Source organism: Adiantum capillus-veneris, chromosome 21 (genome assembly GCF_014529385.1).
Source record: "Adiantum capillus-veneris isolate H3 chromosome 21, ASM1452938v2, whole genome shotgun sequence".
Lineage (NCBI taxonomy): Eukaryota > Viridiplantae > Streptophyta > Polypodiopsida > Polypodiales > Pteridaceae > Adiantum > Adiantum capillus-veneris.
Window position 1 is genome coordinate 7,585,678 of NC_140951.1, and position 144,179 is coordinate 7,729,856.

Below are 144,179 nucleotides of genomic sequence, written 5' to 3' on the forward strand. Positions count from 1 at the left end.
TTTTCAGTAAAAATTGATTAATTGGACAGTATCTTGACAACTAATGTGACCGTGACTAGACTATGTTGCACCGTGATGCTCTGACAAAATTATGACTTTTTCGTACTGCCTCAACGTATTTATGGTGTCGCTTTTTTATAAAAACAATTCACATAAAAATCTCGTGTATATTCCTGTCCGCATCTTATTCACATTGAATATCAGACCTAAACTGTCCCGCTGAATGCTCACTGCTGCTACACGCTCCCCCCCCCCCCCTCCCTCTTGCCCTCGCTGCCTCCAGCCCCCGCGCTGCCCCCTCACCCTCGCGCTGCCTTTAGCCCTCGCGCCCTCGCGCTGGCCCCATCGCCCTCGCGTTGCCTCCCTTGCCCACCACCCTTGCCCTCTGTCGCCCGCTGCCCTCCCCCCTAACTGCCCCCTAGCCCGTCCGCTGCCCCCCATTCCCTGGCTGTTTCCCCCCCCCCCCCCCCCCCCCGCCCCAAGGTCATAGTTATGAGTCCACTGGCCATCCGAGCATCACGCGCCGACTTTCGAAAGTGGCGACATGGTTTTGACCCGACATCGGATGTGCTAGTAGAGGAGGCAGACATCCCCATCTCAGTCTGCTTTCCAGGTTTACGGAGGGAGTACCTTCCACTTCTCTCCAGGATTGGCTCCGCCATCGGGACTGTCCTGGAGACACCTCGTACGGCAGCATCAGTGGCTGCCAAGGCGGCTGGCATCCCTTCGAGTTCGAGTTTTGGTCAGAGATACCCACACGATCCCGAAGGTCAACCTTCTGCCTCGGGTGCGTGGGGGTGGTTTAGACAGAGTGTGGAGTACTCGGGTCTCCCGAACCAGTGCTTCATTTGCAGACAGATGAGCCACCTAGCGAAGTCCTGTCCACGGAGGAGACCTCGACCCGCACCTCAGCCTGAGCCTCAGCCCCAGCCTGCCAAGGCTGGGCCACAGCCACACAGCCAGCGACACAGCGCACAGATCCAGAGCCACCCTCCGAGCATAGGGCTCCAGCGGAGGAGGGGTGGCAGCACGCCTGTGGTCGTCGACGCCAGGGGCCACAGCGACAGCCTGGCACTCAGAGTGGCCCTCAAGTGCCTACTCAGCAGCAGTGGGTTCCCACGGGGAACCGCTTTGGTCCTCTTGAGCAGGAGGAGCCCCCTACGCCAGCCTCCACCTCCGCTTCACCCTCGCCAGCCACCCCACCATCCGATTTCCCCTCCTCCTCCTCATCCCCTCCCCCGCCCTCTGCTCCCGCCCACTCCCCACCTCGCCCCCCTGTCTCTGTCGCCCCACCCCGCTTCTCTTCCCCCCCCCCCCCCCCCCCCCCTCTTGCTTCAGTACCACAGTCGACTCAGGAGACTGGTCCCTCGCCGACAGCTAGGAGATCTCTTGTCAGCGCCTTTGCCATGAGTCGCCTAGCGAGAGAGGGTCAACCCTTCTTGCGGCCCCCTCTGCAGATTCATACATCTTCCCTTGCAGCTATCCCTCGTGGTCTGACGAGCATTGACCTCTGACGTCGCTAGGATTTCTTCGATTACGGGTTCACTCGCTTTCTCGGCGATTCCGCAGCAGACCACGAGGCAGCCTGCTTCAAGGTCCACGCTTTGTTCCTTGCCGCTAGGGGGACAGAGGTCTTGGACTCAACAGTTGGTTTCTCCTTCCCCCTCTGTGGTAGGACCGAGAAAGAGTGGTCCCTCGACTCAGTGGTGGGATGGTTGCATACACAGGTTCTCGAGTTCTCTCACCACATGGGAGAACTTGGCGTTACAGATTTGCTGCAGACTTTGTGGCCACTGGCCAAGTTTGCGGTGACACCCCAGACTCAGCAGGATGTAGGGACATTGTGGTGTACTTTTTTGCTGATACGCAGTGTTTGCCTTGCTATGTATACATTCATGAGGACTCCTGGATAGAGGAGGTTGCTTTACGCATGGCTCGCTCTGCTTGGGCTTGCACCAGGCACTCACTGTAGTCTCGCCTATCTAGAGGACGCTCGGATGCGGATTACTCCCCATCCAAGCCAGCCTTGAAGATAGCCCGTCTTGCTGCTGCGGCAGCATCTGTTCTCTCTTGCTCCCCATGAGGATCGTCTCGTGGAACGTGTAGGGACTAGGTGGGCCCCAGTTTCAGCGACAGCGGGGCCGATTGCGTCAGGAGCTTCAGCGTTACCTTGTGGGAGGAGAGATTGATCTCCTTATGCTTCAGGAGCACCATTTGTCTAAGAGCCGCATTCGGCGATGTGGTCAGATTTTGCGTGGATGCTATAATACCTTTTGGTCAGCTGCTTTTGGACCTGGAGGCATCCAGGGTGGGGTATGTATGACTATTGCGAACTCATTGCAGCAGGCCATTGTGTGCAGAGGGATTATTGTGTCGGGCAGGGCTCAGTGGATTACTATGCAGGTTCAGGGTGGCCTTGTGGGCTTCCTGAACATCTATACGCCCAATGTGGCGAGTGCTCGTGCAAAGTTTTGGTCACAGATTGTTGAGTCTTTGCTATAGGTTGACCATTGGTGTGTAGGAGGGGACTTCAACATGTTGGAGGACCCTTTTGACAGGATCGGAGGCAGCCATGCTACTGTGCATGGAGTCGAGTTAGCAGCTTGGGAGAGGTTGTGTATGACTTTGAGGGTCTCGGATACATGGAAGCATTCTGGCTTTGTGAGGCCTCCAGAGAGTCTTGCCTTCTCTAGATCGGACTGCAGAGTGGGAGGAGTGAATCTATCGCGCATAGATCGCTTCTACACTAGTGACCACTTCAGTGACTTGGGGGGATCAGTGGGCATCCTGGCAGGGACATCCTTCTCGGACCATGCTCCAGTGATCCTCACAGTGGCAGACAAGCAGAGGAGTGGGAGCACGATGCTTCGCATCCCAGAGCGGGTCTTGTTGGACTCAGCACTCAGAGAGAGTGTAGAGGCTCTCTAGACAGAGCGCATGGACAGCCAGGCTCCACCTACAGACAGAGTGGCCTTAGGCCTAGCTCAGCTTAGCCACTTTTTTCTCTAGGAGTCTCTGGCTCGACGGGCTCAGCGTCTCAGACGAGGCATTGATTCACTACAGAGGATGCACGAGCAGCATCCAGACAGTCCATGGTTGGAGGAGCAGTTACAGCAGTCTCGACAGAAGCTTTCTTGCACAGAGAAGAGGCGCCATGAGTTTTCCTTTCACCGACAGGCATCTCAGTGGACTCAGGTGGGTGACAGAGTGACAGGTGCTTTTTCTGAGACAGTGGGACCTCGACACTCGCATGCCAAGGTCAATCAGTTGAGGAGACCCGATGGGTCAGTTGTTTGTGAGCCCGAGGATATGAGTGCAAATGCTACTGACTTTTACTGTGAGTTACTTTCGGCTGAGCCCCAGTCAGAGAGACAGGATGCATGCAGGGAGCAGGTTTGGGCATAGATGCCTTGTCTTATGACTGAGGAGATGCGCCAGAGGCTGGAGATACCTCTTCAGCTTGAGGAGCTGCACACGGCCCTTAGGGCCCTCCCTCGTGGTAGCTGTCCAAGTGAGGATGGGCTGACTCCCAGTTTTTCCTTGGAGTACTGGGACCTGCTTGGCCCATATCTTTGTAGTGCCTTTCAGTACATTCTGCACACAGGAGTGATGCCGGATAGCATGAGTGAGGGCCTGATTTACCTCATTCCAAAGGAGGGTGGCTCCTTGGATGAGATTCCACAGTGGCGCCCCATCACCATCCTCAACTCAGCCTACAAAATTCTTGCCAAGGCTCTGAGTTTGAGGATTCAGCCACTTTTGGAGAGCCTTATACATGGGACTCAGACTGGTTTTGTCAAGGAACGCAGTATCCTTGACAACATCTTCACTTTCTGGGAGGCTTCTGCCCTGGCACGACTCCGTGGGGAGGACCTTGTGATTCTTCTTCTCGATTTTGAGAAGGCATACGACAGAGTTGACTAGGACTTTCTAGAGGGCACACTACGCAGGATGGGCTTCTCAGATGCTTGGATCAGAGGGGTGTCAGCTTTGTACAGACAGGCTCACAGTCAAGTGCTTTTGGCAGGAGGTAGAGGTGAGCACGTCATGCTCACACGATCGGTCAGACAGGGTTGTCCTCTTGCCCCCTTTCTCTTTTTGTTCTATGCGGAGGCGATGAGCAGATTTTTGGTGTCACAGCAGGTTGGTATGAGGGGCTTAGCACTCCCTATACGGGGAGATGAGCTTCTGGACGCTGAGTTTGCTGACGACTCAGCCTTTTACTTAGAGGGCCAGGAGGCCAATTTACACAGATGTGAGCAGGCTTTGGAGACCTTCTGATGTGCATCGGGCGCACTAATCATCTGGAGAAAGACAGTGGCTTTCTCGGTTGGCAGTGCTCCTGTGCCAGATTGGATGCCAGGAGAGGGTTTCAGGTGGATTCCTCCAGGGACTGCAATTCGGTACTTGGGTTGTCAGGTTGGTTTGGACTTGTCCCCCGAGCAGGAGATTGCTCCTCTTCTCCTGTCCATCAGGAGAAAGCTATTACATTGGAGCTCAGCACGACTTTCGCTAGCTGGCAAAGTAGTAGTTGCCAACCAGGTGTTGTTGGCGACTATGTGGTACATCACTTCTTGCTGGATCTTCTCGAGTTCTTGTATCAGTAAGGTAGAGAGGCTTATGAGAAACTTCCTTAGGTCAGGTCGCGACACTCAGATTGCCCGAGCCAAGGTGGTTTGGTCGGTCATCACACTTCCTTGTTCTCAGGGAGGGCTTGGGATCATTGATCCAGCACAGCACAGCAGAGCCCTTCTTGGGAAGTTCTTCGTCAGAGGACTTCTTCCAGGCGAGGAGCCCTGGAAGGAGTTCTTGCTGCAGAGGCTTCGTGCCAAGGTGCCTTAGTCAAGAGGCCCTTGGCAACCTTCGACCAGATGGATCTTTACAGAGTTGCGCCGAGTTGGTTTGAGCAGGAGACTGGAGGACCGATTCGCTGTGAGTTTGCTTCGATCTTGGGAGCTCTTACGGCGTGGCCTAGAGCAGAGACAGCCAACGTGCACGGAGGAGCGCCTACGGTAGCCCCTCGTCTCGAACCCCATGGTTAGCACTCAGAGAGGCCACTTGGTTGGGAGTCGGCCTCATGTTTCTTGGGGTTCCATGCCAGCAGGTCCAGCGCGCTCTCTAGGTGACTGGCTAGCGTTCACAGGTTTGTCAGAGGAGGTGCAGGCTGTCCAGCTACAGGGCATGATAGGGGTGCAGAGCATGTGTCAGGACATCTCAAAGTCAGTTCCAACTGAGTGGCTCACGCCTCTCGAGTCAGTAGCACCCCTGTGGATGGGAGCCTTCACACGACTGGAGGTTCTCATTTCAGTCAGGGCTTTCTCAGAGAATGTCCCAGTCCTGTTCTTCAAGCTTCAGGGTGGGGGACGATTACAGCGAGTTGCAGTAGAGGCCCTGCAGGTAGCAGAGTGCTGTTTCCAGAGGATCCGAGTTGTGGGCATGTGTGGGAGGACTTGCGTCATCGACCCTAACCCAGCAGCTCTTGAGATAGGACACTGGAGGCTATGGGCTTGGGAGTGCTGTCCACTGGCACGAGTACAGTGGGATCCTAGTGAGTGGCTATGGAGGTGCCCCTTCTCTTCAGCAGACCGCCCAGGAGTCCCCTTTTTTCAGTACACTGTTCGGCTTGGACGTCATATACTTGCAGCACAGAGAGAGGCCCGCCCCGCTGCAGCACGTCATTGGCAGGAGGAGGGCCTCACAATAGAGTTCTTGGCAGCTTTTTGGCGGAGGCTGTGGGACTCCAGACAGCCGAGGCGCGTCACTTTGTTCCAGTGGCTGGTTGCACATAGAGCCATAGCAGTAGGGAGCTGGCTTGTGCATGGCGGTCTCTCGGCCGCATGTGCAGCCTGTGACCAGTTGGTGGAGAGTCAGCGTCACTGTCTTTGGGACTGTCCTTCGGCCCAGCAGGTGTGGCTACGAGTTCTTCGGCTGATGCCTTCCCTCTCCACGGCTCCACTGTACACTTGGGGGGCAGCGGCTTGGTCCACCCTCACGGGCCCGGCACTTCAGTTTGAGCTATCTTCCACCAGCAGGATGATAGTGATGCAGGGGGGGCGACCTACACTCCAGCCTGCTACAGATCTTACTCCGCAGGAGTGGTGCAGTGAGAGAGAGGAGTGTTCGGAGCTCATCAGCGGCCTAGCTCTCTGGTTCATCTGGCGGGCCCGCTATTTCCTCATCTTTGAGGCTCGCCATGTGCCACCAGCAGAGACTGTTCGTGACTTTTGGCTAGAGCTGATCCATACTCTCAGAGGACAGCTTGAGGGATTACAGGGCAGCTCCGACCGCATGCAGGAGCGCCCCGAGGCTTTCCTTCGACTCTGGCGCCCTGGGCCTTTCTACACCATTGTCCAGGGGGTGCCCAGATGGCACTACTGTCCACCTGTGTGGCTCTTCCCTCCTCCCATCTCTTGATTTAGCCTCATTGTATATATGTTGTTTTTTCATTGGGAGAGTCTCCCCATCATGCTTGTTGTAGCCCTCTCCTGCAGAGGTGGATGTAGCCCTATGGGTAGTTTTCATTAACTAATAGAAGGATCTTTTTCTCGGAAAAAAAAAAATCTCGTGTTATATCGTTTTTTCTCTAGGTGGTCGTTTTTAAATTCGACAGTGACTAAAAATAATATTTTTATATTTAGGTCATCCTAAAAAGCACATTACTTTTCAAAAATGTTGAAAAGCACAAAAAAGTTAAAAATAGCATAAAAACAAAAAAAACAAAAAATCCTAAAATTGAACCACGAGTTCCCCTCATTCATCAAAACTTCTTCTATTGGTGTTGATTTCAGAGTCAAGCTCCCATCTTTTGCTTCCCTAGCTCGTTTCCACAGATAGTTTGGCCAATCGTCCTCAACTATCGACACCTCGTCCCATTCTTCTTCACTATCAGAAGCTTCCAGTTTAGGTGGTTGTATTTCGTCTTTTTTTTAATTTTTTGACCTTTCCTTTTCTTGAGCGTTTCTCTCAGGACTTTGGTCTCAACTTCTTTTGAATCTCCTATATCTTCCTTTAGAGAATTCTATTTTTCCATTAGGGCTTGTGTGATTTATACTAGGTTTCTGTAAGCTTCTAATTTAGTTATTTCCATTTCAATCGTTGGATAGTTTTTCCATTGGTTTTCCAACGTTTATCCGGCTTGAAAAGCTTGCAAAGCTGCATTGACTGGTTCGTAAATTTTATCAACCAAAACGGATCGAGTCAATTTTGGTTCGGGTTCCTTAAAATCTGTTGAATAAGTCTATATTTTTTCTTATGTCTCCTTTCATATCTTCCTTTCGATCTCCTTTCGTTGTTTTCCTCTCTTGAGTTCGTATCTTTTGCGTCTTTCTTTCTTGAAGTTTTTGGATGAATTTCTGCATTTATCCGATCCATTCGCGTTTTTTTTTTGTTTTGCTTGGTTTGTGCTCTAGTCGTCACTTGAATAGGAATAATTGGTTCCCCTTCTGATGAACTACTCAACACCAATTGAACTATGTTTAAGGCCATTGTCCCTTTTTTTTGTCGGATTCCTAGGGTAGTCCTCAACAAAATGTCCACCCTTGCATCTGCACACCCCACAATACGCCTCTATAGGTCTCACATTTTTATCCAATTTGGGACATTGCTTTTTCCAATAGTTGTCCACTCCACAATTATGAAAATTTTCACTTTTTGGTTTGGGCATTGGTTTGACCATAGGTGGTCTCGCCCCATGGTTTACAATAAAATAAACTGGTGTTGTTTTGCTTGGTTTGTGCTCTAGTCATCACCCTTGAATAGGAATTATTGGTTCCCCTTCTGATGAACTACTCAACACCAATTGAACTATGTTTAAGGCCGTTGTCCCTTTTTTTTGTTGGATTCCTAGGGTAGTCCTCAACAAAATGTCCACCCTTGCATCTGCACACCCCACAATACGCCTCTATAGATCTCACATTTTTATCCAATTTGGGACATTGCTTTTTCCAATAGTTGTCCACTCCACAATTATGACAATTTTCACTTTTTGGTTTGGGCATTGGCTTGACCATAGGTGGTCTCGCCCCATGGTTTACAATAAAATAAACAGGTGTTGTATTAGTGGGTGCTTGGCACATCGGCTCGATAGGGACTAAAGTAGGTTGGTTATACCACTCTTCTTTGATCCCCATTGTTACTAAACTAGTCTTAGGATATGGAGTAATGGGTACTAGCGCTTGTTCCTTTGTTTGTTCCTCAGACACCATGTACTTGATCGGTATAGACCTATTCCCTCGAAGTGGAGGTTGCTAACCTAATACTGGTTGTGGTCGCTCCACATTCATGGGGGTGATCTTTGCATGATTGCCATATTCGGCGAGTATCTATACATGGGTCACCCTTGTGGCCTCATTGGCACATACTAGACATTTCCATCATATTTTGGCTTATAGTAGCACTCATCTGTTTCATGATTTTTCCATTTTCCTTCAATGGTGCACCGTTTTAATTGCCTTTGTTGTCCCATAGGTTGTCCCTGATTTGACCCCTGCATTGTGCCTCGCATTGGCATTCTTTGCGTGTTGATCATCATATCATTCATGCATTTAAGGATGCCCTCTATCGCATTGGCAAGAGCTGTATCTACTGATCCTGCTTGTGTTGGCACAGTGGATGTGTTTCGCTCGCTCTGAGTATCTTATTCTTTGCTTTTCTCATTGAAAATCACACAATTATCCCTCAAGTCTATTGCATCTAAATTGTATGCTTCCCAAGTCATGTATTTTTTGTTATACAAAATAGCATGCAAACCTTTGTTTAATAGCCCCTCTAGAAACAATGAGACCAGCCTTTCCTCGGTTGGAATCTCCAACTCCGGGCATCTATTGATGTATTGCCTCATTCGACTCACGCTATCTCTCGCATTATCTCCTTGTTTCTGTTTGAAACTATAGATTTGTGTCAGAGTACTATGCTATATGCCCATTTTAGAACAAGTAGCAAAAAATATCATGGCCAAAGTTGGCAAGTCGGTTATCAATCCAGGAGGTATAGTTTGGAACCAAGTCAAGGCTTTGCCCTCCAAGGACATCCCAAATCCCTCAAATTGTGTATAGAAATCGATTATGCACTCAGCTCTCAAAACCTGTCTGAAGCTAGCCAAATGGTCACATGGGTCCCCTGTCTTGCTACATTTTTTAACCCACTTTTGGAAATCTGATGGTCTGACTCTACAATTGTGTTCAACACCCACTCTCTCCCTTCTAGCCGGTGTTTCTCCCATTAATCCCTCAAACCAGCTATTTGGTAAGTGTGACGTATGTGGACCTCTTCTCGTCCTCATGTTACTCATTCTTCCCCTGTTATTATAGGTGGTTTTTGCTTTTCTTTCTTTGTTGGCATCATTATGTGGCTACTCCTTGCTATGCTTTTTTGTTGATTGGTCATGCTATCATACGTTCTAGCATTTGGATCCACATCTTGATCGGTGTCTTGTACGGTTCCCATGATCACTTCACGGATTGAGTGTCCCTAGTCCTTGGTTTGTTAAGTCTCCTTCGGAGTCATCATGATAAAATTATTTTTGTAACAATCCCTAAAGAGATGAGCGGGAAGTTTTGCTAATCCCTTTTCCTTGATTTTGAAAATGGACATAATTTTCAAGGGTGTCAATTGTCCTAATTTGGCATGGGTACTTGTAAGGACATGGGTCCTATGGGCAAGGCCACCAGCACAGCCGGATAGTGTGTACGCTAGGGAAGGGCTATAAGATAGCACGGTTGGGTGGAGACTAGCACACGCATTACCACCGCCCTTTCACTGGTATCAGAGCCTTAATCTGGCGCCTTAGACCAACTCGGCCATCTCGTCCTTGTTCAAGAGTACGTACTAAACTGCCAACAGTGCCAAGTAAATAAGGCAGAGTGCCTCAAGGTAGGTGGGCCTTTTACATCCTTTAGAGATTCCACAAGGTAAGTGGGAGAGTATCTGTATGGACTTTGTATTAGGACTACCTACTACAAATCGTGGCCATGATGCCATATGGATAATTATAGACCGTCTAACAAAGATGGGTTGATTCATTCCCACTAAGACTACGGTTAAGACACCGAGATTAACAAGGCTATTTGTAGAGCATATATATAGACCCTAAGGTCTTCCAGCTAGTATCATTAGTGACAGAGATCAAAAGTTCAATAATTACTTCTGGAGAGTTGTGTTTCAAAAGTTGGAAACTAAACTTAATCTAAGTACGGTTGATCATCCAGAAACAGATGGTCAAACCAAAAGAGTTAATCAAGTGCTAGAAGATATGCTACGAGCGTACATTAGCAAGAAGCAAACCAATTGGGAAGACTATTTACCTATATTGAAATTTGCTTATAATAGTTCAAAGCATGTGACTACAGGGTTTAGTCCATTTATGCTTTTATATGGATTTCAACCTAGATCACCCGTTACGGTGGGGTTGGCTAAGAAGAAGATACACCAAGCAAAGTATTTTCTCCAAGACCATTTTGACATGCTTCGAGTTTCTCAATAGAATGTTAAGCAAGCTCAAGATTGATATAAGAAGTACATAGATGAGCATCATCGTCTTGCTACTTTCGAAGAAGGAGACAAGGTTTTCCTTAAGATTCCGAAGCATTCAAAAAGTCTGAAGACGGGAAAAGTTGCTAAACTTTCACCACGCTATTGTGGACCGTTTACCATTCTCAAACGTATAGGTCAAGTGGCCTATAAGTTAGCTCTTCCAGAGCACTCACAAGTTCATCCTGTTTTTCATGTTAGCTGTTTACGAAAACAGCTAGGACAAAATGATAATGTCATTGACACAGGTGTGTTAGTTGACCTATCGAACCCCCAAGCATCCCTCATGAGCCCGAAAAGATTTGGGACATTGCCCACTAGACCTCATGTGCAACAAATGTGAAATTCTGCTCAGGTTTATCTTAGGCGTGCCTAAGATGGCTACACCTATTTGTAGGGTCTATTTCAACTTTTATCACACAATTGGGGTCTCCACAACTTGCCAAAGTCAATCCTAGGGTCAAAACAACAAAACTGCTTTTTTGGTGGGAAATTTATCTTCAATGCGCCTAAGATAAATCTTCTCTATTTCATTATATTTTTTGGCTATGTGACTTGGAGAAGATTCTACATGTGATTTCAAGCTTGTACAATGAGTTTCACAAAGTGTAGACGATTCACCAATGTTTTTATCACTGTGTTTATCACGTGGCTTGGTTTTCCAGTTTGCTTGGTGTTTGTACCCTTACAACTCCAAATCTGATGAAACTTGCTCAAGAGTTGTCTTATGGTCTAATTTAGACTATACGTGTTGAAAATTTGTTAAAATACCCCCTCTGGAGAGTTTTCTATCTTCGGCGTGCCTAAGATACAATTCTTCCAAATTCACACATTTTTCATATTTTTCTTCACAGATTAATTTTCCCACAAGTTTTATGATTTATCCACACCCTGGTTTCAAGTTTTAGCATGCTTTGGGTTTTCCATGTGAATTTTTTTTGAAGTATGCGTTTTTTTTTTTCAATTTTGGGTTTGACCAACTGTTTTAGTGATCCAAATGTTTCCAAAATCAAAGGGAGTAATATAATCAAGTAGGTATACCACCTTGCAAGTTCAATTATACCATGTCAGTCTCGAAAACCCTTTGTCTATCTTCGGCACGCCTAGAATGATTTAACAATTTTTTGGTTTTATTCAATGCACCTTAGATCAGATGCAATCCTGGTGGTTTTCTACTTATCCTACTCCGATTGAATATGAAAAAACAGTACAATAGGTAAAAAGTTCAACCTTCAGTCTGAAATCTCACTTAGGGATGCCCGTACCAACCACTAACTCGTCTGAAGGACCCTCTACCTAATCAATCCTGCTAACTAAATCTCTCGAGGTCCTTACTGAGTATTGCTACTCTCAAGCACCTCTCAGCTGTGATAAAGTCAGAAAGTGTGTTACTCTAGCCGAAACTAGAGAAAGTGTATTACTCTAGCCGAAACTAGAGGAAGTAATGGAAATTGAAGTAAATACTTTGGGTTTTCTTTAGTGTAGGTTGCCTCATCCCCGGCAATGGTGCCAAAATGTCGACCGGCTGCCAAGCCTCACCATATTGATGCTACCAAAGCGAGACCACATACATAAAATGTCAATCCATGGGACGTACCTGACCCGGCTAGTATGGAGGTTAAAAGAGATAGATAATCTCTCGGAAAACCCAAGCCTAAGCCGTTCCTACCTATCTATGTCTCAAATATGTGTCAGACATCAAAAGCTACTTTCCTTACTGCAAGCTTGTTTCAATGATTTGGCATAGCTACGAGTCTCCGAATGCAATGAAACTTTATGCTGAGGTGGTCCGGGGCGGGCAACAAGAGAGGCGACCTCTAAACACCCCTCAGGGCTCCTGTGCTGCTCAATTGGGGCTGGGGCAACCACAAGCACAACACAACAACAAACCCACAGCCAAACCCAAACAAGATAGGGGCACCACCTAGTTATGGTATGCGAACTAGGACGCAAGAGAGATTTTGGTACAACCAAGAAGATGCACCACACAACACACACAAGCAACCTCACACCAAGACACACACAAAATGGACCAGAGAGAGCTAGAGCAAAGGGAAGAGAGAGAGAAAAGGATCTTGCGTAATACCTTATTTGTGACTTGCAAATAGAGATGGTTTGTTATGATGCTATTGTAGAGCTTGTACAAAAACTCACTCAATGCTTAGTGATCGCTAATCATTGCCAAAACACACACACACTGTCTTAGGGTGTGGGAGACCTCTCACCACAATACCCTCTTACAATGGACACAAAATTGGCAATGAAAAACACACTAAAACACTTTCTAAAATCAAGATCAACCGATGGAAACTCAAAATACACAAGTTACCTTGAATTCACCAAACCGTATTGCACAAATGAAAGGACGAAGATTTGAACATCGAATCACGCCTTTGATGCACCAAACCTCAATTTATTGATGATGAAGGAGCATATACAATAGTGGTTTTGAGATTTGAGAAACTCGCGCTCTCTCACTTGCAATGTGTAGCTTGAAGGCTTCTCTCACACCAAGAGTGAAGCTCACAAGTGGTTGCTACACCTAAATCTCTCCTCACGCATAGAGTATTGGGGTGCTATGTGAGATGTTGGAGGTTGTTTTACATGAAGGAGAGGGGTCTATTTATAGGTTGGAGACCCCTCATAAAGATTATTGGAAATCCTAATTTACAAGCTAACAAATCAGGATTATGATTTTTTTGAATATCAAAACATTGCGGGCCTTCTTTGTCTGCTTGAGTCATGGGTGTGGGCGCAAAAGAGAGAATTATTGATGGTAGATAAGGTGAAAGTAAGTAAGGAGAGAGAGAGAGAGAGAGAGAGAGTTACTTTGTACATGTCTTGAGGTGAGGTGTCTTTTATGGTTAGGTCAATGCTATTTTGTGTTAGTATGTTAGTGGTTAGTAATCACTAGAAAGTTAATGTTACATTTACAATGGGTAGAATGAGGTGGATGGTTGAATGAAGTGAGAAAATCCTTGTGATGGTGAAGCTTGAAGATGTTTTGGACTTACTTGTGTAGGTTCTCAAAATGACTATCGATCTTCTTCTTCGTCTTCTCTTCTTTACGCCACCGCCGCCAAGGTTGATTATCATGATGAAAATGGTAATTTTGTTGATGAGATCTCTTGATTTGCAGAGGTTAATCATGGTACACATGCTGAATTTATGTATATATATAAGGGTTAAGATGGAATTGTACTTTGGAGATAATAGAGAGAGGCATAGAGATGGTGTATGTATGTAGAGGTTCATAAAAGAACTATAGGGATGAGAGAGAAGGGTAATGGTGAAGAGGGTGGGAGAAGCCATGGAAATTGCAGGTTTGAGTGAGGGAAGGAGAGGGAGGGATGTGTAAGAGTGAGTAGGTGTATGGAAGGGTGAGAGAAGACTAAAAGCTACTTGTGAGAAAAGTGGGCAGACTGGGGTCCACTCAAAAAATCATAGCTCACCGCTGGTAGCTCCAAAAATCATGAAAAAATTTGAGGTGATTATTCAGAGCGTGGGCTACATTTTCTCTTTTAACCACCGCTCCAAATTCGGAGTGGAGATAGGTGCCAAAATTCTCACCAAAAAACCTGTTTTTTATGCCTGCAAAAGTCTTTTAGTGGCCCCCTCCTTTGTTGAATTTGTACAATGCATCCAAGAGTGAGCCCCTCCTTTGTCATATTATAATACAAAGCATCCAAGTTGCCCTTGACCCATGCATGGAGGAGGATTATTGGTGAATAAAGAAATATATACATGGTGGGACTAGTGTATGGACTATTCATGGACTTTAGCTCAATGACCAAATGGTGTTAGAATAATGAGTAAAAATAATAATAAAAATATGGAGGAGTTATGGATATGGAAAGATATTGGAATCATATGATATGGTCCCTCCTTGAATTATTTTGGGTGAAAGAGGAAAAGGTATGCAAGTAAATAATATAATAAAAGTAACCAATGAGTAGAAATCAATTTTTTGTTTTCACGAGGGTGAGGGTGAAAATGTGGGAGTGATTTGTATAAAGGAAAAATATGAGGTTAGAGTATGTACAATATTGGCAAAAAAATATAATTATGGTGTAAGAGAATGAAAGAAGGTGTACATAGGTTTAATAAAACACACACCTAAGTAGAATATTTAAGTAAAATACCAAAATAATTATAAAAAATCTCTATATTTAGGCCATATATACAATGAAATATTTACACACAAAGAGGCCATAATATACTTTTATTTTTTTATTTTTTTGGCTCAACTAGCCTAGTGACTAGCTAGCTGAGGGTTTTTAAGAAGATATGGGAAAAGCCCCCCAACTCACACACGCCTATGTACAGTGAAATGGTAGGGATAGCCATAGCGTTTGGGTGAATTTGGTAGGGTGGAGTAACTTAGTATGGAAATTATGGAGAGCCGAAAAACGGCTATCAATGCCTAGCATGAGCACAATATCCTTAATGCTCACATGTACTCAAATGTCATTTTTGACACTCGGACAAAATCGCCTAAGATAAACATCTTATTTTAGGTCAGTCAGTTTTGGCGGCAGAAGCACTCTACAACTTCCTCTAGGCGTGCTCTAATTATTCCGAAGATCAAAAACCAGTTTTGGTGCGTGTATGGTGCATAGGGAGCAAAATTAGCTTGTAGATAGCACGACTAAAATCACAATTTCATAGCAAGAAACTCATGTCAAATGGAAGAGCTTTCACCTGCGAACGCGTTGGTATGCTCGGAATAGCAATGCAACAAGAGAGACACAAAGAATCAAAGAAACAGTAGACTCACATTGAGCTTCTGCAGCAAACACTTACTAAATTTTTAATTACAAAAGCTGGCTTTTTCACCTTAGCCAAGGTTCAAAGAATGGATTTCTAGCTATTTGGGCTCAATACAAAGCTTAGAAACTGCATAGGATTACAAATGTGGAGGCCCTCAACCCCTTTAGACTCCTTGGCAATCAATACTATTACAATGGCTTTGGACTTTGCGGGATATTTCAATAATACAAAGGGTTTTCATACATCGATGGGTTTTTAAAAAAATGAGAGGCATCCCTTTTGATTCTCTTTCTCCAGCTCTTGTTATCTAAGCAGCTACAATAATATATATAAAAGGGGGAGGGATAATGGTCACTCCTCCGAACACGTGTTTCCCTCTACTTCATCCAGCACATGTGCTAGATAGAAACCAAGGAGAAAGCAAGAGTTGGAGAAAACAGTAATGTTTGAGGCCTACGAGGCTCTTGGACCAAGCAAGTCACGGATTTCAAAGCAAAAAAGTTCATGTAGGAACTTGAGGCCCAACACCCATGCGGTGGTGCATACCCCCTTTGGGGCCATTTTTTAGCATCCCCTAGCATGGGTTTTGTCGCTTGGGGCATGTGGGGCTCCTGAACCAATTGAGTCACAGTTCTTAGAGCAAAGGAGGTCATGCACAAGAGCCCAAGGCCCAGCGCCCATGAGGTGGTGCATATCACCCTTTTGAGGGCTATTTGCTAGCAATGCCTACCATGGACTATGCCTCAATTACAAGCTAACCCTAGAGGGGCTGCCAGGTGTGAATTTTGCTTCCTATCAGCAATGTTGTCTCATGGAGTGCATTGGTTATGTCCAACAGGGTGAGGGTCAACAAGCTCTAGGTTGTTTTCAATAGATGCAGAGAGAGGGCATCTATCCCTGATATGGGCAAAAGAATTCACAATGATATTGTTAGTCAAGGGTTGTTGAAAGAAAACATCATGCTTGGCACTGCCTTGGTCAACATGTATGTCGAATGTGGTGCACTTCATAAAGCACAAACAGTGCTTGAGGAGCTTCTTGTCTGGGATGTCGTCTCTTGGAATGCACTGATGATAAGATATGCCCAAATTTGGCCAAGAAGCTCTCAACCATTATCGGCGGATGCCAAGCGAGGGTGTCTCTCTAGCGATGCAATTAGCATAGTAGCACCAAGAAAATAGCAATATCCGCTACACAAGCTAACATGAAGGGGAAGAACGAAATAGGTCCTCGATGGGCTTCCTACCCACAATGTCGTCTCTTGGAATGCATGAATTGTAGGTTACGTACAACATTGGTATAAGATGCTTCTTGAAGACATATGGCTTTAAGCAAGAACTTGGAAAGCGGCATTGTACTTGGTACTGCTTTGCTCTACCATCAAGAACGTTGTTTGCTAGAGTGTTTGTTTTTAGGATATGCCCAACATGCGCAAACTAGTTTTGAGAATATGGAGTGGTAGTTTTTCACTAGGCGTAATCATCACGTGCTCGCATTGTTGGGGTAAATGCATCTGAGCCTTGCCCGACCACCCAAGCTATGGGCACCCGCCCACTGACCACCTTATTGGTTGTACACATATACAACAATAAGGAGTAGCTCATTTAGAGTCTTGCTCCACCTCCCTCTCCCCTTCTCGCACGCACACACTGCTCTGCATTTGCACCGCACACACACGCATCCATGCACACACACACTCTTCAACTGGTATCAAAGTGACAGCTCAATGAATGGCGCGCTCGATGGCTTTTCAATCACACAAAAGCGGCCAATCTCGGCACGAGCTTGGCGGCAGTAGATCTGACGCGGTGGAGCTAGAGCTTGGCAGCAGTAGATATGATGCGGTGAAGTTGGAGCTTGGCGGCGGTAGATCTAACACGGTGGATTTGGATCAGCGTAGATCTGGGCAAATCCTGGATCTCGGAGCACACCACGTGCGTAGTCCCTCTTAAGGTTCAAGGGAATCTTGAGAGGTAGCTTGGAATCTCTATAGAAACAGGGGGATCTTGGAGCATCTGCAGAGTATCGAGCGCCGAATAATAGGGAATCTATATATGTGAGCTTGAAAGCAAAGCAAGCCAAATCGAGTAGGTCAAGTACTGCAGGAATCGGACATAAGCAAGGGATCAACGAGACAAAGCAATGCAAGGCTTTCCATAAGGACTAGTATGTGACCCGCGCGTTGCTGCGACCAATTAGAAAGAGTATTATTCAATTTTGTGTAACCCCCCCTCTCCCCTTCTTATAAAGGATAACATGTGTAAGTATTCTTTATGCATTTAATTCAAGGTAGTGAGGACCATATCTTAAATGCTTTATTATGTGCAATAATGCTTTGTGCACATTGACTTTGTGCAGTAATGCTTTAAATCACATTGACTTTATGCGACAATAGAAAGTGCATAGAGAATTAAATGAACATAGCAACTATAGAGCATAAATTTAAAAGACTACACGAGAGAGAGAGAGAGAGAGAGAGAGAGAGTAGAAGAAGAACATGGTTTTTTTAACTTTAGAGAGAGAGAGAGACAGAGAAAGGGAGACTAAAAGAAAAAAAACAATCCACTTCCATTACTATAAGTAGTCGTTGTAAGCATAACCTAATATTCGTCTCTAAAGAGGAAGTTTTTTGAAAGCCACTAAATCTTAACTAACAAAACAACTACAACTTCAAAATGACATCCTTTGGGATGTTGCATTTGGTACTCGTAGAACCCATGGACCCACACAACGAACGCTCCTACCAAAACGACGACGCCCCTCATACAGGGTGTATAATACAATCCTCCAATTCTCATGTCTATCTCTATAAGAGTATTCTGCATTGGCCGTCAAGCAATCTCCGAGCTCGCAAACCCGTATGCAAGCTGAACGTGCATTACGATTCAAAGCCACACTGATATGAAAGTATCCTTGGAGTCCTCCGCAAAACTCATGCACTTCCATTAAAATGTTATTACGATAATAGTGATTCCTGCAAGCCAACTGGTTAATTACAATAAGTTCAATAACCGAAAAATATATAAAAAAGCATTGTGCTTCATTGATGTTCCTTACCTAACAACTTCAAAGCTTTCAATAATGTGTACTACATCATGCGTACTAAGTGGGCCTCTCCAACCAGGTGGATCTAAATGAGGAAATTGTTAGCTTGAACACCAAGGTAAAAAATTTACAAAGGATATACTTAGATCCTATCATAGATAAGAAATGGCGGACGATGAAGCATCCAGCTAAATGTAGATACTATCCAATGCCTTCTTTGGCGTGGCATCTATAAATACAATATTTCAATCCCATTCAAGCGAAGTGTATAGAGAATTGAATCAACATAGCAACTATAATATGTGATCCATATGTTGGTGCAAACCAAAAGAGTACACTATTAATACCATTGAAACTCGTAAATTTGTAACAAAATCTTAGTTCTAAATCACTCTAGACATGCATAAAGAGCCGCACAAATCTACTCGCTTATGTGTACATAAGCCACAAAATTTCAACATTTTCCACATAATGAGATGAAAAAACATGAAAAATATTGCACATATGCAACAACTTAAAACAGAGGCAACACTTAGTTTTGAGATTTTGATGCCTTTTTTGAAAAGAAATAACTCCAAATGAAATACCAATAATCCTTCAAACACCGAAAGATTTTATTTATGATTTACATTGTCCACTCCATGCAAAATGTCAAAACTCTTATGAAACAAACGAAATAGTTAGTGGCAAAGGATGCTTTGGTGGAGTAATATATAATAATTATAATAATAACATCCAAATTTCCTACACTATCATACATCGATGACCCTTTTGTAAAAACAATCCCACAAACTCTATCGTCTTGTTTGAACCTTCCACAGTTAGGATACATTATACATACTTTGTGGATATACATCACAACAGGGTCTCAATGGTCCTAATTGAAACCTTGAAGCTCACATAGCTAAGCATAGTTGTAATGATGGAAGCCTCTTGTCTAACAACATGCTACCTTATGTCCCCAAGCCACAAAGATAGTACCTCATATTGTTTTGACAAAAATATCATCTCAACCAAGGACTCAAAACTTAATTTAAGTATACTCTATGGCTTCATGCCATGTAGATCAAGCAACACAAGTATAAAACCAAACAAAACAACATGTTCACTAATCTATCCTACTAACGTAGTTCAAAGCAAAGTATGCTTTAGTACATCAAGACAGTGAATCAAATTAACACACAAATGTACGTGCTTCAATTATTTCTAGTAGCCAAGGTTGAACGTTGCTATATGGCACGGCCATCAAAAGATCGAGCCATCTTTGTCATCAATGCATTCAATCGATTCAGGTGGACCTTGAGCAAGGTTACCTCTCCTTCAAGAGCAAGGACTTGGTCCTTCAATGCATCAATTTGGATCTGGATTTCCATATTGGGCATGTGTGAGCTTTGCATTGATTCAAATTGTTGCTCCATGCACACCAACAAGTTGAATTGGTTCTCCTCAACCTGGGCGATTCCTCCATTGAAACGTTGTGCACATAAACACACCTCATTGCGAAGGTCTACAATTTGTTGGCCATTCGCTTGCTGAGTCACGTCCAAAACTACTTCCAAGTGTCGTTCAAAGTCCAACTGCCTAGACTCACTACGGGTAAAGAAGTCCCTTAATGCAGCCATGAGTTCGTGATTCCCATCATTTGCCATAAGATTAACAGAAGAGGATCCCACACATCGAGCACTTCTCTTTGTCGCTCGAACATTGGCAAACCTTGGAGGAGTAGACTCAATACCATCAGACTCGGTCTCAATGATGGCATTGTTATTAGTGTTTTCCATAGTTGTACCATTAAAAAGTACATCAGAATGCATATAAAGTTGAATTATGTGTCAACTACCACAAAGGAAGCAATCCCTTGCACAATATTACGAACATAACATCTTATCATACAAAATGAACATAATCTACACAAAGCAAAAGAGGTGAAAGTTCAAGAAAAGACACAAAGAGAATTTAGAGTTTTCTTCATGCAATATGCATGATTTTCTCTCTTCCTTATTGCACACCTCTCTCTCTCACACACACACACACATACACACTCTCAACATAGCAACCTATATATCCTCTCACAAATGTGAGGATCAATGCATAGAATTGTTATGCTTAAACAAAGATCTCTAAGATATGAACCTAATATATTGGATCCCTCAGACTCAAATAGCAAGTGGAAAACTCTACTGCATAGAATTACAAAGTCATAATAAACACCAAGACACTTAGAAATTTATCCATATCTTCAAAGAAAATTGCCTAAAATGGATCACAAACATGGCAAAGTTGTTGATATGTTTGTCATAGAAACAAACACAATCAAGGACACTATTGTGCCACAAATGATCTAAGAGGCAACATTAACGTAGCTTGCTTCATCATGCAATTGGAAATCAGCTTGGAGTTTCTCCATTCCTAAATTAAGGACCGTTTTTCCATCCCAAGGTTGATTATCTCCTGGATTAACAAACAAAAGTAGTAAAAAGGGAGACTTTTTTTTGGAATAATACAATCGAAGCTCCAAACACAACAATTTACATGTACCAGTTATTGTAGCTATGTATGGTATTGCCAAACATGCAAGTTGTTTAGGCAAGTAGATTTGGTAGATCAACTAAGCAAACCTAGAACTTTGGAGGTACTCCCAATCATTGGGAATAGAGTATCCTTCATATCTAGCAAACCATTGAGCATCATCTTCATCTTGGGAAGACACACACTCCTTCCTTACTGAGTAGACACCGTACTCAACGTCGGAGGAGTATGCCAAAATACGCAATGTAAAAATATCGATAGATGGCAACTTCCTAAGGTTCGTAACACATAAGGAAACAAAAAAACCATGAGTCTTACTTTATGCAAAGGGAATTCCTAATTTCAAGCACACACACCTGGTCTTGTAGTGCTTGCGGATGGTCCTAACAATGTTTTTGTGCGGCAAAGGTGCACACCAAAAATGTGTCTCTGCTTAAAATAATGGGAAAAAAATCAAGGTCCCAAAGATAACACAATAAGTCTCCACATAATGTCTTAATGGTGGACAAAAACATACCAGGATGTGGATGATCTTCCACATTTAATAGAAAGGACACCTCGGAGATGTAAGAAAATTGATCCATGATCTTTATACCCAAATGGAAACCAAAGAATAGACAATGTTATGGAGAGAGGTAGAAAATTAATTCATGAAATATTCTATGATTTGAAACATATACAAAGAAGAAGACAATGATGAGAAGGATTGGAGCCTTCATATGGCATTGATTAATATCTCATGGTATTGTTACTACAATTGTTTTGTAAATCACATCAACGTCATGTAGGAGAATTTTCACTCCAACAATTGAACGTGCACGTGATAATGCAACATACAATTGTCCATGAGTGAAGATCGGTGTCACCAGGTATAGGCCCAACATGGTAATGCTTTGGCCCTGTGACTTATTTATCATCATATAGAAAGAAAGATTGGAACCTTCATATAGCATTTTTTAATATCTCATGGTACACAATGTTTGTTGTTAGTGCAGTTGTTTTGTTTACATCAATGTCACGTAGGAGAATCTTCACTCCAGAGGCTGAACATGCACGTGACAATGCAACATACAATTCCATGAGTAAAGACCGGTGTCACCAGGTATAGGCCCAACATGGCAATGCTTTGGCCCTGTGACTTATTTATCGTCATACGAAAAGCCAATCTAATTGGAAATTGTCTCCGTCTAAGAACAAATGGCAACTTTGTACCAGAATGCACAAAACATATTCGAGGGATGAAAACCCGAGTGCCAACCCGTGTACTTGTAATAACTTCTGCCTCCAAAACTCTTGCATGAAATGCCTTGCACACCAAGCGTGTCCCATTACATAGACCTCGATTTGGATCAATGTTCCGTAGTAGAATTATTGGGGCATTCATCTTCAACTCCAAGCAATGTGTTGGAAATCCACCACCCAAGGTGAGACTATTTAAAAACTCCACAGAGTATAAGAAAGGATCTTGCATCGAGTTTTCCACCACAGAGTCAGCACTAAAGTATGGCACAACATCATCTTTCATTGTGTACAGGGCCTTAGCATTGAGAATATCAACTTCAGAGTTTTTTAGAGCAAGGATGGCCCGCTCTTTGAAGTATTTTGCATGGACCACATCTTTATCAATTTCTGAATAGATGCAACCTATCAAATCATCCCATGAAGATGAAGAAAGCACCATGTGACGGGGGATTTCTATAATCTGTTCATCAACGATTGTCAAAGTCCCATTTCCTACATCCATAAGCCATTCTCTGTAGGTAGAATTTGCAACATCACCACCTCCCACATGCATGTTATGTGCCAATTTAAGGATCTTCACATGATTCCATAAGTGTGATCGACAAAGTGTAGCATCAACAATGTCAGCACGCACCCCCTGGAACACCACTGGTAAGATCTGTCTAAAATCTCCCCCAAGAAGCAACACTTTTCCACCAAATGGATTTCTTGAGCACATGATATCTTGCAAAGACTTGTCCAAAGCTTCGAAAGTATATCGATGCATCATAGGAGCCTCATCCCACACAATCAACTTGCACATTCTAAGAAATTCAGCAAGTGACCCTGAACAGGGATATTGCATGTGCTGCAACTATCAAGGTCCAAGGGTATCTTGAATCTAGAATGTGTAGTGCGTCCATTTCGCAATAGCAATGTTGAAATACCATAAGATGTTGTGGCCAATGCAACTTCTCCTTCTCCACGCACGCGTGACAAAAAACAATTATACAAATAAGTTTTCCCAGTCCTTACAGGGCCATCTAGGAAAAATAGCCCCGCCGTCAATAGTCAATCCATGCAAGACTGCCTCAAAAGCAATTCTTTGGTCTTCATTTAGAGTCTACTCCATTTCACCTGACACGGATAGTTCTTGTACCCTGTCAAGGCATTGCTCTTGGAAAAGCAAGTTATTTTCATCATGTGTCACAAAGCGCTCATCAGGCATTGGAATTCCAGGAAATTCAGCTAGACTTCGTCCAAAAGTACCAAGAATGCTATGCAAATCTCTCAACGCATACCCTTCAGCAACTTGTGTACAATCATCTAACGACTCATATCTCATCTCCAACATGTGTTGGTAGTCCTCAGACAAAAAACATTGAAATCTTTCCCACAAGAGATGAGGGGAGGAGGGTTCACAAAACAGTAGAATGGTCACAAACAAATGTCTCAATTGCAAGCCTGTATGTGTATTGCAAGCTTCCTCCATGCATCTGAACCATTCCCAATCATCTTCCAAGATACCCCTTGCAATGCATGCTGCCTTGAATGTTGGAAACAATACACCATTTGTGAAGCGTAGATCCTTAAATGATTTACATCCTTTACAAATAGTTAAAAGCAAACGAATATAATATCGTTCACCTCCAGAGGGCTGCACAAAATACATCCGCCCAATAGTGTCCCCATGGCGTCTCTTTGTCCATTTTTTGAAACCCGAATTCCACACCCACTTTTGAGGAAAATCAATGTACAAACTATCATTTGCATCAGGATTCTCCAAGTTGCATGTAAACCACTCTGTCAAAGTGGTCTTCTCTGCATTGTCCCTTTGCAAGACATCATTAAGTCTATCATTATCTTGAAAAGTCACCATTTGACCAATCGGAACATGCACACTCAATCTCTGAACAACTGGTGAGTCATTGTGCAAAGGATATTCAAAAATTCTCCAGCAAGCCTCAGATGCAGATACATAGCCGCCATCTTTGTACATGTCTATCTCATCAATGTTCTCCCTTTGTGCATCACGTACCGATGTATGGAATCTTACAGTTGCCCTATCATGCCCCTTGTAGATGTACTTATAGACATACTTGACAACTGAAATTGTAGAGCATACCTCAACATTGATATGCGCATTAAATAATGTTGACAAAATAGGATTATATTTCACAACCCATCGGTTATCAATAGTAGAACCCCTAACCTTGGCAATGAAGCCATTGTTTCGTCGCACATAAATGGGGTAGCCATTATTACCCATGCTTGTTTGCTCACAAAATGAACGTGGATATTTTCTAATACACCGGCCATCAACCATGCAAGGAGATGAACTATTGAACTCACCACATGGTCCATGTATGTTACAACTAACAATGATATCATGGAGCACTGAAAATCGATTTTTATCTGGCAACTTTGCACAAACCATCTTGTCATAGTCAAATGTTGATTGAGGCTTACATCGAGGATCTAAAATCAATAATGTATGAGAATGTGGCAAGCCTCTCTTTTGGAACTCCACGATAGACATGTAAGCCACCACTTTCCCAAAGATATCTTTCTTTAAAATATACTTCATCATGCTCGAGTGTTTCAATTAGAAACCCTGGTGGTTATGTCTGGTCGATCAGAGGAAACCTGTCCTGGAAGTAGTGCCTCATTTATTTCTGGCCATTTAGGGTTACATGTGAATGTGATAAACAGGTCTGGCTTTCCCTTTGCATGCACAATTGCCATTGCATCTTGATACAATTGGTACATGTGCTGAGGGCCGCCTATAAAAGATGAGGGTAAGACAATTCTTCAACCTGCAGATCGTCCAAGTATAGCATCACTCCCAGACAAATGCACCATGTCATTCTACCCTCAACGGATTTTGATTTGTACGGACCCATGCAAGACGACATTCCTCAATGGCACAGTATGCATTAACCATAAAGTGTTGAAGTAAACGACCCCCACGAAGCAAGAATGACTCCGTATCAGTACGAACCTGTAGTCGATATGCATAGTACTCTCTTTGAATGACACATTGTCGACCAGCCAAGGCATCCAAAGGTCCATGCACATGAGCATAAGGAAGCTTGATATACCATCCATCTTCTCCCCGTGGAAAGAGAAGAACATACAATAGTGGCATGTACGACCTGTGTAGATTTGAAGTCCTTTGCAGCCTTCCATTTTGACAATGTATCACAATGTCTCGATGGACAGTTGTTTGTACATCCCCTTGACCTGGCATAATTGCAGCAACCTCATTGCCAACAGGTATCAAGTACTGCCTGGAAGTATTTCTATTCTCACAAATTGTCATTTTGATCTCCACACCAGGACTGTCACGTAACATTCTACCACATTGTAGAAGGCATTCGCATATGGATAACATGATTGCATCATCATTGATAATGCTTCAAGATGGACAAATTCAAACCATCCAAGGCACTCATACGATTCCGAACCTCATGCTCAGAATCATATACATATATATGTGCAAATTTTGGCACCCTTGCTTCGTGTGGTAGCAAAGAACCAATTCGATGGTACACACCATCATGTACACGAAAGCAATATGCACCAGACCTACCCATCAATGTCTCATCAATGGTAGCTCCAAGAGATGCAAATGCCATCACACTATTGTAACTCCTGATGTTTCTTGTGAAGGACCTACTCATAGCATCACTGTTATTGAGTAGCCTCTCCAATATATCTGGTGGTCTTGCAAGAGGAAAGAGGGATACTTTTCCACCCTTGCAACAATATTTTCCCATTGATGGTGTATCTTCCTTCTTCATTTCACATGGCCAAAGACGTGCACCACAAAACTCACAGAAGGAGGACATGGTTCCTGTATGATCTGTAGGCAATGAGACATATATCAATGGTAGCATGGAAGGGTGAACACCTCATATACAGGGATAATCATGTAGAATGCAAGCAATTTCTTCAAGTGATGTGTCATGAACATGCGGGACCTGTTCCTCATTTTGAGCGTCTATGAGAGGCCAAAAGTGTCCATCATGTTGATGGCGCTGCTCTCTTATATTGGAGGTACGTTGCCTTGCCCGTTGTCGATGATATCTTCTTGTCGCATCCAAACATAAAAGAGTGTGTTGTCTTCGTCCTTGTCCTTGCATGACTGTTTGCAGAGGGACTTGTGGAATTGTAGCATCACCATGGATAGGACCCTCCACAAATGTGGAGGGACTCCTACCACGACCATGGTCATTTGTTAAGCATGGCAAGGCATTACTTGTCAAGTATACCGTACGTTGTATAGCGAGTTGGCGTTGATAATTTTGTGCAACCTTTTGGCGTTCACGCACATGAGAGGAATGACTTGGAGATTCACAAAGACAAAGGAATGTGTCCCTTGTCCTCATAAATTCTTCTGTCAAGCAACAAAGAAAACACTGAGCTCATAATGAGTGCATAAGTTTTAGCAGTGCAACATATATAATCAATTTAGACATCATGGCAATGTGATAGAACGTAGGTGTAGTAGTCCAAATGGCCCCGAAGGCTATGGTGCAAAGGTGTAGAGAGGTAGGTCGTGGTCAAATATAGTGGAGGTTTGCCCTAATTTATTGTGCCCTATGTCATTAGTGCTTTGAGAAAAAGCATTGTCACCGTGAAAGATTTGTTTAGTGTATTCTTACCTAACAAATTTTAATATGGGAAATTACCAAAATACCTCTCTAATTTGTCGAAATTCCCACTTATGAATTTTGAGATACACCTCTAAAATTTTACCTCAAGGCGATAGCACCCACGAAAGGTGATAGCACCCATGAAACTCAAAGCACCCGTGTTTTGGATGAAAGTATCTTAACTTTAGTTCAATCCCACCTATGAATCTTGAGTTTTATCTCTAAATTTCACCCCAAGGTGATATAATGCATGAAACTTAAAGGAATTTAATGTAAAATAATCTCCAAATATAGCGAAGGGTTGCCTTGATTGATCGTGTCCTTCGTCATCAGTGCTTTGAGAAAAAGCATTGTTGCTCTAAAAGATCGATTTAGTGTAATCCCACCTAACAAATTTTAATATTTACCTTGAGATTTTAATTTTCACCTTGAGAACACCATAAGGTGATAGAATGCATGAAACTCTCTAATGTAAAAATCTCCAAATATAGCAAAGGGTTGCCCTATCTCATTGTGTCCTTCGTCATCAGTGCTTTGGGAAAAACATTGTCACCCTAAAAGATCGGTTTAGTGTTGCTTAACAAATTTTAATATGGAAAAATTACCAAAAGATCCCTCTAATTTGTGGAAATTCTTGAAATACCCCTCAAATTTCAAAAATACCCTTGTATCCATTTTGGTAATTTTCTTCAAGATTTCCTAGTCTTAATTCCTTTCTGACAATTGAGATCCGTTTTTGAGTGCTTAGTATGTAATTTGGCACAAATTAGCTCGCATAAGAAGGGTTTTATGTCTAAAAATAACGAATCTCCAAAGCGTACACAACCAACTCAAATTCTAGTTTTAGCATCTTGTATGATAGACAATCAATCTTCTTATAAAAAGCTACAAAAAAACAATTGTTGGAGAAATTTACTCTCTCAACCGGGGGTATTTTGGTTGGAAAATTTGAAGGACATTTTGAGAATTTATGACAAAATATTGGGGATATTTTGGAAATTTTCTTCAAGATTTCCTAGTGTTAATTCCTTTTTGACAACTGAGATCCGTTTTTGAGTGCTTAACATGTAATTTGGCACAAATTACCTCGCAGAAGAAGGCAATTATGACTCAAATTCTAGTTTTAGCATCTTGCATGATAGACAATTAGTCTTCCTATGAAAAAAGCTACAAATTTTCTAATTTTTGGAGAAATTCACTCTCACAATTGGGGGTATTTTGAAAATTTTGGAAATTTGAGGGGCATTTTGGGAATATCCACATATTAGAGGGGTGTTTTGGGGATATTTTGGAAATTTTCTTCAAGATTTCCTAGTCTTAATTCCTTTTTGACAACTGAGATCCGTTTTTGAGTGCTTAGCATGTAATTTGGCACAAATTACCTTGCAAAAGAAGGCAATTATGACTCAAATTCTAGTTTTAGCATCTTGTATGCTAGACAATTATTCTTCCTATGAAAAGCTACAAATTTTCTAATTTTTGGAGAAATTCACTCTCACAACCGGGGGTATTTTGGGAATTTTGGAAATTTGAGGGGCATTTTACATATTAGAGGGGTGTTTTGGGGATATTTTGGAAATTTTCTTCAAGATTTCCTAGTCTTAATTCCTTTTTGACAACTGAGATCCGTTTTTGAGTGCTTAGCATGTAATTTGGCACAAATTACCTCGCAGAAGAAGGCAATTATGACTCAAATTCTAGTTTTAGCATCTTGTATGATAGACAATTATTCTTCCTATGAAAAGCTACAAATTTTCTAATTTTTGGAGAATTCACTCTCACAACCATGGGTATTTTGGGAATTTTGGAAATTTGAGGGCATTTTGGGAATATCCACATATTAGAGGGGTGTTTTGGTAATTTTCCCTTTTCATGTTGACCTTAAGAACACCATAAGGTGCACACACGAAACGCAAAGGAAAATGCAATGGCAAAAGGACCGGTTTAGAGCAATCGCAAACATGAAACACAAATATAAATGCATCAAGAAAACCTTAAAATCTAACTTGAGGGTTCGTCACCCTAAATCCACTCACTCCTACCACCATCGCTTGCCGCTTGCCTTCGCTAGTTGCTTGCCAATTGCCTTTGTCTTCGCCGCTCGTGAAGTCCCTCCCCACCTCTCTCTCTCTCTGTCTCTCTCTCTCTCAAGCACTCGACTTGCATCCTAGTCTTAATTCCTTTTTGACAATTGAGATCCGTTTTGGAGTGCTTAGCATGTAATTTTGGGAGAAATTCACTCTCATAACCAGGGGTATTTTGGGAGTTTTGGAAATTTGAGGGGCATTTTGGAAATTTTCACAAATTAGAGGGGTGTTTGAACCTTAAGAACACCATAATTAAGAAATGAAAAGGCACAAATTACCTCGCAGAAGAAGGCAATGATGACTTTTCATTTTGACCTTAAGAATTGAAAAGGGACAAACTACCTAGCAGAAGGCAATTAGTCTTCCTATGAAAACCTATTTTTCTGGATAAATTTGGGAATTTTGAAAATTTCCACAAATCAGAGGAGTGTTTTGGTAATTTGCCCTTTTCAATGGCAAGCAAACGCAAACAGAAACGCGAACGTAATTAATGCATCGGGAAAACCTTAAAGTTTAAGTTGAGGGTCGTCGTTTGTCCCGCCTCCCACGCTTGCCGCTTGCCTTCGTTAATCGCTCGTTGATTGCCCTCACCTCGTCTTTGCGGCTCGTCTTCGTCGCTTGCCTTCACTGCTTGTGATGTTCGCGTCTTGCCCACTTGCCGACTGGAATGGCAAGGAGTCCCTCCCCACCTCTCTCTCTCTCTCTCTCTCTCTCTCTCTCTCTCTCTCTCTCTCTCTCTCTCTCTCTCTCTAGCAAGCACTCGAAGTCTCGACCTGCTATGGACCTCGACGACTCTCTGTGAGTATAGAAAGAGTCCTAGAGGCCTTTTGTAGTTGCGCGCACGCAGACACCTGGATGTTTAACTGTAGGCTCTAGCAAGCACTCGAAGTCTCGACCTGCTATGGACCTCGACGACTCTCTGTGAGTATAGAAAGAGTCCTAGAGGCCTTTTGTAGTTGCGCGCACGCAGACACCTGGATGTTTAACTGCATGCAGAGAGAGAGAGAGAGAGAGAGAGAGAGAGAGAGAGAGAGAGAGAGAGAGAGAGAATTGTGCTAAATCACATTTGTGTGTGTGTGTGTGTGTGTGTGTGTGTGAGAGAGAGAGAGAGAGAGAGAGAGAGAGAGAGATGCAGTGTATTATGCACTACAGCATCACAGGCGCTCAGAAAGCCCATCCGTAACCAGAGCGCCACTGATACAAAAAACTGTCGTAACCTACATTTCTTAATTATGGTATTGTTCTTAAGGTTCAAACACCCCTCTGATTTGTGGAGGGCATTGAGCAACCTTGTCCGCATGCCACTCATCACAGGTTACATGACTCTGTGTGTGTGTGTGTGTGTGTGTGTGTGTGTGTGTGTGTGTGTGTGTGTGTGAGAGAGAGAGAGAGAGAGAGAGAGAGAGAGAGAGAGAGGGGGGGGGGGGGTTAGGGGCTTCGTCCAGCCTTGCTCATGGGTCTTCTGAGAGTCCTAGAGTTAAGAGGGAGAGGTGGTTTGAAGGTGGGTGCTCACATGCAAGGACAATTCTCTGCCTCACGCACAGGAGCTGATGGGTCACTCACATGCAAGGACAATTCTCTGCCTCACGCACAGGAGCTGCATTTGGTTGATTTAGTTGATGATGACGATGTCGATCATCAATGAGCTTTCCCAGCTTGGCATAAAGGTCCACCAATGAATTGTATGCAACTTCCTCATTTCCTTATGAATGGCTACTGCCTCTGAGAAACAACCACCCTTTGCATAGCCCGTAAATGATCACGATTCAGGCATGCTTGGCATCAAGGCTAGAGGCCCGGTTGGGGGAAGTTGCAAGGGGCAAGCCCTATGGGAAGTGTGTAAAAGCCCTATCTCTGGTTTCACACACACCCAGGTGACAGCTCCTGCAGCGCATTCACATATCTTGACTTTGCAGGCGCTGTCTCTTCGTGAAGGTCAGAGGCCCGGTTGGCGGAATTTACAAGGGCCAGCCCTATGGGAAGTGTGTAAAAGCCCTATGGTTTCACACACACCCAGGTGACAGCCCCTGCAGCGCGCACACATATCTCGACTTTGCAGGCGGAGTCTCTTCTCATGCAATCCATTACAAATGCGATCAGAATGTTTCTTTGAGCTTGAAAAAATTAACCTGCATTATAGAAGCATAGATAGAAGCTGAAAATTGAGCAAGGCTTGGAGAGTGGAGGCACCGAGCATGCTAAAATCCAGCAGACCCTACAAAACCAAGCAGCAACGGGGAATTTGCACTGCAATTGGGTAGTGCCTTTTGGCATTTTGTGTGTGGTGTTGTGTACACACACACGCACACACACACTCTGAACGAAAGCTTTCTGTAGCGCTGGCAGATAGCATGTAGAGCTGTCGAGAAGCGGGAGAGGATTGGGTGGAGCACAATACCATGGCTGCTCTAGAAGTTGGAGCCAATTGGGGAAATTGAAGTTCGTGTGCAGGGAAGCGAGCAAGCAGAGTTGGACTTTGTGCTGAAAATTCGTGAGTAAGGAAACAAGTAAGCAAGAAAAGGGGAAAAATTGAAGGTTGGTTGCAGCGCTGGTCATTTGAAGCAATCGGGCAAGCAACAGTGCATATTTTTTTGAAATCAAGCAAGTCGAGCAGTGCAGTTCGGCAGCGTTGATAATCTTTGGCTGGAAGTGGCGTGTGTTGCGCGCGCGCGCGCACACACACACCTTGCAGTAAAACGAGCTCCTCTCTACCACAGAGTGCCCAAGCTCTGACAGCCGTAGCAGAATCCTGAATTTCGACAGAGACGAACAAATATTTTTTTCTCTCTTTAAGAGTGCATTCACACACACCCTCACAAGATAGAGGGAAACGAAAAAGAGAGCAAGAGGGATAACTCTTCTCAAGAAAATCAAGAGAAAGAGAACTTGTGAGCTCTCTTCGTTGGTTGAGAGAGTGTGTGCACTCTTGGAGTGCTCTCACACACACATAGGCATGTGCGAGACGGGCGAGTAAGCCCGGGCGTTACCAGCATCGACCCGATTTTCAGCTTCGGAAATTTCTCTTCGGCTCGGACTACAACACCCACGTTATTCTGGAGATCAACTTCGACATTCTTCTTGGCATCGAGGATTCACATTGGCTCAACATTCCCCACTCGACATCGGCTCTGTAGCAATTTCGACACTGATTTTGGCAGCTACGGCTTTTGCGTCTTTCCTTGGCATTGACGACTCGGCATCAGCCCATAGCGAGAGCGAGAAAGAGCGGTTGGGCTCTCCTCCAACGTAGCTTTTCCAGTGACTTCCCTCCCACACCATTCCGGAGCGAATTTGCTATGACGAACATCCCCCGGCATCCCGGTCTTGATCTAGCATTATGGCTTTGACGACCCCCATTTTCCAGCTTTAGCTGCACACACTGATGTATAGCGGCTTTGACGGTCCATTTTGGAGCACTTTTTTTCGTGAAGGCAACTCTCGGACTGCAATTTTTACCACACGCAGCTGGTTGATCGTGCTTTGCATTTGGTTTTCGATCGACGTGTTTTCTGACCGATAAGGTAGTGTGCCAAATTCTCTACCATTTTGCTCGCAGTTTGCGCTTTCTTGCAGTGCAGACTATGTATGATTATGTGGGGCATTCCAGAGAGTGGTTTTAACACGGTTTTCTTCAGCTTATGCTATGTATGCATTTGCGGATACAGCTTGAGTTAGGTATAGCTCGCAAGTACCAGGTTCACAGGTTTACAACGTTTTTGGACAAGTGCATGTCCATAGAGACACGTTGAGTGTCTGTATGCTTTGTGCGGCATTGGTGAGATTTTATGAGTTTTCACTCGGTTTTCAAGGGGAACTCTGTAGAAAACTCTACCATGTTCTATGCGTATTTGCAGTTTTACTCTTTAATGGTTTAGTGGTCGAGTCTGACTCCCACTTTGACAAGTTTTGTCACCTTGGACACAGTTTAGTTTTCTTGTACCCACTGTCGCAAGAGTGAGGATTGTGTATGCTTGTGTGGCTACAAACAGACAGTCACAGGTTCCACAGGTCTTTTTACAACTTTTTGCAGGTGGTTTCTCTTGTGGAATGTGTTTTGAGCCAGTTTGCTCACAACTTTCGTATATGGTTATGCGCTTTACGCTCAATTGAGTTGTTTGTCCCACATTGTGCGCTTGCAGTTTGCATATTGTGGAGTTAATTTTATGCATATGTGAGCATCAATTTTGATGCATTTGATCATGGGTTTCATGATTATGTAGTGATCGAGTTATTCCCACTTTGTTCCAGTTTTGCATGGTTTATGGTAGAGATTGTACTTGAGTTTTTTTCTCAGTTTACAGGGGAGGCTCTGTCTGTTTTCTCCAAGTTTTCTTGCCATAGTTTCTTGACATTCACATATGGTTGTAGATATGTGTGACAGTTTAGAGTCTACAATGATGACTCGTGAGAGACGGCGGTCTCATAGTTGCCGATACATGCGTTGTTGGTATTGTGGTCACACGGGGCACATCAGGCGTCGTTGTTTCAGACGTATGAGGCAGCAACAGAGATCTATGTGTGGTGCAGATAAGGTTTTGACACATGCTAGAGTGGTGTCTTTATATGCCAATGATGGTGATGTCACGTTTGCTTTTAGCGTTCCTCATGATTACACGTCTTTGAGAGGTTGCTAGATGAGGATGAAGTCTTCCACGTCACACCGCATCGTGGTTGGTTTAGCACCTTCTCTAGTGGGAGCTTTGGTTGTGTGCACTTGGTCGATGGTTCGACGTTTGACATTGCAGGTGCAGGAGATGTTTGCTTGTTATTTCCCAGTGGTGCATCATATACGCTACGATATGTGTGCTATGTTCCTTAGCTCAGATAGAGTTTGATCTCAGTGAGAAAGTTAGTAGATTGTGCGTGTCAGACACTGCTTAGAGAGTAGTCATTCCATATGCATTGTTGTTCATTAAAGAATGCCAAAGGAGCCCGCAGTGGCTTGGTAAATCCTATGCATGTGTGTGAAATACGAGACGTCATAGTCTCGATTTTGTTGCTAGCATGCTTTGAGTGAGAGACGAGACGTTTCTCCTTCGCGGGTGAGCTCCACCATGCTCACGAGACAGAGCATTTAGCTATGCAAAACGTGCCAGTAGACTCTGTAGAGACAGAGGTAGAGTGGCAGTGCTCTAGTGAGACATAGCAGGTGTTGTCAGAGTCAATGTAGGCAGAGGTAGAGCATGCCTGCTCCCAAGAGACATAGGCAGAGATAACGGACATGGAGTTCTTTGATATGCTCATGCTAGAGGCCGATGACTTGGTGCAAGGACACACAATTTTGCATATGGGTGAGAGAGATGTAGCCATCCCAATGTCGATGTTGACACATCCATACATGATGAGTAGTCCCGATGATGCAGTACATGCAGATAGCGTAGGGGAGGCTAGAATAGCCAGGTTTATGTGGATTTGGTCAGTGTTTGGGCATCTCATGTACGAACTACTAGTGTCGAGGCCCGACCTAGCAACTACAGTGGGAGCATTTGCAGCACCGATTTTGAGTCGTATGGTGACTGACACTGGCATGATGCATAGTGGAGTTTTGCAGACCATACAAAGTTGTCTGCAGGATTTACATGAGGATCTAATGTGGATACACACGCTTGCGTATCCCTAGAGCCAATATGACTGCATGTAGATCGACTGAGTGAGCCAATGGGCATAGGTTGAGAGAGTCTCTCACTTGTTTTCTTGTACATACTAGTAGTTTCGCTAGTAAGACCCACTTATCGACACATTCGCCTTTAAGTGGGAGATTGTTGGGGTGAATGCATTTGAGCGTTGCCCAGTCTCCCAGGCTATGGGCACCCGTCCACCACTGACCACCTTATTGGTTGTACATATATACAACAATAAGGAGTAGCTCATAAAGAGTCTTGCTCCACCCACACATACTGCACTACGCACGCACGCATCCGTGCACACACACTCTTCACGCATCTTGCTTAGTGATGTTTTGATCAGCATGTACACTTAGTGTGGATCTCGTGTGGATAAAATGTCTTGCCCAACAATTATAGGTCGCACGCAGGAGCGTGAGGCCCAACGCCCATGCGATGGCGCATATCATCCTTCTGAGGGTTGTTTTCTGGCGATGCCCAGTGTGGGATCTATCGCTTGGGGCCTGCGGGGCTCTTGAACCGAGTAGGTCACGATTCTTAGAACAGAGGAGGTTGTGCGTAAGAGCCCCAGGCCTAGCGCCCGCGCGGAGGTGCATATTGCCCTTTGAGGAGATCTATCGATGGTGCACACATACTTACACGAGCTATGAGTGCACAATATCAAGCCAAGGACGAGTAGACATTAGGAATCATAATCACTACACTACATGACAATTGTGTACACTTTACTGATGATTGTGAAACCTCATCAGTTGCATGGGAAGCACTAGAAAAAAACTTTGGATCTAGGAAAAAGAAGAGCAAAGTGAGCGCAAAGAAGGATCTATACAAATTAAAAATGGAACATAACGAAGATAGTGTAAGCTTGGTCAATTGCCTTAAAAGCATGACCACACAACTAGCTTATGTAAAGAGTGCAGTACCAAAGGAGGACAAGATTGCAGTTCTTCTTGTAGCCTCACTGCCTAGCTTTGACTAAATAATGACCATCATTGAGGAGAAGGATCCAGCACCAGATTTCCAAGATGTAATCGACTCTTCAATGTTTGAAGAGAAGAAGCAAGGGATGGATGCTATTTCAAGGGGAGGAGCTTTTGCAGTTAGCTCTAGTAACAAAGCTTGTTTCAAGTGTGGCAAAGAAGGGCATATAGCAAAGGACTATCTAGCATTGAAGACTCGCAGCATTTGTGGAAAGAAGGGTCGTCTTCCTTCCAAGTGTTTCAAAAAGGATAGAGGCAGCACAAACAAAAATCCGAGGCCCAAAGTCTATTTGGCAAAAGAAGACAAAGATGAGGATGAAGAAGAAGGCGGCAATAGCCTTCTAGTCTATGACGACATTCTCTAGTTTCTTTTGTTTTGCCGTTCCCCTTCAGTTGTATTTGTTTGGAGATTGCTTGGACTAGGTTGGTATTAGTTCTATACATCTTCTTGAGGGGAGGTGCTGAGTGTCTCTTGGATTACAGATAGTTTGTCTCCTAGATTGGAGATGTTCTTTTTTTCTCCTGGATTGGAGTGTGCCAGAGATGTCAGCTCCTTCAATTTCTTCCTATGTGAAGCAGGGTGTATTTCCAGATGCAATCACATACACTTGCATCTTGGAAGCAAGGGTAAGGGACAAGAAGCTCTGAGCTATTTTCAACAGATGCAGAGAGAGGACATCTCTCCAAATGCAATCACATACACTTGCACCTTGCAGGCATGTTGCATTACACAAAATGATGATATGGGAAAAATAATTTATGATAATATTACTAGTCGGGGGTTGTTCAAAGAAAACGTCATGCTCGGCACTGCCTTGGTCGACATGTATGCCAGATGTGGTGCACTTCATAAAGCACAATAAGTGCTTGAGGAGCTTTCTATCTCGAAAACCTCTTGGAATGCACTGAAATGGGCTACAAATCAAATGGAGAGGCAGGGAGAGGAAATATGTATTGCAGAATGTAATAAATATGGAAAGAGAGAGAGAGAGAGAAAGAGCGGAAGTTTGTTTATTGAAATGGGTTACAAATTAAATAGATAGATAGGGAGAAGGACGTCATCGTCTATAAGCAAGAGTCAAGCACATCTCTCTCTCTCTCTCTCTCTCTCTCTCTCTCTAAATGTGGGGCTTATGTAGATAGTGTTGGTATGTCTAAGCATTGTTGAAGGCCTTATCGTTGTACCGTTGGTAAGAGCAAGCGAGACCCACCGTAGGCGGGTGCGTGAGCTGGTGATCTATTTATTTTATGTGCATTTCACAATAAAGATTCTTTCTAATTGCATAAACTCACAACAAACATAGCCTTTTTTTTCTTTCATTGCTTGATCTATTGTACCATTCTTATTTGCACTTTCTTTATTCTCTCTCTCTCTCTCTCTCTCTCTCTCTCTCTCTCTCTCTCTCTCTCTCTCTCTCTCTCTCTCTCTCTCTAATACTACTCGCTCTCTCACACTTTTATTCGTTATTTTACGAGATGCTTTCGAATGTTTCAAATCCCATTTTCTCAGTTCAAGGATAGAACCTTACCGTCCCATCCTACCATTGAAAAATGCTAACAACAGATTTGATCCTGACTTGGGCTACGATAAGCTCTGAACGCCGGTGTTGTAACCACACCAACTATTACATCATAACATCTACTTAAGGGATCGACAATTCTTGACATCAATGGATTCCTCCAAAAAGCACTCCTTGGCTTTAATTACGTTCAGATTATAATGTCTTTATAATCAATGGTAAATATAAAATCAGATGAAAAATATCAGCTTCATCTTTATATTCGCACGTGTCATAAATATTACCTCTTTATATGCATCCAAGCCTTGGGTCCTCTAGTGGTTTAGCAATTGGATTGGAATTTGCATTTTCAAAACAATTCGAACATGTGTTTTATGTTGTGGGTGGTTCTAGAAAAGATGGTTTCTCTCCTGTGATGAGTTCAACTCTCCTCGTCGGATAGATCTTTTTAAGGTCTCTTGGGATAGTTTCCTACGACGTTAGAATACTCTTCTTCTTCTTGCGATGAGCAACGAGACAGTGCTCAGCCGACCAACAACAATTTATAGGGTCGTGAACTATATGTGTCAAGCACAAAGGCTATGTAACAACGTTTTGTGGTGGCCATTGCGAGGTTGGCCGATCTATCCCTCCTCGACCGACAAGCATCTTCTTCCTGTAAATTTTAATCCACGTAGCTCTTGTCATAGCGTATCCTCACTCGATCTCTGCCTTTGCTGCTCCATGGCTGCCTCTTGCATGTGCTCAAGACTCATATGCTTCGGTCAACGTAGTCCCCACCTCATTGGTTGAGCATTGTCCGTAGTCTCGACTCTCATGGAGGGCTAGATCCACTTTATCCAAAACCCTCCATGAGAGTTGAGACTACGTACATTAATTAATTTCCCCAGAAGATTCCTTCAAGCCCTTAACTTTTACAACATGGAGCTAAATTGGAGCCGATGCACACGCCCCTCTCCAGCTCCCCTCTCCTCACCTGTTGCGTCCTCCTCCATGCCCTCCTTCTTGCGCATTGTTTTGAGCTCTGCTCCCCTGGTCTAGCTCATGCGATCTACCTCTCATCTTTATCCGCATGCTCCGCACTCTCCCTGCCTGCCTTTAAGCGTTGCAAGAGAATTCGCCTCTCTCTTTGCCCTCAGGACTACTCCTCACACCATCTCCCTACCTACAATCCTATACACTCTCCATACGTTGCAATCATCGCCATGGCCTGCACGAAAGAGACAGACAACCGGTTGACGACAATCTCGCAGGATCTGTGTGTATGTGTGAGACGAAGACAGAGAGAGAGCCCTTCAATGCGCGATCAACCACTCTAGCTCCTAATGCCATCTCGCAAGCTGCTGCGACACTCCAGCTCCTGCTCCTCATGCTTGCGATAGAAATCTCGACCTTGCTGCCATCCCGAAAATCTAGCCCCTCTCTCCTCCACGTGCCACATCTCCGTTTTTTTCCATGGTAGACATTAGAGCATCTCCACAGATTCTCACGCCTTTGACCTGCTGCGAAAATTACAGGGACACACTCCAAAACCTGTTCAACTAAATATAAAAGGTAGATCTGCTTTATGCAAAACCTGCTCAAATGAAACGATGGACCGGTGATGTGATAGACTCACCAAGCGAAAAGGCTATGGTAACCTAGACTGTCATGTCCCTCCTTCCCATCACCCCCTCTTCTAACGGGGGGGTGGTACCTTCCCCTTTTCATGAGAACATATGGAGATCTTCCAACCCCCTGCCGCATAGATCCCTTCTTAATCAGTACATCGGCCCTGCGTTTCAAGAGTGTCTTTCAAGCTTGTTCACTCAACAGTTATTCCAAAACCTCCCCCAGGGCCTAGCCGAGCAGGTGCAAGAAGCTTGGAAGAAAGGAAATGTCCTCCCAACGGATCCTCCCGCTGAGGCATCGAGCCCGAATACGGTCCCTTCTCTTGACGTCCCCCATTGGCCATCCCCTGATGGTACCCCGGGCATTTACCACGGAAACGGCGAGGGAATGGCTGACGACGACGAAGGAGCTACTACTAGAGGTAAGCCTTTGGTCATCCTTCCTGCTGCACAAGTTAGAAAAGTAGAAAAGGACCTGGAAATCAAGGCGCTCATCGGCCTGGTGGCGGGACCACAACCACCTGTGGAAGTGCTCAGAGCATGGGTTCGGAACCAATGGGGCAATAGGGGGCCCTACCCAAAAACCACTACCTCTTCATGTTCAAAACCCCGGAGATGGCTTTCAAAATTCTGAGTTCGGGACATTGGATGCTCAGATCCTCACCCATCTGCTTATTCAAATGGTCTCGCAGCTTCAACCCTGAGAAATCTGCCCTCGAAAACTACCCCGTGTGGGTAGAGCTACCCAACCTACCGCTCCATTTTCAACATCACCTCAGACAAATCGGGGGAAGGATAGGTAAAGTCCTGGGGGGGAAGGCCCCAAAGGGACTTCAACCCCTCATGGCACCCCCAGATGCTCATAGAAATGGACCTCTCTAAACCCCTTCCCAATGCTATGACCATAGCAACTGATGAAGGAGATTGCTGGGAACAACCCATCGTTTACAAATACCTGCCAAATGCATGCTTTAGCTGTGGGGGAACATGACATTTTGTCAGGAACTGTCCAGCTAAAGCTACCGCGACGCCAGCCCCTAGTCAATCTCCCCCTCCAAACAAGGAAGGGGCCAAGCAGAAGCCCTCCCAGAAACTTGAAGCTTATACAGCCCCTCCTGCTCCCCCCCCTAGCAAAGTGTCTAGGGACTCTAGAGGAGGCACGAATAAACCAAGGAATCACAACCGGTTTGCCTTGCTAGCCGATATTCTTGACTGGGTGGAATCAGACGTCCCCGAATCGGAGTCGGACACCGAGGTGGAGGATATAGGGACCACTCCAAAGGAGCAGGCCAAAGGCGCCCAAGAGGAAGACAGTCACATGCAAATTGAAGTAAGAAACAAGGTGCTTGACCTTAACCAAACCACGCAAGCTCTCTTGCAGGCAGGTGATCCCCCCACCGTGCCTATGGAAACCCAGAAGCTCAACAAAAGAACACACGACTCAGTAGCAAAGACGCCTACTAGGACCCTGCAAAACAAGGGAAAAAAAAAAGACCAACATATGAAGCTCATCTCTTGGAATGTCAAGGGGATTACTGACCCCAACAAAACAAGGAAGCTTAACAAATGGCTCAAAGATCAAACATGGGACATCTGCGCTCTTCAGGAAATTAAAGCTGAAGGAGATGATCTCCTCAGAAGACTCAAGGAAGTACACCCTGAGTTGAGGTGGTACTCGTCTTCCCATAATAGGGGCTCTGGAGGGTCTGCCATTGGAATCAAGAATCAGCTAGCAGATGGGATTTCAGCTAGTCGAAGCCACCAGTATTGGTGCTCGGTCCAGCTCCCATCCCCTTTCAACTGTGAGCTGGTCTCTGTCTATGCTGGAGGAACATCAGCCAACAGGGCTCAGATTTGGGAGGAAATATCTGCCATTCCAGGACCAATTATCCTCTTAGGGGACTTCAACATGGTCGAGTCCAAGGAGGATAGATTTCTCAGGAAGGGGCAAACCCTCCAAGGTAACGAGAAAGCAAAATGGGAATCATGCAAAGGGAAGCACGACCTTTGGGACTCTGGCACTGAGGGCTGCTTCACCTGGCAGAACTACAGCAAGGGGGATCTTGCATGGAAGGCTAGATTGGACAGGTGCTACTTCTCCCTCTCAACTACCAATATGTTCAACAGAGTCAAGTCCAAGCCCAAATTCACCACATGTGCCTCTGACCATTACCCACTGGTGATCACATGTGATGACAAGTCTTCCAAAATGAGGAACAGCTGGCTCCACACGGATCCCCATCTGTTTGCTCTCACTAAAGTCCATGCAAAAATGTCAGAAATCTGGACCAGGGCCTTCACCAACAAAGACACCCCGGCTAAGAACTGGAACAAGGCTGTGAAAGATACTCAACACTTTCTCATTGCCACCATAAAAGAAGCCACGCAAGCTAGAAGGGTAAGGGCAGAGGACATGTATGCAGAATTGGGTCAGTTGGAAAATTCTCAGACCGTGACAGCTCCCACTCAAAGCAGAATCTCCTCCCTCAGAAACCAGTTAAGAGTTGAGGAGGACAAGGCCTTGCAACACACCAAGCTTTTTTTCAAGGAATGGTGGGCAAGCAAAATAGATAGACCCTCAAAAGAAATGTTCAGAAGCCTCAGAAAAAAAAACACGAGAGATACTGTTCCCATGCTCAGCACTGACCAGGGGAAAGCCATCAATGAATCCAGAACTTGGACTTTGTTAGGTGCCACTTTGAGAAACTTTTTATCCCAAAGGAAGTCCTCACCGAGGAAGTTACCACCAGCAGGGAAACCATCTGGAAGTTCAGAAAGAAGGTCATCCCATAGGAAGACGTGGCACTCCTCGACTGCCCTCTGAGCTTAGCCGACCTCAACATGGCCATAGAAGGACTAAAGCCCAACAAGACCCCTGGTCTTGATGGACTACCTGCTGAATTCTTTCAATGTTTCCAAAAACTCCTAACTCCATTTCTCCTGAGAGTCTGGGAAGAGTCGGTGAAGTTCCAAGCCCTGCCCAACCTCTTAAATACAGGGGTGATCAAGCTGCTCCATAAAAGAGGGTCGAAGGATGATCTCAACAATTGGCCGTTGACCATGTTGACAACTGGCTACAAGATATTCGCCAAGGCCATTGCCAACAGATTAACCACTCATCTCTCCAAATGGATTAATGAAGAACAGAAGGGGTTTATAAAAGGGAGGAGGATACTAGAGGTTGTCATATCAATGTGGGAAGGAGTCGAGCATGCAGAAGAATCCAACCAAGATTTTTTTTTCATCAAAGTCGACTACGACAAGGCTTATGACAGGCTGGAGTGGTCCTTCATCCTGGATAGCTTGAGCCACATGGGATTCGGGGCCAACCTAGTGAGCTTTGTCAGAACCCTGTTCGATAATGCCCATGCCAAGGTGGCCATCAATGGTCTTCTTTCTGAGGCCTTCAGCCTCAACAGGTCAGTCAGACAAGGCTGCCCACTGGCTCCACTCCTATTTGCTGTTGCAGGGGATGGTTTGAATTGTCTAGTCAAAGGCTGGATGTCGGACAACCTGATCAAGGGGGTCACCCTCCCCAATTCTCAAAATTAGCAACGTCTTTCTCAATTTGCAGATGACACTAACGGATTGGTAAAAAATGAGGACGTGTTCCTCAAGAACTTCTGGAAGGCCATTTCCATCTTCTGCCTTGCTTCAGGCTCCAAAGTTAACCATGCAAAAACTGGAGTCAGAGCATTTCTTTCCCCCATTCCAAACTGGATGGCTAAACAGGGATGTAAAGTCATCCAAGAAGGGCAAATCTTCAGGCTTCTGGGCATCCCCTTTGGGTTTGGGGTCTCTATGAAACAAAGATGGGACTGGGTACTGGAAAAGTTCAGAGGGAAACTGAACAGGTGGCAGGGATTTCAAAGTAACCTTGCTGGAAGAGTGTTGGTAATCAATCACTTCATCACGACCTACCTTCTCTACTTCCTCAGCTGTTGCAGACCCCCAGATTCCCAACAAAAGGAAATCAGCAAGATATGCAGGAACTTCTTGTGGGCAGGGGACCCCTTAAACAAGGGGGGAGCAAAAGTCAAGTGGGAAATTTGCATACTGCCCAAGAATTTGGGTGGATTGGGAGTCAGAAACATATGTGCTTGGGTTGACAAATTAGCTATCAAAACTGTAATCAGAGCTCTGGAACAACCAGAAGCCGAATGGGCCTGCCTTTTGTTCAGACACCTCAAGAGGTTCCACATAAAAGGGCAAAAACTCTGGTGCCACCTCCTGTGGATCACAGTGTTCTTTGGAACACAAGAAATCACCCCCATTGGGTCTACTCTCCTCACATCTCTGTGGCAAGCTTGGGAGAGGGGAAGGCCTATGTTGGGCTTTAGCCAGGAGCACATAAAGGATTAGAGCATCAGAAAGGAGGAATCGATTTGGTGGACCAGGGACCCTATCCCAAAAATCACCATCCAACAGGCCAGAACAGCCAAGAGAATTGACCTCAAAGGCTTTAGAGTGTGGGAGGATCTGTGGTGCAACACCAATCACTCCTGGCTCACCAACGAGCAACTTATATTGACAGGCCTTCTCCAACCCTGGGAAGTCCAATTGCTGGAAACCAGAATCCAGCAGTTCCCGAGAAGCTTCCAATGGATCTTTGAAGCCGATGTCACCCCATCAGCTAAGTGCATTAGATGGAATGGAGGGTGTACTCTTAACAACCCTCCAGATTTCATCTATGAGCCTGTCCCTCCTCTCCACGTCACCCTCAACAGAAGGTGGGGACTTCATCTCGATAGAAAGCAATGGCTCTTCAAGTTCTAGTCGATATGGAACAAAAGTATTCAACCCAACAGGCCGTCTTGCTGTGGCTCATCCTCCACAAAGCCTTGTGGACTGGGGCCAGAAGTCAAAAAGCAAACCAGGGAGATGGTATATGTAAACGTTGTAATCGGACGGTGGAAGACATTCCCCACCTCTTTCTCAACTGCCACTTCAACCGCCCCATTCTAGCCCCGCTAGTCAACACCCTGGGTTACCAAATGGATTGGAAACAACTGCTCATAGGAGACTCAATGGGCGTGCTGTCTAACTTCTGGAATAGATTTAGGGCCGAATTTTTGTGGATAATTTGGAAGCTTAGGAACTCTTTCATCTTTGTTCCTAACTTTAAACCCCCCAGTGTGAAATCTTTGTATGCCGGGTGCTCTGTGGAGGACGCCAACTTAAAGCTCGAGCAAATGCGGATTTACCAACAGAGGATGGCCGTCCTGAGAGACTCCCTTGACTTGTACACAAGAAGTACCGGCAACCTGCAGAGCATGCTGATTGACAACAACTCTCTGGACACCATCCACAATTGGGTGCAAGAAATGAGGAATGAAGTGGCAGAGCTGGCAATCAAATATGAAGAAGCGGTGAACTTCGCCAACAGGCTGCAAGACGAGATCGACTGGCTATAAACCCTGCAAAGGAAAATTTGGCCCTTTTTGCAATTTTTTGGTATCAATCGACAAAAGAATCGGCAGTTACCCCTTTCCTGTTTATCAAGGGTACTACCCCGCTGTATACTCCCTATTTACCCATTCCTTGGGTGAACAGATGTAACATTTTGTCTCTCTAATTAATGCAAATGCTTATTTGGTAAAAAAAACCTGCTCAAATAAATATAAAAGGTAGATCCGCCTCATATGAACGCCTCAAATTTTCACAGGGAGGCTGGCTCAAATTTCAAGATTTAGTTGATTTTATGTAAAATTTTCCTTCCCAAATATGGTTTTCATCTTCTCAGTACAAAGCCAAGCTCCGTCCCATCACTCTGTCTCTCTCTCTCTCTCTCTCTCTCTCTCTCGTCCGTCCGAAGGAAGCTCAACGCGCACCCACGCGAGAGATGGTCCTGACCAAGACGATTGCGGGCGTGGGAAGGCGCCTAGCGTCGCCCGCCATGTCCAACAGAGCACCTATCTATAGAGCCTCCTTCTGCAGCCTCTTCTCAGACCCTGACGAAGCCGCTGTGGTTGAAAACGACGAAGCCCAGCTCAATAAATATCACGAGCCTGTTGCCCTCATCACTGGCGCATCCCGTGGACTTGGTCTCGAGTTTGTAAGTACTCCCGAATCATGAACAGTAAGAGCTCATTTCTGCCTGGTCATGCACGTGCGAGTCTCATGCAAGCAATAAATGACTGAACGACTTGGTAATGGCACAGCCCTTACGTGCTTGACATAGACCTTTAGATATTCTTATGAGTTTTGTAAATGAGCTGGTTGAGAAGGGCTGATTTAGCCCAATTCATCTTTCTTGTCACTTGTGCTCTTCGTGCATGGTTCTTGGTGTATGTGTATCCCAACCGACCCTTTCATGTGATATTTGCGACCCGTTGGAACAATATGTAGAGAGTCGAACAAACTTGAAACACCACTTGAAACTGCAACACACCAAATAGAAACATCTGCAAGAGACTCGAAAGACGGGGTTTCTCTGATCATTGGCCCCTAAGGTAGACACGGCAGGCGATATTTTTATATTATATTCTCTGCTTGGAGTATCAAGCAAAGCATAACTCCTCTCTACTCAGAGAAACTACTCTCCTGATCTGAGTACAATAGGCACTATTGTACCTACTCTCTCTTCTAAGGACAACTATTGCCCCTCTTTTGTAGCTCTTGTTTAAAAGAAACTCATGAGAAGCAAACAAAAGACATCTCTTACATAAAAGCAACTTGTGTACTTGATTAGCATAGAAATTGCAAAGCATGCCAGCAGTCCACACATATATAGATCTACGTACATGTGGCCCTGTTAGCAGTCGATCGTATACTCCTCTCTTAGTGTCAAAGCAAATGTAGATTAGCACAAATGGAATTCATTTAGTCATGCTCATGACTAAATCGTATACATACGGCATACATGCCTTGCAAAAAATGTAAGTTGAATCAAGTTATAGTCATCACATTTGGGGCTAACATTCCACCGAAGCTCCTAGGGGTATTAGGGATCAATTAGGGTCAACACCCTAAACCTGCTAAAATACATAGCAAGCTATATTTTACTGTTTTGGGCTTTGTCTCGCGTGTTGGTCGCATCCATAGCAAGCTTTTGAGCTCCCACACCTATAGGGCTACTTGCCCTTTGAATCGGACGAGATTTCTCGTGTGAAATCTCTCTGAATTCACCTGTACCTGCGGGGGATTAGCAACTAGCTAATCTAGTACCTGTGCAACTGGCTCTTGCCTTGGCAATCGTGCACGAACCCACACAATTGTACATACAGATGAAAAGCCCTCGAGTGGGGCATCATGTATATCCATCTGTAAAGGTTTATCTGTGGAACAAGTTGTGTCCAAAGATTCATTTGCAGCGACTGAAGTCGTGTTGCAAGAGTCTGTATCCGCTTTATCCTTTGCACCACTGAAGGCAAGGACTGGAGTCTTCAAGTTTGAAGAATTATCATTCACCATAGCATTTGGTATTTGTTTAGAGACAAAGACTGTATTCTGCAAGGACGGTGACGAGGCAAATTTTCCTGCCTGGATCACGGTCAAAGAAAGGTTTATGTGTTCGTTGGTTGTCACATAAGAACTGGAATCTTCTGAATCTTCAGCTTTCTCAGCGGGTATTAAGGCTTCCAATTGAGAAGGGAGAGGTCGAGGGAGTTGTTGCCTCTTAGACCTCTGAAGGATCCTCTTGCACAAGGAAAGGATCAATAAATCTTCAACTTTACCACCATCAGACAAGAAAGACTTAAATGTAGGGCTTGGCTCGCGAGGGGGAACTTGTCCAACGTCGCGGCGTTCACGACCGAGTACTCGACTAGGGTCGGATATATGTGCCACTAAGTAAACCCATCTTGATATTGCTGATGATGTGTTGGAAGCTTCATATTGCTTCTTTTGTTGCTGATGATTCCAATAAGAAGTTGACTGTTGAGAATTGTAGCATTTCCAAGAACATTCATGTTGAGACTTTTGTTGCTCGCACGAAGGTACTTTGCGTCTAGTTGTCTCTGAGAAACTATGCTCTGGGTGAGAAATTTTGAGTTCCGAAGGCTTTTGTTTGAGTGGTTCTTCTTGGTCATATCTGCAACTTGATTAGTGCTTTAGTGCTTTTGTGCTCTGATACCACTATAAGGATTCTAGTCGCTAATCCTTAATTAAGTACTTAAACTAGGTACTAATCCTCTATTAAGTACTTAAACTCATGATTAAGACTTAAGAAACTGAACTGAACTCAAAGAAAGACTTAAGAAGACTCTGTGTTTGATTGATTGAATGTGTGATACAAGGGCTCCTTATATAGGAGACGAATAGACACAAATGAAAAGACACGTCTCTTGGTGAAGAGACATGACTTTAGACGTAAAGACATCGTTTCGGCGAAGAGCTGCAACCATTGGGCGAAGAGTCGCACCCGTAGAGCGAAGGGGTGTGACCAATCTCGTCGAAGGAGTGTGGCTTTTGGCGAAGAGGCATGTCTTTTGAGCGAAGAGTCGCAACCATCCAAGTGTAGGGGTCCTCCTTGGCATGGCACTTCGCGTATCTGCATCAACGAGTAAGTATTGTAATGTAGTTAAGTCACAAACGTGACATTCCCTTCCTCTTAAAATAAAACTCAGGGTAGTTGTAGAAACTCCAGGAGGAGGAAATGTATTGTTGTTGTGCTTCTGCATCCAAAGCTCTTTTTGTTAATTCCCACGTCATGGCACTGTTATTGATCATGACTATTTTGCCAAGCTGAAAACTGATCATATCTGCAACTTGTCTCATCTTTTTCAAAAGTATCAGTATCACATCTGCAACTTGATTAGTACTTTTGTCAAAGTCATTTGTAACTTCGAGCTTTGTCTGTAATTAAAAATTAATATCTATCCAACCCAAATGATTTTCTCATATTAAATTGATTACTTAATGTGGGAGAATACACGGGAACAAGGGTTAAGATATAGACATGTGCTTATAGATCTATCTCAACACGGGGCCAATGGTTAAGGGGCCCAAATGAGAGATGGTCTATCAAAGAGCAAGGCTAACCAATGGAGCATAAGACCTTAGGGTTAGCTTCATTGAAGACCTCCAATAATGTGTGTAAAAGTCCTTTGACCTTAGGCAAGCTAGGGTTGAGCTTGAGGTGGGAACCCGGCCTAAGCTTGAGGTGCTTGTCGTGCTTGACATGCTTGAGGTGCTTGGTTAAGATGCTTGAGGTGCTTGACTGGCTCCATGCTTGAGGTGCTTGACTTGCTACATGATTAAGGTGCTTGAGGTGCCTTGAGATGCTTGCCTGAGATGCTTGTGGGAACACCCCCTACTTCAAGTGCTTAGTCATGCTTGATGACTAAGGGGCTTGCTCATCCAAAGTCAAAAAGATCCCTACAAGGAGGGGGGCGAGCCTACAAGGGGGGGAATGAGAGAGAACACACACACACACACACACACAAGGGAAGCCCCAGCTTGAAGAGGCAGCAAGGACACTTGTCAAGTTCCTCCTCATGTTGCCCTCATGGTGTGCCTGAAGCCTATTGGTTGGCCACCCAAGGGGTCCAATGATAATTTAGAATATTTAATTAATTGATTTTGCATTTATCAAGTCCTCTCTCTCAAAGGGGAAAGGGGGACACTTGTCCCAAGGCTACCCCTGTTTCTTGTAATGGTTCCTGCTTGTGATTGGCTAGGCCTGGAGGGGTCCAATGAGCTTTCATCATGAGGCACAAGGGGGGGTCGACCATGCAAGCTAGGGGGTTTCTTAGGGGGTATACTCACCCACACACACTCACAAACACTCTCATTGTGTGCTATGCAAAGTGCAAGAGCTCCATCTCCTTCTCCAAGCTCCTTGAGAAGTTGAGAGCCTACACCAACTCTCTTGGCTATGGAATGCAAATCCAACCAAGAGCTATGCTTCAATGCTTAAGCTTGCCATCTCCTCCTTCTTCATTACTATGCTATTATGTATGCTAGCAACAAGAGTATGATAAGTGAGGAACTACTTCTTTCTCCTATGAAATGTTTCTTCTTCCTCTTCCCTACCCTCATTCCCTGCTAGCTCTCTCCACCTTTGAAGGTGTTTGAGGTCTTGGGATAGTTAATGCTTTCTACAAGTGCATGTTATGCTTATTGCAAGTAGATTAATTACTTAATGCAAGTAGATTAATTGTATTGCAATGTAGATTAATTATTGCTTTAAGCACAAGTTGATGCATAAAAGTATACATCTTCATGCACTAAAATGATTTAGGGAACACAAAGATTAATGATGTTCACAAGTTCTTGATTGTTTCCAAGCTAAGATTGATTGTTGAAATTATGCAAAAGCTTGGTGTGTGAACCTTCCATCTTCATATTGCCAAGGAGGTCTCAAGGAACACAAAGATTGTATTGTACCAAGTCTCTCTTAATGAGAGAATCTATAATACAAATGCCTTTTGGAGGGGGGACCGGCTCCACATAAATCCGGTCCTCAACTGTTGTCATATTCTCTACACTCTCTCTCTTGTAAAAGTATTGTTCATGCCTAGTTAATTAAGTGTTATGATAGAGTTGCTACTACCAATTAAGTTCACCCTCTATGCTCTCAAAATTGCTCACTCTAATTCTCTTAATTCCGCTATTCTCTAAGTTCATAGGTCATTCCCATTACATTGGTATCAAAGTATTTGGTTTCTCTTTTTTTACTTAAGAAGAGAGGTCCTTAAGTAGCCTATAAATGGTTGATGTTGTTAATTATAATAGGGTAAGTGGAACTGGGATCTAATATCTGTTTTGTGAAGCCCACTATGTGGAGGATGGTGCACACCTCGGGAGCTTTGGACTTAATAATGGAGTCTTTTTTAGACTTGCCTACGGCTTTACCATTATTGAGCCATAAGAAGTCCGAAAGGAGCTAGCCCTTGGCAACTCTGCTATGTTAGACCTACTCCTCTACTCTCTATAATTAACCACTTTGAGCCGTGGGTGTAGATACTTAAGAGCCGATTTTCAAAGGCTAAGAGGAGTGGCAACTAAGGTTTTGAATTGCCAAAGCATACACTAAGTACATGCATAAATTCTGTTAACATGGCTGACAATAATCAAGAGAGTAGAATGAACATTGATAACTTTGATTTTGCACATGAAAGTGCTAATGATGATGCTCCCATGCTTATCAAATGTCTTGTTTCTAAGATTCAACAAGCTATGGCAAACCCATTCCTGCTTCTTCCCGGTAAGGCTCAAGAGTTTTTCCTTCCAATGGCCGTCAGATTTGGCTTCTACCTCCCGATTCAAATGGCTAATGATGGATTAGAATCTCGGCTTAGGTTAGTCTCCATTAATGGTTTGATATTAGGCTCGATTTAGAGATCTTGGCTTATGGCTCCGAGAGATGAGGATTAATTCCACTCTTGATAGCTTACGACCTTTCGGTTATGAAGGTTAACAGAGGTTAAGGATGGCTTATGGTCTTAAGCTTGAGGGATTCGAGAGATTTATGATTGATTAAGGCTTTTAATGAGGCTTAGGAGATTTGGCTTTGCGGGTTAAAGAAAAGTTGGCTTCGAGGGCGACACGCTTTTCTTCTCGCTTGCTAATCCATGATATGAAACCCGTCAATAAGGTAATGTGAAGTTTTCCAACAACTTCATAGTTATGGGATTCTCCAAACTCCCCCAAAAGAGAGAGCACCTGAGAAGTCTCTTCATGAGATTTCCAAGAGAGGGCTCTCTACGGTGAGAGAAGAGGAGAACCCATACGAAGCGCTTAAATGTTTACTAGCGGGCTTACCTCCATCCAAGAAGAAAGACAAAGTCTCTACTTTAGAGCCTTCACCAAGAGGAGGAGAAGGAAGTGAGTCTTTCAATACTTCCAAAGATATGGCTCCAAGAAGACGGCAGCCTCAATGATCTCCAACTTCCCCCAAGGGGGAAAGATCACTGCAAAGTCCTCCTCCTCGTTATCACAAAAGGGAAGAGAGGTACCAAATAAAGGAAAATGAGAGAAAGAGGTCACCCTCTTCTCCATCTTCATCAACTTCCTCATATTCCAATGAAGGTAGCGGCTCTTCTCTCAAAGAGCCCCAGAGGAAAGGCCATCGCAAGTTCTATCCGGTATGGAGAAGGTCCAAGAAGCTAAAGAAGTTCAAAGAGGGAGGGAAGAACACCACTTTCCTTGCCTATGCTGGCACCTTTGGTGCTATGGACAAGGTCTTGGCCTTCATCCAACAGCTTGATGCGGCCTTTGGTGATGAGGGCTTCACAGAGTTCTCTAAACTGCGTCAAGTATCTATGCATTACCAAAGTTCTGCTCGACAATGGTGGGATAGCCTACGAGCCCAAAGAAAAGCTCCAAAGACATGGAAGGCTTTAAGAGCCTCCATCATAAAACAGTTTTTGGCAAGCAACGCTCAAGATAATGTCCTCACAGAATGGCAAAACTTGAAACTCTCTCCCTACGAGTCTATCCAAAAGTATGTAGATAAGTTTTGGGATTTATTTCTCAAAGCCACTATCTACAAAAAGATAGACTTTGGGGAGCAAGAGCAACAATTATGTGCGGGTATTTTTGAAGAGAAGGCCGAGTATATTAACTCACAAAGGCCTAATACCATATCGGCGGTCATACACCATACTATGGTCGCCTCTCAAATCGATTCCCAACAAGGGGTTGAGAGAAACTCTAAATCCATGGAAGTGAAGGATCAAAATGAGCCTAGAGGGAGGAATAATGCTCAAACTTCCTCCAAAGGCAACTCTAGCAACACCGATAACAAAGTTAAGGAGAAAGGAGTCTATAAAGGTAAAAATAAACTCTCTGCAATAGAGCTAGAGTGTTATCGTAAGGATAACAAATGCTACAAGTGTGGACAACAAGGGCATGTCTATCGTGCTTGTCCCCAAAGAAATGCACGCAACAAGCCACCTTGAGTTTCTGTGTTGGAAACTCCAAAAGAGGATGCTTATAGAAAAAGGCTTTTGTTTTTCCTATGCTAGGAGATATGTACATACATGTTTATGAATCGGGTAGTATCCTATTCCTTGTAAATATGCATGCTTTCACAAGGTAATGAAAATTTATATTTTCATATACATGATTTCTGTTAGAAAGTCTGTAAATGAATTTAATGTTTCAACCAATAACAATATTATTAAATTAAAAAAAAAAAAAACGGGAATCAAGAGGAATTAGAATTGTCTAAATTCCTAAATGGATTCCAAAATGTTTTTATTGATGATATCCTCGTGAGCTATCTCCACAATGAGGGGACAATGGCCATACAATGGAGATTTTACCATGAAGCTCACTGCCTAATAAGCCTCCTTATTGAGCTTTACAAGCTCCACAAGAGGAGTTCGAAAGAGTTCGAAAAGGCAATAACATGGACTGGTAAGTTTCGAGAAAGATTCAATAATTAGGTCACATTATCTCTAAAGGTGGTATTTCTATGGATCCACAAAAAGTAGAGGTAATAAAAGATGGCCTAATCCAAGGAATCTACGTGAGTTGCAAAGCTCTAAAGGTATGAGTGCATACTAGAGATGCTTCATAGGAAAAATCCATGCTTATAGCAGGTCCAATACATGACTTAACAAAAAAGAACGTTAAGTATACATGGACCGCAAAGAGAGAAAAATACTTCTAAAAAGTTTAAAGAGAAACTTATTTCTCAACTTATGGGATCTCTCAAAGCTATTTGAGGTCCAATGTAATGCCTGGATGATTGCCTTTGAGCAAAACTTTGCTTCAAGAAGGGAATACCATAGCATACGAGATTCAAAGACTCAACTCCAATGAGCGAATGCTGGTCATATACAAAAAGACCTATGAGCTGTTTTAAATGCTCTAGACACATGGAAGTACTTCTTGCGGACTCCATTCATGATGCAAACCAAGCTCTCGGACAATCAAATGAGGTGGGAAAATTTCTTTTTGCAATTTAAATTCTACATTGCTCACATTGTTGGCAAGCACAATCATGTAGCCGATGCACTTTCCCAATGGCCAAGGGTAGATAGGATATCAATAGCAACTTACAATGAGCTATGTTTTATGATAGTTAAATATGCTTCTAACCCAGGCTTTAGGGATATGATAATAGCCTTACAAATGGAAGAAAAAGAACCACTCACGTAAAAGGATGGTTATCTTCCATACCTCAATAGGCTATATCTTCCTTACTTCCCATGCTCCTTCCATATGCGGGGCAAAGAGGAATTCGAATTTACTCTGCTAGGAGTAAAAGAATACTTGTATTGGCTTACCAAGAAACAATAACATACAAGAGAATGTTTCAAAATGTATGGTATACCAAAAGATGAAGTATCAAAAAAGGACCATGGCTTGCCAACATCCAATTGTGTCGAATAAAAATCCTACTATGACCACTAATTTTTGATAGAGTCTCTATCAGAATTAGAGTAATCCTCTTATGTCGGCCTACTATTCCAACGGATGGCCAAAAGCAAAGTTACAAAACTAATGATCCTTGATCTACTAAAAGCCTGTGATTCGAAGTAGATCAATGCTCAAAATGAGAGAAGTACTTATCTTAACAAGAGTATGTCTCTAATAACGTGAACATACTTCTAAGGAGAAACTACCTTTCGAGGCTAAAGACGGAAGATCCAAAAGTCCCTTGTAGCTTAAGATACCTGGGAAGATCTTCATTGCAAAGGAGTATAGCCGAGATCAAAATGAATCTTTTTACAAGATTAAACAGGCTATATCCATTTATTAGCTAGGCAAAAGAGGCTCCTGCCGTTAGGCACAAAAGAGCCTTATCCTTAAAAAAAAAAAAAAAAAAAGAAGAAAAAAAAAAAGTTGGGTCTTACTAAACTTCCCCAAGGCAAATTATACACAAATAAAGACCCGCCACAGATCAAGGATGAAGCAGAGGAGCTCCAACACAAGTTCATCCTTCAACAAGAAGACAAGGAATTAAGAAATGGTAAGATTACTGACAGTATCTTATTTAATTATCCTTTCAAAGATGCTAAATGCATGTAAAGAACATGGCTTAAGGATAATATGAACCTTGTTAATGATGCTTACAATGACACAAAAGAGTAAGCAAATGTAAAAGAAATGCATTTTAAATGATCAATGTTTTTGTCTTATAGGACATTCTTTTTATGTTTTGTGCACAAATTTTAAAGTATGCATACTTAGGATCATGTTTGTGGTGACTACGTCTCCCAAACACCAAGTAGAACTTGTCACTCTACTTTGGAAGTATGATATGGACTAAAAAGAGCAGACATGCTTGCGGCAGACAATGTCTCTCAAGCACCAAGTGGATTAGTCATCCACTCTGGAATGATGTCGTAGGGTAAAAATGGATCCTCTACCCGCTAAGACCAATGGACTAATGGGTGAGACTTTACCATCTCTACCTCATAGTCGAGGACGACTATGATTTCAAGAGAGAGGTAATGTCATAAAAATTAATATCTATCCAACCCAAATGATTTTCTCATATTAAATTGATCACTTAATGTGGGAGAATACACGGGAACAAGGGTTAAGATATAGACATGTGCTTATAGATCTATCTCAACACGGGGCCAATGGTTAAGGGGCCCAAATGAGAGATGGTCTATCAAAGAGCAAGGCTAACCAATGGAGCATAAGACCTTAGGGTTAGCTTCATTGAAGACCTCCAATAATGTGTGTAAAAGTCCTTTGACCTTAGGCAAGCTAGGGTTGAGCTTGAGGTGGGAACCCGGCCTAAGCTTGAGGTGCTTGTCGTGCTTGACATGCTTGAGGTGCTTGGTTAAGATGCTTGAGGTGCTTGACTGGCTCCATGCTTGAGGTGCTTGACTTGCTACATGATTAAGGTGCTTGAGGTGCCTTGAGATGCTTGCCTGAGATGCTTGTGGGAACACCCCCTACTTCAAGTGCTTAGTCATGCTTGATGACTAAGGGGCTTGCTCATCCAAAGTCAAAAAGATCCCTACAAGGAGGGGGGCGAGCCTACAAGGGGGGGAATGAGAGAGAACACACACACACACACACACACAAGGGAAGCCCCAGCTTGAAGAGGCAGCAAGGACACTTGTCAAGTTCCTCCTCATGTTGCCCTCATGGTGTGCCTGAAGCCTATTGGTTGGCCACCCAAGGGGTCCAATGATAATTTAGAATATTTAATTAATTGATTTTGCATTTATCAAGTCCTCTCTCTCAAAGGGGAAAGGGGGACACTTGTCCCAAGGCTACCCCTGTTTCTTGTAATGGTTCCTGCTTGTGATTGGCTAGGCCTGGAGGGGTCCAATGAGCTTTCATCATGAGGCACAAGGGGGGGTCGACCATGCAAGCTAGGGGGTTTCTTAGGGGGTATACTCACCCACACACACTCACAAACACTCTCATTGTGTGCTATGCAAAGTGCAAGAGCTCCATCTCCTTCTCCAAGCTCCTTGAGAAGTTGAGAGCCTACACCAACTCTCTTGGCTATGGAATGCAAATCCAACCAAGAGCTATGCTTCAATGCTTAAGCTTGCCATCTCCTCCTTCTTCATTACTATGCTATTATGTATGCTAGCAACAAGAGTATGATAAGTGAGGAACTACTTCTTTCTCCTATGAAATGTTTCTTCTTCCTCTTCCCTACCCTCATTCCCTGCTAGCTCTCTCCACCTTCGAAGGTGTTTGAGGTCTTGGGATTGAGGCTTGGGATAGTTAATGCTTTCTACAAGTGCATGTTATGCTTATTGCAAGTAGATTAATTACTTAATGCAAGTAGATTAATTGTATTGCAAGGTAGATTAATTATTGCTTTAAGCACAAGTTGATGCATAAAAGTATACATCTTCATGCACTAAAATGATTTAGGGAACACAAAGATTAATGATGTTCACAAGTTCTTGATTGTTTCCAAGCTAAGATTGATTGTTGAAATTATGCAAAAGCTTGGTGTGTGAACCTTCCATCTTCATATTGCCAAGGAGGTCTCAAGGAACACAAAGATTGTATTGTACCAAGTCTCTCTTAATGAGAGAATCTATAATACAAATGCCTTTTGGAGGGGGGACCGGCTCCACATAAATCCGGTCCTCAACTGATGTCATATTCTCTACACTCTCTCTCTTGTAAAAGTATTGTTCATGCCTAGTTAATTAAGTGTTATGATAGAGTTGCTACTACCAATTAAGTTCACCCTCTATGCTCTCAAAATTGCTCACTCTAGTTCTCTTAATTCCGCTATTCTCTAAGTTCATAGGCCATTCCCATTGCATTGTCCAATAAAAGATTGAATTTGTATATGCTTCGAGTGAAATTGGTAAGCTGACTTGCGTTTTCTGTTGAGTGATGACCACTGGTTGGAAATTTGTAAGGTATTCCATTGGTTTGTTTGGAACAGTAAAATCGTTCTGAAGGGATGTTGTAGACTGAGACATAGTAGTGTTTGGAGGTACGTCGATCTGTAAAGGTTTATCTGTGAAACAAGTTGTGTCCAAATATTCAATTGCAGCGACTGAAGTCGTGCTGCAAGATTTTGTATCCGTTTTATCCTTTGTATCATTGAAGGTAAGAATTGGTATTTTCAAGTTTGAAGAATTATGATTCACCACAGCATCAGTTATCTCATCAGAAACAAAGACTTCATTCTGCAAGGGCGGTGACGAGGCTTTTGTTTTTGCCTGGACCACAACCAAAGAAGTTGTGTGCGTTTGGGATGCCACACATGAACTAAAATCTCTTGAGTCTTCAGCTTTATCAGCGGGTATTAAGGCTTCCAGAGTAAGAGGAGCATGGCATGGCTTGCAAGGGGGAACTTGTCCAGCGTTGCGGCGTTCACGACCGAGTACTTGACTAGGGTTGGAAATATGTGCCACTATGTGAGCCCACTTCGAAGAGGTTGAATGCTCTTCAAGGGGAGATCTTCTGAAAGCTTCATGTTGCTGCTTTTGCCGATGATCATTTTGAGGTTGAGGCTTGTTATAACAGTCATGCTGCAAAGAATGTTGCTTCTGAGTATGTTGTTGCTCAAGCAAAGTGAGTTTGTGTTGGGTTGTCTCTGAAGAAACATGCTGAGGGTGAGAAATAGATTGTTGAGAAACCGTCGAAAACTGTTTGATACCAAAAGGTTGTTGCAATTGTCGCCGGATAGCCTCCAATTTCACTGTAAGTGAGGAGATGTCTTGTTCCAAGGCAGCTACCCGCTGCTTCCACAATGAGAGGTGAGAGTCCATACTCGAGCATGAACCGTTAATGAAAAGGAAGGCTTTGCTCGGACGCCAATGAAAGGGGTTCCTTCTTGTTGAGGGAATGAAAACTGTTCACCACAGAGGGGGCTGAAAAAGCATGTAGTACTCAAGCGTTAGAAAGGGAGATTGATAACCATCACTCCTGGGAGGTAAAAGTGGCGAAGAAGAAGATCATTCGGTGCTGAAAATTGAAGTATTTTGCTGCTGTAATTTCTGGACAGCCATGCAAATCCGCCTTCGAGAGCACACCGTGAGCCCACATCACGCGCAAGAAGGGGGGGGGGGGGGGGGGGGGGGGGGGGGGGGGGGGTGGCTGGTGATGAGGCGCACCCAAGGAAGGGAAGGGGGGTTGGTTTCTTGCGCGCAATCGAAGAGGGGAGGGGCTGATATACTCGCGCGTCAAAGAGGGTCGCTGAATTTTTTATTTTTTTTTCCGTTTTTTGAGGTAGGAGAGAGGGTGCTAATGGTTAGGTTTTTAAAAAAAAGTCCAGGGTCACTTTTTTTAAAAGAAAAAGGTCATTTCCATGTGAAAGGGCATGTTTTAAAAGTTGTCCTTTCGAAGGGGTGCATCACTTGGAGAGGCTCCAAGAGGGTAAAAGGGACATGGGGGGACTAGTTTGAGTACCTCCACGCGTCACACGGGACAGGGCACCGCCATCAATGCCATGTTGAACCTCCGAGACTTTAAGAGAGCATCTTGCATTACACTAGTGTTGCCCGAAAGTGGTAATTTAACACATGTGCGGGGGGAAAAGAGGGAAAAATCTTGGGGATTTCATTCGTTCTCCTTCTTCCATACAACTCCGGGAAGGGGGGGGGGGAGGGTAGCGGCGAGGGTGAGAGGCTCACAACCTTCGGGTCCTGGGAAAAAATTTGCTCTGATACCACTGTGAGGATTCTAGGTACTAATCCTCTATTAAGTACTTAAACTCATGATTAAGACTTAAGAAACTGAATTGAACTCAAAGAAAGACTTAAGAAGACTCTGCGTTTGATTGATTGAATGTGTGATACAAGGGCTCCTTATATAGGAGACGAATAGACACAAATGAAAAGACACGTCTCTTGGTGAAGAGACACGACTTTAGACGTAAAGACACATCCTTTCGGCGAAGAGCTACAACCATTGGGCGAAGAGTCGCACTCGTAGAGCGAAGGGGTGTGACCAATCGTCGAAGGAGTGTGGCTTTTGGCGAAGAAGCATGTCATTAGAGCGAAGAGTCGCAACCATCCAAGCGTAGGGGTCCTCCTTGGCATGGTACTTCACGTATCTGCATCAACGAGTAAGTATTGTAATGTAGTTAAGTCACAAACGTGACTAGACTTAAGAAATTGAAACTGAACTTAGAACAAGACTTAGAAGACTCCGTGTTCGATTGATTGATGACTTGTTGAAAACTGAGTACAATAGGCTCCTTATATAGGAGACGAAGAGACATAAATGAAAAGACATGTCTCTTAGTGAAGAGACATGACTTTAGATGTAAAGACACATCCTTTCGGCGAAGAGTTGCAACCATTGGGCGAAGAGTCGCACTCGTAGAGCGAAGGGATGTGACCAGTCGTCGAAGGAGTGTGGCTTTTGACGAAGAGGCACGTCTTTTGGGCGAAGGGGTGTGACCATCCAAGCGTAGGGGTTCTGCTTGGCATGGCACTTCGCGTATCTGCAACTAGGAGTAGATGTATTGCTGTTAACATAGTCACAATCGTGACAAGTTGCATATCCTCTGGTTGCACACAACGTGATCATCAGCATGACATTCAGTACCTATCATGAGTATTTTACAGTGCATAGAACCCATTTTCCGTATTTTATATGTTTTTCACTTATTATTAATAAGTGAATTTGTTGGGAAACTAGGTAGGAAAACTTTGCTAAAAGCAGGTATAAATAAAAACCTAGCGCTAACACTTTCTGGCAGAAGAGGCAGCAGAAGTTCCCACAACTTGCAGTGCACCTTCTTAGCAACACCGGCAGGAGACCCTAGCGTTTTCAACCATAAAGACCCTCTGGCGTTTTTTACCAGCAGTTTCAGCCTAGCATTTTCAGTAGCACCAGATCAGCCCTGGCGTTTTGCAGATCCCAGGTCAACCTTGGTGTTTTGTAGATCCAAGATCAGGCCTAGCGTTTTTGCATCTTGCATTAGAGTTTTGTAGATTCCCGATGACAAATCAGCCCCTAGCATTAGCGCTTTCAGTTTTCAGCACTTAGACACCGGAGAACCAGCCCCTAACCTTGCAGACCTCACCTACCCGCAACTGATCCTCGCTGTACCGTCAGATCAACCAGCGTTTTCAGTTTCAGCCCACTGTCCGCAGATTTCAACATCTGCGTTTTCAGTGCATCGTCGCCATCTCCGTCCTCGTCAACACAGTGTTAGAATTCAGCAGTTAGCAGATTTGCAGATTTTCCTGTCCTCATTGTCGTCATCATTGTCGTTGACATCGTCGGCAAGTCCATTGCATCTAGACCATTGTACCAGATTTGTGCAATCAATAGCATAGACCTCTCTCGCCATAGAGAGGGGGGCCCTTGGAGGAGGGTTTGAGAACCGTTTGGTGTCGTATTCTTCTCTCTCTCTCTCTCTCTCTCTCTCTCTCTCTCTCTTCCCCCCCTCTCTCCCAGTCTCAACACTCTTCATTCACAGTGTCATTCACTTTGTTTGTGATCATTGTCCTCTCTCACTAAAGGAACGGAAGGCTCTTCGTTCTGTAAGTAAAAGGAACCCTTGAGCACAGTTCGGAGCACTCATCTTGAGCAAAGTTCAATATTCACTTTCGTTGCACCTTACAACATTGGACCACAAACGACTTCCTGAGATCTGGTGACACAATTAGTGGATCCGAAGTCATCTTTTTCTTAAAGAGATTAAAAGCGAAATCTCTTTTTGTGTCCACTTGAACGTGACCTCTTTCTTTTGCAAAGCATGTAGGGGTGAAGCTATCTCGACAAAGTTCCTGATAAACCTTTTGTAGTAAGAGCATAAGCCCAAGAAGCTACAAACATCATGCACAGTCTTCAAATTTGAAATCTGGCCATGTCCTAATTGCTTCAACCTTGGCAAGATCCATTCGGACACCATCCTTTGACACTATGCGGCCAAGAAAGTGAATCTCTTCCAAGAACTACTCATTTTTCTTAGGATTAACGAGCAACCTGTGACTGCGCAGCTCTTTGAAGATGATGGTCAAGTGACGCCTATGCTCCTTGTCATTCTTTGAGTAGACTATCATGTTGTCAAAGAATGTGCCGACAAACTTTTGATGTGGGCGGCACATCCGATCCATCATTCTATTGAATCTAGCAGGAGCATTTTCAAGCATAGTCATAGTGGACGCCCACTTTTGGGCTTCCCGTCCCTCTTTTCCGTCCCCACTTGCTGTCCCGCTCTCGTTTTACATTAAAAATCCATTTGAGCCCCGTCTCCCGACCCCACTCCTCGGGACGCGTCCCTTGTGACTATGTTTGTAAGACCAAAAGAACTCATACATACCAAATGTCATCCTAAACGCAATCGTATGCACATCCTCTGCGTCACAAATTGTTGACATGTCAAGCCACTGAAGAAGGGAGCCAACCTGTAGATCCGGGCTCAAAGGCCTAAACTTCAAGTGAAGAAGCTGAAGCAACAAGAGAAGTTTTACTGACTTACATTTTTTAAAGAAGTCCTACCAACTTATGGGACCCTGTTCGATGGGGCCCAAGTGACATAAAGGCATTAAAATAAAGCTGGACCCAACGCGCGCGCACACACATACATGCTAAATTGCGTAAAGATTGATGATGTGGCAGAGGTGTACGGAATCCTGCATTTTATGTTGACATGATGACGTTGCAATGTACGGATTTTTGCGTTTGGCGTTGATAGGTGCTGACGTGGCACTACGGATTTTCGTAATTTGTGCTTGTAGCTTTTGGACAAGATGCTTTTGGACCAGTTGCTTTTGAGTTTATAGCTTTTTATGTAAGTGCTTTTCAAGGCCAAGGGCCTTTAAATACGTGCAAAGGGCTCATTCTCTGGCATGCTTCAGTACGAAGGTGCAAGGATTGGAGTACCAACATTGTACTCAGTTGATTCAATATAAAGAAATACCGAAGGGGCGCCAAGGTTTGGGGCCAATACTCTCTAGGGTGTAACTTCGCCACTCTCCGTGTCGTCTCTCTCTTTTAGTTCAATTGTTATTGAAGTGCTAAAAGTTTGTTTAGTTTGTTCTTTTCTATTGGCAAGTGGTGCCCGTCTTGTGACAGTGGTATCAGAGCTTCAGGGGTGTGCTTTTTTGGAATTATACCGGTCTCACCAAAGAGCATACAGAGCAAACTAGCGCTTCCCAAGTCTATTGGAATTTTATTTGAAGAATGTTGGTGTCCCGACCCCGGACTTATTAGCCACTCCCACTGTCACGTGCACATCTAACCCTATGTGCATGTGGACAAGCTACTTCATGACAAGGGTTCATGTCAGCTTAGGAAGTGTTTTGGCACCTTTGTGAGTCTGTTCGTAGGCCATGCATGTCCAGACACTTAGAGTAGTTGCATTTCCTCTGGTTGCACACAACATGATCATCAGATTACAGTCAATACCCATCAGGAGCATTTTACAGTGCATAGAATTTAGTTTCCCTATTTTAGCCATTTTTCACTTATTATTATTAAGTGACTTTGTTGGGAAACTGGGTAGGGCAATTTGGCTAAGGAAATTGTCACGTGACACATCCAACCCTCTGTGTCCGTGGACAAGCTGTAGCATGACCAGGGTTCAGTTCAGTCAAGTCAGTCTAGAGTAGGAAGTGATCTGGTACTTTTGTGAGTCTGTTCGCAGACCGTGCATGTCCAGTCACTTAGATTAGATGCATATCCTCCGGTTGCACACAGCATGATCATCAACATTACCATCATAATCCATTAGAATCCATCAGGGGAATTTTCCAGTGCATTAAACCTATTGTCCCTATTTTTGACATTTTTCACTTATTTATTAAGTGACTTTTGTTGGGAACTAAGTAGGGCAATTTTGCTAAGATAATATATAAGCAAACCAAAGCTACCTCTTTTTGGCAGAGGAGGCAACAGGAGCATTGCTCAGCAGACCGATTCTCAAGCAAGACAAGAATCCCCATAGCTTGACGTTTTCCATTCAAAAGGCCAGCGTTTTCAGCCCCTACAATCTGCGTTTTCAGCCAGCCTCATCAGCGTTTTCCCAGCCTGCAAGAGGCGATTCTGCACCCGCAAGATCTACGTTTTTACATCAGCTTGGCAGCGTTTTCAGCAGCATCATATCGGCGTTTTGCAGTAGCCTTTCAACGCCATAAAGACAGCGTTTATGGACAGCCAGATCCAGCGTTTAAAGGACCGGAAACCTAAGCGTTTTAGGCAGCAAATTCAGCAGATAGGAAGGAGCGTTTTTGCAGCCATCAAGTTAGCAGATCAGCCTCCGATTTGGTGCCACAGTTACTGGTTCGAAGCATTGAGTTTTCAACCATAGTCTCGTCCTCGTCGTCCACACCGTCGACATCGACATAGCAAGCATTTAGATTTGCATCAGCCATTGTATCAGATTGTGCAATCAATAGTAGACCACTCTCGCCATCGAGAGTGGGGCCCTTGGAGGAGGGGTTTACAACTCGGCCATTCTTGTTTTTACATCAGCTTGGTAGCGTTTTTAGCAGCATCATATCGACGTTTTGTAGCAGCCTTTTAGCGCCATAAAGACAGCGTTTATGGACAGCCAGATCCAACGTTTAAAGGACCAGCAACCTAAGCGTTTTAGGCAGCAAATTCAGCAGATAGGAAGGAGCGTTTTTACAGCCATCAAGTTAGCAGATCAGCCCCTGATTTGGTGCCACAGTTACCGGTTCGAAGCATTCAGTTTTCAACCATAGTCTCGTCCTCGTCGTCCACACCGTCGACATCGACATAGCAAGCATTTAGATTTGCATCAGCCATTGTATCAGATTGTGCAATCAAGAGTAGGGCCCTTGGAGGAGGGGTTTACAACTCCGTGGTGTCGTATTCTCTTCTCTCTCTATCTCTCAGTCTCAGCACCTTCACTCACAGTGTCCATTCACTTTGTTTGTGTCCATTGTACTCTCTCACTAAAGGAACGGAAGGCTCTCCCTTCCGTAATTAAGTAAAAGGAAACCTTGAGCACATCACGGAGCACTCATCTTGAGCAAAGTTCAATATTAACTTCCGCTGCACCTTACAGAAATATATAAGAAAACTAGCGCTAGCACTTTCTGGCAGAAGAGGCAGCAGGGACCCAATGTCTGGTAGTGCACCTTCTCAGTAAGACCCCGGCAGGAACTCCTAGCGTTTTTCGGCCATCAAGACAACCTAGCGTTTTCAGCATTTGCAGATCAGCCCCAGCATTTTGCAACTTGCAGATAGCCTGGCGTTAGCAAATCCACAGCAGATTTCCTAGCGTTTTTGCAGCAGACAGCAGATCAGCCCAGCGTTTTTGCAATTGCAGACTACCATCTGTGTTTTGCAGATTCTCACCGTCAGAACCTTCACTTGCATCAGCGTTTTGCATTTTCAACAGTTAGATTCCGTATTGCAAACCCCAAACCTCGTAGATCTCACCTTCCTGCAGCAGATCCTCGCCGCACGGTCAAATCAGTTAGTGTTTGCAGATTCAGCCCGCTATTCGCAGATTTCAACATCTGCGTTTTTAGCGCATGGTCGTCGTGTTGTCGTCACCGCCGTCGTCGCGGACATAGAGTGAGAATTCAGCAGATAACAGATTTGCAGAATTCAACCACTAGCGTCTTCAGTTTCAGCCCGTCTCGTCGTCGTCATCATCGTCGGCAAGTCCATTGCATCTAGACCATTGTACAAGGACCATAGCATAGACCTCTCTCGCCATAGAGAGTGGGGCCCTTGGAGGAGGGTTTGACAACTTTTTGGTGTCGTATTCTTCTCTCTCTATCTCTCAGTCTCAGCACCTTCATTCACAATGTTTATCCACTTTGTTTGTGATCATTTGCACTCTCTTACTAAACGGAGGCTCTCCTTTTCGTAAGTAAAAGGAACCTTGAGCACAGTTTGGAGCACTCATCTTGAGCAAAGTTCAACATTCACTTCCGTTGCACCTTACATTGGTATTAGAGCTTTGGCAGTGTTTTGTATCACTCAAGGAAAGAACCACGGATTTTCTTTTTTTTGCTTGTTGCGGTCGCACGTAACCCAAGTCCACTTGGGCGTATCGATTCCTAATCGTGTTTTTGAAGACTGACAGGTAACCCAAGAAAGAAGGGCTTGTCCAGCCTTCGCTTGTTTCTCTTTTCGCTCATTGAGAGCGGACCGTGCACTTAACGGCTGGCCAATCGACGTGAGGTGGGAAAAAGCAACCTTGGTGTGAACGCAAGGCCGCCAAGGGGTGCGCCCACAGGAAAGAGTGGAGCTCGGGTAAGAGAAGATCCTTCTCTAACACAGATTGCAAGCTAAAGAAAGAACCTCAAGAACCTCAAGAACTCAAGGACTGAACTGAAGAACCCAAGAATCTCAAGACCCCAAGTTCCTCGTAAACTTAAGAACCCAAGATCTCAGTGTATGGTCATCACCCGAAGCGGAATGGATACTTTGCATGAAGGTGATGAGCATGAAGGTGGTGAAGAAGAATTTTCTCCACAAGGAGGTTTTTCGACCCTTCCCCTTCCCCATCTACGCCATGGTTTGCACCAAATCCGATGGAGGCTTTGGTCAAGTCGATGATGGACATGATGATACAACAAGAAGCGCAATGTGCCACCTTGGATCACGAGCGCGAAGAAAGAACAACAGCCTTAGAGTGGGAGCGCGAGCAAGCGTGCTTGGCGGCTGAAGAAAGAAAGGCAGAATTGGATCACGAGCGCGAATAAAGACGGTTAGCCTTGGAACGTAAGCGCTTGGCGGCGGAAGACAGACGAGCGGCCTTGGAGTTAGAGCGTGAGGCGCAGAGAGACCAACTCATGCAAGAGTTGGTCCTATAGATACTCACCTCGAAGTCCGAACCGGCAAAGATGTTGGTAGTTCATCACGTAGAGATTCAGATTCCAACAACCCCGTCACAGAGAAGATCACATTCAGTAAGTATGACGGTAAGATGGATGCTAGTGTTATTCATTCTTGGTTGCATCAATCTAATGTATATTTTGCGACAACTAAGAAGACAAGAAATAACAAGGTTTTGACGACAGCCATGTACCTTGCCGGTGATGCCATTAATTGGTACCACGCTCGGCAAGAGGCACAGTTGACCGTGCACTTAGAGGAAGCCGACGAAGGCGCGCCCTGTCACCAGCTAGTGGTAATTCCATTTTTGTTTATTTTCTCTTTCTTTGGGGAATTTCGTTTGTTTTACCTTTTGGAAACACCCCTCTGGAAATCTAACTGCCCTGCATTGCATAGCCAGTGTGGAACTGTTCAGAGAGTCCAGGCCTGAGGGCTAAAGAGCACTAAGGTTGGACAAGGACTATGGTTAGCCAAAGTGGGGTCATTGGCCAGCCAAAGCGGAATCCTTTGCTACATAGGCTACATTTCAGTTCTGGGTGTGGCTGTAGTGTACAAAGAGGGTCAGATGACCTAGAAGAATGTAATGGCAGAAACTCCTAAATTTTAGGGACTGCTATTTTTGGACGGCAAAATGTCTTCGTGTCATTACATGCAGTTTGACACGGGGATCATTTGGTTACTCTGTGGCCAAGTCAACAGAGGCTGCAAGTGAGATATTTTTAGACCCGAGGGTCTAAAGCGGGAAAATGCACAAATGAGTGACACTTGGCACTCTGAGGTCAGTTTACTACTTAAAGAGAAGGCAAAAACGTGATTTTCAGCGATGAGCTCGTTTTTGATTGTTGTCACAGGTGGGAGAGCTTCAATGGGGCATAACCATAAAGAATAGGGGAGAGAGAGAGCAGTGAGAGGTATGCTGGTCATGACATCCTGCACCTCACTGTACTTAGAGGGTAAGCAAGCACTCCTCTAGTGGGCTCATTAGATTGACCATGTACAGTTGTGTGGGTTCATGCGTGATTACCGAGGCAAGAGGCTCTTGCACAGGTACTGGATTAGCTAACGGCCGCATATACAAGTGATTCGGAGAGGTTTTACGTGCGAAATCTCGTCCGATTCAAAGGGCAACTAGCCCTACAGGTGCGGGAGCTCGAGGACTTGCTACGGATGCGACCGGCACGCGAAACGGAGCCCGAAACAGTGAATTACAGCCTGCTGTGTATTTTTGCAGGTTTAGGGTGGCCCTAAACGGACCCTAATACCCCCAGGAGGTTCGGGGACGCAAGGGGACCGCTGTACAGGTGATCTGGCGCATTTTCGAGGTAGAAAACAGAGAATTCAGCGTGCTGCAGATTCTCTCCAGGTTTTGCAAAGTGTCCGTATGCGTCGGGAAAGTCATCCAATGCGTGGGAATACTGACTGTGAAGGGTCCTAGTACAGTTATGTGGCCGAAATCGGGCCAGAACAGTTGAAATTCAGCCAAGGTTGTGCGGGGCAGCTTGTAGGGAACCACAGCTTTTATTCCCTCTTTTAAAGAATAAAGAAATACCGAAAGGGGCACATATTTAGGGGCCAAGTTGGTGTCTGACTCGCATACAGAGATGCATTCTAGCATCTGTATCCCATTCCCCTCTCTTGTGTCATTATAGCATAGGTAGAATAGACGACTAATAATGGGTGAAAGCTAAATCAAGGTTTGAAGTAAAGTCTACCGCCCTTTTTGAAGTTAACAGGCCGGGTACATGGTTCCATCGACGGGATTAAATCACTTTTTCTTCAAAAAGTGAGCCTTGGTCAGTTTGGGTTAAAGACACAGAGAGTTTGGGATGACCTTGAAAACACAGAGAGTTTGAAAGTAGATCGAGTGGATTTACAGGTGAGAAAGGCTACGAGAGTCTTTCTTTGGATACAGGTGAGAAAGGCTACGAGTCTTTCTTTGGATTTACAGGTGAGAAAGGCTACGAGAGTCTTTCTTTGGATACAGGTGAGAAAGGCTACGAGTCTTTCTTTGGATTTACAGGTGGTGAGTATGGGAGTGGCGAAGAAGAATTTGCCCCACCAGGAGGTTTTTTCGACCCTCCCCCTTTCCCATCCACGCCAAGGATTGCACTAACTCTTATGGAGGCTTCTGACAAGATGATAATGGACATAAAGCTAGAAAATGACAAAAGTATAGCAGCCATAGAGCGTAAATACAAAGATAGATGGCAGCCATAGGGTGTGAGCGCGAGCAAGCAAAAAGAAAGGCCAAAGAAAGCCTAGCCGAATTGGATCGCAAGTGCGAAGAAAGACGGTTAGCGTATGAAGAACAGATAGCCCAACACATGAAAGAGTTGTTTCGACTTTTTTCTAATGTGCAGGCGCTGTTTGAAAAGGAACAGGAGAAGGAGACTCTTTCAATCTTTTCTTCTCCAAAGCATGACACATGATTTGCATGATAATGATAAGCATGATGATTTGTATGATCAAGATGTGATTACACACAAGCATGATGATTTGCAGGAAGATGATGTGATTGTTCACAAGGATGATGGTTTAGTTGATACTTTTTCTAGTGAAACTAACCTCATTTGAAACTAACCTCATTGCAGATTCGATCAATCACGAAGAATCGATCTTGGCTCTCGAGTCGAGGTCCAAAGAACCCTCTCAGGAAGTATTATGTGTTCGAATGATTAGTCATCACACCACATTGTTCGAGTGTTTCATTCGTGATGCTTTCTTGTATTTTAGTCACCGTCCTTATGTAATCCCTTTTCATTGGCATGACATATTGTACGATGAGCACGATTCACTCATGAATGAGCACGGATGTATGCGGATTACTCATGAAAAGATGAAATATTTGCGTTCAAGGACTTCACATTCCATGTCTCTTCCTTGGCATGACACAATGTCAAAAAGAGCACATGAAGGATTGAGCATTAAGCATCACCATTTTCATTGTGATTTGCCACAATCGATTGATTTAGATCAGAAAGACACGTTTTGATACAATCGTTTGCGTGTGTTTGATGAACGGTTTGACACTCCGTCTATATGTTCATCGACATTGCATGCACAGTCTTTAAAGAAGACTAGAATTTTTCCAGTCACTTTACATGGAATGGGTATGTTCATGTTTTTGTGTTGGAAGCGGTTTCAGGAATTTTCATCGTTGGAGATTCTTGAAGAAGATAGACGCACGACCATCGATGAAGTTGAAACATTGAAGGAACCACAGATGACTTTGTGTCGCTTTCGACGCGGCCCAAAGAAGCAAGCATTGCAGATGTTTATGAAGTTCAAGTATCGCATGACCCACGCATTAGAGTGGGTCGGCAAAGAGTCCTTTCCAAGATTCTAGACGTTGTTGGCGATCTCCCTCGACGCCATACTGTTTGGTACGAGTACCTCACTTTGAAAAGGAGGTGATGTCATGTGCACATCTAACCCTATGTGTACGTGGACAAGCTACTTCACGACATGGGTTCAGTTCAGTCAGTTGGCCTAGCTTAGGAAGTGATCTGGCACTTTTGTGAGTCTGTTCGCAGACCGTGCATGTCGAGACACTTAGATTAGATGCATATCCTCTGGTTGCACACAGCATGACCATCAGATTTCCATTAGAATGTTAGGTGCAACGGAATGAATGTTTGCACTTTGCTCAAGATGAGTGCTCCAAACTGTGCTCAAGGTTTTTCTAGTTTAATGGAAGGGAGAGCCTTCCGTTCTTAAGGGAAAGTGCTATGATCACAAACAAAGTGAATGGACACTGGGCATGCAAGTGTATGAGACTGAGAGATAGAGAGAGAAGAGAGATACGACACCAGAAACTGTTGTAAAACCCTCCTCCGAAGGCCCCACTCTCGTTGGCGAGAGTGGTCTACTTATGATTGCACAAACTGGTACAAATGGTATGCATGAGACTGATGCAAGTCTAGGTTATGTCGGCGATGACGACGGGGATGACGACAACTGTCTAAAGGCTGAAATCTGCAAGTGAGTATCTGCTGTCCAAAAACGCTATGGGTTGAAATCTGCTGCTAGTCCAAAAACGCTGATTTGGGGGCTGTTTTCTGTGGGTCTTTGTTCTGAAAATCTGTAGGTTTAGGGCTGAAAACTGAGGTTCATTAAGGCTGAAAACTGAGGTTCTTACCGGGTTGAATCGGCTACTTCTTTAGGGGTTGATCTTGATGGTCTTTCACTGCTGAAAATTGCTGCATTGTTGTGGCTGAAAAATGCTGCAAATCTGCATATGCTGGGATCCAAAAACGCTAGGTCAAGGATTTGTCAAAACGCTGGCTGCCTTCAAAAACGCTAGGGGTTGTTGAATCCTTGCTGGCGATGGTTTGTTGATGCAAGTGCTAGGCTTGACTGGTCTTTGCTCTAGCGACGATCTCCTTGAGAGAAAATGCTAGGGCTGATTCTTCTTGCTAGGAAGAAATCCACCAAGGGGTCTTGTTGGAGAAGTTGCCTGTTGAGCTTGGCTCCTGTTGCCTCTTCTGCCATTTAGTGCTAGTTTAGGTTTGCTTATATACAAACTTACTCAATTTGCCCTACCTACTTTTCAACAAAAGTCACTTAAAAATAATAAGTGAAAAATGTCAAAAATAGGTAAAATAGGCTAAATGCACTGGAAAATTCCCCTGAAGGATTCTGATGGATTATGATGGGAATGGTTATGATCATGTTGTGTGCAACCGGAGGATATGCATCTACACTAAGTGACTGGACATGCACGGTCTACGAACAGACTCACAAAAGTGCCAGATCACTTCTAATCTAGACTGACTGGACTGACTGAACCCTGATCATGCTGTAGCTTGTCCACGGACACATAGGGCTGGATGTGTCACGTGAAATCCCCTCCTTTTCAAAGTGAGGTACTAGTACCGAACTGTATGGCGTCGAGGAAGGCTAATAGCAACCAAAATCTTGGAAGGGACTCTTCGTCGGTCCACTCTGATGTGTGGGTCGTGCGGTACTTGAACGTCATAAAGGTCTTCAACGCTTGCTTCTTTGGGCCGCGCCGAAAGCGACACAAAGTCTCCTGTGGCTCCTTCGATGCTTCAACTTCGTCTTTAGTCGTGCTTCGTTCTTCTTCGAGAATCTCCATGGCTGAAAATTCTTGAAACCATTTCCAACACAAAACTATGAACATACCCATTCCATGTGAAGTGAATGGAAAAAATCTTGTCTTCTCTAAAGTCTTTGTATGCAATGTAGATGAACTTAGAGACGGAGTGACAAACCGTTCATCAAACACATGCAAACAATGAAATCGAATCTTTCTCTTTTGATCTAAAGCAATCAACTGTGGCAAGTCACAACGGAAATGCCCATGCTTGGTGCTCATACTTTCATGTGCTCTTTCGGGTACTGTGTCATGCCAAGGAAGAGACATGGAACGTGACTTCCTTGAATGCATACTTTTCAGCTTTTCATGAACAATCCGTATACATCTGTGCTCATCCATGAGTGAAACATGCTCAACGTACAATATGTCATGCCTAATAAAAGGCATCACATAAAGACGTTGGCTAAAATACAGGAAACGATCACAAATGAAACACTCGAACAATGCGTGCGTATTAATCATGCGAACACATAATACTTCCTGTAAGGGTTCCTTGGACCTAGTCTCGAGAGCCAAGATCGCTTCTTCCCGAATGATCGAATCGTCCTGTGGGGGTTCTTTGGACCTTGACTCAAAAGCCAAGATCGGTTCTTCGTGATTGATCGAATCTACAACGAGGTTAGCTTCGCTAGTAAAAGCATCCACTAACACATCATCCTTGTGAACAGTCACATCTTCTTCATGCAACTCATCATGCTTGTGAGAAATCACATCTTGATCATCATGCAAATCATCATGCTCATCATTATCATTCAAATCATCATGCTTCTCATAATCATGCAAATCCTGTGTGTCATGCTTGGGAGAAGAAGAGACCGAGAGAGTCTCCTTTTCCTGATTCTCTTGCATCTGTGCCTGAACTTGAGAAAAGAGTCGCAACATCTCTTTCATGTGTCGGGCGCTTTGTTCTTCATACTCTTGCATTCTTGCTTTGTTCTCGCGATCAAATCTTGCTTTACTTTCTTTTTCTTCCAAGTTGTACTGACGCTCTATGACTGCCATTTCTTCTTCGTAGTCACGATCTATGGCTGCCATTTCTTCTTCGTAGGCCTTTCTGTCTGCTTCTCTTTCTTGGTCCAACTCCTCCATAGGAGTTAGCGCAATCCTTGACGTAGATGGGGAAGGGGGAGGGTCGGAAAAACCTCTTGGTGGGGAAAATTCTTCGTCGCCTCTCTCATTCATCACTTGTATGCGAAGTATCCATTCCGCTTCAGGTGACGACCATACACTATGATCTTTGGTTCTTAAGTTCATGAGGAACCTTGGTTCTTGAGGTTCTTGAGGGTCTTGAGGTTCTTGAGGTTTTCTTTCGCTTGCAATCTGTGTTTGAGAAGGATCTTCTCTTCACCCGAGTTCTGCTCTTTTCCGCGGGCGCACCCCTTGGCGGCCTTGCGCTCACACCAAGGTTGCTTTTTCCCACCTCACGTCGATTGGCCGGCCGCTAAGTGCACGTTCCGCTCTCAATGAGTGAAAAGAGGCACAAGGGGAGGCTGGACAAGCCCTTCTTTCTTGGGATTCTTGTCACTCTTCAAAAACACGATTAGGAATCCACACGCCCAAGCGAACTTGGGTTCGTGCGACCGCAACAAGCAAAAAAAATTCTTGTGATTCTTGTGGTTCTTTTCTTGAGTGATACAGAACAATGCCAAAGCTCTGATACCAATGTCAGGTGCAACGGAATGAATGTTTGCGCTTTGCTCAAGATGAGTGCTCCGAATTGTGCTCAAGGTTCCTTTTAGTTCTTATGGAAGGGAGAGCCTTCCGTTCTCAAGGGAAAGTGCTATGATCACAAACAAAGTGAATGGACACTGTGCGTGCAAGTGTATGAGACTGAGAGACAAAGAGAGAAGAGAGATACGACACCAGAAATTGTTGTAAAACCCTCCTCCGAAGGCCCCACTCTCGTCGGCGAGAGTGGTCTACTTATGATTGCACAAAGTTGAACAAACTGGTACAAATGGTATGCATGAGACTGATGCAAGTCTAGGCTATGTCGGCGATGACGACGGGGATGACGACACCGGTCTAAAGGCTGAAATCTGCAAGTGAGTATCTGCTGTCCAAAAACGCTATGGGCTAAAATCTGTGGCTAGTCCAAAAACGCTGATTTGGGGGCTGTTTTCTGTGGGTCTTTATCGCTGAAAATCTGCAGGTTTAGGGCTGAAAACTGAGGTTCTTACCAGGCTGAATCTGCTACTTCTTTAGGGACTGATCTTAATGGTCTTTTACTGCTGAAAATAGCTGCATTGCTGTGGCTGAAAAATGCTGCAAATCTGCATATGCTGGGATCCAAAAACGCTAGGTCAAGGATCTGTCAAAACGCTGGCTGCCTTCAAAAACGCTAGGGGTTGTTGAATCTTTGCCGGCGATGGTTTGTTGATGCAAGCGCTAGGCTTGGCTGGTCTTTGCTCTGGCGACGATCTCCTTGATAAGAAAACGCTAGGGCTCATTCTTCTTGCTTGGAGGAAATCCACCAAGGGGTCTTGTTGGAGAAGTTGCCTGCTGAGCTTGGCTCCCTTTGCCTCTTCTGCCATTTAGTTCTAGTCTAGGTTTGCTTATATACAAACTTACTCAATTTGCCTACCTACTTTCCAACAAAAGTCACTTAAAAATAATAAGTGAAAAATGTCAAAAATAGGTAAAATAGGCTAAATACACTGGAAAATTTCCCTGAAGGATTCTGACGGGAATGCCTATGATCATGCTGTGTGCAACCAAAGGATATGCATCTACACTAAGTGACTGGACATGCATGGTCTACGACTAGACTCACAAAAGTGCCAGATCACTTCTAATCTAGACTGACTCGACTGACTGAACCCTGATCATGCTGTAGCTTGTGCACGGACACATAGGACTGGATGTGTCACGTGACACAGAACCTAGCAGGAGCATTTTTACAGTGCATAAACCTATTTTCCCTATTTTTGTCATTTTTCACTTATTATAGGGGGAGAAATGAAATGAAATGAAATGATATATTAACGTCTTCAAAAGGCCAAAATGACCTATGAGACCATCAGATACAAAGTGGTGAATCTAATACAACGTCTGAAGTACAAGTACAAAAAGTACTGAAAGTAAAAATGAAAACTGAAAATGAGTGTGAAATGTGAAATGTGAAAATGTAGAATAGGCCCTCAATGACAATTTGGGTGTCGTGCTAGAATGCCTTTGATCCTCTGTTGGAGTCTCCGTCGATGGAGTGTGCTCCTGTGTCTCGGTCATGGTCGTCTCGATCTCCCGAGCTAAGTCGCCCTGTCAATGAGGGTGCCTCTCGTATGAATGCGGGTACAACCGTGTGCTGGTGGTTGGTCTCTTGGCTCCCTCGATCCAAAGAAGTCTGTGATCTGTCTTTGCGACTGTCGTGCTCCATGTCTCCTCAGCAGACTATCTCTATGTTGGTGTAGCTCAAGTAGATATAAGCCAAGGCATCTCTGATCCTGATACCTCATGACTCTATCTAGGGGTCCAAAACCCTCCCTGAGTAAGCAATGGAAGCGCCCTCGTATCTCATAATATACAGTGCAGTGGCATATGTAGTGTAGCTCTGTCTCTGGCTCTCTACCGCATAGTTGACATATCCTAGACTCCGGCGGTATCCCTCTGAATCTACCCGTCTCAGTCTCCAGCTGTTGTGAGGATGTGCGAATCTGACCAATAGCACATCGCAGACCATGAGACAAATGAGTGTCCATGTAGCTCGGACGAGTCACAAACCCATCTCCCGAAAGTTGGAGAAGGTGCTCTTTGTAAAAAGCAATCTTCGTGCCCAACTCTTGCATCGGCTCTACCCATGTCCTCCTGGTGTCCAACTGTATTAGATCCTGCTGAATGAGTCTAGTGATCTCCGTCCGTGTGACTGGTAGGGAGGGTGCATCTAGGGAATATTGAAAAGGAGGCAATCTATCCATGCTGAGACCATGCCTCTGAAACCATGAGGTCATCTGCGCATACCAACATGATGCATCTCCTTGCATCGCTAACTGTGTAGAAGACTCAAGAGCCAATCTAGTATATCTGCCTCTATGTGTATCCCTTAGACTGTGCATAAAGGACACTGATCTAGTAAGAGCCTCAATCTCAATAGGAGGGGCGACTACCTCCGCTCGAATAATCGCATGTGGTACGGAGGCCTTGGCTCTAATCATCCGGGATATCATAAATACCAAGGGTCTCTCCATGTTCCTCCAACTGTCATGATTCACAGATGGTCCCCAAACTTGGACCCCATAAAGCATAGCTGAAGCAACCAAAGTATCAAAGAGCCATAGCTTTGTTCGTGGTTCTTGAAACTGAACCTGCGAACACATCCTCTCTAGCCCTCTCAATGCCGCATAGGCTTTGGACAGTCTAGCCTCTGCTGCTCTCCTCAGAGTAAACCTCGGTCCCGTGAATACCACCCCCAGATATGTATATTCATTTGTGTACTCCACAGTGTCCTGACCAAATACGAGTGTAGGTGCCGATCTCTTGACCCATTGTGGTGTGATGTTAAACACTATAACCTTGGTTTTACCAAGGTTCACAGACAGTCCACTATCCTTTCCAAAGTTGTGCAATGCATCTAACTGTCTCTGCATGCCCTCTGGCGACTCTGATATCAACACAATATCATCAGCATATAATAATAAAGGGATCCATGTCCCTGCTAGCTGAGCGCCTCTGTCACCCTCTCTGTCAATGTAGTCAGAGACCTCATCTACATACATACCAAAAAGTGTAGGGGACAAAGGACACCCCCAATAGTGGAATGAACAATGTTAGAAATCCCCTCAAGAGTGCGTACCTGGCCAGTCACTGAGCCGTATAAAGCCATGATCCCCCGGATGATCTCTGTGGGTACTCCCAACTTCAGTAGCCTGTGCATCAATCTGGCCCTCGGCACTGTGTCAAATGCTTTGCGGAAGTCCACAAAGCAACAATACATCCGTCTCCCATGTGCCCGACCCTCCTCAATAATGGCTCTGAGTGTAAGAATATGGTCCAAAGTGGAGAAACCCCTCTTGAATCCAGCTTGTCCTGCTGCTCGTATGCCCTCATTTTCTGCCCATTTACTCAGTTGTTGTTCAAGAATGGATGCATACAACCGTGCCAATGTGTGCCCTATCATAATAGTACGGTAGTTCCCTGGCACAGTGGGGTCCCCTGCCTTGAAGAGAGGTACAATAGTAGATAATCTCTAGGACTCGGGTAGTCCCTCACACATGACACGATTAAACAACCGCACAAGAACCTCTGACAGTAAATCTCTAGCATGTATCAAGTGCTCTGCCACCAAACCATCATGATCATATGCTCTCCTAGTCCTCATCCTGTCAATGGCGTTCTTCACCATCTCAGTGGTAAAGAAGGTACTAGTGGCTGGACATGGTTCTAGAGGTCTGGTAATGGTGGTTACCCAGGTACTGTATATAATGATGCTGCATACTGACCCCAAATCTCGGGAGAGGTAATCACTGGAGGAGGTGAGTGCTCATGGAAGAGACGCCAGGCCTCACCTGAATCTCGACTCAAAAAGAGCTGATACAAATCACATTCCATATGGGCTAAAAAGGCCCGCTTCTTCCGTCGCACTAAGCGCCGAAGGGCAATCCGAGACTGTCTATATGTAATGACTCCAAGTATAAGCTCGCTCTGAATCTGAACTCTCATCTCTCTGCATTCCTCATCATATCATCTACTCTGAGGCATGTTCCCAGAATGTCTTCTCTGATCTGGTTGAGTGTGTGGGTATGCCTCTGCTGTAGCCCCATGCAAGATCTCCGTCAATAAAGTGGTGATCTCTTCCACTGTATATACAGGCTCGACTGCCCACATCTGTCTGTAAATTTCTTCCACATAAACTGAATCCGTCTCTGGTGTAAAAGTATACCGTGTGTGTGCAATCCTCCGTGGTGTCTGAGAGGCACTATACTGGAAAGAGACTGAAAAAGTCAGGAGAGCATGGTCCATTGCTACTCCAACAAGCCTAAGATCCACACTGAGATCCTGAATATTAGAGATGAAGCTCGGTGAATTCATGACATAGTCCACCATACTGGCCCCATGTCTGTGTGGAAAGCATGTGAATCCCCCAGACGAAGGAAAAATCTCTAGACCATTAAGTATGGCCAGACCATGCGTAGCCGTCATCTCCATGAGGTATCTCCCATACTCTGTGTGCTCTCTATCCTGTGAGTGTCTATCAAGTCCCATCTCCGATATATCCATCTCTCTAAGCATCTCCTGCGAGGTATCATAAAATACCGTTTGGGAGTTGGCCGTCTTGGCATTAAAGTCTCCCAAGAGAATGATATCTCCATCTCTAGAGAACTCCCATATGTCATCATCTAGTATAGAGAAAGGGGATTGCCCTCTAGGTGAGGTATAGACTGATGTGCTAGGAGGAAAGTAACATATAGCAATGTATAAGAATCTGCCTGTCTCAGCTCTTAGTCTCACCCACATGTATCTCGCCTGGTCATCTCTCCGGACAATCTGTAATAGCGGCTGCAACTCCTCCTTGAATAAGACTGCTACCCCTCCTGAACCTCGACTCCCATGCTGGGATCTAGCGTCTGGCCGACAAGCTGTCTCCCATAAATAACCAGTCACATTTGGCATCGACTGTCCAGATTTTTGATGTGTCTCTGAGTAAAAGACAATGTCTCTATCTCTGAAGCTATCCTCAAAGGCATCCACATCCAGCCTATATGATCCATTACAATTCCATACCGCCATCCGGAGTGTGGTCCTATATGTCTCGCACCGTCATGTTGTGCGTTTTTCCAAAACCACTACTTTCCCTCCTCTATAAAAGGCAATTTTTCCCTTCTCCCTTGCTGCCTTGATCTCTGGCATCAACTCTTGCATATGTGCTATTTGTGCTAAAGTAAGGTCATCCCCCATAAATATTCCAGTTTTCTTAAGTGTTGGTCTCTTCTTCAGGAATTCCTTCCTTGTTTCCAAAGTCGGGAAACACAAAATAAGTGCTTTCTCTTTGACGTTTCCCTTCTCATCCACTCCCTTCTTTCCTGCTCTCCAAGCACCTGTGTGCATAAGTTCCGGGATGCCCATGTGCTGCAAGAGTTCCTTCACTTCGTCTTCTACATTCTCGGTGTCTTTGATACCAGTAATACGCACATGGAGGGCTCTAGTCCTCCTCTTCTGTTCCTCGTCAATGGTCATATTGATGATGGTAGAAGTCTGTGCGGCTTCGGCATCCGGGCCTTCCCTTTCTTTGCACCTTCAATCCATTTTTCTGCTTCGTCAACTTTATCCCGTGTTTTAGAAAGGCACTCCGCCCATGAGGAAGCCTCTTTCGAGTTTAGTTCTTCTCCTTCGCGCAGAGTTTTCACCTGCTCCTTATTATCTTCGAGCTCCTTTAACATCGAGGGCTGATTTCCCCCTTCCGTTTTGGGCATAATTTTGCAAGCTACAAGTTCCCCTTTAAGCTCTTCAATCATTGCATCTTTTTCCTTCATGCACTTTTCCACATTGGTTTTCCAAGATTCAAAGCTTGCAATTGCCTCATCCAACTTTTTCTGCATAATACATTCCATTACATTCACTTCTGTCCGCATTAGAGCCTGCATCTCCCCTTTCACAGATAGGTACATCTCATCATGCTTACCAAGCATCGCTTTATCGAATTCTTTCCTCATATCTGCATACATAGAATTCTTAGAACTCTCTGCGTTTGCGTACATCTCTTTCGTGATGTCATCTCTCATAAAGCTGAGCTCATATTTTATCATCACTTGAACCCTCTCCATCATTAAATCATCTTGGATTCTGACGGTTTTCCCTGCCCGCAATGAGCTTGGCGAGAGTATGCTATCTCTGTTCCTCCTCTTGAATGTCGCTTTCATTTTTCGTGGGGTGGTGAAACCACTTGCATCACCATCCTCGATTGGTTGGTCCATCCGAGAGAGAAGAACAAAGCGAGCACTTAGTCAAGGCCCTCACCAGCAGAGGTCTGGCCTCCGCCCTGGTTGGCCTCGCCCTCGTCACCAAGTCCTCGCCCTCGTCCTGGCTGTCTTGACTGCTCTCGTCCTCACCCTGGCAGGCTGGTCTCGTCTCGTAGCCCTTGGCTCTTCTAGCCCTCGCCCTTGGTAGGCAGCTAGCTCTCGCCCTTGGCAGCAGCTCGTCCTCGTCCTTCAGAGGTGAGGCCCTCGTCCTCGCCCTTGGCAAGCTGCTCGCCCTCTTGACACATGACCAACAGCTCGACCAGGTCCAGCTGCTCGCCCTCGACCAGGTCCAGCAGCTCGCCCCTCGCCTTCGACCAGCAGCTCGCCCCTTACCTAGGTCTAGCTCGTCCCTCGTCTAGGATCAGCAGCTCGTCTCTAGCCCAGGATCCGCAGCTCGTCCCTCGTCCTTGCCCAACAGCTCATCCATCGTCCCTCGTCCAGCAGAGAGAGAGCTCGTCCCTCGTCCTTCGTCCAGCAAGTTGGCAACGTGAGAGGTGGCCAGCCGGTTTGACTCAGCCTGCTCGCCTTCGCCTCAGTCTCCTCCCCTCAACCTTCTCGCCCTCGTCAGCTTGCTCGCCACAGACTGCTCGCCCTCCTCAGGCTGCTCGCCACAGACTGCTCACCCTCGTCAGCCTGCTCGCCTCAGGCTGCTCGCCCTTAGGCTGCTCGCCACAGTGTGCTCGCCCTCGCCACAGGTTGCCTGCCCTCGCCCTTAGGTTGCTCGCCACAGAGAGAGAGAGAGAGAGAGAGAGAGAGAGAGAGAGAGAGAGAGAGAGAGAGAGAGAGAGAGAGAGAGAGAGAGAGAGAGAGAGAGAGAGAGAGAGAGAGAGAGAGAGAGAGAGAGAGAGAGAGAGAGAGAGGTTAGAATCATTGGCTACATAAGGCAAGGGAGAAGGCAAGATTTCCATTAAAGCTGTGATCACATGCACCCACTACTTACACACACAGTAGTTCGCTTATGAGTTAAATTAGCCTCCTCTCTCATTTTGGGTGCCCCCTCTTCATGCTAGACTTGGCAAATTGCTCTGTAGCTGCCAAGTGTCCACTTTGCCTCTTTGAGTTAAGTTTCTAGTACCCACCGACTTATAAGTGTAGCGAGGGGCCTAAATGACTTTGAACTGAGCCTAGACACCCTTTTACTGCTTGGATTCCAATGCCGATTGGCCCGACCTCGTGGCGATCTGCCCTTCTCGACTGCGGGTGAAACTCTCGGCCGCGGCCATTTCACACTTGCCACACAATGTCCGGCCATTTGTGACTTTAAAAAGAGGGTCTTTAAAATTAAATAAAAATCAAGGGAAAGAAACCAAGAACTAAGGTTAGTGGTTGCCATAGCCTGGTGACAATTGTACGGAATTCAGATTTTGGGCGTTGGTTTGCTTATGGAGACCAGATGCTCTTAGGCCAAGTGCTTTTGACTTGATGCTTTTCATGTAACTGTTTTTGGACCTAGGGCCTTGAAATAAGACCCATGGGCTCTATCTCTGACAGTCTACCCGTAGGAGATGCAGAGCAGAGCCATGGAAGTTGTATTGATTTGAAGCAATATAAAGAAATACTAGAAGGAGTGCTCTCTTGGGGTGGAACTCCGCCACTCCTTGTCTCTTGTGTCATGCATCTCTTTCAGTTTAGTTCTTTGAAGTGCTAAAAGTTTGTCTCGTTTGTTCTTTTCCGTTGGCACGTGGTGCCCTCCCGATACAGGAGCACAAATTGAAGGTTTTGCAAAGCGCTACTTTCAGTATCTTCCTACAGATTTGTACCATTGACAGAGAAAATAGAAAAGTACTGTTGTGGGCTGCCTAAAGGGCTCATAAATTACTGCACAGACTAGAGTTGCCACCCTTACTCAATTGATGGAGGTTGCGAACATTGGTAATGCCTTGTTGAAGGGAGAAGAGAGTGGATTCAAGGGCAGCGTGAAAGATGGCAAATCAAAGAAAAATTTAGCAAAGAAGCTATCTGCAAAACGACCCTTGAAGCTTCCTAGGGGTTAGGAAAAGCAAAGAAAGCTAAAGACTTAGCCGAGACTTATGGAGGATAGGCTAAGAAATAGAAAAGGCCTTTTGTGCGTAAGTCTTTCGAGGAAAAGAAGGCTTCAATGGCTAAGGATAAATGTTTCATTTGCGAGTAGCCTGGTCACTTTGCTGCCGATTGTCCAAAGAAGAAGAGGCCAGCAAACTCAGATGACAAAGAGGACAGGAAAGGAAAGTTGGTCTTGTATACATCTCTAGGAGCGATCCTGGTATGATGATAGCCACTTTTTAGGTCGATTCTACTAAAACGTGTAGAATCGTGTGCCTATCGAGTATATCATGGGTATTGGAAACTTGTTCTTGATGGTGATTTTGTAGAGAGAACTGTAGTCAATGCACATTCTTTCTTTAACATGGAAGCTCTAGCGAACAATAAGGTGATGTATTGGGCTGAATTAAACCCTTTTCAAGAGGTTCTTTTAATTGGTTTATAATTTCCTCATTTGAGGCTCTGCTTACTCTGTAAGGTGGCTGGTTTGGTGGCATGCTACTGGAAATCAAATCAATCGTATGATCTTGAGGTTGCCGAGGACGTAGCTCGCCAGACAAACCCTCAAAGAAACAATCGGCTTGAGCTTGCAAAAATTCTTGTCGTTCTTTCTGTAAGTCTTGAGATATTTGAGTTCTTTTTTCATTGAGTTCATTTAAGTAGATCGAGTAAACAAAGATATTGGATTTCATTAATTTTGTGACGGCCGAAGCCGATACAAGTGGGACGGACTCGTCCTTTAATTTTACATCAAGAATAATTTTCTTGCCCTTCTTCAACGTTGTCTTTCTTGCTTGATAGTCGAACATGACGTTGTTCTTGTGGTACCAAGGGATCCCCAAAAGGACATCACACCCCTCCAGAGGCATGATGTGAAAGTCCTCGTGCCCTAAATACCTTGTCAAAGCAACCGAAGTTCGCCTATGACAGGTGTAATGGCTACATTGCGCCCTGATGCTTCTAGAACTGTCTTTATCACTGGTCCCATTTCTGTTGGTGTGATTCCAAGTCAAGCTCCCAATTTAGTCGAGATGAAGTTGGCCTTGGCTCCTCCATTGTAAGGTGCCGCGGAATGAATGTTGTATTTTCTCAAGATTAGTGATCTTTATTGCTCAAGGTTCCTTTTAGTTCTTTAGGGAAAGAGAGAGCTTTCCGTCCTATGGAGAGTGCTATGATCACGAACAAAGTGAGCGGATATTGTGCGTGCAAGTGAATGAGACTGAGAGAAGGAGAGAGAAGAGATACGACACCCGAGAGTTTGTAAAACCCTCCGCTGAAGGTCCCACTCACGTCGGCGAGAGTGGTCTACTTTGATTGCACAAAGGTGTACAATGCGTATGCAATGGACTGATGCAATGGGACTATGCCGCCGCCGCCGACGGTGACGACGACGACTTAAGGCTGAAAACTGTGATCTTCTATATGCTGAATTTCTTGGACTGTTTCGGGGCTGAAATGGGTTGCCTTACTGCTGTCTTAAGGCTGAAAATGAATGGTTCTTGTCGGGGGTCGTGTTGATGGCAAAAACGCTGAGGTATTGCACTTGTCAAGCTGTGTTTTTAGATCAATATCCCATGCTGAAAAACGCTGGACAGCAGGTCTATCCATTGCTGGAAAAACGTTGTCAGGCTGCGTTTAGGGCTGATCGTCACCTGCTGAAAAAACGCTGCCGTGCTGTGGTTCCCATGCTGTGAAAATGTTGGAAAACGCTGAAGGGCTGATCTGCTAATGATCCCCAAAACGCTATGATGGGGGCTGCCTGCAGATGGGTAAAAACGCTAGGCAATGGTGGTTGATGGCGAGGCTCTACTGTGGAAGGAAAACGCCAAGGGGAGTGGAGGATGGCGATGGTCCAATGCTGAGGGGGGGTACCGCTGAGAAGTTGCCTGTTGAGCGGGAAGCTCCTGCTGCCTCTTCTGCCAGAAAGTGCTAACTTGGGTTTGCTTATATATTAACTTAGCAAAATTGCCCTACCTACTTTTGTTGGAAAGTCACTTAAAAATAATAAGTGAAAAATACCAAAAATAGCGAAAAATAGACTAAATGCATTGGAAAATTCCCCTGACTGAATCTGATGGATTTTGAAGGGAATACTGATGATCATGCTGTGTGCAACCGGAGGATATGCATCTATGCTAAGTGACTGGGCATGCACGGTCTACGAATAGACTCACAAAAGTGCCAGATCACTGCTAATCTAGACTGACTGGACTGACTGAACCCTTATCATGCTGTAGCTTGTCCACGGACACATAGGGTTGGGATGTGTCACGTGACATCCCCTCCTTTTGAAAGTGAGGTACTGGTACCGAACTATATGGCGTCGAGGGAGATTGCCAATAGCATCCGGAATCCTGGAAGGGACTCTTCGCCGGCCCACTCTGCTGTGTGGGTCGAGCGGTACTTGAACTTCATAAAGGTCTGCAACGCTTGCTTCTTTAGGCCGCACCGAAAGCGACACAGAGTCTTCTGTGGCTCCTTCGATGCTTCAACTTTGTCGAGTATCCTGCTTCTTTCGTCTTCAAGAATCTCCATGGCTGAAAATTCCTGAAACCATCTCCAACACGAAACCATGAACATACCCATTCCATGTAAAGTGAAGGAAATAAATCTTGTCTTTGCTAAAGACTGTGTATGCAATGTAGATGAACATAGAGACGGAGTGACAACTCGTTCATCCAACATATGGAAACAATGCTCTCGAATCTTTTCTGTTTGATCAAAATCAATCAACTGTGGCAAATCACAACGGAAATGCCCATGCTTGGTGCTCATACTTTCATGTGCTCGTTCTACGAATGTGTCATGCCAAGGAAGAGACATGGAATGTGACTTCCTTACATACATACTTTTCAGCTTTTCATGAAAAATCCGCATACATTCGTGCTCATTCATGAGAGAAACGTGCTTAACATACAATATGTCATGCCTAGGAAAAGGGATCACATAACGATGCTGACTAAAATACAGGAAACCGTCACGAATGAAACACTCGAACAATGCGTGCGTATCAATCATGCGAACACATAATACTTCCTGTGCGGGTTCCTTGGACCTAGGCTCGAGAGCCAAGATCGGTTCTTCCTGGATGGGTGCTTTGGACCAAGGCTCGAGAGCCAAGATCGATCCTTCGTGATTGATCGAATCTGCAACAAGGTTAGCTTCTCTAGAAAAAGCATCCACTAACACCTCATTTCGGTGAACAATCACATCTTCTTCATGCAACTCATCATGCTTGTGAGAAATCACATCTTGATCATGCAAATCATCATGCTTGTCATTAACATCCAAATCATCATGCTTAGCAATATCATTCAAATCGTCATGCTTATCTTTGTCATCCAAATCATCATGCAAGTCATTGTCAATCAAATCATCATCATGCTTCACACAATCATGCAAATCTTGTGTATCATGCGTTGGAGAAGAAGAGACTGAGAGAGTCTCCTTTCCCCAAATCTCTTGCATCTGTGCCTGAACTTGAGAAAAGAGTCGCAAGAACTCTTCCCTTCGTGCTTTGATCTCGCGATCAAATTCTGCTTGTCTTGCTTTGTTCTTTGCTTTTCTTTCTGCTTCGTCTTCTGTGTGTTTGCGTTCCATTTCTGGTTTTCTTTCTTTGTATTCACGATCAAATTTGGCTTGTCGTTCTTTGGCTTCCAAGCGTGCTTGCTCGCGCTCACTCGTTATGGCTGCCATTCTTGCTGCATTTCTTGGTTTGCGTTGTAAATTCTGTTCCATAAACAACAACTCCAACTCTTCCATTGGACTTAGTGCAATCGTTGTCGTAGATGGGGAAGGGTCAGAAAAACCTCATGGTTGGGGAAAATTCTTCTTCGCCTCTCTCATGCTCATCACCTCCAAGCGAAGTATCTATTCCGCTTCGAGTGATAATCATTCTGAAGTCGTGGGTTCTTGTGGGATCTTGTGGTCTTGGGTTCTTTAAGTTTACGAGGAACTTGGGTACTTGGGGGTATTGGTGTTCTTGAGGTTCTTGAGGTTTTCTTTCGCTTGCAAACCGCGTTTGAGAAGGATCTTCTCTTCACCCGAGTTCTACTCTTTTCCGCGGGCGCACCCCTGATGAGCGCGCGGCGGTGTGTGCAAGCGAAACAGCGAATCACAGCCTCCTGTTTTTTTTTGCAGGTTTAGGGTTTCGCACCTAAACTGCAAGGGACCCCCGGGGGAGCCTCGTGAGAGCCTTGGGATGTGTGTACAGGCTTTTGGGCACCCTGACCAGAAAGCTTCCAGATAGCGAGGGAATTCGTCCTAGACAGGTGCTTTTGACCTAAAGGGGTTTTTGTGCCGTTATGTTACCAAAATCAGGTCGAAAACCTGCGTTTTCAACCCTCGCCAGGTTTGGACAGCTTTGTGAAAGCTTGTGCGAAGTGATCGGATCGTCTACCTTAATTTGAATAAAGATATACCGAAAGGGGCGCTAGTCTTTGGGGCCTACAGGGTGTCAGTCTCGTGTGCGCAGTGACATTCTAGTGACAGAATGGCACGAGTTGAATGCTAAACAGTGTGCAAATCTGGAAGAGTACAATAAACAGTTTTGGGCCGCACTGTTGCAAGTCACCTCTTACAGGTTTGTGCCATTGTCAGAACAGAGTGAGAAGTACTGTTGCGGATTGCCCAAGAAAATCAAGGACTACTGCACAAAGACTACTGTCATGAATATGTTTCAGTTGATAGAGAATGCAAGAGTGGCCAGCAATCCGTCGAAGGGAGATTCCGATGGATTTAATAGCCACAAGAAAGGGTCCCAGGGCAAACAGTTTTCAGCCAAGGGCAATGTTGCAACAAAGCCTTCTGAGCCTCCCACAAAGAAGCCCTCCACTGAAGAAGGTGATACGTCCAAGAAGCAGTCTAAGTCTTCTTCGGGATGAGGACAAGGACAAAAAAGGCATTTTTCTGGCAAAACTTTTGAAGAAAGGAAAGCTCTTAGGGAGGCCAAGAAATGCTACATTTGTGAACAGGAAGGACATTTTGCAAATGAATGCCCACAGAAGAAGTCACAGGATAAGGATGACAAGTCAGACCATAAAGGGAAGAAGCCAAAGCCAAGTGCAGGAATTGTTCCAGATTTGGTTGGAGACCAGCCAAACACAGATGCCACGGAGCTGTGCAGAGCTTGGGGCAAAGTTAGAGACCAGACAATGCTGGTTTTCTTTGATCCAAGAGCCCATGCAAATTTCATATCCCCAGAATTGGCATCAAAGTTGGGCATTCGTGCAGAGGAGATGGGTATGACAGGGAAAGCAGGTTTGGCATGCCCATGTCATTCAGAGCCCGTTACTCCCATTTTGGGGAAGCTTCGTCTGCACATTCAGAGTTATGTCGATGCGGAAGAGTTTCATTTATGCCACTTGAGGGCTGTGATGTGTTACTGGGTATCCCATGGTGCTACAGGTTGCATGCTATGGTGGATACTTACAACAAAAAGATTACCCTTGTACATAGAGGAAAGACTCATGTCCTTGATGTAAAGCTTAGAGGCGAGTCTGTTCCAGTTGTTTCTGCTTCTGCTATTTCATTTGTAATAAAGAATCATCTTTCTGCGTACTTGATCTTTGCAAAAGAAGTACCTCAAGTTGCATCTAATTTGTCTACCCTAGATAAAGACAGGTCAACTTTTTTGAGTGGTTTTAGTGATTGTTTTTCGGACTCTTTGCCAGGGGAGTTACCTCCTGAGAGACCTGAGGATCATACTATAGATCTTGTGCCAGGTTCTAGTCCACCGAATAGACCACCATACAGGGTTAGTGTAGCCCAACAGAAAGAGATTATGAGTCAGGTCAACGAGCTTTTAGAGAAGGGGCTCATTCAGCCCAGTTCATCCCCTTTTTGTTCGCCTGTACTCTTAGTGCAGAAGAAGGATGGTTCATGGCGCATGTGCATTGACTATCGCGCCTTGAATAAGAATACTATCAAGAACAGGTTCCCCATACCCAGGATAGATGACATTCTCGATCGGCTTGAGGGAGCGTCATTGTTTACAAGAATAGACCTAAAGAGTGGGTACCATCAGATACACATTAGGCCAGAAGATGTCCATAAGACTGCGTTCAGGACAACATTTGGTCTCTATGAGTTTCTTGTTATGCCATTTGGTCTCACAAATGCTCCGGCCACGTTTAATAGAATGATGGACATAATTTTTAGACCACATAGAAACTTCGTGGGTACCTTCTTTGCCGACATGATTGTCTATTCGAAGTCTGAAGAGGAGCATAGGGATCACTTGACTGCAGTTTTCAATGAGTTACGTAAGAACAGACTACTCATTAATGCGAAGAAGAGTGAATTCTTTTTGTAAGAAATTCACTTCCTTGGGCACATTGTTTCAAAGGATGGGGTACGCATGGATCCTGCTAAAGTGGAAGCAATTAGGTCATGGCGAGACTTGAAGTCCGTACATGACATTCGAAGCTTTCTAGGCTTATGTTCCTAGTACAGGAGGTTCATCCGAAATTTTGTTGAGATTGCTTCTCCACTCCATGCACTACAAGGAAAAGGAGTTACTTTCAAGTGGACAGCCAAGGAAATTTTAGTGTTCAAACACTTGAAAGAGAAGCTGACTTCAGATCCGGTAATCATTTTGCCAGATCTTTCGAAACCTTTTGTGGTTCAGTGTGATGAGTGTGGCCATAGTCTTGGTGCAGTTCTAATGCAGAATGGCCGAGTAGTCGCATATGAGAGCAGAATTCTTTTGAAGACTGAAAGGAACTTGCAAGTCTATGAGAAAGAATTGCTGGCAGTAATTCATGCTCTCACTAGTTGGAAACACTATCTGCTAGGGGCTGATTTTGTTGTCCAAACGGATCATCAAACCTTGCGATATTTTCTCACACAGACGAAGGTTTCTGAGAAGCACATGCGATGGGCAAACATCTTGTCAATGTTCCATTTTCAGATTGTGCATGTGCAAGGGAAAAAGAACGTGGTGGCTGATGCGTTCTCATGAAAGCCCTAAATTTCAACAGTGTCAATCCCGTACCATTGTGAACTAGACGAAATGAAGACACAATATGCTGAAGATTGAGATTTTGCAAGGATCTATGACCAGCTTGTTGATGGGCAACATCATGAGCACTATATGCTTAAGAATGACTTTCTCATGATGCATGGAAAGTTATGCGTTACCAAACAGTTACGGCCCAAGATTTTGATGAAAAGTCATGCTCCACCTTATGCTGGGCATCGTGGAATTGATGCGACAGTGAAAGGGGTTGAGGCATTCTTCTATTGGCCAGCTTTGCGTCAAGATGTTGACACATTTGTAAGATCATGCTTAGTATGCCAAAAAGTCAAATTTGACAGACAAAAGCAACCGGGATTGTTGCAGCCATTGCCGATCCTTGATAGGCCATGGGAAAGTATAGCAATGGACTTTATCTTTGATCTTCCAAGGACGCAAATAGGAAATGATGGGATTTGGACTATCATTTGTAGGTTCAGTAAGCAGGCCCATTTCATTCCTGTTAGGAAGAAGATAAAGCCACAACACATGGTCAAGATATTCATGAGCAATATCTTTAAATATCATGGGATGCCTCAGTCAATTGTCAGTGACAGGGATCCACGTATGACGAGTCTTTTCAAGAAGGCATTGTTTGAGAACATGGGCACTACCCTAAAGTTCTCTTCTTCATTTCATCCGCAAACTGATGGACAGTCAGAAGAGGCAAATTCTACTGTTCTGGACCTGCTCAAATGTTATGTGTCAGAGCACAAGGCAACTTGGGAACACCATCTTCCATTGGTTGAATATGCTTACAATAACATTGTGCATACGTCAACAGTAAGGCACCATTTGAGATAGTGGAAGGAGGGAAGAAAGTCCCGCCCATTTTGTAGACTAAGGACAAGATTTTTGAGGCAGACAAGTATGTGCAAGATATGGATGAAAGATACAAGAAGATAAAGATTGCTCTTGAAAAGACTCAGGCTAAGCAAAAGAAAGCTGTTGATCGTCACCGTCGTGAACTTGTATTTTCACTTGGTGATTGGGTACTTTTGCGCTTTGAAAAGGCCAGGTTAAGGAAAAGGAAAGGCAAGGAACGCTTGTTTCCTAAGCTCAATATGCGATATTATGGTCCTTTTCAGATTTTAGAAAAGATCAGCGATGTAGCTTACAGGTTAAAGCTACCAGAAGGCTGGAAAATACATAATGCTTTTCATGTCAGCCTTCTAAGACCCTTTGTTGGTGATGTGCCAGAGAATATGCTTGATGAGGAACAACCCGAAGTGGAAGAATTGGATGAAATCCTTGTTCCTGAACAGATATTGGCACATAAAGAAAGAAAGGTTAGAGGAAAGGTTGCAAGACTCTATTTGGTGAAGTTCAAGAACTATTCATCGTTGGATGCCAAATGGATGGAAGAGTTTGAATTGCTTGATTCACCTCAACTATTGCAATTGTATCTTGAAGCCTTTCAGATGGAACCCATAGTGACTTGATGTAGCCTTTTCTGGAGCAAGGCAAGAGCATGGTTCATGATGCTCAAGAGAGTAGTTAAGCAATTGTATCTACTCTTTCCATACAGAATTTAGCTAGAGAAGTTTTTGCTTGAGAGTACACTAGAAGACTTCTATGCTTGATATATGTGTCGTAGCCAGGTTGGTGGGATTGTTTAATCGTCCAACGTTACATTTCCAGAAGCATGTATATCTTGGATTCCCATCATAGAATATATGTGATATCAGGAGATACCGCATGTATTATTGGTATGCAAACGAGGTTGCTTGCAGTATTTCAAGGGTGGGATGTGTCACCAGGAGGTGTATTTTTCCTGTTGCCTTCCGTAAATAAGTACTAGATATTTTTATTTATTTTATTTTTACTTGTTTTCCCCGGAACCCTTGAAAAGGTGCAAGTGGACATTGCATGGCCAGTGTGAAACGGCTGCGGCCGAATAGGTTTCTCACTGCAGGAGTCTGGGTCGGTCAGTCTGGGACTGGTCGGGCCAGTTAGCAGTGAATTCTGATGAGTATGGAAGCCTGTCTGTGCCAAATGAAGTCTGGGCTACTCGGAAAGTCACTTATAACTTTATAAGTCAGTGGGAACTAGAGAATTAACTCAAAAGGGGCAAACTGGACACATGGCAGCTTCTGGGGAGTTTGCTACTTCCAGCTGAAGAGGGGGCGCCCAATTTGAGAGAGGAGGCTGATTTTTGATCATAAGTGAGCTACAGTGTGTATGTGAGTAGTGGGTGCAGGTCTACATCTTTAATGGAAAGCTTGCCTTCTCCTCTGTCTCATGTAGCGCGATGATTTGCTCTCGTGCATCTCTCTCTCCCCTTTGGCACATATGGTAATGCCCCACTAGATGTGCTACTCAGATGAACATGTACAGTTCTGGTGGTTTATGCGCGTTTGCCAAGGCAAGAGCCTTCTGAACAAGAACCGGATTAGCTAATTGCTAATCCCCCACAGGTACTGTCACCAGCGTGTGACTACTATCTATCCTTTTTGTTGATTTCTTTTTTTTTTTGAGAAAAAGATCCTTCTATTAGTTAGTGAAAACTGCCCATAGGGCTACATCCACCTCTGCAAGAGAGGGTTACAACAAGCATGGTGGGGAGACTCTCCCAATGAAAAAACAGCATATGTACAATGGGGCTAAATCAAGAGATGGGAGGAGGGAAAAGCCACACAGGTGGACAGTAGTGCCATCTGAGCACCCCCTGGACCATGGAGTAGAACGGCCCAGGGCGCCAGAGTCGAAGGAAAGCCTCGCGGCGCTCCCGCATGCGGTCGGAGCTGCCCTGTAGTCCCTCAAGCTGTCCTCTGAGAGTATGGATCAGCTCTAGCCAAAAGTCACGAACAGTCTCTGCTGGTGGTACAAGGCGAGCCTCAAAGATGCGGAAACAACGGGCCCGCCAGATGAACCAGAGAGCTAGGCCGCTGATGAGCTCCCAACACTCCGCTCTCTCACTGCTCCACTCCTGTGGAGTAAGGTCTGTAGTAGGCTGGAGTGTAGGTCGACCCCCCTGTATCACTATCATCCTGCTGGTGGAAGATAGCTCAAACTGAAGTGCCAGGCCCGTGAGGGTGGACCAAGCCGCTGCCCCCCAAGTGTACTGTCGAGCCGTGGAGAGGGCAGGCATCAGCCGAAGAACTCGTAGCCACACGTGCTGGGCCGAGGGACAGTCCCAAAGACAGTGACGCTGACTCTCCACCAACTGGTCACAAGCTGTACATGCGGCCGAGAGACCACTATGTACAAGCCAGCTCCCTACTGCTGTGGCTCTGTGTGCAACCAACCACTGGAACAAGGTGACGCACTCGGCTGTCTGGAGTTTGTTGATTTCTTTCTTATTATCTATTTACTTTCACTTTTTGGAAGCACCCCTCGGGAAATCTAACTGCCTTGCATTGCATAGCTAGTGTGGAACTGTTCAGAAGGAGTCTAGGCTTGAGGGCAAGAGAGCACTAAGGTTGGACGAGGACTATGGTTAGCCAAGTGGGGTCATTGACTAGCCAAAGTGGAATCCTTTGCTACAGAGGCTACATTACAGTTTTGGGTGTGGCTGCAGTGTACAAAGATGGTCGGATGACCTAGAAAGATACAATGGCAGCATCTCCTAAAATTTAGGGAACTGCTATTTTGGGACCTGAAAATGTCTTCGCGTCATTACGTGCAGTTTGACATGGGGATCATTTTGTTACTCTGTGGCCAAGTCAACAGAGGCTGCAGGTGAGATATTTTTAGACCTGAGGGTCTAAAGCGGGAAAATGCACAAATGAGTGACACTTGGCACTCTGAGGCGAGTTTGCTACTTATAGAGAAGGCAAAAACGTGATTTATAGGTGGGAGCTCATTTTGCAAGTTCCTGTCACAGGTTAAGAGCTATGGAGTGCTTGCTTTTCCTCTTATGCACAGTGCGGTGCCAGGAGTGATGCCCTGTACGCTACGCACTGCCCTCTCTCTCCCCTTTGGCAGTATGTTATGCCCCACTAGTGGGCTCTTCATTTGACCAATGTACAGTTGTGTGGGTTCATGCGCGATTGCCGAGGCAAGAGCCTCTTGTACAGGTACTGGATTAGCTAGCGGCTAATCCCCCGGTAGGTACAGATGAATTCGGAGAGGTTTCATGCTAGAAATCTCGTCCGATTCAAAGGGCAAGTAGCCCTACAGGTGCGGGAGCTCGAGGACTTGCTACGGATGCGACCGGCACGCGAAATGGAGCCCGAAACAGTGAATTACAGCCTGCTGTGTATTTTTGCAGGTTCAGGGTTTTGGCCCTAAACGGACCCTAATACCCCCAGGAGGTTCGGGGACGCAAGGGGACCGTTGTATAGGCGATCTGGCGCATTTTCAGGGCTGAAAACAGAGAATTCAGCGTGCTGCAGATTCTCGCCAGGTTTTGCAAAGTGCTTGTATGCGTCAGGAAAGTCTTTTAATGCGTGGGAATACTGACCGTGAAGGGTTCTAGTGCAGCTATGCTACCGAAATCAGGCTAAAACAGTCAAAATTCAGCCAAGATTGTGCTGGGCAGCTTGGAAAGAACCACAGCGTTTATTCCCTCTTTTAAATAATAAAGAAATACCGAAAGGGGCGCCTAAGTTAGGGGCCAATCTGGTGTCGGTCTTCTCATACAGGTGCATTCTAGCATCTGTATCCCATTCCCCTCTCTTGTGTCACTATAGCGCAGGTATAATAGACGACTAATAATGGGTGAAAGCTAAATCAAGGTTTGAAGTAAAGTCTACCGCCTTTTTTGGATTGAACAAGCTGGTTTCATGGTTCCATCGACGGGATTAAATCACTTTTTTCCATAGAAGTGAGCCTTGGTCAGTTTTGGGATTGAAGACACCGGGGATCATAGACCAGACACAGGAAATTGCAATTATGGCTGACAGACCAGATGATGTGACTGAAGAGGTTTCCTCTTCACAGGGTCTACAGACACATGAAGTGGGCGAGTCTTCAAGACCACCACAAACGGATGATGATATATTCAGGACCCAGTTGGCTACTGCTGTGGCTATGTTCACACAAGTAATGCAGAATCCGAGGTTTTTAGCCTTTCTGCAACCTTCTCTTCTGCAAGCAAGTTGGGTCACTAGATCATACTCAAAAGCTTGTTAAGGCTCAAGCACAGGTGATTCATACTGCAGAGTCAATGGAAACACCTGTACACTTGACCGAGAACATGCAGTCTCCACAACCTATGCCTAAGTCTTTGAAAATCTTGAGTCTTTGAGTTATTTGAAGTCTTTGTCTTTAACCTTTGCTTCTTGCGAAACCTTTTTGCTTTGACTGCTAAATCCCATGTCATTGCACTATTCAAAGACTCTTTAGAGGAATCTCGCATAATCAGGTTGACTGCAACAGGAGGTTGATCTTCAAAATCCTTCGTGTGATGTAAGATTTCTGGTTCAAAATCTTCCAATATCTGTGAAATATTTTTGGAAGAGGAAATCTTCTCAAGATACTCTTCAAATGGGATGACTTCAAATTTAGTAATCTCTGGAGAGAATTTTGGCTTGAGACTGTAATCATCTTCCAATAATGAATCCCAAAATTCTTCAGAATCATCTTCTGGAACTGTAACTTCATGACTTGTAATTGGTATATCATCATCCAGTAAAGAATCAAAGAAAGCATAGTCGTCTTCAAACTCGGAATCTGCAACTATATCTTTATCTTTGTCTTCATCAGTTGATTTAGGAGAAGTTAATGAAATCTAAAATTCATCAATTATAATATTTTTATCTGCATCGGAAATCATATTCTCTTTATAATCCACTGTATCATGCTGTTTGACTTGTACACGTGAGGCTTGAATCACTCTTTCCGCATGAGAAAGCCCATGTAAGGTCAATTCATGTCCATCTTTGAACAAATTGATAGTATGTCCTCGAAAGCTAATTGTTGGATCATATTGGAATAACCAATGCTGACCAAGAATCATGTCGTAATAAGATAAAGGCATGACTTCAAAATCCAGTTGACCTGCATACGTTTGAACCTCAAACTGCAACTGTCGAACTGTTTGATCACAAGTCAAAATTGACCCATCTGCTAATTCCACATCATATAAGTGAGATGTCTTCTGAGTTGGTAAGCCAAGCTGTTGAACTATCTGAGTGCTGACGAAATTATTCGAGCATCCGTTGTCCACCAAAATATTGATGGAGCGACCATTGAGTAGTCCAAGAAGGCTCAAAACTTGCTTTGAGAGAGGCTCCAAAACTGAAGAATTGCATTGAGCATGCTTCATAAGAATACTCGTATCCTCTGAGACACGAATCGTATTGACCACAGATATTCCTTTATCCTTGGCAGAATCTGGTTGTTCAAAATTCAATGATGTTTCCGCGTTGGAATTTCTTTTCAAATTAGACGGATTTGGTCTCTTTGGACATTGATACCATCTATGGTCACCATTGCAAATTGTACATAATCCTTCCTTCTTTGAAGTCGAAGATCCATTTAACGAAGAGCCTTGTTGAGTATTGGAAGGTCAATCTTGAGAAAAATCACGTTCTTTACCACGATCAAGTGGAGGAACATGTGAAGAAGATCTGCTTTCAGATTGTCGATCTTGAGAATAGAACCTTGAAGTTGAATAAGGTTGCATTGCTTGCTGTCTGAACTGAGATTGATGTTGCTGACTTTGGCTATAGTTGTCTCTGCGATCGCGCTGTGAAAAGCGAGCGCTATTTGAAGATCTGTTACCAGGGAGAAAATTCCGTGTAGGGCGTCGATTATCGCCAAGACGCTCCACATAGGCAATTGCAACATCCAAAGTGGTAGGGTTGTATTTGTGTACATCGTCCTTCAGGTTGGGTTCGAGTTCGTCGATAAAGCTGTGAAGTTTATCGGAGGGATTAAGGGTCTCTATCTCCAGAGTTAGCCTTTGGAACTCTGTGATGTACGCGGCCAAGGAACCTGTCTGGCTCAAGCGGCGTAGAGAGGACCGGGCATGAAAATCCGCATTGACAGGCTCGACACCTTGCGAATAGCACGCTGGAATTTATCCCAAGAAGGTGTGTGTTTACCATCAGCAACCCATCGTTGCCACCAAAGAAATGCTGTGTCTTTGAGCAGAGAACTAGCAAGTGCAACTTTTTTACTCTCGACCAAGTCTGTGTTTGATAAGTAAACCTCCATTTTGAATAGCCATTGGTCCAGCACGCGCTTGTCGCGGTGACCAGTGTATGGTTCCGGCAAGTTAACATCAAGCTTCTTCTTCTGTGCAGCATTAAAAATTTTATAAAGTAATTGAAGTTCACGATTGTCTACCTCTTAAGTTGGATCTGGTTCATTTGGTTCGTCCACTGAAGCTTCGGAAGAAGGTGTTGAAGATGCTGCATTTGTAGTTCGAGAAACAGCAGGTCGACTTCGAGAAGTGTTTTCGGTGTGCATCTCATCCAAGCGAGTGTGAAGTGATGCGAGGCTTATGGAAAGTGTGGCCATTTGCTCCTTGATGAGAGTAAGAGCATCGTCAAATTGTCCACCTCCGTCCTGAGAATTTGGCATGGTTACGCCTCAAAAGAAACTCGAACAGGTGCAAGTTCTGGTTCGGGAACAGGTTCTGGGACGGGTGCTCCGTGAGCGGAAAGTCTCTGTTCCCGTTATGGGGTCGGGTAATAATCTCGAATGAACTATCACTTCGGGTGCAAAGTGTTTTTTTTTTTTTTAAAACGAGAATACAGTATTCGGAATTCGTCGCCGGCTATGATGGCAAAAAGGCTCACGCGTGCAAAGTGCCCACAAGGCTAGCGCAGGTAGGTTTTCTCTTTGTTTTTTTTTTTAAAGTTAGTTTATTTGGGGTTTTTCTAATCAAGTGAGTGAGTTCTCATTGGTTTTTAAAAAAATTTGGGTTAATTTGGGCGGCCACTCAATGAGTAAAATTGAGGCCATGTTTAATAAGTAAAATTGACTTGCTGTACTGCCCAACGTAAGGAAATAAAAGCCAGCGCTATCCAGACAAAAAATTGCCCAGCGTAAGGAATTTCGGAAGCGTAGCTGTCAGCCAGCGTTAAGTGAAACGGCAGCCTACAGCCCAGCGTTTCAGAATTTTCCAGCCAACGTTTCAGAACGTAATAATCAGCCACTGAATATTCAGCCTTTTCAACAGCGCAATAATCAGCCAGCGTGAAAAATTTTCCACGTAAGCTTTCAGTAGCGCAAGTGTTAAATTCAGCCAGTTTAAAAAAAAAGGTAAAATGCTGGAGAGATGGTGTCTCTTGGGAAAAAAGGTGCTATCGCTTGGGGAGCGTTATGTCTCTTGGTGGCCAAAGGGTGGAACTGTTGGCGAAGACCTTTCATGCGAAAGGGTATGAGCGGCCAATTTGAACAAGGACTCACAAGTCGCCGGGTACGTCCACACACACCACTGTATTTTGTAGTATAATATAAGTATGAATTGGACAAAACACTTAAGTTACCTCATACGCGTAGTAGAAGTACGCCATCTTTCCTCTGCGGCCATACAACACACTAGGTGAGGGTTGCGGGTAGGGTCGGCAACGGCGAGGCTAGGTAGACGCCGAGTCCAAAGGCCCGGGAAAAAAATTTGCTTTGATACCACTATGAGGATTCTAGGTGCTAATCCTTAATTAAGTACTTAAACTCATGATTAAGACTTAAGAAACTTGAACTGTACTTGAGACAAGACTTAGTAGACTCTGTGTTTTATTGATTGAATGTGTGATACAAGGGCTCCTTATATAGGAGACGAAGAGACATAATGAAAAGACACGTCTCCTGGTGAAGAGACACGACTTTAGATGTAAAGACACATCCTTTTGGCGAAGAGCTGCAACGATTGGGCGAAGAGTCGCACCCGTAGAGCGAAGGGGTGTGACCAGTCGTCGAAGGAGTGTGGCTTTTGGCGAAGAGACACGTCCTTTGGGCAAAGGGGTGTGACCATCCAAGCGCAGGGGTCCTCCTTGGCATGGCACTTCGCGTATCTGCAACTAGGAGTAGATGTATTGCTGTTAACATAGTCACAATCGTGACATGCTCCAAACTGTGCTCAAGGTTCCTTTGTTCTTATGGAAGGTAGAGCCTTCCGTTCTTAATGAGAGAATGCTATGATCACAAACAAAGTGAATGGACACTGTGCGTGCAAGTGTATGAGACTGAGAGATAGAGAGAGAAGAGAGATACGACACCAGAGACGTTGTAAGACCCTCCTCCGAAGGCCCCACTCTTGTCGGCGAGAGTGGTCTACTTATGATCACACAAATGGGTACAATGATGATGCATGGACTGATGCAACTCAAGGCTATGTCGGTGACGACGACGGAGATGGCGACACTGACCTAAGGGCTGAAATCTGCAACCTTCTGACTGCTGTCCAAAAAATGCTATCTGCTGAAATCAGGCTCCGATAAATTGCTGATTTTTCGGGCTGTTTGGACTGCTGAAAAACGCATATTTGGCTGCGTGTTTGGAGGCTGAAAACGCTTGACAAAAACGCTAAAAACTGAGGTCTTTCTGGGGCTGAATCTGCTACTTCTTCATGGGCTGATCTTGATGGTCCTTTAGGGCTGCAAATCACTGCATGTGCCGGATCTGCAAGGTTGAGGCTGAAACCAAAAACGCTGGGTTGTTGTAAACCAAAACGCTAGGATGCTGGTCTTTCCAAAAACGCTAGCTTCTCTGTGACCTCCGACGATGAAAGACGATGCTGATGCAAGTTCTAGTGACTGAGGATGGCTGGCGATGTCCCTTGTTGAAAAACGCTAGGACAATGGGGAATCTTGCTTGAGGGAGTCGCCCCCAAGGGTTCTTGCTTGAGAAGTTGCTTGTTGAGCGGTGGAGCTCTTGTTGCCTCTTCTGTCAAATAGTGCTAGCTTTGGTTTGCTTATATATTTTCTTACCCAAATTGCCCTACCTACTTTTGTTGGAAAGTCACTTAAATTAATAAGTGAAAAATGTGAAAAATAGGTAAAATAGGCTAAATGCACTGGAAAATTCCCCCGACTGATTCTGATGGATTATGATGGGAATGCTTATGATGATGCTGTGTGCAACCAGAGGATATGCATCTACTCTAAGTGACTGGGCATGCACGGTCTACGAATCTAGACTGACTGGATTGATTGAACCCTGATCATGCTGTAGCTTGTCCACGGACACATAGGGTCAGATGTGTCACGTGACAGCCTGCTGCAAGTCCCGTGCACTTCTTTCTTCTTCTGCAGAATCCACTAGTGCTAGGCTTTCTTTTATACAAGCTTGGCTAAATTGCCCTACCGAGTTTCCCAACAAAGTCACTTATTAATAATAAGTGAAAATTGGCTAAAATAGGGAAAATAGGTTTCTTGCATTGTAAAAATACTCCTGATGGGTTTTGATGGTAATCTGATGATCATGCTCTGTCCAACCGGAGGATATGCATCTACTCTAAGTGCTTGGACATGCACGGTCTGCGGATAGACTCACAAAAGTGCTAGAACACTTCCTAAGCTAGGCTAACTGAAGTGAATTGAACCCATGTCATGAAGTAGCTTGTCCACGTACACATAGGGTTAGATGTGCACGTGACATCCCCTCCTTTTCAAAGTGAGATACTGGTACCGAATTGTATGGTGTCGAGGGAGATCGTCAACAGCGTTTGGAATCCTGGAAAGGACTCTTTGCGGCCCAAAGAAGCAAGCATTGTAGACCTTTATGAAGTTCAAGTATCGCATGACCCACACATCAGAGTGGGTGTAAGGTGCAGCGGAAGTGAAAGATGAACTTTGCTCAATATGAGTGCTCCGAACTGTGCTCAAGGGTTCTTTTTACTTAGGGAAGGGAGAGCCTTCCGTTCCTTTAGTGAGAGAGTGCAAATGACCACAAACAAAGTGGCAGATACTGTGAGTGAAGGCGTTGAGACTAAGAGATAGAGAGAGAAGAGAATACGACACAGAAGAGTTGTCAAACCCTCTTCCAAGGGCCCTTCTCTCGATGGTGAGAGAAGTCTATGCTATTGATTGCACAAATCTAATACAAGGTGCTGAGGAAAAAGGCTGGTACAACAATGCTATTGATGGCTGAGGAAAAACGCTGGAAGAACAATGCAAAAACGCTGATGTAGACTTCTGAAAACGCTGCTACTCTTGGCTGAAAATCGTTGGTTCTAACGGTGATTGTCAAGGCTGAAAACTCCAGTAAGCCAGGATAACGCTGTCCAACCAGGGCTGAAAACGTTGGTTCTGCCAGGGCTGAAAACACTGATTTGTATGCTGCAAAAACGCTGGACCAAAGGGCTGATCTGCTACGGGAATGGTTGCTGAAAACGTGGGGCTTTATCTGATGAAAAAACGCCATGCTTCCAGGAGTTCTTGCTTTGGAAGTTGCTAGAGATGCCTGCTACAAGTAATTGCCTGTGCACTTCTTTCTTCTTGTGTCAGAATCCACTAGAGCTAGGTTTTCTTTTATACAAGCTTGGCTAAATTGTCCTACCCAGTTTCCCAACAAGGTCACTTATTAGTAATAAGTGAAAAATGGCTAAAATAGGGAAAATAGGTTTTCTGCACTGTAAATATGCTCCTGATGGGTTTTGATGGTAATCTGATGATCATGCTGTGTGCAACCAGAGGATATGTATCTACTCTAAGTGCTTGGACATGCACGGTCTGCGGATAGACTCACAAAAGTGCTAGAACACTTCCTAAGCTAGGCTAACTGAAGTGAATTGAACCCATGTCATGAAGTAGCTTGTCCACGTACACATAGGGTTAGATGTGCACGTGACATCCCCTCCTTTTCAAAGTGAGATACTGGTACCGAATTGTATGGTGTCGAGGGAGATCGTCAACAGCGTTTGGAATCCTGGAAAGGACTCTTTGCGGCCCAAAGAAGCAAGCATTGTAGACCTTTATGAAGTTCAAGTATCGCATGACCCACACATCAGAGTGGGTGTAAGGTGCAGCGGAAGTGAAAGTTGAACTTTGCTCAAGATGAGTGCTCCAAACTGTGCTCAACGGTTCTTTTTACTTAAGGAAGGGAGAGCCTTCCGTTCCTTTAGTGAGAGAGTGCAAATGATCACAAACAAAGTGGCAGACACTGTGAGTGAAGGTATTGAGACAGAGAGATAGAGAGAGAAGAAAATACGACACCAGAAGAGTTGTCAAACCCTCCTCCAAAGGCCGTTCTGTCGATGGTGAGAGAAGTCTATGCTATTGATTGCACAAATCTGATACAAGGTGTTGATGCTGTGGGTCTAAGTGATGCTATGTTGAAGTCGATGGTGCGGACGACGATGATGATGCTAAGGCTGAAAAGTAAATGTTGCGAGTCGGTCACGACTCACTGTTGCACCAAGTTGGGGTTGATTTGCAAACTTGATGACTGAGGAAAAACACTGCTTCTTAGGGCTGGAAAAACATTGGTGCAGCAATGCAATGACGCCGATGTAGACTTTTGAAAACGCTACTACTCTTGGCTGAAATTCGTTGGTTATACCGGTGATTGTCAAGGTTGAAAATGCCAGCAAGCCAGGTTGAAAACGCTATCCAACCAGGGCTGAAAACACTGGTTCTACTAGGGGTCAGAACGCTGATTTGTATGCTGCAAATACGCTGGACCAAAGGGCTGATCTGTACGGGAATGGCTGCTGAAAACGCTGGGCTTTATCTGATGAAAAAATGCCAGGCTTGTAGGAGTTCTTGCTTGAGAAGGTGCTAGAGATGCCTGCTGCAAGTAATTGCCTGTGCACTTCCTTCTTCTTCTGCCAGAATCCACTAGCGCCAGGTTTTCTTTTATACAAGCTTGGCTAAATTGCCCTAACCAAGTCACTTTTTAATAATAAGTAAAAAATGGCTAAAATAGGGAAAATGGGTTTTCTGCCCTATAAAAATGCGCGTGATGAGTTCTGATGGTAATCTGATGATCATGTTGTGTGCGACCAGAGGATATGCATCTACTCTAAGTGCTTCGACATGCACGGTCTGCGAACAGACACACAAAAGTGCCAGAACTTCCTAAGCTAGACTAACTGAACTGAACTGAATCCATGTCATGAAGTAGCTTGTCCACGTACACAGAGGGTTAGATGTGCACGTGACATCCCCTCATTTTCAAAGTGAGGTACTGGTACCGAACTGTATGGCGTCGAGGGAGATCGCCAAGAGCTTCTACAATCTTGGAAAGGACTCTTTGCGGCCCAAAGAAGCAAGCGTTACAGACCTTTATGAAGTTCAAGTATCGCATGACCCACGTATCAGAGTGGGTGTATGTAACAGACTTGGACACTCCAAGTCAAGAATCAACCGCGACAACACCAAATAACCACTTCAAAACAATTCACAGATCACAATAGATTTGCACTGGCCCGGCGGAGTTCCGTGCCTAGAGATATTGGCCCCAAAGACTGGTGTCCCTTTCGGTATTTCTTTTTATATTAATCAATCATCAAAGTACAAGAGAGCGGTTAGGGTTTCACTCTCAGACTCTGCGTCCAGATCCTCTGAGAAGTGAGGCCCTCACCACTAATTTAAAGGTTACAAGGGATGCCCAAAAGCAGAGCCCCAAAAGCTTTTAAAATCAAAAGCATCAGTTCTCTCTCTCTCTTAGAGAGTCTTTTCTCTTTTTTTAATAAAAAAAAAGCAAAAGCAAAATTCGCGTCGCTCATCATTTTCCAAATTTTTTTTAAAAAAAATAAAATAAAAAAAATCCGCCTCCGCGATTTCTGGAATTTAGGGTTTTTGGCAAAAATGAGGGTTTGCAGGAATTTTAGGGTTTCTGGCAGAAATTAGGGTTTCTACTGTCCGCCACGTCATCACTTTGTGACATACCCCCCTCTTGAAAGCATTGTAATCGATCGCGATTACGCCTGCAAAACCGACAAAAGCCATAAACCGTCTTAGCAGACACTGACTGTGAGTACCTACGTACTAGGAACGCACATCTAGCACATGTACAAAATCGACAGTCACATCACACGACATCACAGGACATCACCAGACATCACAGGACATCACATGACATTCAACATTCATTCGGATCTTAGACCATGATTTATCGGCAATGTAGCTAGCAATCACATCTAGGTCCAATCGGGACCTCATCGATGTCCGATTGACTAACCCCTATTGCAACCATGTCTATTCGAGATCAATCAGACCAAAATGCTGCAGTCATTTCGGCATCAGTTCCTGCACTCACAAGAAGTCAAGAACAAATCAGTATCATTATCAGGAATTCCATTTCATAAAGTCATCCAGCAGAATACTGTCAGCTCTCAGTATCCCTGAAGCTCAAAGAGACATCAGTGACTTTAGTATCAAAATCGAGGCATCTGTTGACAAAGGAGTGGAGTGACTCCCCTGTTGTGCATCCCACTGCACCAGATCTCCGGCCAAGCTGAATTCTGGGTTCCGTTTGGAGTAGACTATGCTAAACCAAAACATCGAGGTAAAGTTTCACAATCCGAGGAGTATCTGCTATGTCCTCCTCCTCCATCCACTTCGCATCAAATGCAGGAAAGTTCTTGAACTTAACCAAGAACCGCCTTCAGACTTTACCTTTCTTTGTATCATTATGTGCCAAAATCTGTTCAGGAACAAGGATCTCCTCGTTTTCTTCCACTTTGGGTTGCTCATTAGGCTCCCCATCATCAGGCACATCACTCTTAACAGGGTTCAAGAGACTCACATGCAATGCATTGTGAATCCTCCAAGTATCTGGCAGTTTCAATCGGAAGGAGATATCATTCATCTTTTCTGTAATCTGGTAAGGTCCGTAGTATCACATACTAAGCTTTGGAAAAAGCCTCTCCTTTCCTTTTTTCTTTCTTAGGCGTGCCTTCTCAAAAGTAAGAGCACCCAATCATCCTCCTTCAGTTTCAAGTCGCGACGATGGCGATCCGCTGCCTTTTTCTGTCGTTCTTGAGACTTCTGTAAAGTCTCGCGAACCTTGGCAAAAGCCGTATCCAAATCTCGCGAATATTCATCCGCTTCAAATTTCTAATCTTTCGTGCTCAGGAAGGATGGAACCTTCGCAGCAGTTTCAACAATCTCACATGGCATCTTCCCCGTCGAAGAGTGTATCGTGTTATTGTAGGCAAATTCCACCAAAGGTAAGTTCTTTTCCCATTGAGTCTTCTGATGCGAGATACAAGACTTCAATAAATCTAAAATCACTGAATTGGCAATCTCAGATTGCCCGTCAGTCTGCAAGTGGAACGATGACGAGAACTGCAACCGCGTGCCAATGTTCTCCCAAATTGCCTTCCAAAACAAACTCATAAATCTGGGGTCTCTGTCGTAGAGAATCGTCTCAGACGTGCCATGTAATCGGAAAATCATCGTGATCATTCTGTATTCTCGGGAGATAAAAAAAAATGAAATCCATTTCAATGTTTTCCGAGGGGCGGGTGGGTATGGGTAAAGGCTGTAACAATCCCTGTGCCTTATGCCTGTCAAACTTGACCTTCTGGCATACCAAGCAAGTGCTCACAAACTCTTCCACATCCTTCTTCAGTCTCCGCCAAAAGAAATCTCTCTCTACCCCTTTCATGGTGGTAGCAATGCCGCGGTGACCCGTAAAAGGTGGACAGTGGCAATCAATCATAACCTTTTCCATCAACGGCTGTGTAACGCACAACATAGTCTTTTTCATCAAGTAGCCTTCCCGAAGGGAGTATCCAGCTACTGTCTCCCCATCCCGTATCCGTGTGAAAATATCTGCAAAATCTGTATCTGTGGCACACTGATCGACCATATCCTCGAAGCTCCTATGATGTATCGCGGAAATAGCCAGAACCAACGGTTTCCGAGACAAAGCATCTGCCACCACATTCTTCTGTCCCTGCACATGGACAATCTGGATGTGGAACTGTGACAAGATGTTCACCCACCGCATCTGCTTTTCCGAAAGCTGCTTCTGTGACAAGAAGTAGCGCAAACTCTGATGGTCTGTAAAGACAGTAAAATCCGCTCCGAGTAGGTAATGCTGCCACTGAGTAAGAGCATGGATAACCGCCAAAAGCTCTTTCCCATAGATTTGTGCTGTCATCTCCGGCCTAGAGAACAAACGGCTCTCGTAAGCTATGACATGGCCTTCTTGCATCAAGACCGCACCCAGACTACGACTATAAGCATCACAAAATACTTCAAATGACTTCTGCAAGTCCGGCAAAGTCAAATCTGGTCCTGTAGTGAATTTCTCTTTCAATGTCTGAAAGGCAGTCACCTCTCTGGGTCCCTACGAAAAAGGTACTCCTTTCTGTGTCAAGGTATGCAAAGGGGAAGCAACCTCTGCAAACTTTCGTATGAACCGCCTGTAGTACGAACACAGTCCCAAGAAGCTTCTAACTTCATGGACATTCCTCAAATCGGGCCAATCACGGATAGTCTCTATCTTGGCCGGGTCCATTCGCACTCCTGCTGCTGACACAATGTGTCCCAAAAAGTGTATCTCTAGTAGGAAAAATTCACTTTTCTTAGCATTAATCACTAATGTGTGATCTCGTAATGCTTGAAAGACTTGAAGCAGATGATCTCTGTGTTTTGCCTCATTCTTGGAGAAAACAATGATGTCGTCAAAGAAAGTGCCAACAAATAGCCTGTACTCTCGAAAAATCCTATCCATCATCCGGTTAAATGTCGCAGGAGCACTGGTTAAGCCAAAAGGCATCACCAAAAACTCAAATAACCCAAAAGTCGTCCGAAAAGCTGTCTTGTAGACGTCTTCCGGCGCTATTCTGATATGATGATATCCACTCTTCAAGTCAATCCTGCTAAAGCACGAGGATCCTTGTAACCTGTCGAGTATATCATCGATCCTAGGAATCGAAAATCTGTTCTTGATGGTGATTTCGTTGAGAGTGCTATAATCGATGCACATTCTCCAAGATCCATCTTTCTTCAAAACCAACAACACTGGAGAGCAATACGGTGAAGTACTAGGCTGGACAAGACCCTTTTCCAAGAGGTCTTTCACTGAGTTCATAATCTTTTCATTCTGTACTCGGCTCACACGATAAGGTGGCCGATTCGGTGGCGTGCTTCCAGATATCAGATCAATGGTATGATCTTCAGGCCCTCTCAAAAGCAATCGGCATGAGTGTGGAGAAAAAAAATAAAATCTTGGCGTTCTTTTCTTCACGTCAAAACATATTCAACCTTTATCCATCGTTCAGTTCTCCCAAAAGAATGAGTAAGAAAACTGAAGTTCATCAAGTACAATCTCTAAGCCCTTCATTTATCAAAGTCGCTTTCTCGGCCCGGTAGTCAACCACGACGTAGTTCTTGTGGTACCAAGGGATCCCGGGTAGAACGTCACTCACGTGCCCTGAACACCCCTCTCATTGCAAACGAAGTTTGCCACTGCTCGGTGTAATGGCAACATCCCATCCGGGTGCCAGTCGAACTACCTCCGCCTGTGGTGTCAGTTTGTCGAGCGTAGTTCCAAATCGAGCCGCCAATTCCAAGTGAAAAGAAGTTGGCCTTGGCTCCTTCAAAAGAGCTTCCTGATCCTTCGCTTTGCCCTGAAAGCGGCAAAGTTTGTACTTTCATTCATTAGATTTGGTGCAGGTCCCACGCCATGTGGTACCAGTTCTGCTTTTCTATCTGCCTTTTCTGCCACATTCCTCAGCTGCTCTCGAACTCTCAGACCTGTCGTCGTTTTTATCATGCTGTTCTTTATGTGCCTTATCAGGGCACTTCGCGGAAATATGTCCATGTTCCCCGCATCCAAAGCACTTCCCCTCTCTGATGAAGCGAGCTCTCTCCTCAGGAGTAAGCTTGGGTCGTGCATCCTTTTTTTCTCTGGGTTGCTCTTTTTCATTCTACTTTCATTCCCAGAAGTCTGTTCGGCTCGTTGTGTCATGGCCTCATCTGTGGGGTAGGTCAGACTGCCAGAGTGAATGGCAAAGCCCCGCTTCGCATGACTCATCAACTCCTGAATAGAAGCTGACTTCTGTTCCAAGCAGTGATCTCGGATCTCTGTAGGTAGACCCAAGGTAAACCGCTCAATCTGTTCTCTGAACGAGATCTTCTTGAATGAAGAGGCGGGTAGAAAAGAGCTCCAAAATCTTTCACAATAAGAATTCACTGTATCGCTCTTGGTCATCTGGAGATGGTTCCAAGCAGCTCGTATATCTCGCTCAAACTCTTGAGTCAACCAAGAAGAAATAAAAAGCCTCTTGAATTTCAGCCATGTAACTGGCACAGTCTTGCTTAATAGAAGCGTGGACCACCAAGTACGAGCATTCCCCTTAAAGTAAGAGGTAGCTCTCCGAATCTTGGAGTGCTCTGAATAGCGTCCTCCCGTGAAAGCGATGTCAAACTGCTGTATAAAAGACAAAGCCTTCGAAGCATCTGAGTATCCTGAAAAGTATCAAACTTGATCGAGTGGCCACCTTCCTTAAACTCTCGGACTTTCTTGCTTTTATCTTCGAGAAAGTCATACTGGTTGGCTTTGTAAAAATTCTTCTTGTTCGCATAAAACTTTCCGTCATCGGAATCTGAGCTGTCTGTAGACGAGTCCTCAGTAGAACTGTCAGTCTCTAGGCGAGATTTAGCCTTCTTTGCCTTGCCCTTTCCAAAGCGTTGCTTCTTGCTTCGCTTTTTACCTTTTCTGTCTTCTTCGCTCGAATCCAAGGAGCTAGAAGAACTGTCAGAAGAAGAAGAAGAAGAACTGGGTAGGTCTTCAAACTTGACGCGCTTCTTCAATTTCTTTGCCTTGTCAAATGTCGACCGACGACCTAAATATCCCGGGAAGTCAGTGCCTTTCTTCTGCTTTTTGCCGTGCTTTTTGGTTTTCTTTTGCGCGTCGAAAAGCTGAGCAATCCGTACATCAACCACGTTCTCCAGTTCCTTCTCCGTATATTTCTTGGAGGCAGAAGGTTTCTTGAGAGCGGGTTTCGGGAGTGGTGTTGTGGTTCTCTGCCACTCCATCTGTACCTCTTCCAAAGAGGTCTGGTTCATATACTTTGCCATCTTTGGGTCCTTGGCAAAATTGAGCATCATCTTTGTTGCATCGCCGATCAACTGGCGACGCTCTCTCTCTCGCCGCTCCGCCTAAGTAGGCCAAGGCGGGCCATACTCTCTGCCTGAATCTTCGTTGTGATCCCAGCCCGCATCTCCAGATGCAGAGAGAGTCGACTGATCATTGCTTGAAGCCATAGGTGCCGCGGGAAAAAAATTCGGGGATCGGATTTCCCGTAGAAGAGAAATCGGCCGTGCTCTGATACCACTGTAACAGACTTGGACACTCCAAGTCAAGAATCAACCGCGACAACACCAAATAACCACTTCAAAACAATTCACAGATCACAATAGATTTGCACTGGCCCGGCGGAGTTCCGTGCCTAGAGATATTGGCCCCAAAGACTGGTGTCCCTTTCGGTATTTCTTTTTATATTAATCAATCATCAAAGTACAAGAGAGCGGTTAGGGTTTCACTCTCAGACTCTACGTCCAGATCCTCTGAGAAGTGAGGCCCTCACCACTAATTTAAAGGTTACAAGGGATGCCCAAAAGCAGAGCCCCAAAAGCTTTTAAAATCAAAAGCATCAGTTCTCTCTCTCTCTTAGAAAGTCTTTTCTCTTTTTTTAATAAAAAAAAAAGCAAAAGCAAAATTCGCGTTGCTCATCATTTTCCAATTTTTTTTAAAAAAATAAAAATAAAAAAAATCCGCCTCCGCGATTTCCGGAATTTAGGGTTTTTGGCAAAAATTAGGGTTTGCAGGAATTTTAGGGTTTCTGCTGTCCGCCACGTCATCACTTTGTGACAGTGTAAGGTGCAGCGGAAGTGAAAGTTGAACTTTGCTCAAGATGAGTGCTCCGAACTGTGCTCAAGGGTTCTTTTTACTTAGGGAAGGTAGTGCCTTCTGTTCCTTTAGTGACAGAGTGCAAATGATCACAAACAAAGTGGTAGACACTATGAGTGAAGGTGTTGAGACTGAGAGATAGAGAGAGGAGAATACGACACGAGAAGAGTTGTCAAACCCTCCTCCAAGGGCCCTTCTGTCGATGGTGAGAGAAGTCTATGCTATTGATTGCACAAATCTGATACAAGGTGCTGATGCTGTGAGTCTAAGTGATGCTATGTCGTAGTCGACGGTGCGGACAACGATGCTAAGGCTGAAAAATGAATGCTGCGAGTCGGTCACGACTCACCGTTGCACCAAGTTGGGGCTGATCTGCAAACTTGATGGCTGAAGAAAAACGCTGCTTCTTAGGGTTGGAAAAACGCTGGTATATTAATTGAAAAACGTTGATGTAGATTTCTGAAAATGCTCGTGGCTCACAATTGCTGGTTCTATCGGTTATTGTCAAGGCTGAAAACACTAGCAAACCATGCTGAAAACGATGGTTCTACGAGGGCTGAAAACGCTGATTTGTATGCTGCAAAAACGCTGGACCAAAGGGCTGATCTGCTAGGGGAATGGCTGCTGAAAACTTTGGGCTTTATCTGATGAAAAAACGCCAGGCTTGCAGGATTTCTTGCTTGAGATGCTTGTTGCAAGTAATTGCGTGTGCACTTCTTTCTTCTTTTGCCAGCATCCACTAGCGCTAGGTTTTCTTTTATACAAGCTTGGCTAAATTGCCCTACCAAGTTTCTTAACAAAGTCACTTATTAATAATAAGTGAAAAATGGTTAAAATAGGAAAAATAGATTTTCTGCACTGTAAAACTGATGGGTTCTGATGGTAATCTGATGATCATGCTGTGTGCAACCAGAGGATATGCATCTACTCTAAGTGCTTGGACATCCACGGTGTGCGAACACTCACAAAAGTGCTAGAACACTTCGTAAGCTAGGCTAATTGAATTGAACTGAACTGAGCCCATGTCATGAAGTAGCTGGTCCACGTACACATAGGGTTAGATGTGCACGTGACATCCCCTCCTTATAAAGTGAGGTACTGGTACCGAACTCTATGGCGTCGAGGGAGATCGCCACCAGTGTCTCGAATCCTGGAAAGGACTCTTTGCGGCCCTGAGAAGCAAGCGGTGTAGACCTTTATGACCCACGCATCAGAGTGGGTGTAAGGTGCAGCGGAAGTGAAAGTTGAACTTTGCTCAAGATGAGTGCTCCGAACTGTGCTCAAGGGTTCTTTTTACTTAGGGAAGGGAGAGCCTTCCGTTCCTTTAGTGAGAGAGTGCAAATGATCACAAACAAAGTGGTAGACACTGTGAGTGAAGGTGTTGAGACTGAGAGATAGAGAGAGAAGAGAATACGACACGAGAAGACCCTCCTCCAAGGGCCCTTCTCTTGATGGCGAGAGAAGTCGATGCTATTGATTGCACAAATGTGATACAAGGTGCTGATGCAGTGAGTCTAAGTGATGCTATTTCAAAGTCGACGGTGCGGACGGCGTTGACGATGCTAAGGCTGAAAACTGAATGCTGCGAGTCGGTCACGACTCATTGTTGCACCAAGTTGGGGCTGATCTGCAAACTTGATGGCTGAGGAAAAAAGCTGCTTCTTAGGGCTGGAAAAACGCTGATACAGCAATGCAAAAACGTTGATGTAGACTTCTGAAAACGCTGCTATTCTTGGCTGAAAATCGCTGGTTCTACCGGTGATTGTCAAGGCTGAAAACGCCAGCAAGCCAGGCTGAAAATGCTGTACTGCAAAAACGCTGGACCAAAGGGCTGATCTGCTACGGGAATGGCTGCTGAAAACGTTGGGCTTTATCTGATTAAAAAACGCCAAGCTTGCAGGAGTTCTTGCTTGAGAAGTTGCTAGAGAAGCCTGCTGCAAGTAATTGCCTTTGCACTTCTTTCTTCTTCTGCCAGAATCCACCAGCACTAGGTTTTCTTTTATACAAGCTTGGCTAAATTGCCCTATCCAGTTTCCCTACAAAGTCACTTATTGATAGTAAGTGAAAAATGGCTAAAATAGGGAAAATGGGTTTTTTGCACTTTAAAAACGCTCCTGATGGGTTCTGATGGTAATCTGATGATGATGTTGTGTGCAACCAGAGGATATGTATCTTGTCTAAGTGCTTGGACATGCACGGTCTGCGAACAGACTCACGAAAGTGCCAGAACACTTTTTAAGCTAGGCTAACTAGACTGAATTGAACCCATATCATGAAGTAGCTTGTCCACGTACACATAGGGTTAGATGTGGGCGTGACATTGTTAGGACATTTCGCAAGAATGTGCCCCTGCTCTCCACAATCACAACACTTCCCCTCTTTGTAGTGTTCTTTAGAACAGGCAGGTGAAGCGTACAATTTTTCTTGTAAATTCACATTGGCACAAAATCAATAATTAGGTTCCTTGTTTAGGAAGAGATTAGGAAGGGGATTGGCAAAGGACACTTTGCATGAGAGCAATAGAGAAGCCTTAAGCAGAGTGATTGTATATTTAAATTAGAGCTCCTCAAGACTGAAAAGGGGAATAGGCTGAGGGAGGTAGGAATGATGACAGGTTTGGGAGATGCTGTTCAGCAAAATGTTGGCACAATTTGTTTCCAAGGACTATTTGAAAGCAATCAAGCCTTGTGTTTGGTTGAAAGGTGAAATTGAGCCTGCCTTAGAGGACTTAACTCCTATGTAAACCTGCACCTACTCTTGGGCAACGATGACCTCAACAGGGATTCCATGGCTGTTGTCTAGGCTAGCTTTCTCGTGCCAATGGTGGAGGGCATTTGTCACCATGGAGGGAGTGCTTAACATTTGTTGCATCATAAGCAATTTTCAAGCATGGAAGGAGCCAATATTATTAAGCAATTTGTGGTTTGGGGACATAAGGAGAGGACTTTCGAGTCGAAGAAATAATTGGTGGTTTGAGTTTTTGAATAGTCTAAAAGTGACAAGATTAGCTATTGGAAATTGTCTTTTTGGGGTTCGTAGAAGATGTGCATTAGCAAGGTGAGAAGACTAGCCAAAATAAAATATCTTTTTTAGGGAAGAAAATCCTTTGTTTTAAATCGAAAGGCCGGGGACCCTTTATCATTGTTTGAGTTGGGATTGGCCTCTTGAGTGCTTCTAAAGCATCCTGTTAGTGTGAGGCTCACAGGTATTTTGATGAGCATGGCTTTCCCTTTTCTCTTTGGGGGGAGAGGGGGGGGGGGGGGGGGGGGGGGGTATTTTTGAAGAATTATGTCTTTTCATTTTAGCAAATTGAGCTCAGTATTACATTATCTGGTTTAGGCAACAAACACAGTTTGCATTTGAACATTGATTTGACACTATGATCGTGTTGGACTCCCACGATAATATTTCTTTTTTTGCTATTTGGAATGTGTCTGGGCAGACTCGGCAACTCATTATAAAATATCCTGGTGTAGTAGTCTATGGGACAGCCAGAAATCCAGATGCATCAGAAGGTCTTCAATCCCTGAAACGAAGGCATCCATTACGTTGTGAACTTGCTATGATGGATGTCACTAAAGAGGAAACAGTTGAGGTCTTTGACTTTTCCTTGCTGAAGCTTTTCAGTAAATCGGAGAATATTATTTTTGGTAAACTTAGTGGTTATAAGCTCCCAATCCTTGCTGTTGGATAGTGAAGCAATGTGTTTGCAATGATTTTATCATGTTTTCCTTGGAGGAGGTTGATTGGTTCCATGAATGTCAGGCCCTGGCGAAGGAAATACATGAGAAATATGGCCGGCTAGACCTCCTAATAAATTGTGCTGGTGTCCTGCACATACCCAATGAAATCAAGCCAGGTCGGTCCCTTCTAAATTCTCATTGCCTGCTAAGGTCATTCTGTGGGGTCTTTCAATTTAGATATATGCTTATAGATTATCTTTTGCTTTCCAATTAGAAGAGAGGGGTGGTTACTTGAGCAGATGTCCTGTTGCCTAAGTTGTGAATAGTACTGATTATGTTGAGACAAGTTTAGTGATTGTGTAATTATTATCGCAGAGACTATTATTGAGCAGCTTGAACCGGAGGCAATGATGCGTGTGTTTCAAGTCAATGCTGTTGGTCCAGTGCTTGTTGCCAAGGTGTTGACTGCCTCAACATTCCACCGATTACTCGTTTTTGGTTTGTTATGGATTCTAAATTCCTTCTTTATTTGACAGCATTTCTGGGAGTTGCTAAAGATAGGGCGGGGCACTAATACTGGCAGAGCAGGGGCTGTCATTGCCCACATCAGTACCAGAGCTGCTTCTATGAAAGAGAATACATTAGCGGCCTGGTATGGGTACCGCGGATCAAAGACTGCCCTTAACATGTGTAAGTAGCTCTTGGGGCTTTGTGCCATACCCTTTGCATGCTCTTTTCTCACACTCCATCTCCATTGCTTAAGTTCTGCTCTTCCAAGAGTCATGAGTAAAGACTTCGTCTCTATATGATCTGTACGAGGAGTCTTGAACTGAGAGAGAGAGAGAGAGAGAGAGAGAGAGAGAGAGAGAGAGTTGTTTTGTAGTGGTGAAGACAATGGCTCAGGAAGCCATGAGTCGACGAGATCCTGTCATTACATGCCTTCTTCATCCAGGCACTGTAAACACAGCTTTATCAAAACCATACTCCGCGGGTGTTCCAAAGATGAAGCTATTTTCTTGCGACTATGCAGTTGAGAGGCTGTTAGGAATTATAAACAAAGTTAGACCAGAGGATAATGGGAAGTTTACATCATGGGATAGACAGGAAGTTCCATGGTAAAGTGAAGGTGGATGGATATAGGGCTTTCCATATTTAGGTTTTAAGGGAAAATGGTCCATGTGATGGCCTTTTGTACAGTTAGAACCCTAGCCTATTTGCCATTTTTAGGGTTTAAAGAAAAATAGTTCATATGATGGCCCTTTGTACAGTTCAACACCAGCCATCTTTGTATATATTTTAGCTAGAATCTAGAAACACCTATATCGTTGTCCAATTGAATAGGCTTTTTTGGGAATGTTCCCTCACACTTGGTTTCTTAACATAAAATGCATCTTTTAGTTGGAAACAAGGAAGAAGATTGCGACAAGCTCATAAACTGCCCTACACAAGCGAGACATCAAATCGTGTCTTTGAGTCCAACTTTTGTGCCGCTGTAAAACTAGTTAGATTTTTGCGCCACATACTACTTTCCACCAGCCTATAACGCTGTGCTTCTTGTACTATCAATGGCAAGGTTGCATTTCAAATGTGTATTTATTAGTCTTCCCATACCGTATGATAAAAATACCGTACCGGTATGCAATACTTTACATACTGGTTGTTATTTATATGCACACACACATACATGTGTGTAGGCATGCATATATCTAGGGTTGTGTACATATGGCGTATACATGCATTTACATGTATGTAAGCATGCATAAGTAGACTTGTATGCAATGCCTAACGAGATTTTCGTACTGGTAGTGATAAACCCACATTGCACAGCGTTTGTCGACATTTTTTCGCACCGTACTGACCTATCCACCTTGATCAATGGTGAGTTGAAAAAAAGAAAAAGCTTTATGCTTTGTGTGGGAGAAAGAGGGAAGTAGAAGTAGCTAAATGTCGAAGGAACATTTCCAAGTGATCTTAAAGATCTATGCGATGAGAGAGAGAGAGAGAGAGAGAGAGAGAGAGTTGTGTGCACAAAGCACATTGTTTAAGAGTTTGAAAATTCCAAACGCTTCAGTAGCTAATCAACCTCTGCTATTTGTTCAAAATAAAGAAAGTTCCAGATATGCGAAGCTATGCAGCTTCAGTAATCTTGAAAAAGGCCATAGGGCCAACATTGTCCTAGGGAGAGCAAGTAGGTATTATCAATCCCCAAGATAGTCATAGCAGGTGCTTTCTATTGTTGAGGATATGCTATTCCTACCACATTCCATATTTGATGTTCTTTATGTGCATTCTTCCATCATGTGTATTTTTAGGTTTAAAAAGTGCCATGTTGGTGCATGCTGTGCACAAAGAGCCTACCATGTTTTTGACAAATTATTTATATGATGTACAAATTGCTCATATGTTGCAATCTCTATCGTCCTCATTGGATTATCATGGTACCATCCCCTCTACATTGGTTGCAAGCTATCATCTGAAGGTTTTATGTTCATATCATTCATTTATGCGATTAACAAGGAGACAAGTGTATAATGCAGTCAAGGATTCAACTTGAATATACCATTGCATTCTCTTAGAAAAGATCTCTGCCATAGAAATAAAGAAGAGAGTACTCGAGTCTTCTGATTGACAGCATTTGTATGCCTTTTTGAGTTGTGATCTAATATCGTCACCTTGAAAGAAGCCTTTCTTGGCTGTCTTCAGGAGAAAAACGGAACTGAATACGCAAACTAATTCCTAGGCTTAATAGAATTTGTGAAGCTTTGGCAAAACATAGCCTTATTGCCTATGGATCTAACTCCCCTGAGCAAAAAGTTAAGCGCTTAAAAAATGAATGATCAAAATCTAACCTTAAGGTTCTAAATGTTTTCAGGTTTTAATTCAATGTGGAAGTCTTACATATCCCCCTCATTCTAGCACAATGCCAATATGTAATAGGTATATAAACATTTTATATCGTACACAAACGACCATATTCTATTCCCAACGTCAACCTTGAGGATCTGATTTCGATAATGAAGTAAGAATATTGATAGAATGCAATATTGATAGAATGCTTGGCCCTAGTTATTTTGATGTACAAAAGGCAATACATGTGTGCAAATAAATGTTTTGGATTGCTTCCTATTCCCCACCCCACTATTGTTGAGGTAAATTGCAACCGTGAAGATTCTTAGCCAAAAGCATGAAGCCATAAGAGGGCAAGAGGAATTTAAGGAGCTTCCCATAAATCACATGTCAATGTCTCCACTAGTGCATAGTTCTCCTCATTATCTTTCACCTAGAAGACTCTTTGCACATGAAATGCTTGGTGAATGTCAAATCATCTCTCCACTTGTATACATGAGTTCATCACTCCTTGAGAAATAAGCTCTCAATTCTACACACACACACACACAAAAGAGAGAGAGAGAGAGAGAGAGAGAGAGAGAGAGAGAGAGAGAGAGAGAGAGTGTCCCTCTCTCAATTCTCCAATACTTTTAAAATTTTGTGACTACAAAAGCACATATACTTGCGTAAGTGCTATGTGCTTTATCATGCAATACATACAAAGCCATTTGAGCTAGGTTATTCCCTTGCACTTACCTATTTTTCATAACCAAGTGTTTGTACTTTCAATCAACATTCTTTGGCATTGGGTGTATTTTTGTGGAAGATCAACATGTAATCTTCTCAAATGAGATGCACAAGGAAGAAAGTGATAGCCATTGATACCTTGAAATGGGAGGAAAAATATCATGATTATACAACCTAATTGTTGAAAACCACCGATTTCATTACAACAATTCTCTTTAGCTGAGGTTAATATATGATAGACTTGATGATTTTAATTATTCCAAAGGACCACATCATGGTTATGAAGATTATTCAAAAAAAATTATGCTTTCAAAAATATCACAATTAGCATACATTTCAACCAAAGCTTTGCCTATGTTAAATTCTTGCAGCCTTCAAGATGCATGCATAAGTGATTACATTGAGAGAGAAGTCCTTGCTTTGCATCCATTGAAAATAGCGATAAGCTTGATGCATGCATAAGTGATTACATTGAGAGAAAAGTCCTTGCTTTGCATCCATTGAAAATAGCCATAAGCTTTTGGAGAGAGCCCCTTGCTTTGCATCCATGAAAACAACCCAAAGCCTTCCTTTCAACAATAGTTATCTCATCATGAATTTGCTTGACTATGTCAAATGCTTGCAAAATGTAACACGTCTTCAACATGAAAGCATATTTTATTTGCATTAAAAGAGACACCCTCCCTTTCCACAGGTGACTGTATGTGTAGAGAATCTCTTCCAAGGGCAAGAGCTTCCTCACCTTTCCCTTGTTGGTATCCTTGAATTAGTACATAATTTTCCATTTGTGCCTTTAATCTCTTCATTACCTGTTGCAATTGTATAACAAGTACATCCTCTTGCGTTTTGATGCTACAAAAAACATGTAAACATTGTTGCAAGCATTAAAATATATCACTACTATAGCATCAATAATTACCAAAGACTTTGTTGGCATTTTTCCTTCCTTGCTATCATGCCTAATTTCTTTGGTCGTTCATTGGTTACACACCACTCAATTTCGATGCATCGGCTTTCAAAAATAGTTACCACAATTTAAATCTACTATTAAGCCCTCCCTCAACCCACCAATGTGTAGCTTGTCATAATAAGTGACATGCTAAGTGCAGATCCCGTCATCCAATCTTGCTATATAACTAAATGCTATTCGATGCACATTCCCATTAAATTCCTTGCAGCCTCATAAATCCACCTTCCCCCATGGCCATGGCTAATCTATAGCCTATAAAATTTTCACTTGAGCACCCATGCTACTTGAATGGCTAATGCTTGAAGAAGAAGTAAGTAGGAAAACTTCTTGCAAATTCTCAGAATGCATCCATCACGTGTGTGTGTGTGTGTGTGTGTGTGTGTGTGTGAGAGAGAGAGAGAGAGAGAGAGAGAGAGAGAGAGAGAGAGAGAGATTTTATTTATCATTCTTGGAGGTTAAATGTGACGTATGTGACCAAGTGAATGTGAAGTAGTATGTTGAATGATTCTCAATGCTCTAAAAGTGTGGTGATGAGAGTCACAATCGAGAGCCTACACTGTGGGTGGGAGAGAAAAGTGTGTAGGCCTAAGTCATGGTCAAAAATGTGAGGGAAGCAAGTTCAGATGTGACCAAAAGAAGCTGAGCACTCTAGTAGTGTGTGGTGCTCAGACTCTTGAACTTGCAATGAGCATAATGTGCACAATTGATTTGACTCTTCTCCATTGCCCCAATGTCCTATCTCGCATTGAAGGAAGTGGGAGCTAAGCCGAATGGTTGTGATAGTGCGTACCACTCAGAAGAGGATATGCTCAAGCATATAAGGGTGAGACAATTTCCTCTTTCAAGGAAGACCATGGTTTTGTGGTTGGGGCAATATGGGTGGTGTAATGTATGAAGCATGACCACCAAATTCCTCCCAAGCCCTAATCATTGGTGTTGTAGAAAATCTTCATTCACATGGGAGTCTATTGAGGCATCATGTAGCAAGTGTAATGCATCCCACCTCCGAAACCACTTCTTTATGCTTGCATCCATTCCGTGCTCTAGATCTTGCTCTTATGCGTCTTTGGAACTTTTTTGTTTGCTTCTCATGCAATTGTAGTAAGTCTATGTGAGGGATTTTGACGCATCTTAGATCCCAACATTTGATGTTTCCCACATTACACATGTTCTCAAATACATAGTATGCTCTCTTCCGAGCTTCCAAATGATACATAGAACATTTATGCCACTTGTGATTGGCCGGAAACTCAAAGCCAAGGTACTTAAAGCTCTCAACAACTTCAAGTGTCTCATTGTTGTACACAATGCATGGCTTCTCCTTTATGGTTGGTTGTCATATCCATAACCTTTGTTTTGGATTCATTCACAATTATCCCACTATGCAAGAAAAAGTTCTCAAAAACAGCCATAAGCTTTGTGCATCCTCTAAAGTGTGTGCTAGAAGCACTACATCATCCGCATACAACAAAAGCATCATTACCACCATTGCAGATAGTGACCTCTTCAATGCCTTCTTCTTGCATAAAATCAAGTACCATTTTTTACAATTGATCGATGCATAGACCAAGGAGAGATGGTGACAACGGACTCCTTGTTTAACCCCAATAGTGTTTGCAAAAGTTTTTGGAATTCTTCTTCCTATGCGCAATTGACACATCACCTTCTCATAAATTCGAGAAACCTCAAGGATAAACTCGCTTGGCCCTTGGAGTTCTTCCATCCTTCTCCACAAATTGTTACGTGGAATTATATCAAAGCTTTCTTCAAGTCCACAAAGCAATAATACAATCGCTTTCCTATCAACCGTTTTTTCTCCATGAGAACAGGAAGAGTGACAAGATGATCAATAGTGCTATGGCGTTGACAAAAATCCCGCTTGTCCTTTTGCATGTTTGCCATTCTCTTCAAACCAGTCACTGCATTTTATCTCCATTATGAATCCAAACAATTTTTCCATAAGAGACCCAATCATTATAGTATGGTAGTTATTCACATTCTTTACATCTCCTCCTTTATGCAAAGGCTTGACCCAATTAGTGCTCCAATCGCAAGGCATACCATGTTGAACTGCAAGGTTGAATATACCACACATCAAATTGACATGTGTAAAATCTCCATCCATTTAATCATTTCTGGCTTGATATCTTGTAGACCTCTTGCTTTGCGAGTGGCCAACTTTTTGAGCCCACCACACATATCCTCAATAGTAAAAAAAAACGAGGGCATACATGGGAGTAAACCATAAAAGGGCATCTTTTCAATATTTGGTTGCTCATAGTTTCCTCTACAATGTGTGTACATATCTATAAGACTCAAGTTACCAAAACTCTCAACCCGCTTGCTCTTCAAGTTTCACCAAAATCTTCCATATGCGCATGCCTTTTCTTGAACTTGAAAACATTGATGCTTGACTTTCCATCTTCTTCTCTTCTTTTGAATTAATGCCTTGTATGTATGCAAATGGCTTTGATAGTTGTTTTCTCCATAGTTGCATCTAGATTCATCAAAGATTTTTGACTATCTTGACATTCTTTATCAAACCAACTTTTGCGTGATCTATGTTTGTTGATACCATGGACATGCTTCATGGAAAAGCATTCTTCGGGAACAAATAACTTTCTTGAAAGTTTCCCATTTAGTTTCCAATGGTGCGTCATTTTGAAGCTTTGCCATGCATACCTTTTTCTCAACCATTTCAATATACATTGGTGCCCATTTGAAATCCATATATAAAATATATAACTTCTCTTCCCTTTGGTTGAGATTGTCATGCTTAATTATTTCTCCACATGTAAGGTTAATACATAAGGTTCGATGGCCTAATATCGGGGTCAATTGGCCAAGTGTAAAACTCTTTATGTGATACATGATGGCTTTAGAGTGTAGCATATAGTCAATCACACTATTCTCATCGTGTTTTCTATATATAAATCCATCGGTTCCACTCCACAAAGATACACCGTTAGCAATGAGCATACCTGTGCTATTGCACATGTGTAAAAGTAACTTTTCATAGTGATCCAACTCTTTCTCATACATTGAAGTACAACCATACAAGTGAGCTTCCTCCAACTCCCTTGAAATGTATGGCATATCAAATTGTTGAGTAGCATGTTGCAATGTTTTTGTGAGAGCATTCATATCCTGAAAGACAATAACATCACCTTTGCCTTTAAAATAAGCAATGTACTCCTCTAAATAGAAAATTGAATGATCTCTATCCAGGCAAGCATAAAAAGGAGAATTATGATGAGAAACATAGCAACCGGCTACAAACAATGGGTGCTCTTTTTGGTAGCATAATTTTCAGTCATACATAATGTTTGTGCTTGCCATCTTTTGCAATTGGTGCAAAATCTTCCAATCCTTTCTTGATCATACATACTACCCCTTCTTGCCCTCTTCATTGCATGAGATTATTTGACCACATCAATGAATATACATTGTAATCCTCCAACCCATTAATTCTTTTTGAATCATGCTCCGCTCCCAAGTTTCAACGAGAAGTACAACATCGGCTTTGCATGGGTTAGTTCATCTATGACAACCCCAAATTCCATGGGTATAGATTGCAATTCCAAAATCATACTTTCAATTGTAACTCGGTCTCATAGGTCACGCATTCCTATTTGCTCAAGAAACTTTTGCCTCCTCCTTGGCACATTTTCTTCAATTAGTGATATCCTTGTTTTTCTATTCCTCTCCTCATATGCCTTGCGATGCATATTTTGTTGCTTAATAGTGTGATGTTCACATACAAATTATTTTTTATTCCACAGATAAATCCATATATCATCCAGGATAATCTTTCGTTGGTTCTTATCTGGCATGGTGCATACAATTGACCATTCTCCCAAAAAAGGAGCTCCTTGCTTACCTACTCCATGTGCTCCGTAAACCATAACTCTTGATATGCCAAAGTGGATTTTGAAGAAATCTTCAATAACAATGGCAAAAGAAGGAGGCATCTCTAACTTCTCTTCTAGAATTCCACGAATAACGATGTTCTTGGAACATCGCTCCCGTTCCTTCAACTCCTCTACATCCACATTTTCAACATTCTTTGTTTGGGCCATAGCTTGTATGAGAGAAGAATTCAAAAATCCCATTGGTACCACATACATCAGCCCAAGACTTGTTTGTGCATACACTTTTCATGTCGCATATATCCCGGATCATGGTGTCAAATTTCTCCTCTCTCAATACATGGTGATACTCCACATGTCACATATGCTTCTTCAAAGCATTCAAGTCTACAAGAGAGCATTTACATTCCTTGACTTCCTCTTCAAGTTGCATCAAACGTGTTATTTGCATCTCAATTGTCCTCTTGAGATTCTTATTCTCAACAACAAGAACTCTTAGCGTGCCATTCTCCATTGCAAGTGCCCATAAGTCTCCACCTTGCTTGTTTACGATCTCTTACAATGATACCAAGTATGCCATAACCATGGTTTAGAATGTCATTGGTTGATTGGTTGTGTTGATATCTCCATACTTAAGAGAATTTGGACCATTCTCTACAATGATTGTGGACCTTATTGAAGAAAAAGAACCCTTGCAAGTGTCAGAAGACATTGTATGTAAACTTAGAGATAAGAGTCAATTTTCCATGGACTACACTAACAACGCCACATGAATGTTGTGGGCGAAGTATTGCAGTGCTGATTTTTTCTTTTCAGATGAGCATGAAGTCACAAACTATATGAACAAAAATATCTTAAAGTAATGCCTTCTTTCTATTAGCTTCAAAAGTTTTATGCATAAGTCCTCCTCCTCCAACATTAGAGAGGATAAAAGCGGCGAGAGAAGGATAGATTTCCTATGGTATATATTAGCAATGTAGAGAAATGTACCAAGTCCACAACGTACGTAAAGTATGATTTTTCTTTTTTTGATGGGCATGTTTGTGCACAAATGCATCTCTTTGCATCCTTGAAGAATATAATTTATATAAATTCTTCTTTGGTTACCAACTAACTCAAAATTCCAAGATCATGTAGCTCTTTGGAAAAGATTCAAGGAGAGACCTCAAGAACAAGCTATGACATGAGGTATAATGTATGCTACTATTGGGGTTTAGATTCACCCCATCTACACATCAAAACAATGAAGGCAAACTAGCTTTCATTTTATATTACACTTGGTGCCTATGCGTGTATAATCTCTCTCTCTCTCTCTCTCTCTCTCTCTGAGTGTGTGTGTGTGTGTGTGTGTGTGTGTGTGTGTGTGTGTGTGTGTGTGTGTGTTGGGATCTCTAAAAAACTTGCAAATTGTTGTGGAAGAGGTGGGAGAAGGTAGAGATCAAGATCATGAGCTAGGGGAGAGTAGAGGGAGAGAGACTCGATAGAGATAAACATGCAACAAAAAACTCTTTCTCACTATTAAAGAGATTAATACATAATCTTTATAAATCCTTCTAAGCTTCATGAACTAACTAACTATAGCCATGGCATTGCCAACCACTAAAGCTAGTGGTGCATGCTCTGCATGCATTAGGAGACCCAACCCTTGAGAGGTTTGATGCTAACATTCCCTCCTTCAAGCATATCTACCAAATAAGTCTTGAAAATTGAACATGAAAATATGGAGTAAATCTACTTCATCTGACCACATCGACTAGACCCCCCCCCTCTTCTGAATATAGCATAGGGTGTGTGTATTCTTATCCAAGAAGAATCAAAATGGATGGACAACATTGACTCAATCCACAAAATCATGACAACTAAACAAAACAAGCTAGGGATCTTCAACATGTCATGGCATTGTCTAGAACTATTACGTTTATTTACAAAAATAAATGACTGAATTAAAAAAAAAGTTTTTGGAATGTCAGGCCTAATGTAGGACTAGCGTGGGCAGGTACCAATCTATGCATGCATAGTTTATGGGCTTCTAAAATAGGAACTAGTTATAGGGCAAGGTTGGGTGGAAACAAGCATGCTAGAGTTCCTCCGTCCTCACATTGGTATCAGATCTTAGGAGTAGAGCAACCATGGAGAAGGGGAGAAGGATGGAAAATCGGACTCGTGACTCTCTCTCTCTCTCTCTCTCTCTCTCTCTCTCTCTCTCTCTCTCTCTCTCTCTCTCTCTCTCATGCAAGCTCCCATGGAGGGGCAAACCAAGGACAGAGCCTCAGGAGAAGCCCCTTATAGTGGGAACGTCTATGGCAATTTTTGAATAGGATGAAGCCAAGTGTGCAAGCCGGCTGAGTAGAGAAAGGGGACTGAGGTTGACCACTGCAAAACAGCCCACAGGCAGGGTTGCATAGTGCACCATGACGACATCAACAACTCTTGTGCATGCAAAGAAGGTTCACCCTCAATGTTGGTTGGAGGTTTCCTTGATGGCGATTTGCTTGCCGCCGCCATGAAACATGCAGGTTTTTTTTTTTTTTTTTTTACATGTGTGCGCCCTAATTTGGGCACCCTCTCATGGCAAGGTCTCGTCCCCACAATTTTGAAGGTGCAGCTCATGCAAGTGATTCTTTCTCGGATTGACAAGAAGCATGAAGCCGGCAAAGAGATGCTTTCTTGGATCAACATGAATTTTGTTGGATTTGCTAGGGCATGGCTCCTAGGCAGCTTTCTGAACTTGATCTAGTCAAAAATGATTATGGTCATTAGGTATGCTATTTCATTTCTAAGGTTTATTCATTTGTATATGAATTTATTTTACAGGATTCTACGGATGGATTTTAGCAAGTTACTTTTTGATGCAATGACAAGATCTGTTGCTAGTTTTGGTCGTACAAGAAAGAGGAGCAAGGTTGCATATACTTGTTGGCCAGTATTTCTTTCATATGTCCTCTTTGTGCTATAAAGCAGAGGGCAACAATAAGGCTTCCAAGGGCATGGTTCCATATCTATATGCACTGAGTGTATGGTCACTTTAAAGCATATACGGCTTGCCAGAGTGCAAGAAAAATAAATACATGAAGCACATTGGAAGCATATTAACATTCACAGCTATGAGCCGAATCCAACTGACAACCATGTTATAGGGTGCTACGACGTCCAATGCCAAGGGTGGGGATTCCAAAGACGGTAAGTACATTCAATTTAAGTTTCAAATTTTGAACTTATTCAATTTTGCATTTTTTTTTACAATGCCAACTTGACAAGCAAAGGTTGCTTCGGTCAAGCAGAGTTTGGTTTGTTAGATAGCTAATTTTCTTGAGCTATTTACACACAATATTGAAGAATCTACGGACTTGCAATGCAATGTATGATTTGGCAAGGCCAATTCTCTATGAAAACTCCACATGGTCAATTTTCTTTTGCATTGACATTTGTTTGTTAGCAAGAGAAGCTATGGGATATTAGCACAGGATCCATCCTATCTTATCTTTTTCATGTATTTATGCAAAGGAAGGCTTCAATTTAGGACATATTTCATAGAAGTTTCCAAAGTTTGGAATATGCTAGCATACAAACTTGAGCAAACTTTGCAACATTTTTGAATGCTTCTTCACTAAAGGTCGGAATGAACCAAGCTAAGAGGGCATGCAGGGGACATCCGACACCTCTAAATTTATCTATATACATGGCTATGAGCCAACTTCAACCGAGCTATACCATGAGCTAATCTGTTCATGACGAATTGAGGCTGGTATAATGGCTTGTGATCGCTATCAGGTTCTCAACCTTGATCAGCAATTATGGTGGGGTTGTCTACTGATGAGAATTGACAACAAGTCAATGACTTATCCTTTGTTGATAAGTTATATCATCTAGTTACTTTCATTGAAAGTGAGAAGAGGTATTCTTTTAGACACCTCTTAGTTTTGATAACTTGTTTAGCATACTCAAGTGAGTTTTAAATGGAGTTGACATGCTATGTTGGATATGGCAAGTTACACAAGATGGTTGCAAGGCACAAAAATGTGGAAGATCAAGATGCTCTTTTGATTTCATCGAACCTGCTATTGCACCTTGTTTTGGTCCAAGGGACAGTTGGGTCCATAAAGGATGCCATTGTGGAAAACATTAGTGTTCTTACAAAGATATTATCACTTTTGTTTTCAAGGACAAAAACGCTTCTCCAAGGAAGAGTAATGTTAGGCCTAAGGTAGGACTGGGTTGGGCATGACCCAATCTACGCATGCATAGTTCAGGGGGCTTATAAAATAGGGACCATGTTTCTATTTAGGGCAAGGTTGGGTGGAGACGAGCATGCTACAGTTCCTCTATTGTCATATAGAATGTACATAAATCATTGGTTCAATTTGCAAACAAGCAAGCTGCAACTTCTTCAGTGTCACCACCATTTGCAAAGTTCACTTTCTCTTTCTTGAAATATGCATTTGATGGATGATTGGTCTTTCCACAATGCACACACGTGCTCTTAAGAAACAATCTTTTGTCTGTTGATTTTTTCACCCATAGCTAGAACAAGAGCTTGTCAGTGTTGCTTTCACAACATATGCAGGGGACAAAATAAGATCAGGACTATTGCCACATAAACCTCCATGCAATAATCCACAGTCTTCTTCCTGCAAAGAGCTGACTATTCCATCCAATCTAGAAATTTGTCCTTTCCTACATTGAGGACTACCACCACATAAACCTACAGGCAACAATCCACACTCTTCTTCCTGCAAAGAGTTGATTATTCCATCTAATGTAGGAATCTGTTCTTTTTCCTCAAGTACAGTAAACAATCGGACTTAATTTATGAGGTAGAATTTTGAGTAAATTGCAACTTCTTTGTCAAGAATAGGAACTTCTACATAAACTAGTCGAGTTCTAATACCCTTAAAATGTTTGATAAGAGATGCAATATTCTCACCAAAATACTCGTTTAAACCATATAAATCCACTTAAAAACTTCTCTTTCAATATTTGGCTTTTAGTTCCAAATAAATTCTGTAAGCTTTGAAGAAAAAATGCACGTCATCCAAACAATGTATAAAATAATTTCTAAGAGCAATTAAGATGATATATGAGATTTTTTGTTCTTTTGTTACTGTTTGATATATAAAGCTCATGTAAAAGCAACAAATGTACGTGCACTTTCGGATCCAAGAGCCTTTGTAACTATCCATAAGTGCTTTTTGATAAGTAACCTTTAATATTTATGTGCCAAGTATGGAATTTGGTACCTTTAAATTTTCCGACTTTGAATGCCATGACATAAGAAGCTTCTTGACGATTGATGATACTAAAAAGCTTTGAGAAAATTTATGATGTTGGCAAGTTCCACAAACTAGGCTTCAAATTTGATAGAACATTTGCAAAACCATAGCTTCAACCTTGAGGGCTATTGGTTTCGATAGTAGCTCCCAAAGATATACTTCAACAATCAAATTAAAACTCAAGAACTTGAGAACTACTTTAAAGGCTTGTAGAAGAGGGATCCACATAGGCTAAGAACATCACCAAGGTGCGATAAATCCAAAAACACTTTGAGTCTTTGTATTCCCATGTGGGAATGAGGTCTTTTATACCAAAAATAGCATTCACCAAGGCTTGAAAAAAACTTTTCCCAATGTGAACATAAACTCAAATATGGTTGGTGAGTAGGGTGTGGAGGAAGTCGCAACATTGTTTTCTCCCACAACTATTGGTAGAGAAGGAATTTGAAGCCGATGTAGAGTCAAAATTTTAGTAGCAGACTAGGGCACACCTATTGATACTACCAAGCATGGCTGATTTGGAGCAACTCAACATCCTCCTCCTCCTCAAAGAAGTCACTCCCACGAAAGATTCAAGCCAAGCTATTGTGGATGAGAAAAAAGCTCTTCTGACTTTGATGCAATTTTGGTGGATGAAAGGGAGAAGGTGGAGATGACAATCACGAGCAAAAGGAGAGACTCTCTTGATAGAGTTGAATGTGAAACACAAAACTCTCTCACTATTAAAAAGATATATGTATAATCTTTATAAAGCATTATAAGCTTCATGTACTGAATAACTATAACCACAAAAATGCCAACCACCAAAGCTAGTGGCACATGCTCACCCAACCCATGTAGAGGTTTATTGCTGACACAAATATATTACATGTTTCTATGAACCTATCATGAGAGCTATTAAGCCATTCTTGCTCTACTAAAATATAGCCATTGCAGTGTAAGCCAAGTGTATGCACCTATTCACCTTGAAAGGTCATGCACATGCAGCTCAATGTTTACCACTACAACTAGAAAACGTGAGAGGAAAGAATATTTAATACTTTGTATCAAATGCATCAAAGTAGGCCTCACTATGCAACTTGATGTTGTGGCCTCACAATCCAGCTATAAAGTGAAGGGAATGGGGTAATGGAGAAAACAAGAGTGAGTCATTCATGATGTAAATAGTGTGTTAATTACAAAGAGATTAGAGAAAGAAGATTGAGATTTATGGAAGTCGCAAGTCATAAGTAGATTGATAATGAACTAGATGCAAATCATGAGTACAAAGTGGTCTAGAATGATGGGTAGTTCATGGATACAAAGTGTGTAGCTTAGGCCTCTTTTATAGAGTAGAGGGAGAGCAATTGATGATGTAATCAATGATTTCAAATCTATAGGCTTCCAATGTAGAGGGGGTTTCCACTAGCTGGTGGTACGATTTGTCAGCCCAACAAGATTCCTCGTGTGTACCAAAGTAGCACCCAAATACAAAATATCCTCCGCTAGAGATTGTCAACTAGGGTGTAGGAGTCAAACATCTATCCTAGAGAATTTAACAATATGAATAGACAAAAAATGATTCCCCTTGAGAGAATGTATGCTAGTCAAGGTGGTTGGCCAAGTACAAATGGTGCTTGTATGACCCCAATGTCAAAGAGCAAAAAAGTGAATGTCTACTTTTTCAAATGATTTTTGTCATTGTTGCCGATGTCGGATGCAAAGTATTTTGTGATTGATACTTCTCCTCCATTCCAAATGTGTTGTCAAAATGGATGTTGATATGGTGGCATGAGATATCTCATGGTGGTAATTTAGTGGCTTGAGTATTCTTCTTTATGTGCTCGTCGAGAGTGCCATAGATAAAGCTAGTAGTCCCATATGTGCGGCTAGGTGAAAATGAAAAAAATACAAATGAAATGGGGTCTTTGTCATTGTGTGTGCACCCATATGTAAGGGGGTCTTACCAAATGTTTTGTAGTGTCTATCACTCATGTCTCAAAAATACAAATTAATCTCCATATGGAGAGCATACATGTCATGTGTGCGATGTGTACTATAGTGATCAACTTCTAGTGCTTGTGAGAGCTAGAGGGAACGACTACTAAGGCCAAAGAGCTTGAGGCTCTTAATGACTATGGGAAGCGGGGCCAAGGAAGAATACATTAATTCTTATTTTTTTGTGAGTGAATGGTTTCATATGACTGAGAGGATTTTTTGCAGGGCACACATGTGATGATGGGTAGTAGTAAGAAAAGGGAAAATACTCTCTCTCTTTTGCAAAAGTATTGTTCATGCCAAGTTAATTAAGTACTATGTTCTTGTTGCTACCATCAATTAAGTTCACCCTCTATGTTCTCAAAGTAACCTCACAAAAATGCTCACTCTAATTCTCTTAATTCGGCTATTCTCAAAGTTCAAAGGCCATTTCCATTACATTGGTATAAGAGCATTTGGTTTCTCTTTTCTTGCTTAAGACGAGAGATCCTTAAGTAGCATATTAATGGTTGATTTTGTTAATTATATTAGGGTAAGTGGGACTGATATCTATTATCAGTTTTGTTGAGCTCACTATGTGGGATATGGTGCACACCTCGGGAGCTTTGGTCTTAATAATGGGATCTTTTTAGACTTGCCTAAGGCTTTACCATTATTGAGCCATAAGAAGTCCGAAAGGAGCTATCCCTCGGCAATTCCGCTATGCTAGACGCATCCCACTACTCTCTATAATTAACTAATTTGAGCCATGGGTGTAGATACTTAAGTGCTTATTTTCAAAGACTAAGAGGAGTAGCAACTAAGGTTTTGAATTGCCAAAGGATCCACTAAGTAAACACATAAGTATAATTAGTATGGTTGACAAAAACCAAGAGAGTAGAATGAACATTGATAACTTTTGTTTTGCACATGAAGGTGCTAATGATGATCCTCACATGTTTATCAATTATCTTGTTACTAGGTTGCATGAAGCTATGGGCAACCCTACTTTGCAAGCCAAAGTTACTCAAAACTTTGTACTTATGGGATTTCCCTTCCTCTCCAAGAGGAGAGAGAGTTTAGGAGGCCTCTTGTGATGAGACTCCCAAAAGAAGACTCTCTCTTGTAAGAGAGGAGGAATCCAAAGGGCGAGAAAGAAGTGAATCCCTAAGTTCCTCTTAAGATGTGGCTCCACGAAGACAGTGGTCTAGACGGTCGCCAACTCCTCCCAAGAGGAAATGGACAGCACATAATCCTTCTCCTTGTCACTATGAAAGGGAAGAGATGAAACAAAGGAAGGAAAGGGCAAGAAAGAGGTCACCCTCTTCTCCTTCTCTTCACCTTCCTCCTCTTTCAATGAAAACTATGGCTATTCTCCTAGAGAATACAAGAGGGGAGGACATCGCAAAACTTACCTTGCATGGAAAAGGTCCCAAAAACTCAAGAAATTCAAAGAGGGAGGAAAGAGTATCTGTTTTCTCACCTATGATGGCACCTTTGGTGCCATAGAAAAAGTATTGGCCTTCATCCAACAATTTGATGCGGCCTTTGGAGACGAGGGCTTCACGGAGTCCTCCAAGCTAGACCATGTAGCTATGCACTTCCAAAAATCTACTCGTCAATGGTGGGCTAGCCTTCGTGGAAATGGCGAGGCCCCAAAGACGTGGAAAACTCTACGTGTTTCCATCATGAAGCAATTCCTTGCAAGCGATGCAAAGGACAAAGTGCTTACCGAATGGCGGATCTTGAAGCTGCTCTTCAACAAGTCTATCCACAAATATGTAGACAAGTTTTGGGATTTACATCTCAAAGCTACAATCTTTCAAAGGATAGACTTCTCTGAACAAAAGCAACAATTTTGTGCAGTGAAATGGCCGAGTATGTCAAATCACAACGGCCTAGCACTATCACCGAAGCCATACACCATGCTATGGTTGCTTCAAGGATCAATTTTCAACAAGGGGTAAGAAGAAATTTTAAGCCCATGGAAAACAAGGATCAAAATGAAGCTAAAGGGAAGAGCAATGCTCAAAACTCTTCCCAAGGCAACACCAACACCAACAACAACAAAGGCAAAAAGGACTGCTGCTAATAAGCATAGAATAGCCTTAGTCTTTAAGAAAAATGATTGGGTTCAATGAGATGGCTTTTGAGTTGAAGTTGCCCAATCAATGGCTCATCCACGATGCTAAAACCATGTGAGTCTACTCAAGTCTTACAAAGGAGAGCCACCAAAAGAACCAATAATGGAGGATCCGCGCCAGAGATCGAAGATCAAGAAGAGGTGTTGCAACCCAAATTGATTCTTCGACACGAAGACAAGGTACTATGAAACAATAAGATTATCCAATGATATCTTGTTAAGTTTAAGAATTATCCTTTTAAAGATGCTAGATAGATGCAAGGAACCTAGCTTAAGGATACTATGAACCTTGTCAATGCTTTACAATACTAAACTAGAGTAAGCAAATGAAAATGCATTTTAAATGAACAATGTTTTTGTCTTATAAGACTCATTCTCTTTCGTTTATTGTGCACAAAATTTAAGAAGTATGCATGCTTAGGATCATGTTTGTCATGACAACGTCTCCCTAACACCAAGTAGAACTTGTCACTCTACTTTGAAAGTATGATATGGACTAAAGAGCAGACATGCTTGCGGCAGCTAAGTCTTGCGAGCACCAAATGGATTAGTCATCCATTCTAGAATGATGTCGTAGGGTAAAAATGGATCCTCTACCTGCTAAGAAACATGGACTAATGACTAGGCTTTATCTTCTCTACCTCATAGTCGAGGATGACTATGATTTCAAGAGAGATGTAATGTCATAAAATATAATATCTAACTTTACCAAATGATTTTCTCATATTAGACTGATAAAATTTAATATGGGAACATAAAAGGGGAACAAGAGTTAGGATATAAATATGTGCTTCTAGACCTATCTCAACAGGGGACCAAAAGGTGAAATCGTTGCATCTCAATAGGGGTACAAAAGGAGACGGTCTACCAAAGAGAAATGTGCAATAAGTGCTTCTACATTTACCTCAGCAAGGGACCAAGAGGAGAGATGGTTACATCTCAATAGGGGTCCAAAAGGAGGTAGTCTATCAAAGAGCAACATGCATCTAATAGAGGTTAAAATACCTTAGGGCTAGCTTCATTAAAGACCTCCAAAAGTTAGTGTTGAAAAGTCCTTTGACCTTAGGCAAGCTAGGGTTGACCTTGAGGTGGGAATCCTACCCAAGCATGAGGTGCTTTTCGGCTTGCTAACTGAAGTGCTTAAAGTGTTTGTGGGAACCTTGCCCAAGCTTGAGGTGATTCTCATGCTTAAATGACTAAGGTTCTTGAAGTGTTTAATTCAAAGATAAACTCTCAAGAGGCATAAAATGTTTCCATGCTTAATTGACTAAGTGCTTGAAGTGTTCAATTCAGACCAAATGACTTAAGAAGCGTAAAAGACACATGTCACAATCCTCCACATGTGGCTCTCATGATGTGCTTGAATCCTATTGGATAGGCTTTAAAGGGGTCCAATGAGAATTTAGATGCATAAAAAGAAATAAATAATTACGTTCTTTCTCTCAAAGAGGAAAAAGAGGACACATGTCCAAATGATATAATTAAATAATACGAGAGAGAGAGAGAGAGAGAGAGAGAGAGAGAGAGAGGTGGACCAAGCATGAGAGAGGGTATACTCTTCCATCCACACACACTCATTGTGTGGAGTGCAAAGTGTAAGAGCTTCATCTCCTTCTTCAATCTTGGGTATGGAATGCAAATCCAACCAAGAGCCATGCTTCAATGCTTAAGCTTGCCATCTTCTTCATCTTCATTACTATGCTATTATGCTATGCTAAGCAAGAAGAGTGATGATAAGTGAGGAACTATTTCTTTCTGTTGTGAATGATTCTTCTTCCTCTTCCCTCCCTCATTCCCCGCTAGCTCTGTCCACCTTCGAAGGTGGCTTGGGATAGTTAATGCTTTTTGCAAAGTTTATGTTATGCTCGTGATGCATGAAGCTTTCCATCTTCATAGCATCACCAAGTTCACAAGGAACACAAAAATTGTACTGTACAAAGTCTCTCTTGATGAGAATCTATAATACAAACATTTTACGAAGGGGGGACTGGCTCCAAGTAAATCCGGTCCTCAACTATTGTCATGTTCTCTAATGCTCTCTCTTTCTCTTGCAGAAGTATTGTTCATGCCAAGTTAATTAAGTACTATGTTCATATTGCTACCATCAATTAAGTTCACCCTCTATGTTCTCAAAGTAATCTCACAAAAATGCTCAATGTAATTCTCTTAATTCCGCTATTCTCAAAGTTCATAGGCCATTTCCATTACAACTTATTTCATATGCCATGGCTGTGGTAACACTATGTGATTAGAAAAAAGCGTGTATAATAAGATTCTCCACCTAACAATACTTTTGACATGTCCACTTTGTAAAGCAATAACCCACTATTGTAAAGTGACACCCACTACCTTGTCCACCAAGGCATTAGCGTAGAGTGGCACCCACTAGCTTGCCCACCAAGGCAATCGCTTGCTCCTCAAGCCACTGTGCCTCTCTATGTAAATGAGGCTGCACCTCATTGTAAATTGTTTAAGAATTTTAGAGCTTCTCTCTCAAGTTGGTCGAGCCTCATGTATAGAACTCTGTAGCAATCATTTGCATACTTTTGTATTACATATTTTGTCTTTAGTATCATGATACATACTTTTTGCTTGCCTAAAGTCTTCATGTGCATGTCTTAGTATGTGTGTGTGCGTGTCATAAACAAATTCTAAAAAATACAAACTTCAACAAATTCTAAAAAATATAAATATTAATCTTGAAAAAAAAAACCCTTGAAAAAATAAAGCCAAATATATCTTCAAAAATTAAATTCTCATTAAATAACAAAATCTCTACTAAAAGTATTCCTTTTTTTTTTTCTTGGCCATAAAGGACACAAGCATATTTATATTAAAGAAAGAGAAGCAAAGTTACAATGGACTACCAAGTATTCCTTTTTTGTTATTTGCATTTAAAGTAGAGTACAAAATTATTTATTTGACTTTACATTTCAAAAGCTTCTCAATTTTTACAATGTTACCCTTCACTTTTACATTTTCAATCTTACCCTTTACTTTTGCATTTTAGAGCATACATTTTGTAACTCTTTCTTTCAAGTGAACCAATGAGTGACACGTAGATAGCCTCTCCTTTCTTGAAACTTCCAAGGGTAACTAGTGTGTGACCATGAGTTGCTGCGACCAAGAAAAGTATGGCCATTGGGTCACACACATACACATATCGATAGGTATATATGTGCATGCACAAGCGAGGAGGGTGGGCTCTAGTCCCTATAATCACTCCAAGAAGATTGCAATTTTCTTGTGGCAATAAAAATTCCTCCCTCTCCCTCCCTCTCTCTCTCTCTCTCTCTCTCTCACGTCAGATCTTGAGTCAAAAATCTCTCTCCCCCCCTCCTCCTCCTCCTCCTCCTCCTCCTCCTCCCCCCCCCCCCCCCTCCCTCTCTCTCTCTCTCCTCTCTCTCTCCCCCCCCCCCCCCCCCCCCCCCCCCCCCCCTCCTCCAGAGACACACACATACACAAAGTTTTGAGTTCAAGACTTGTCAGGTAGATCTTTGAGATCTCTCTTAGTGAATAAGAAAAGGAAACTATAATAACCTTTGAGTGTTGCAAATTGGCTATCACATTTCCATCTTAAATACCAAATCTTAAGTCCAAGACTTGTGAGATAGAGCTTTGAGGTCTCTTGATGTGTTCCTATGACATTCAAAACTCTCTCTCTCTCTCTCTCTCTCTCTCTCTCTCTCTCTCTCTCACACACACACACACACACACACACACACACACATATGCATTTAAGCCCCTTAGTTACTCTCTCTATCTCCCTCCATCAACCTTTATCTCCCTATGGGGACCATCAACCTTTATCTCCCTATGGGGAAATGCAGGCTCATAAGGAGCTCCAATTATTGTATGTGTGTGTGTGTGTGTGTGTGTGTGTGTGTCCCTAAAATCATTCCAAGGAAAATAAAAATTCTCTCTCTCTCTCTCTCTCTCTCTCTCTCTCTCTCTCTCTCTCTCTCAGATCAAGACTCGTCAAGTATATCTTTGATATCTCTTCTGATTGTTCTTATCATAGTAAAAAATATCTTCTTCTTCCTCTCTCTCTCTCTCTCTCTCTCTCTCTCTCTCTCTCTCTCTCTCTCTCTCTCTCTCTCTCTCGCGCACACACACACACACACACACGTGCGTGCATGTGCAGGCACACATGCATACATTGAGTTCAAGACATATCGGGTAGATGTTTGGGCTACATCCAATGCGAAGTAGAAGAAGACGACAAAGTTGCAGTCCTTCTTAGTGCACTTCCTTCCAACTATGACCATATAGTCACAATTCTTGAAGAAAAGGAGCCAACTCTAGCACTTCAAGATGTGGTAAGCTCACATCAAGCAGAATAAAGGAAGCAGAAAAATCCGCCCACACCGACAAATGGGGCTTTTATAGCAAGAGAAGGTGAATCATCCATAGATTTCATATCATCTTCCAACGTCCGAAAATGCTATGACTGTGGTAAAATGGGTCATATAGCTAAAGACTGCTATATCAATAAATTTTGTAGCACTTGTGGAAAGAAGGGGCACCCTACTTCTAGGTGTTATTCAAAAGTTCAAGATAACAGCGTCAACAATAACAACAAAGGCAAAAAAGCAATGAGAAGAGCAACACATATAGTCCAAGAAGAAGAAACTGAGGATGAAGGAGAAATTTCTTTCGTTACAGATGTACTTTGAAGATCCGTTTCTACTCTCTCTAGTTCAAGGGGAGGTATTTTTCATCCTGTGTGGATAGATCATGTCATCCTGTGTGGATAGTGTCATCCTGTGTGGATAATTGGGTCTTCAGTATGTATTACATGCCCAAGGGGAGGATTGAAAGGTGGGCATGGGAACTCCTTCGACACCTAGTTTATTTTTGATGTGACACATATAACATATATGTGTGTAGTCTTTTGAAAAGGCACCTGGAGATATGAGCTGCCGGATAATGGCTATGAGACCTTTTGTATATAAACACTTCCTTTTTGTATATGAACTAACAATAATATATGTTGTAAATATATTGTATGTACACTATGGTCTATTGAGTGTGAGTCTCTCTCTCTTTTCTCTCTCTCTCTACTGTGTATAGCCATGGTTTTCCCAAGCTTCAAACCACCTTAAGCCTCTCCATGCACACACCCCCCGTTTCCTATAACCTTTCCCGCCTACCCCCTCTTTGCTTGTGATGCCCAAGGTTGCCCCTGCCTTGCCCATTCTATTCGAACTTGCCCAGCAGTGCTCGAGCCTGACCCCGCTTCTAGATCCTCTTTGACCTTGCCTCAAACCCTGCCAAAAGCCGTCCATTGTCCAAGGACCATCCACTCCAAGGAGATATTCACACGGGCCGTCACTCCCATCAAGGCCTACAAAGGACAGATTCTCGCATGGAGACAAAGCTAAAGGAGCACTAAAATTCCCCAACTCCAAGCAAAAGACTTGCATTTCAAAACATTCAAAAGGCTCACAAATTCAAAAAAAAAAATCAAGGCGGGCTTTTCAAACAAGGAAAGAAAGATCAACCCTTGTCCTTTTTTTTCCATCACTCTATGAAGAGGAGCTTCACCAAGGGTGAAGAGGAGATTCACAAAAGGAGATTTCTCTCTCTCTCTCTCTCTCTCTCTCTCTCTCTCTCTCTCTATATATATATATATATATATATATATATATATATATATATATATGTGTGTGTGTGTGTGTGTGTGTGTGTGTGTGTGTGTGTGTGTGTATCTTGCAATAAATCCTAAAGATTTGCAACCAAGCACAATAACTTGCAAATAAATTTTCCATCATATCCTAAGGGGCCTTTTGTGCTCGTGTAAAGAGGTAGACACTGGCTAGGAGAGTCTCCTAAGCTAAGACCCCTCAAGGGAATATAAAAATTCAATGAGGAGGGGTTTCACACCTGGAAAACAAAGTGAAGAGGTTACCTAATGAGATGTTCATGGTATGTTATCAGCACTGCCTTAGAGCAGCAAGCCTAACCCAATGGAGTACATACTAGAGCATCTACACTCATAGCGAGTGCCCAAAATTTGGCCAAAGATGAACAAGTGGTAGGAATCATCATCACTCCTTGCATGACAACTATGTGAATTTCATAGACAAATGTAAGCATGCACATGAAGCCCGGCATGTCCTAGAAAGTATTTTGGGAACCAAGGCCAAAAGAAGTAAAGTTAGTGTTAAAAGACAACTTTACAAGATCATTATGAATGAAGGGGAGCACATTGTTAGCCTAGTAAATAGGCTTAAGATCATTGTCACACAACTCACTTACATCCAAGTCAAAGCATCAGAAGATGACAAAGTGGCCATACTATTAAGTGTACTTCCACCTTCATATGACCACTTAGTCACAATTCTTGAAGAAAAAGAACCCGCTTCACCTTTCCAAGATGTCATCAACTCAATCCAAGCAAAAGAGAGAAAGAAAAAAGGTTCATTAACATCATTCGGGAGGGGCTTTTTTCATGACATCCTCAAGGGGAAGATGTTCGCCATTGACATCATCAACTAGAATAAAAGTGTTATAAATGTGGAAGAATGAGACACGTAGTGAAAGATTGCTACACAAACAATCCTTGCAACAAATGCGATAATAAGGGACACCCTCCTTCTCGATGCTACTCAAATGGAGGTAATAGTAGTGGAGAAAGCAGCAGTAGAAGAAGCAACAACAAAATTTACAAAGGGAAAAGACCTATCAAAGGGTTAGCTCACATGTAGAAGACGAAGAAGACAAAGGCGAGAATAACCTTGTCTTTTATGAAGACGTACTTTGAAGATGCAACCTTTCTACTTGTAGGGGAGGACTTTTATTTTCCTGTGTGGATTTTGTCAACCTCTGTGGATATTACCATCTTGTGTGGATACCAACTTATCATCCTGTGTGGATATTGCATCTTCAGTATTTTGTCTTAGTCCAAACCTCAAGGGGAGGATTGTAAAGTGTGAGCTTTGTCCTAAAGTATGAGTAAAGGAGAGAAGAGTGGAATTATCCCACATGTTGTGGAGCAAGGATGTAGAGATACTTAAAGGTCATTTCATGAATGTATAAACACAACTCTATTTTGCAATGCATGCTTGTCTATGGTGAGCTTGTGCTAAGCTGAGTCAATACTCATAGATTGTGTTTATGAGCCCAAGCTAATTCTATCTTGTAACCTAATTCGCTTGAGTGATTATCTTGCTTACAAACACACCTACACACTTGCACTATGTTTCTCTTTCATTCACCCTAGCTAGCACGATCCCATTCCCATCACTCTTTACGATGGTACACAGTACTCATTGCTCCGAACATCGTTGGAAGTCCTCAACTTGCAAGTGAGATTTGGTTGGAGCACGACTATCCTGGGCTATGGAGAGATTTTTGGTATCTCCCTTCTCCTTCTCTCTCTATTCTCTCTCCCTTTAGTTGAAGATTCTCTCTAACAATATATGTATGCAAGGTTGTGCACATCGGTTCACAATGCATGTCCTACTTGCGGGCCATCATTGTTGATAGAGAGTTTGGATTCCTTATGCTAGGTACTCTATCCAAACAATCATCGTTTCTTACCCCAAGGCTTCAACAAATGGGTAGACATATGTAAAGCTCACGATGGCAAACTGGGCAACCATTTGGGAAGAGCACTACAACAACAATCCGTCTCCGAGTCCTCCACCAAAAGGTATGTCAAGGTATTCCATGTTTTTAAGGCTTCTATATTAGAAGGACTTAAAAATACAACACCTCTTGGATCCCATGCACATGTTCAAGAATGTAGTCCAAACCCTATGGGACCACATTATTTGCAAGAAGGACTCATTGGGTTGAGGGTCTTGAAATGTCTTCCCGCCTTTACTACTCCACGTCCTGTCCCCAATGGGAAGATTGTGATTCCTAAAGCACCATGGATTCTAGCCAAATATGAATTAGACAAAGTGAAGTGTACCATTGCGTCTATTCGCACACCAAGAAGATTAATGAGGTCCCTAAAGGGAGCTTTCACAAAAGTGAAGAAGGGTGGAAGAGTTCAATTATAGGGGTTGAAGTCCCATGATTGGCACAAGATGCTTTAGGTAATGTCCCTCTCGCTATTCTATCTATTGTTTGTGTGTATGACTTTCTCTCGCTTTCCTTTCTCCTAGTTTACATTGTAGTTCATTATGTCAGTGAGTATGTATATATGTCGAGACAAGAAAGTTAGCGATGTTATTTTCAAACTTGGAGAGCTAGTAAGGTACACCATAATACTCCATTCAACTTCACTTTTTTTATATACACAATAATCTCAACTAGAAATTAGTGTATCCTTGTGTGTTTTCTTGCAGTTTTGTGAGCTCCAAGGAAATTGAAATACATGCTATCCCTCTTGCTCAAACACTTGCAGCAGAAACTGTGTGTGCCATTGAGGATGCATTTTCCCAATCGGTCCTTCTTAGTCAAATACACCTCTTATTTAACGTGGTGGAGAAGATCGCTATATGTGGAGTAGTGCACGCAGGATGGATGTTCTTTTTAGAGAGGTTTCTAAAGACTTTCAAAGATTTTTTGCGGCTACGGTCTCAACCAGAGGCATATATGGCCAAAGGGTGGATCGTACAAGAGGCATTCTTTTACATCTCAGAGTATTTGGCACAAGTTGATCCTTCAACATCTTGCATGTGGTTAGACAAGGAAGATACAAGGATGACTTCACACTTGCCAATTGGAACGGGAAAACTATTTAACATGGATATGAATCTGTCCCGAGTAGTTAATAACTTTTGTATTCTCAATGGAAAGGTTATGACCAAGTGGGTGGACTTGTGGACAATAGCAAAGGCAAGGTGTTTGCAAGAGAGAGAAGCATGGAAACAAGTACATGGAGGAAGGAGGCACCCCCAGTGCCTAGATACCTTGCGTGTTTTCCAAATCTCATTAGTGCGGAGTGGATTTATGAGACAATGACCAAAGCAAAAGCGCGCGGAGAAGATCACTGAAAAAGAATGGGAGTATGCACGAGGCTACATACCAGAGATAGAGTACTCATATACGTACCTAAACTATATTGTAAAGCTTTTCCTTGATTTTATCTTTGTAATTGATAAAAGATATTTTCCTATTTTGTAGTGCCTTTCCTTTAACTCTATGTGGTCAAAGGGTCGTCACTTTCGTACATGCCACATTGAAGAGGGTAGAACCACTATGGATTGTGGCATCATGGGAAACATTGACACAGATGGTGATGAAGCCAGGTACTGTGGAACTATTGAAAGGATACTAAAGGTTAATTTTTGAACCTTTCATACCTTCATCTTCGAGTGCAAGTGGTTTGCAAATGTGTCTAGAAAACATGAGAATGGTCTCTACATGGTGGACTCTAGCGTGCATCACACAAGGAGGTATGAGAATTTTAGTTTTTCTACGCAATTGTGAGTAGGTAAGTGACTAGCTTTTTTATTCTTGTTTTCTTGTAACATTAATTATACCAATGTTACTCACTTTGATCTTCTCTTCTATAGGTCATCTATATCCCAGCAATCCACCAACCAAAGCTTTGGTTTGTAATTCCCGTAACACCTCGAGGGAGAACCATTTTTTCCACTAATGAAGCCGTGACCATCTCCGACCCTCTTCCACCTCGTACTTTGGATGAGGGGGAGACAGAGGAAAGGAAGGTTGATGAATCAAGTTCGGCGGCCGCAAGTCTTAGTGAGGATGATTTTCATGACGATGAAAATGATGAGATGGAGAAAATGAAGCCAACACATCCACAAACAACAATTTCGTTTCTTTCTTTATAGATTTAGGAGCCATGGGCTTAGAATTGAATGATGCTTCTTGTAGGGATCTTTTGGAAGATGATTCATAGACATTTTGCATACTTTAAGTTATGAAGTTTTTTGGTCGTGAAATCCATTCATCTCTCTCCCCCCTCTTCCTCTCTCTAATTATGTGAAACATGCTAAATTATGTTAATCAAGTGATAGTGATTAGTTTAGCTATAACCAAGTGTAATCCTAGGTAGCTAACTATTGTCATGTTTTATCTCTCTTTTTTAATATTTAAAAATTTTATATAATGTTCTTTAATTTTTATTAAAAGAAGGGAAATACCAAAATTTGGGGGGGGGGGGGGGGGGGGGGGGGGAGAGAGGGCGATTTTTAAGCCAGAATTTAAATGTTTACGCACTAAATCTTGCCAAGCAAAAAAACGTGTAAATAATAGCGTCAATAATGAAGGTAAATATCACGGTAATAATTGCGGAAATACTCGTGGTAATATTTGAAATGCAAAAAAAAGCCCCGCCCTCCTCTCTTTTCCCTCTCTAGCTGATTTTGGACCTTCTCTCTATAAAACGCGGTAAAGGACCAGGGTAAACAATTAGAGATTTTTATAATGTAAGAAGCCTTGTCATTCATGTATCTTTGTGTGCTTGGCCTATGCTTTAGTGTCGGTGCAACAAAAAAGAAAACACTACAAGAGGTTGTGTGCTCTTGTGACGCTGTTCGTGACGAAAATACACTGGGTTTTTATAACCCGCGGCGTCGCTAAAACCGTCGCTAATAGCGTCGCTACGAGAGCGTTGCTATATGCGACGCTATATGCGTCGCTATAAGCGTCGCTATATAGAGACGCTCATAGCGACGGTTATAGCGACGGTTATAGCGACGTTTACACAGAAGTCTATAGCGACGCTCCAGAGCCATAAATAGCGACGCCCGAGAGAAATTTTTTTGGTGACAGAGCATTGAATGCCCTGCCACCCATCAACCATATTGTACTTGATTCACTTTTTAAAAAAAGTGCAAGGGTAGATAATAGACCCAAAATAGTCACCCACAAGACGCATTGTTTGCAAAATTGACAAGCGTAAAATTGACAATTGTACACATCATAGGCAAAATGAATTGATTGGCAAATGTAATAATGACAATTGTACAACATCATAGGCATAAAGAATTGATTGGCAAAATGAACTGCGGTGACAAATGTAATAATATACATGGTTCAAAAAGACGTATAAAATCCGTCTCATGATACATAAGCTATGAGAAACCCTAAACTAATGCTATCTAGCTACGGCTAAACTGACGTCGTCTAGTCAGACGTCTCATCGCGTCCAAGCGGCGTTTCTGTCAGATTCTGCAAAAAAAGACAATAAGACAGCTTTCAGTAAGTATAAACATATAACGACATTTATAAAACAATACAAAAAATAGAAAAGAGTAAACCCTAATACTAACCATGCCGCCACGAGAACTGAGAATGTCCATCAGGGCGTTTAAGCCCTTCCTGCCTGCGTACTCGCGCTCGTATGGTGTGGGATCACGTCCTGTCATCGACCACTGTCAAAACATACAAAGATTTCATTATGTTAGAATTAAAAAACTCATAAACCCTAAACTATCGAACATAAAGAGCAATGCGAAAACACTTACAAAATCGGCCTCAAATGATGCCCATCCACCGCTCCCCAAGTGGTGCGAGCTCCCTGCCTCTACTCGTGCTCTGGCTGCATCCTTTTGTTGCTTCCACTTGTCGGGATTCTCGCGCGCTGCTTTCTTCACATTCTTCCAATCTTCTTTGGCCAGCCAATCTGGCCTGTTCCACCCATGCTTGATTGCTTTTTGCACTTCGGAACACTTGTGTTTGCAGTATTCGTGCATTCGAATCTTCATCAGGTCTTCATTGAAGCGCTGATCCCGTGTTGGAACGGGAAACTCATCATGAAGTATGTTGATGACTCTATCTTTTAAATCACTTGGTACTTCACTCCATTTGTTTAGTATGTAGTGTCTAAACAGCTGAGAGCAAAGACCACGCATGCGCGAGATCACCTTCTTGCATTGTCGTCATCATCCATGATGATGCCGCCGCTGAAGTCGACGGAGTAAGGCAAGCCCTCTGGTCGGTGACGCGTGAACCTGGGTGTCCCGGCAGGGGTCTCTAACGGCGTGTCGATGGGGGTACGGACGTCAGGTGTCTCCACCGGTGTCTGGGCCCCGAAGCGAGGAGTGTCGAGTGGGGTGGCTCCTGGCGGAGTAGGTAGAGGTGTGTAGCTGCTAGGAAAAGTCAGCCGCGCAAAACCTGGCGTAGACTAGACTGTTCAAATTTTGCCATCACAGGATCTGCATCAGAGGAACGTCATCGACTAGACTGTTCAAATTTTGCCATGATTTCACAATCTTGAGTAAAACGCTTTTTGTCGATCCGCTCCACCCTAAAATGTCGACCTTTACACCATGCTGCTGTGTATGACTTATACTACAACGAACAAAGATTATGAGTGGCTGTTCAAACGTTTAGAAATAAAGTCATTAGCTAGTCGTACATTGCAAACTTACCTTGGTCGCGCAACCCCGAGAGTACTTCCACTCTTCCTCAGTCACTTCGTCACCGCATTGTTGTGCGCTTTTCAATTGGTTGTGCAACCATCTTAAGCTCATGAATGTTGGTAGGCTCTCCAGACCCGTCGAATAGTGCATCGGTGGTCGTCTTCCCCGTCTCCACTCGATTCGTGCCCTTTGTCGCTCTTGCTTTGCATCCTCATATTGTGAAATCCACTTTTGCATCACTGGATTGTGAAGCATGCAAAATCGGTTGATTTTAGCCTCTAGATCTTCCGTCATCTTCTTCTCAACACCGAGATTGCACATGACAATCCCAGATATGCGCTCATCATCTATGGTTCGCCATAGCGTGTCCCGGGATTTATCAAATCCGTCTAGCCACTCTCCAATGTACACTAGGGACTCTGATACCAACCAACCTTCTGCCATGCTACCCTCCGGACGTGCCTTTTGACGCACATATCCCTTAAGCGTTTTCATGAAACGTTCTAAGAAGAACATCCATCTGGAATGAACTGTGCCAGCTATTTCCACCTCATCAACTATGTGAACAAGAAGATGCACCTGAATGGTTAGCATGGTAGTAGGAAAATGTTTCTCAAACATGCACACAAGCTCCGCAGCATTTAGTTTGGTGAATGGTATGGAGTCTACGTTGATCTCCTTTTGTGAGATCCATTGCACCAGCTTTGCAAGTTTGTAGATTGTGTTATGGATGTCGAGAGACAAACATCCCTCAATGGCAACTGGTAAAATAAACTGTAAAGTATGTGCAGCAATGATATTAAAGTCCACATTTTATGCAACGATATTAAAGGCCACTATGAACGTACCTGACACATTTTATGCCAATCGTGTGACTTCAAACCGGTACGCTTTCCTTCTTTAGTAAAACACGTTCGGAGCGAGTGCATTACGCCAGTGGGGGTCCACAAAGATCGAATGGTCTCTTTTACTTTGCGTTCTTGGGCTCCTGTGAAAATCCATGGTGCTTTACGGAGTTTTATCGATCCATCAGACGCTGTTTGCGGCCAATATTGCTCCATACGATCCACATTTCTAAGGTCAACTCTGGCTCCCAAAGTATCTTTCTTGCCGGTCAGATGGTCCCATAGTAGATTACCCACATTCTTGAATATGTGCATTGGATCAAGCAAGTGATTGATCATGAGTCGGGGCCAGTATGGTAGCTCGTACCATAGAGATAGTGTCTTCATCCCTGGAGGCAATCCGTCATTGCACATCTCCTTCTGCTCTAACCATGCTTGTGCAGACATCCTTGGTGGCTCTCTTCCCAAAAAGCCGTCGCGTAACACATGATTCTCTGGAAGATACGCTTGATGACCTTCATAGATTTGCTTCTTCAGTGAGGGCGCCCTACGTGCATTCAGTCTAGGTCCACATGTGACACATGCTCTGTATCCGCTTGTTTGAAGCCCTGCATGTATACACATGATAATAGATCAACTATGGGAAAAAACAAGATTTACAATGTCTGAGTGAGGAGTGTCAATAAATCACCTGAGCATTCTGTTCGCCCGGGATAGTCATGCATGGTCCACATTAGAATGCACACCAAGAAGATTAATGAGGTCCCTAAAGGGAGCTTTCACAAAAGTGAAGAAGGGTGGAAGAGTTCAATTATAGGGGTTGAAGTCCCATGATTGGCACAAGATGCTTTAGGTAATGTCCCTCTCGCTATTCTATCTATTGTTTGTGTGTATGACTTTCTCTCACTTTCCCTTCTCCTAGTTTACATTGTAGTTCATTATGTCAGTGAGTATGTATATATGTCGAGACAAGAAAGTTAGGGATGTTATTTTCAAACTTGGAGAGCTAGTAAGGTACACCATAAGATTCCATTCAACTTCACTTTTTTTATATACACAATAATCTCAACTAGCAATTAGTGTATCCTTGTGTGTTTTCTTGCAGTTTTGTGAGCTCCAAGGAAATTGAAATAAATGCTGTCCCTGCTGCTCAAACACTTGCAGCAGAAACTGTGTGTGCCATTGAGGATGCATTTTCCCAATCGGTCCCTCTTAGTCAAATAAACCTCTTATTTAACGTGGTGGAGAAGATCGCTATATGTGGAGTAGTGCACGCAGGATGGATGTTCTTTTTAGAGAGGTTTTTAAAGACTTTCAAAGATTTTTTGCGGCTACGGTCTCAACCAGAGGCATATATGGCCAAAGGGTGGATCGTACAAGAGGCATTTTTTTACATCTCAGAGTATTTGGCACAAGTTGATCCTTCAACATCTCGCATGTGGTTAGACAAGGAAGATACAAGGATGACTTCACACTTTCCAATTGGAACGGGAAAACTATTTAACATGGATATGAATCTCTCCCGAGTAGTTAATAACTTTTGTATTCTCAATGGAAAGGTTATGACCAAGTGGGTGGACTTGTGGACAATAGCAAAGGCAAGGCGTTTGCAAGAGAGAGAAGCATGGAAACAAGTACATGGAGGAAGGAGGCACCCCCAGTGCCTAGATACCTTGCGTGTTTTCCAAATCTCATTAGTGCGGAGTGGATTTATGAGAGAATGACCAAAGCAAAAGCGCGCGGAGAAGATCACTGAAAAAGAATGGGAGTATGCACGAGGCTACATACCAGAGATAGAGTACTCATATACGTACCTAAACTATATTGTAAAGCTTTTCCTTGATTTTATCTTTGTAATTGATAAAAGATGTTTTCCTATTTTGTAGTGCCTTTCCTTTAACTCTATGTGGTCAAAGGGTCGTCACTTTCGTACATGCCACATTGAAGAGGGTAGAACCACTATGGATTGTGGCATCATGGGAAACATTGACACAGATGGTGATGAAGCCAGGTACTGTGGAACTATTGAAAGGATACTAAAGGTTAATTTTTGAACCTTTCATACCTTCATCTTCGAGTGCAAGTGGTTTGCAAATGTGTCTAGAAAACATGAGAATGGTCTCTACATGGTGGACTCTAGCGTGCATCACACAAGGAGGTATGAGAATTTTAGTTTTTCTACGCAATTGTGAGTAGGTAAGTGACTAGCTTTTTTATTCTTGTTTTCTTGTAACATTAATTATACCAATGTTACTCACTTTGATCTTCTCTTCTATAGGTCATCTATATCCCAGCAATCCACCAACCAAAGCTTTGGTTTGTAATTCCCGTAACACCTCGAGGGAGAACCATTTTTTCCACTAATGAAGCCGGGACCATCTCCGACCCTCTTCCACCTCGTACTTTGGATGAGGGGGAGACAGAGGAAAGGAAGGTTGATGAATCAAGTTCGGCGGCCGCAAGTCTTAGTGAAGATGATTTTCATGACGATGAAGATGATGAGATGGAGAAAATGAAGCCAACACATCCACAAACAACAATTTCGTTTCTCTCTTTATAGATTTAGGAGCCATGGGCCGTCACTCCCATCAAGGCCTACAAAGGACAGATTCTCGCATGCAGACAAAGCTAAAGGAGCACTAAAATTCCCCAACTCCAAGCAAAAGACTTGCATTTCAAAACATTCAAAAGGCTCACAAATTCAAAAAAAAAAATAATCAAGGCGGGCTTTTCAAACAAGGAAACAAAGATCAACCCTTGTCCTTTTTTTTCCATCACTTTGTGAAGAGGAGCTTCACCAAGGGTGAAGAGGAGATTCACAAAAGGAGATTTCTCTCTCTCTCTCTCTCTCTCTCTCTATATATATATATATATATATATATATATATATATATATATATATATATATATATATATATATATATCTGTGTGTGTGTGTGTGTATCTTGCAATAAATCCTAAAGATTTGCAACCAAGCACAATAACTTGCAAATAAATTTTCCATCATATCCTAAGGGGCCTTTTGTGCTCGTGTAAAGAGGTAGACACTGGCTAGGTTAGTCTCCTAAGCTAA

The 144,179-nt window shown here is 43.4% G+C and overlaps 4 protein-coding genes across 5 annotated transcripts; 1 reads left to right on the plus strand and 3 right to left on the minus strand.

The window, feature by feature from the left end:
• Nucleotides 1-21,886: 21,886 nt before the first annotated feature.
• On the minus strand, nucleotides 21,887-22,915 carry LOC147430505 (uncharacterized). Its single transcript, XM_086493551.1, has one exon. The coding sequence runs from the start codon at nucleotides 22,913-22,915 to the stop codon at nucleotides 21,887-21,889; it is 1,029 nt and encodes a 342-aa protein (XP_086349677.1).
• A 300-nt stretch (nucleotides 22,916-23,215) lies between these two features.
• LOC147430506 (uncharacterized) lies at nucleotides 23,216-24,682 on the minus strand. The gene has a single exon (XM_086493552.1). The coding sequence runs from the start codon at nucleotides 24,680-24,682 to the stop codon at nucleotides 23,216-23,218; it is 1,467 nt and encodes a 488-aa protein (XP_086349678.1).
• A 273-nt stretch (nucleotides 24,683-24,955) lies between these two features.
• On the minus strand, nucleotides 24,956-25,447 carry LOC147430507 (uncharacterized). The gene has a single exon (XM_086493553.1). The coding sequence runs from the start codon at nucleotides 25,445-25,447 to the stop codon at nucleotides 24,956-24,958; it is 492 nt and encodes a 163-aa protein (XP_086349679.1).
• Nucleotides 25,448-44,302: 18,855 nt separating this feature from the next.
• On the plus strand, nucleotides 44,303-111,553 carry LOC147430508 (uncharacterized). 2 transcript variants are annotated; one of them, XM_086493126.1, is made up of 6 exons: nucleotides 44,306-44,626; nucleotides 109,947-110,099; nucleotides 110,270-110,363; nucleotides 110,563-110,645; nucleotides 110,724-110,877; nucleotides 111,071-111,553. In XM_086493126.1, exons 1-6 carry the CDS (start codon nucleotides 44,414-44,416, stop codon nucleotides 111,304-111,306), a joined length of 933 nt encoding a protein of 310 aa, XP_086349252.1. In that variant the 5' UTR covers nucleotides 44,306-44,413; the 3' UTR covers nucleotides 111,307-111,553. The 2 variants fall into 2 exon arrangements, with proteins under 2 accessions (XP_086349253.1, XP_086349252.1); XM_086493127.1 differs by lacking the exon at nucleotides 109,947-110,099 and having other exon boundaries at nucleotides 44,303-44,626.
• Nucleotides 111,554-144,179: the final 32,626 nt, after the last annotated feature.

What these genes read in the sequence shown, in the direction of transcription:
- LOC147430505 (XM_086493551.1), bottom strand. Translation starts at nt 22,915, where the DNA reads ATGTGCAAGTTGATTGTGTGGGATGAGGCTCCTATGATGCATCGATAT.
- LOC147430506 (XM_086493552.1), bottom strand. Translation starts at nt 24,682, where the DNA reads ATGATGAAGTATATTTTAAAGAAAGATATCTTTGGGAAAGTGGTGGCT.
- LOC147430507 (XM_086493553.1), bottom strand. Translation starts at nt 25,447, where the DNA reads ATGTTACGTGACAGTCCTGGTGTGGAGATCAAAATGACAATTTGTGAG.
- LOC147430508 (XM_086493126.1), top strand. Translation starts at nt 44,414, where the DNA reads ATGGTCCTGACCAAGACGATTGCGGGCGTGGGAAGGCGCCTAGCGTCG. An exon ending in GTGGACTTGGTCTCGAGTTT is followed by an intron (nt 44,627 to 109,946) that starts GTAAGTACTCCC and finishes GTGTCTGGGCAG; the next exon opens with ACTCGGCAACTCATTATAAA. An exon ending in CTAAAGAGGAAACAGTTGAG is followed by an intron (nt 110,100 to 110,269) that starts GTCTTTGACTTT and finishes CATGAATGTCAG; the next exon opens with GCCCTGGCGAAGGAAATACA.